The sequence below is a fragment of the Podarcis vaucheri genome (genome assembly GCF_965113315.1).
Source record: "Podarcis vaucheri genome assembly, chromosome: 8".
NCBI classification, from domain to species: Eukaryota; Metazoa; Chordata; class Lepidosauria; order Squamata; family Lacertidae; genus Podarcis; species Podarcis vaucheri.
This window is the reverse complement of record NC_138766.1, coordinates 85,134,351-85,277,966: the sequence shown is the minus strand read 5'-3', so window position 1 is coordinate 85,277,966 and position 143,616 is coordinate 85,134,351. Positions and strand designations below refer to the sequence as shown.

At 45.3% G+C, this 143,616-nt stretch overlaps 2 protein-coding genes and 1 long non-coding RNA gene across 19 annotated transcripts; 2 read left to right on the top strand and 1 right to left on the bottom strand.

Annotated features, from left to right (window-relative positions):
- Window positions 1–16,850: 16,850 nt before the first annotated feature.
- LOC309539617 (uncharacterized protein) lies at window positions 16,851–45,500 on the top strand. Of its 16 annotated transcripts, none has more exons than XR_014222876.1 (6): window positions 19,566–20,317; window positions 23,869–24,024; window positions 25,163–25,273; window positions 26,348–26,438; window positions 31,069–31,151; window positions 38,595–38,799. XR_014222876.1 is itself a non-coding variant. In XM_082236013.1 (6 exons), the coding sequence occupies exons 2-6, from the start codon at window positions 23,919–23,921 to the stop codon at window positions 45,320–45,322; spliced, it is 333 nt and encodes a 110-aa protein (XP_082092139.1). In that variant the 5' UTR covers window positions 19,566–20,317; window positions 23,869–23,918; the 3' UTR covers window positions 45,323–45,500. The 16 variants fall into 16 exon arrangements, 2 of the variants coding, with proteins under 2 accessions (XP_082092139.1, XP_082092140.1); XR_014222878.1 differs by having other exon boundaries at window positions 23,869–24,047; XM_082236013.1 differs by lacking the exons at window positions 25,163–25,273; window positions 26,348–26,438; window positions 38,595–38,799 and adding exons at window positions 33,723–33,795; window positions 40,548–40,572; window positions 45,277–45,500.
- Window positions 45,501–50,111: 4,611 nt separating this feature from the next.
- Window positions 50,112–50,842, bottom strand: LOC309539676. Its single transcript, XR_014222942.1, has 2 exons — window positions 50,718–50,842; window positions 50,112–50,658 (listed from the first exon to the last, which is right to left on the bottom strand). It is a non-coding gene; the product is annotated as an uncharacterized lncRNA (long non-coding RNA).
- Window positions 50,843–56,142: 5,300 nt separating this feature from the next.
- ZFAT (zinc finger and AT-hook domain containing) lies at window positions 56,143–143,057 on the top strand. Of its 2 annotated transcripts, none has more exons than XM_082235490.1 (16): window positions 56,143–56,464; window positions 66,466–66,636; window positions 72,030–72,296; window positions 75,925–76,098; window positions 80,309–80,465; window positions 82,085–83,529; window positions 87,239–87,471; window positions 101,658–101,745; window positions 103,832–103,981; window positions 108,883–109,056; window positions 114,806–114,894; window positions 121,517–121,655; window positions 128,476–128,594; window positions 129,269–129,386; window positions 131,126–131,256; window positions 141,446–143,057. In XM_082235490.1, the coding sequence occupies exons 1-16, from the start codon at window positions 56,446–56,448 to the stop codon at window positions 141,686–141,688; spliced, it is 3,717 nt and encodes a 1,238-aa protein (XP_082091616.1). In that variant the 5' UTR covers window positions 56,143–56,445; the 3' UTR covers window positions 141,689–143,057. The 2 variants fall into 2 exon arrangements, with proteins under 2 accessions (XP_082091616.1, XP_082091617.1); XM_082235491.1 differs by lacking the exon at window positions 56,143–56,464 and adding an exon at window positions 64,698–64,993.
- The last annotated feature ends 559 nt before the right edge of the window (window positions 143,058–143,616 follow it).

Sequence of the window (143,616 nt, the reverse complement as noted above, 5' to 3'; positions counted from 1 at the left end):
CCCTCTTCCCAGGGAACTCTGGAAAGTGTAGCTCTGAGAGGGGAATAGAGATCTCCTAAGAATTCTCAGCACCCTTAACTAACTACAGTTCCCACAATTCTTTTGGGGGTAAGAAGCCATGACTCTTAAAATGGCATAACAGAGTTATGAAAGTGGCTGGTCTGTGACCGTATTAATAAATTCATTCATTCATTCATTCATTCATTCATTCAAAGCATGTGGTTGCAGCCAGAATGGGGAATGAGCAGCACTTTGCCATTCCCCAAATCTTAAATTACCTTTAACACATCTAGGGATGCGGGTGGCACTGTGGGTTAAACCACAGAGCCTAGGACGTGCCAATCAGAAGGCCGGCAGTTCGAATCCCCGCGATGGGGTGAGCTCCCATTGCTCGGTCCCTGCTCCTGCCTACCTGGTAGTTTGAAAGCACTTCAAAGTGCAAGTAGATAAATAGGTACTGCTCCGGCAGGAAGGTAAACGGCGTTCCCATGCACTGCTCTGGTTCGCCAGAAGCGGCTTAGTCATGCTGGCCACATGACCCGGAAGCTGGATGCCGGCTCCCTCAGCCAATAAAGCAAGATGAGTGCCACAACCCCAGAGTCGGTCATGACTGGACCTTATGGTCAGGGGTCCCTTTACCTTTACCTTAACACATCTAAGTCTGTGATTTCTAAATGTGAGGTGCTCTCCAGAGGGCATTCAGATGGAAGCTCAAATGCTGTGCTTCAGAGTGCTAAGCATTTCTAATAACATAGTTCTTGGTAATATGCCACTAAGGGGGGACCAGTCCTCTAGAGAAAACCATACATTCCAAAGGAATATGTGCAAAGCCATCCTTAATATGTTGCCATGTGTTACCTGCTGGGAGTAGGAAGTCTGAATTAGCCAGGCATAATCCTGTTTCCCACAAAAAGCACACAGAAGGGAGAGCATTGCCAAATCCACAAATATCCTGCTCCAAAAAAGGAGAGAGAAAGTTAGCAATCGACGTAACTGGCGGTGGAGAATCTCTTAAATTAATTGTTGAGCAAGCTGTGCCTTAAGATTAATATAGCTCCTCAGGGTTTGAAAGCAAATTTATTCCCAGTTGTTGCCAAATTTGATGTCCCCAGAACTTAAATTTAACTGCATTTGTCTGGACAGCAGCAGGACAAACTTCCTCCCGCAGAAAAGAGATTTCCATATTGCATTTTGGAGCATGCAGTTCTGGACTGGAGTGTGTCACTGGAAAGTTACACAAAAAGTAAAGGTAGCCATTTCGGCGCATAAGCAACCTCTCCCTGCCCACCCCCATTTGAACTCAGTCCAGATTCCAAAAATTGAATTCTCCAGATCGCTTTGCCAGACTAGATCAGGGGTTGAAGGAACATTTTCCAGTGTGGGGCCTGCATTCCTTCCTAGGGAACCTCTCAGAAGCCACATGCTACAAGCAGCAGTGGGCATGGTCAGAATAATGGATGTGGCTTTTACTTCTGCACATCATCCCATGTTCCAGCAGGTAATGTGGCTGTGCAAAAGAAAATGGTTTGTACATGCGCAACCACCTCTCCATCGCCCATCAGACAAGAAAGAGGAATTATTGCAATTTAAGGACACATTCCAGCCAGCCAGGCAAAAGCACTTGAGGAAAGTGCAGAGCAGAGACTGTGAGGGCTGCAGTGAGTTCTCCAGTCTTGATGTTCCCCACCCCTGGGCTAAATGGAATACGGAGCAAATTGGGAGATGGGGTTTTTAAAAATCCCGTTGGCTGACAGCTCTTGCATTTTCAAGAGTCGGGGAATTAGTCGTTTCTATCATTCCTATTGGATGTGGGTGGCATTGTGGTCTAAACTACTGAGCCTCTTGGACTTGCCGATTGGAAGGTTGGTGGTTTGAATCCCTGCAACGGGGTGAGCTCCCGTTGCTCTGTCCCAGCATTTTGCCAACCTAGCAGTTCAAAAGCACACCAAAAAGTGCAAGTAGATAAATAGGTACCGCTCTGGTGGAAAGGTAAACGGCGTTTCCGTGTGCTGCTCTGGTTTTGCCAGAAGTGGCCTAGTCATGCTGGCCACATGATCCGGAAAAACTGTCTGCGGACAAACGTCGGCTCCCTTGGCCAGTAAAGCAAGATGAGCAGTTGCAGTGTTCATCTTGCTTTCAGGCAGAGGGAGCCGGCGTTCATCCGCAGACAACTTTCTGGGCCATGTGGCCAGCAGGACTAAAGTGCTTCTGGCGCAACAGAACACCATGACGAAAGCCAGAGCACACATAAACACCATTTACCTTCCCGCCACAGTGATACCTAATTATCTACTTGCACTGGCATGCTTTCGAACTGTTAAGTTGGCAGGAGATGGGACAGAGCAACGGGAGCTCACCCCGTTGCGGAGATTTGAACCGCCAACCTTCTGATCGGCAAGTCCAAGAGGCTCAGTGGTTTAGACCACAGCGCCACCCACGTCCCAAAGTATGTATGTAGACGTATGTAGAAGGAAAGGATGTTAAGAAATGCCTCCCAGCCACTTCAAAATAACATAAGACCAAAAAACAACAACCCTGTATTGCTGCTGTAAGAATTTTGTCAAAATTCTCTCTCTCCTTTGAATGCAGTTCCACCCTCCCCACCTCATTAATTGAAGGAGAAGATTAGTAGGAAATGCAGGAATTTGAGGGGGAGCATAGACCTTGGAGTGAGGTGGGTCCACAGGATCGGCTCTGAGGAAGAGGAGGAAGAAGACCCATGCCGTCATTTGGAGCCTTCTTTTTATCACAGTGTCCTTTATACGCATGTTACAATGCATAAGCTTGTTAAGAAACATCCAAGTAATTAATTAAAAAGCCTCTAATATATCAAGCGCTATCTATTTTAAAAGCTGGCGGGCAGCCAGCTCGCGAGGAAATAAAAGAGCAACTTCTAAATCAAATAATATCAGTCATTTAACAGGGGTTGGTGGGGGAAAATAGAAGAAATTAAAAACCATGAATGAAACGGATGGCATTTTTATAGATGCTGATTATTCCATATCAATATCATATTTTTCTAAAGCTGCGCTCACACAAATAAAGACCTATCATTTCAGGTGCTCTTGTAAGGATTATTCAGAAGGCTTTGGCTTATTTCTGCTCACAGCTACGCGTCAAGCCATCAGCTAAATTTAAACTCCTTTGCAGAGCAAGCCTACAGTTGAGTTATTCCAGCTGAGAAGCTTGAGTTGGGGGTGTAATTATGCCTGCCAGCCCCAAGCCACACTCACCTGCCCTACAAGAGCAGGTAAAGACACACCTAGGCCGAAGAGGGTTTGCAGCTACTGCTGATCCGTAGCCCTTGCAAAACACTCTGCAATGCCTTGGGTGCAGATATTTGTCAGCATCGATGGTCAGATCAACTTGGTGGGCTTAGCTGTACAGCACTATGCAAAAATGGGCCACAGATTCATAAAATTGTAGAGTTGGAAGGGACCTGAGGGTCATCCTAGACCAGGGTTCAGCAAAATTTTTCAGCAGGGGACCGGTCCATTGTCCCTCAGACCTTGTTGGGGGCCAGAATATACAGTGGCTCCTCTGGTTGCGAACAGGATCTGTTCCGGTGGCCCATTCGCAACATGAGCAGAACACAACCCACATCTGCGCATGTGTGGGTCACGATTTGCCACTTCTGCGCATGCGTGTGACGTCATTTTGCACATCTGCGCAAGTGGCGAAACCTGGAAGTAACCCTTTCTGGTACTTCTGGGTCGCCACGGGACACAACCTGAAAACGCTCAACCTGAAGCAAACACAACACAAGGTATGACTGTATATGTAAAAAAAGAGAAGAACGAATTCCTATGCCCCACAAATAACCCAGAGATGCATTTTCAATAAAAGGACACTTTCTACTCATGTAAAAACACACTGATTCCCGGACCGTCGGCGGGCCAGAATTAGAAGGTGATGGGGCTGGATCCAGCCCCCGGGCCTTAGTTTGCCTACCCATGAACTAGAATTTCAACTAAAATATCCATGACAGATGGCCAACCTCTGCTTAAAAACCTACAGTGAAGGAGACTCCACTGAGGGAGACCATTCTACTGTCAAACAGCTCTTATTGTCAGAAAGTTTGTCCTGATGTTTAGTCAGAACCTCCTTTCTTGTAACTTGAAGCCATTGGTTTGGGTCCTACCTTTCAGAGCACGAGAAAATAAGCTTGTTTCATCCTCCATGCAACAGCCCTTGAGATATTTGAAGATGGCTATCACATCTCCTCTCGGTCTCCTCTTTTCCAGGCTAAACATACCCAGATCCTTCAACCATTCCTCATAAGGATGGGTTTCCAGACCCTTGATCATCTTGGTCGCCCTCATCTGCATATGTTCCAGCTTGTCAACATCTTTTTTAAAATGTGGTACCCAGCACTGGACACAGTATTCCAGGTGTGGTCTGACCAAGGCAGAATAGAGTAGGACTATTACCTCCCTTGATCTGGACACTATACTTCTGTTGATCATCTGGTGTCACTGTGGCATCATGCAGTTGACAGGTAGTCAGTCTCACACACTTGCCAAACCTGGGAGTGGAGGAGATAAAGATCCATCCCATCAGCTGGTTCCAGTTCCCCACCCCTGTCTATGCCAGGCTGTCCCCAGGACAAGTTCATTGTTGGAACACCTTCTTTCTGTGAGAACCTTGTATAACCAAGGCTTGTATCCTGAACCAAGTCATATCAATCTTGGACAACATCAGTTGGGAAACATGTGGCTTTCCAGATGTTCTTGTACTACAATTCCCATCTGCCCTGAACATCTGGAAGGCCCCATTTCCCCCACTCTTTCCTTGAGATTGAGTTGAATGGATCTGTTATAAGGTTTAGAGCTTATGGTGCCTTATATAGGTCTCCAGAGCTATACGCTGAATACCAAAGTGAAACAGTGCGTTTTTGCCAAGATGTGTAGCGTTTTCTGCGCAGAGTGACTTTGGAACAGATAACCGGGTGTGCTATCTGCTAGCCTAGTGTGAAAGGAGCAGACAAACTCAGAGAGTTACCTTGGCATTAATTATTGAGCATCTTCTTATGACATTCGACAACTTGTGCCTGCATCAGTCATGTTCATTCCACTGAATAATGCACAGCGAATGGGTCTTTGAGAAACCAGTGCACTGAATATATAGAGTTACAGCACAGCCCAGTGGCAAACTTAATGAATAAATCTCCGAGGCTGAGAAAACAAGGCTGTTGTTTTATTCAAGGGCAGTGGGATAACGTTTGCAAAACAGAATGGGGAACTATTGCTAGAGACCCCACCCACTGAAATTTCTGATATCCTAAGTTAAATGCAATGCACCAGCCACTAGCGCTCTTACCTGTTGCTCCAGGGTGGCCTTCACACACACACACACACACACACACACACACACACACCAGTGCGGGATTATCCAATAAGTGGGACTAAGTAAGTGCTTCAGAACCAGCAACGCAGAGGAACAAAAATCAGACTTTTAAAAATCATCATCATCTGATTTTTGATTTATTTATTTTTTAAGCACCAAAGTAGTCATCGTGGGGAAACCTGATCTTTGCTAGATTTTGTCACACTCCTCTCTCTTGATTTTATGTATTTTGAATTCTCATTTTGTATTTTTCTGTTGTGAACCACTCTGGGATGAATGGCAGTATAATAATAATAATAATAATAATAATAATAATAATAATAATAATAGTAATAATAATTTTCCCTGTTCTCTTTTATTACTAATCCCCACCTAAATCAGGGTCCAGCTGCTAATGCAGATCAAAAGAATGTGTTGCAACAAATCTATGTTTTATTTATTTTTGCTTTTAAATTTTATTTTCCAGTTTAGTATTGTTTTTATAGCCTGGATAGCTCAGTTGGTTAGAGCGTGATTTTGACAACACCAAGGTTGCGGGGACACCTACATATTCCTGCATAGCAGGGGGTTGGACTAGTGATAGGGTCCCTTCCAGGTCTATGATTCTATTACCGTATTTTTCGCTCTATAAGACACACCAGACCACAAGACGCACCTAGTTTTTGGAGGAGGAAAACAAGAAAAAAAATATTCTGAATCTCAGAAGCCAGAACAGCAAGAGGGATCGCTGCGCAGCGAAAGCAGCAATCCCTCTTGCTGTTCTGGCTTCTGGGATCGCTGCGCAGCCTGCATTCGCTCCGTAACACACACACACATTTCCCCTTACTTTTCAGGAGGGAAAAAGTGAGTCTTATAAAGCAAAAAATACGGTAATTACATATGGGGGCACTGTTTTCTTTTCTTTTCTTTTTTAATTTTTTATTTTAAATTACGAACATCAAATTCAACATCCATATTCATTTTCTAACATAAACCTATTACACATTTAACTAAATTAAAATATACCTAATTACTCTAAACTTCTCTTTGCTGTATACAAATACAAGACAGTTAGAAATTTTATATTAAAGCTTTTATATTATAAATAATATTTCAAATTCCCCTATTCCCCTTCACCCATGTGTGACCTGTTGTCTTTTCATTGCTCAGGGCCTTAGGGTTTTATTTAGACATATATGTGTACAACCTTAGCACCCGGAACTTGAAACTCCCGTTGTTCTAGGCGCATTTTGCGACAGGGAATTTCATTAGTGCGAGCAGTTTCTGAGCTTTGGGCGCAGTGCCGTGCCTAAGATTTCAGATTAAAACTGCAACTGCTAGAATGAAAGGACCTTTTCTGCCTCCCAGCCACTCTCTGAAGACTGGAGAAGGGACCCACATAAGAATATTAGGGCTGGAGAAGTATGGCTTTGTTTTTGTTTTTTCAGTCTTCAGAAGTGGACTAGACCATGTGAAAAATCAATATGAGATTTTAGCTGCAGTTCATTCATTTCCAGTTTTGTATTCTTGTTATAAAATAGCACCCCTAGACATTCTGTTGCGGCACCCATGACCTATGTTTAAGATCCCATTTAGTTCCTAGCTTTCCTATCTGTTTCTAACACTGTTAGTTAGCACCCCAAATTGGATTGCTTCTCTATTAGTTGCAACTTTGGATCCAGAACAGAGCAGGCATGTTTCTGTGCTTCCAGCTTCCTTCCACTCACACATTTTCCCCTGGCTACTGTTCTCCTTCATGGCAGCTAAGAGAAAGGGGTGAAGGAAATGCCCCCATCCCATTAACCAGGGGGACACTAATGCCAGTGTACTGGAAGAAGCAAAGATCACCAGTGTCAAAGCAATGATTCTTCAACATCAACTTCGTTGGACTGGTCATGATGTGCGGATGCCTGATTATCCTCTTCCAAAGCAACTGCTCTATTCCAAACTTAAAAATGGAAAGCGTAATTCTGGTGGTCAACAAAAGAGGTTTAAAGACTCTCTCAAGGCAAATCTTTAAAAATGTAGTATAAACACCGACAACTGGGAAACACTGCGAGCGCTCCAACTGGAGAACAGCCTTTACCAAAGGTGTCATGGGCTTTGAAGATGCTCAAACTCAGGATGAAAGGGAGAAATGTGCTAAGAGGAAGGCACGCTTGGCAAACCCTCACCATGATTAACTCCCGCCCGGAAACCAATGTCCCCACTGTGGAAGGACGTGTGGATCCAGAATTGGCCTCCACAGTCACTTATGGACTCACTTTTAAAACTGTGTTTATGGAAGACAATCTTATTCGGCTACGGGTAAGAAGAAGAAGGCCTTCTTCTTTAAGTGTAGCTCTTGCAACCTAGCTCATTCTGAGGAGGAGCTAAGGTCATGGTCTGTTTACAAAGAAACTTGTCTGACCATCTTAGGTTCAAACAATCACTGGGTGCAGGACCCCAAAAACTGGAAGGAACTTGGGGCATCATCCAAACTGACCACCCCACAAACCAGGAACAATACTTTAGAAAAAGAGTGAACTGCAGGCAGGTATTATTTTATTTTATTTTCTAAAAAAAAGAATCTCAGTGATAAAAATCGAGTTTCCTAATGGCCATGCTGATAGATGGTTATCTCTAAACCGCGTGAACAGAGGACTTTAGTAACTTACAGCTCTACAAAAATGACAGAAAGGGACACCAAAGCGAACAGGGGAAATCTCTGCACTCGTTCTCATTTTTAGTGGAATATCAATGATCCAAGAGTCCTATTTTTCTTAGGATATATCTGAAAATGGCAGGAGGTTTTATCTAGCAGATTTTAATTTTTTATATATATATATTTTCCTGGCCTGTCAAACCAAATGGACAATTTAAATACCATTTTTACAATGCCTGTAACCACACAGGGAGAGACCCGTAACTTTTCCTTCATGAGCTCAGATCTTCTTGTGGAGAAAAAAAGAGCACCTTCCTTTCTAAAGCGCAGTCCTTTATTTTATAACAAGTAATCGGCTGAGGTTACATCAAGAGCATCTATATTTCACAACAGGGGTTTAAGCGCGTACCTGAAATTTAGGTCTGCAAAACTGAAGTGGATCAAGGCACTCCTAGAATAGAACTGCAGAGTTGGAAGGGATCCCTAGGGTAATCAAATCCAACCTTGCCATGCCCGAATCTCAACTAAAGCATCCGTGGCAGATATGTCCCTGAGCACAGGGATAGGCGACCTTCGACCCGTCTGCAACTTAGTCCTGTTAGAATTCCATTCTACCTTAAGGAACAGACATGGGATTGTTACATGTCACATGTCTGTTTACATTCCAGCACAGTATGCTGGGAACTTCCGTTTGTGTATGGCTTTTGCTTTTGATGTTCTCTCTGAGACGACACGAGAGAGAGCCGACATGTTTCTTTGTCCTGATTTATGATTACTAAATCTGTAGTTGTAGTATGCTTCCACAAGCCTCACGCCTATTCTGTGTGTGCAGTTCTCTCTGCTGATAGCATGCCCTGGGTTTGAAGCCTGGGTCGCTGATTTACGTTGGAGCACGGGCCGATGGATGGAGACGGCACAGCTGGGGCCTGCCAGCTGGCCTCCCGGCTCTCCGCATGTCGACAAGTCCTGCCCCAGGGGTCTGAGAGAGCCCACAATGGCATTTTCTCCAAACCACACCCACTTGCCAATCAGATGGTGTTACTTGTGATACCATGTGATGGTGCAGGGGAGCGGGGTTAAATCCTGTATTAGCTGCATTTGCCTGTTTCCACGAGCAAAGAAGCAGGATTTAACCCTCTGCTGGTCGGCTAATGAGCTGGGGGTGAAATCTTGCTCAGTTCAACAGGATTCAACACAGGAATGGGATTTGCATGGAAAGCCTGCTACAGCAAAGCAAGAAATTCAGGAAGGTTTGCATCAGCATCCCCTGCTAAATGAATGGTAGAATTTTAGAGCAGAATAATCTATTCCTGCAATGCAGGAATATGCAGCTGTCTCATACGGGGATTGAACCTGCAACCTTGGCGTTATCAGTACCATGCTCTAACCAACTGAGCTATCTGTCAATTTGTTGTTGTTGTTGTTGTGTCCAACTCTTCATGACCCCATGGACCAGAGCACGCCAGGCACTCCTGTCTTCCACTGTCTCCCGCAGTTTGGTCAAACTCATGCTGGTAGCTTTGAGAACACTGTCCAACCATCTCGTCCTCTGTCGTCCCCTTCTCCTTGTGCCCTCCATCTTTCCCAACATCAGGGTCTTTTCCAGGGAGTCTTCTCTTCTCACGAGGTGGCCAAAGTATTGGAGCCTCAGCTTCACGATCTGTCCTCCCAGTGAGCACTCAGGGCTGATTTCCTTCAGAATGGAGAGGTTTGATCTTCTTGCAGTCCATGGGACTCTCAAGAGTCTCCTCCAGCACCATAATTCAAAAGCTTCAATTCTTCGGCAATCAGCCTTCTTTATGGTCCAGCTCTCACTTCCATACATCACTAATGGGAAAACCATAGCTTATCTGTCAGTTTAATGAAGGCAAAACCCTTGTGCCTGATGCCATCACGACATCAGATGGGTGGTCCTACCCATCTGTCAAATTTAGCCCAATCCTGTTAAGGCTAAGCCTCATAAGACTGACCAAAATGCTTTCCCATCCCTGCCCTAGGGAAGCGACAGGTGAATGAACTAAAAAGTGTGGGATGAATGGATGGCGAGCAGGAAGGTGTACAGCCCCTCCCCATCCTGGAAAAACAAATCAGGATGAATGCTGATTGCTGCATGACCAACAAAATCAGAATAAATTTTCGAGGAAGACCGGATGCAGTCTAACCTCCACTTAAACTTCATGCAAGCAAGCAGGATTAATGCAACAGAAAGACATTGTGAAGAAATGGGGGGGGGAGGGGCAGGACCTGGGTCTCACAGGAGAATCTTATCCCCTTTCTTCTTGCGAGGCCAAATGTACCAAAGTTTGACAGGCACTCAGTTGGCAGAGCGCAAGACTCTTAATCTCAGGGTGGTGGGTTTGAGTCCGGCACTGGGCAAAAAGATTCCTGCATTGCAGGGGGTTGCGCTAAATGACCCTCCGCGTCCCTTTCAACTCTACATTTTCTATGATTCTATCTCCCTCCCCCACTTTGCATTTGACTTATTTCTGCCAGTCAAAGGTTGATTGGCACTGCTAGTCTGTCTGGAGTCTTGGCTGAATAATAGAAGAGGGAAAATCCCATTTTTTCTTTTCCATTTTTTATTTATACTTTTCAGGTTTATACATTTCACTGATTTTACAACCATTTTGACATTTCAAAACTTGACTTCCTTCCCCCTCTTTCTGAGGTTCCTTAAATTTATTTTTTAATATCTTCCGCATATCCAAATTAACTTAATTAGCTCACTTGGTCATCCTCTTTAAATATATACTCTTATGAAACTGCAGGTTATTACAATAATCCTGCCAGTTAATATCTGTTTACAATTTATCTGTAAATATTGAATAAACCGTTTCCATCCTTTTATAAAAAGTTTGTTATCTTGATTTCTTATTCTTCCGGTAAGTTTTGCCATTTCTGCATATTCCATAAGTTTTTGTATCCATTCTTCCTATCCTGGGACTTCTGCTTCTTCCCACTTTTGTGCGAGTAACATTCTTGCCCCTGTACACATGAATAGGTTTCTATACAGTTTAGGTAGTTCTAGCCCTAGAATTCCCAAAAGAAAAGCTTCTGGTTTTGTTTTTTTTACAAACATTATTTTAAACATCCTTTTCATATAGGGAAGGAGGAAGATCCCAGCACTGCTCCCCAGTGATGTAGGCTTAGGACTGCAATACCTCAAGGACCTCCAGCGTGGTGTAGTGGTTAAGAGCGGTGGACTCGTAATCTGGTGAACTGGGTTCGCTTCCCCGCTCCTCCACATGCAGCTGCTGGGTGACCTTGGGCTAGTCACACTTCTCTGAAGTCTCTCAGCCCCACTCACCTCACAGAGTGTTTGCTGTGGGGGAGGAAGGGAAAGGAGAATGTTAGCCACTTTGAGACTCCTTAGGGTAGTGATAAAGTGGGATATCAAACCCAAACTCTTCTTCTTCTCCTCTCTCCATATGAACTGACCTAGCCCCTGAGACCATCACCTGAGACCCTTCTTTTATATATATATATATAAATATTTATTGAATTTTCACAAATTATAAAAACACGCACAATACACAATACAAACATACACACACAAAAACAAACATGTATAATTTCAATCCTTTTTTTAAAAAAACCTACTTCACCGACTTCCCCATACCTCCCCTTTCTGCATTCCAATTCCCAAATTTATATCAGCAAATCCTCCCCCTTAATTTTATCTAATTTTTTTTCTTTTCTTTTACTTAAACTTTTACAGCTGTATTCCCTTACTTTCTATAACCACAACATTTTAACACTCATTAATTTTGCAATATTTCTTAAGATAAATTTTAAATTTATTCCAATCTTCTTCTGCTATCTCCTTCCCATGGTCTCGGATTCTGCCAGTCATTTCAGCCAGTCCCATGTAGTCTATGACCTTCATCTGCCATTCTTCCAGGGTGGGTAGATCTTGTGTCTTCCAATACTTTGCGATGAGTATTCTTGCTGCTGTTGTAGCATACATAAAAAATGTTCTATCTTTCTTTGACACCAATTGGCCAACAATGCCCAAGAGAAAGGCCTCTGGTTTCTTAGGGAAAGTACATTTAAGTACCTTTTTCATTTCATTATATATCATTTCCCAGAAAGCCTTAATCTTCGGGCACATCCACCAGAGGTGAAAAAAGTACCTTCCGTTTCTTTACACTTCCAACACCTGAGACCCTTCTTCGTGTGCCTCCTTCACAAGAGGTCCAGAGGGCGGCAACATGAGAAAGGGCCTTTTCTGCAGTGGCTCCCTGCCTGTGGAATGCTCTCCCCAGGGAGGTCTGCCTGGCACCTTCATTATATATCTTTAGGTGCTAGGCGAAAACATTCCTCTTCTCCCCAGGCCTTTGGTTAATTAAACAATCTATGGGCTTTTAAGCTGTGCTGGGGGCAGGGGGGTTACTGTTTTGTTTGTTCTGTATTTATGTGTTTTTATACTGTAACCCCCCCTGTGCTCCTTGGATGAAGAGCGGCACATCAGTTTAATAAACAATAATGATAGGCTTGCAGTTGAGGAAGGCAGGCTGGGAGATCTTCTGCACTGTGTTTCAGGTCTTGGTGGAAACTTAGTTGCTCCTACATCGAATGCTTCTGGGGAGTTGTTTTGCAGGCAGGGATGGACAAGAAATTCACTTTCATTTGCATGTTTGCACTTCGGTTTGCATGAATGAGGCTTATCTGCCTCATTCACTTTTCCAAAGCAATATGCAAACCTAAACAGAGACGTGCTTTGAAATTCACGGGTCTCCGAATTCTGCAATGCAGTTCTCCAGTCAAGCCAAGTCATGTGTACAGAAATGCATATACTAAGGGAAAGCATGCATTTGAAAATGCAAATACAGTGGTACCTCAGTTTTTGAACGTCTCCGTCAACGAACATTTCGGAACTCGAACGCCGTAAACCCGGAAGTAAATGCTTCTGTTTTTGAACATGCTTCGGAAGTTGAACGGCTTCCACCGAGTGTGTATGTTATTTTTTCTCAATTTTCTCTGTTAAATTTGCAGGCTGCGCTTTGCACCTCGGTTTTCGAACGTTTCGGAGCTTGACAGTCTTCCGGAATGGATTACGTTCGAAAACCGAGGTACCACTGTGTGATAGCGAAAAAATGTAGTGGTCATAGATTGTTTGAAGAGGGACTTGGGAGAAGGACTATTTGCAAAAGCATTGTAAACTTTATGAATGTTAAAATGATGCAGGATATAAAAACAATACGGCATTAGTAAACTAGTGGAAAGGAATATGAAAATAATTGAATTATAAGAACAAAGATGAAATTTGAATAATATTATGTCAAGTTTAAATACTTAAATATTTTATAACAAGAGGCAAAATTGGAGACATAATTGTTGAAATATACAACTTAAAACAACTTTTAAGAGAAGGTGAAGTATTGCGGAATATGATTTTATAATCAGGAACACAGAAAAGGGAGACGTGAGGGAGCCCTGAAAGAGGGTTATGAAAAATGATATTTAAGAAGATGAATTATTTTCTTTTGCGTGCTTTTTATGTATCTTTTACTTGTATTTTTGTATGTTGCTTATGTTTTCTTTTTGTTTTTTCCTTTTGATTTAAGTTTGTTTCAATGTTTGAATTCTTTAAAATCTTTAATAAATATTTTATAAAAAAAGAAGAAGAGGGACTTGGGAGAGACCTGGGTTCGAATCCCCAACCAGTCAGAAAGTTCCCTGGGGGTGACCTAGTGCCAGTCGCTGCCTCTCAGCCTAACTTACTCTGCAGGGTGGTTGTTGGGGATTAAATGAGGAAGGTGGAGAACCACATACGCAACCTTAAGTTCCTTGGAGGAGAAAGGTGGGATATATATGTCAGATATACCATATATATAAATAACAAACCTTATTTTGTTCTTATAAACTCCTTTGCAAATCCAAATGACTGAATGACTGAACGGGAGAGAATTGTTCTTAGGCCTAGAGCTCAGTAACCTCCAAAGCTCACCTGGCCGCTTTTGGCAAGCCTTCTCTTTCCACTAATGTGAGTAATACAAAATGCACATTTCTCCTCTGAGAATCACATTTTTGCCTCTTTGAATTCTGGAGAAATAACGCACTTGGTCTGGTTAGCCAGCCAAATAGCGTAGCAAGGGGCTCCTTGCTTTAGGGAAAATCAATCGCTCCCATTAATAATTGGATGCCTCCCTAAATAGCTCTTGCGATGGAGAAGACAGAACCCATGCGCTCCAGCCGTCCCAATAATACTGTAGGCAGAATGCAGCCTGCCCCTCTAGGAAAAGATTTGTTTTGCACATGTAACCGTGCTTGTTTATTTCATTATTAATGAATGCAAGCAGCCAAAGGGAAACAGCTATTTGCATACCTTTGATTTGAGTGAGGTGAAGCTACATGAGAAAATCAGAAACTGTGCATAATTTAGAAGCCAGGAAGAAAGAAAAAATCACGATGCATGGAGTTGCAAAAGTTGGGTGTGTGCCTTGCAGGTTGGCATATCCAACGACAGATCCTCCTCAAGCCGTCAAAATTATACGGGATCAAAACCAACGCATGATTCAAGCAAAGGTCAGGTCCTACGAGACCTAAATTCCCACTGTATTAATTCCCGCCCCCTCCTAGGGCCCTATAGAAGCGAACAGGGGGAAGACCTGTGGAAAGGTAGGTGAATATGCAGTTTGCCACTTGCCAGCTGTAGACTTCAGAGATGGGCTTCAGGATCAACTTTGAAAGATGTATGCTGCCCACCATGTGAGTTATAAAGTCCGCTTTGGATGTGAAGGCTGTTTTGACTTTGGGCAGGACCAGAGTGGGAGAAAAGTGTGGAATCCACAGAAAAATGGTTTAGTGTGGGTGAAGCCTGGGCAGGACATGTTGAGCTAGAGGTGCAGCCTGTGGCCGATTCACACGGCAGTTTATTCCATTGTCCTGGCGTTTCCCTGACTGTGAATTTCTGCATTATGGTTGACCTTTCACACGACATAAAAGGCACTTCTGGGAAAGCAATGGAATATAACTCTTATTTAGTGTGCATGACTGTTATTTGATTCCAGAAAAAAAAAAAATCCATTTGCAGTACCTCCTGCCAGAAAATCGCAGGGGTGAAGTGATTAAATTTGAGGCAGTACACTGGCATAACAGATCTTTCCCGGTGTTCTCACAAGGGAACAGAAGAATGCATGGGCAGAAATGGTGGAGCAGTAGCGATATTGCCTGCTGGTGTTCACTGTTGTGTATGAAGGATATTGACAAGCTGGAAGGTGTGCAGAGGAGGGCAACCAAGATGATCAAGGGTCTGGAAAAGGCAAGTCTTAAGAAGAACGGCTGAAGGAGCTGGGTATGTTTAGCCTGGAAAAGAGGAGACTGAGAGGAGATATGATAGCCATCTTCAAATATCTCAAAGACTGTTACATGGACTACGGAGCAAGTTTGCTTTATCCTACTCTGGACGGTAGAACCCGAACCAGTGGCTTCAAGTTGCAAGAAAGGAGATTCAGACTAAACCTTCAGAAAAACTTTCTGACAGTAAGAGCTGTTAGAATGTGGAATAGTCTCCCTTGGGGGGTTGTGGACTCTCCTTCGTGGGAGGTTTTTAACCAGAGGTCGGATGACCATCTGTCATGGATGCTTTAGCTGAGATTCTTGCATTGCAGGGGGTTGGACTAGATGACCCTGAGATCCCTTCCAACTCTATGATCCCAGCATGGCAGAGCATAACACTTTTGATCTTCAGGGTATGCGTCATGGCAACAAATTTAATTTTAACCAATTTAGGCTGCCATCCTAATCCCACTCTTCAGAGTGTATGCACCAATGAATTCAATATAATTTATTTATGGGTAGGCACGGTTAGCACTGTAGCATTACTGAATTATTATTTATACCCCGCCTCCCCCCACCCCTCACGGGAATTAGCTTCAATACTTGAGGCACCAGACGACCTTAACGCAACATCACATACTCAACGCCCTTAAGAAAGTTGCCAAACTTCCGAGAATGTTGCAAACTTTTCCGCATTCTGCAAAGCACGCGGGAGTGTTGTCAGCGCGCTAAGCAAGACGAGCAGGCGCCTATGTGCCTAAGCCGCAGATATGCTGTTTTACAGCGCTGTGCAAATCGCGCATCAAATGTGCAAGCAAGCAGCGCCGGTTTTGCACAGCTCAAAGCAAGCGCATGCGTTTCTAATTTCTTTTCGCAAGAACTGTTATTTTTGCATTCATCTACAAACGCATGTCTGCACCTGTCTTGCGAGTGCCATGTTTGCCCTATTCTGAAAATGCATGCGTGCACTTTTCTTGCAAGTGCTATTATTTCCGCATTACTCTGCAAACGCATGTCTGCACCTATCCATCTATCTAGACTAGTACTATTATTTTTTGCATTACTCTGAAAATGCATGCATATGCAGCTTCTCTTCTCCAGCAAAGCGCGCGCCTCACTGTCAAAATCGGAGAGCAAAAAAAAAAACCCACGCACGGACAGAAAGAAGAAACAACGACCCAATCCTATTCATCTAACAGGCAGCTCCTTATTTCCTTCCCGGGACCTCGAGCCCCGCCCCGCTCTCACCTCCCATCTCCCGCTCCTCCAATCAGGGAAGCCCTTCCCCCGCCACGCCCCCTTCTCTTCTTGCCCCTGCGCGGCCAGAACCAGGAGCCCCGGCCGCCCCAGCGCGCCTATCGCCAGCCCGCGCTTCCGATTGGCTCCCGCGCGCCCACGTGGGCTCACCCGAACGGCCCTCCCCCATTCCGTCACGCCCCTTCTCTCTCTCTCTCACCGGCGTGCGAGCGCGAGAGCTCGGAAGGGGGGGGGGGCGGGGCGAAGCGTGCGCGCGGAAGGGGGAGGGCGAAGGGAAGGAAGGGAAGGCGGCGCGGGGATTGGTTGCTAGGGCGCTGACGTCAGAGACCCGGAGGGCGGGGAGAAAGCTGAGGCACGGAAAAAGGTCAAACTAAAGGCGAGGAGAAGCGGCGGCAGCGGCGGCCGGAGCGGCGGAGGGAGGGGGGGCGGCGGATTGGGCGGGAGGGGAGAGAGCGAGAGCCCCCCCGCACCCCCACCCCCACAGCAGGTACGGGCGGGGGGGGGAGGAGGAGGAGTGGGGTGCGCTGTTCCCCGTGGCCACGCCCCCTTCCTCACCTTTGGGGGGGCTTTGTGGGGGGGCATAGAAGAGGTGCCCCCCGTACCCTTTTCTCATTGCTTCTCCTCAGGAGCCCCTGAACTTATAGGGGTGACGCCTCTGGTTGCCCTCATGTAATGTGTGTCCCCCCCAAACCAAAATACACAGATAAGCACCCTAAGGTGCCAGCCCTCCTCACTGTCTTAGGCGCTTCTGGCTGCCCCCTATATTTCCTATGGTCCCCCCCCCAAATGGGGTCAGAAACTGCCCTCCCCTCTTTTTTTCTGGCACTTCTGCAAAAAAGAGCAACAGCCACCCCCCCACGTAGGGGTGACCCCTGGGCTTCTCCTGCCCTCAGGAGCCCCTAGACTTAAACGAGGAAGTCTCTGCTTCCCCTCATGTAATGTGTCCTTTCCTCCCCCCCCCCAACGCACACATAACCACCCTAAGGTGCCAGTCCTCGTGGTCTGTGTGCTTCTGAGACGTATGTAAGTGTGTGTCCCCCCCCCACCTCACTTATGGGGTCAAAAGCAGGAAGCTCCCCCCCCCACTTTTTCGGCACTTCTCTGAAAGAAAACGACAGCCCCACATTGAAACACATCTATATTCAGCTCCTCAAATAAGTCTCTCTGCTCTTTTGCGTTTTTTTTGGGGGGGGGCACCATGCTAGAGTGCCCCCATATCTGTCCCAAGTGTCCCGGAGAAGTACCAACAGTCCTGTGCTTGTCTCTTTCCACGCTCCTGCTCCCACCTAAGTTGACAAGCTTCCTCCTTGCTGTGTTTCTGGGCATTGAGGATGTCAAGGGAATGTGAAGGGGTGGGGTGGGGGCTTGCTGAAAAGTGAACTGGTACAAAAGGGAAAGGTGCTGTTTGAAAAAGGGTCTCTGTTCTATATGCTATGGGCAAGCTCTCTCTCTCTCTCACACACACACAAACAAAAATATATATGCATGCCATGACCTCTGCATGCCCCGCAGGGTCCTTTTCTGGTTACGTTGGGTGATGCGGAGGGGAGAGAAAGATGTTTTCCCTGCTTTGCTGTCAAGATTCCTTTAGGGAGGAATGTCACAGATGGGTTGGAAGAGTTGGTGATACAAGACGCAAAAGAGTTCTGTCGTTTTGCCCTGAGAGGTCTTCTCTGTTAGGACAGCTGTACTGCGTAAGAAGGCAGCCCTGATTCCTTTGATTATCTTTTTGGAGCACCCCGTCTTGGTGATTGCTGTTTGACACTTTAGTCGTCCTTTAGGGGGCAACTGGGTGTTTGGGGAAAGAGCATAACCCAGCAGCTGGCAGAGCTTTCCCTTTCTCTGTAGAATTGAGGAAGCGGGGCAGGGGATATCCGGAGTGTTTCCCTCAAGCTTCCCAGCAAAGTAGTTTCTATAAAAGACGGATATCAAGTGACAGTTTTGTGTAACACTCTTCACTTCCTTGTTTATCTGCTTTCCTTAGCTAGGCTTGCCACTTCTTTAAGATGGTTGATGGATGATGTTGTACGGACTAAATATATAAATATATATCCCATGATGTCTGGTAGGGAGGGACTGGGACTAAAACAGCATATTTGTTTCTTCATGGCCATTGCAAGCAGCGTTGGATTGAAGGAAAGGGAGTTTGTGCGAGGAAGCAAGAATGAGACAAGAGAAGTCTCGGAGCTGTAGCGTATAGCAACAGGAGGTTGCTCCTGAGCTGGAAACCTGGGTTCTGCTTTCTGAAACTTTCTGCTGACAGTACACTTCTTAGGGGGAATCTGAGTGACTGCTGATGCAGCATTGCTGCTCAGGATTTTTTAAAAATAAAAATTGTGGTTCATTGAAATTACTCCATTTCGATGTGCTGTTCCCAGGCCCGCGGTGATTGACAGCTGTGCATCTGAGATGTGGATATTGCCTGTTCACTATATGAGCAGTTGCTGCTTTGTATCAGGAAACCACTCTATTTATATCGTTGTTGTTTTTACAGGGCTAAATGAAGAAATCACATGTACACCTAAGTAGATGATTGTTTGAAATAAGTGCGAAACCTCTAGAATGAGAACAGATGTAAATTGCTGTAGTCATAGGGTGACTTCTCTGCAATCAGCCGATAGCTCATCACAGCACAGTCTTAACTGAACCTGCCAGACTTGTCAGCATGCTTACTCAATCCTATCCCACCCTGTCTCGTTTTGCAGAACAGCAGTAAAGAACGCTGGTGAGGGCAAACCTCCACAGAGTAATGAAAAGCGAATGTCTTAGCATTTTGACATCAGGGTAGAGAATTCTTCCTCCCAGCTGCTTTCCTCAGGAGGCTTATCCAGTTTGTTGATTTGAATAAAAATGGACACAATTAGCTCAATTAGCTGCTATATAAAATCTCAGTTTTCTGGCCTGATTCCTCCCGCTCTCAGCCCCACAATTCCCAAGGACTAGAATTATTTTGGTTTTGCTATAATTATCCTCATATGGGTGGGGCTCTTTGAAGGCTGCTCACCTTTTCTTTTTTTGGGCTGCCTTAGCTTTTTGTAAGAAGTTGTAGAAGTCTCTTTTCCCTTCCCAAACAGTTTGGACTGAACACAGCAGAGTTGAGTTCGCTTGCTCTAATAACATATCACATGAGGGAGGGCATAACCTCAGAAGGGGTATTGAAAGCAAAAAGTGGAGATTCCATTGGCCTTTTTACAAACTGGGTTAAAAATTAAGCTCCGTCTGTGGTGTGTTAATGTGCCCCTGGAAAATATGTCACCAATTTCATAGCTGCCTTCCACATCTTGAAGTGTGGGCAAGAAGCAGTAACTCAGCAGATCATTCCAGATCTTATGACCTTAGTGGGTTTGCGTAGGTCACTAGCCTAAATATGTTTGCGTTCTCTATAGCAAGTGACACAAGCATTTTTTCTCAAAACCTTGAGGTTTTATTCACATTGGCCTTTTTTGCACTTTGTTGCTCATGAGATCTGGAACAAGTACACAATCTCTTGCAGTACAATACACAGCTCTTTACATATGTCATGTTATAAGTCCCTTTCAAATCTGAGGAGATGGTTAAATTGTTGGGAGTAAAAATAGTGTTGCTGTGAGACATATTCTCAGTGGTAGTGCCTGTTGGGATACTTGTACGTGCATCACGAGTATGAGGAAGTAGTTATGTAATAAGAGTTTTCCATCCTATTCCACCTACAGCCTTCCAAGCAGCCCTGAGAACGGGATTTCCCTCATACTGAACATTATGGAGAATGGGCTGTTCCTTTATCTTCTGTGTTGGACATCATTGAGTTGGGAGCAGGTTGCAGCTGTTACAGTTGGGTTGTGTGGGAAAAGGGAGTTTGGGTACAGTCTAGATCAGTGTTTCCCAACGTTTTTTGGGCAAAGGCACACTTGTTTCATGAAAAAAATCTCGAGGCACACCACCATGCCAGATGGGGAAAGGTCACTTTTTACTTATGTAAAAAAAAAAAAAAGTAACAGCATAGAAGGTACCGTATTTTTCGCACTATAGGACGCACTTTTTCCCCTCCAAAAATGAAGGGGAAATGTGTGTGCGTCCTATGGTGCGAATGCAGGCTTTTGCTGAAGCCTGGAGAGCGAGAGGGGTCCGTGCGCACCGACCCCTCTCGCTCTCCAGGCTTCAGGAAGCTATCCCAAGTCTTGCAAGCCCGGCGGGATGTCCCGCGGGCTCGCAAGGCTTGCGGGCAGCAGCCTGCACCCAAAAGCTGGGGACAGCGGGGAGGCGCAGAGCCGCCACCCCGCTATTCCCCGACCTGATCTGGAGGCTGGCGGGGGGAGAAGCAAGCCTGCTTCTCCCCCCCACCATCCCCACAACCTCCAGATCAGGTCGGGGAAAAGCGGGATGGCGGCGCTTCGCCATCCCGCTATTCCCCGACCTGATGGGGAGGCTGGGGGGGGAGAGAAGCAAGCCTGCTTCTCCCCCCCACCATCCCCACAACCTCCAGATCAGGTCGGGGAAAAGCGGGATGGCGGCGCTCCGCCATCCCGCTATTCCCCGACCTGATGGGGAGGCTGGGGGGGGGGAGAAGCAAGCCTGCTTCTCCCCCCCACCATCCCCACAACCTCCAGATCAGGTCGGGGAAAAGCGGGATGGCGGCGCTCCGCCATCCCGCTATTCCCCGACCTGATCTGGAGGCTGTGGGGGGGGGAGCCTCCAGGCTTCAGGAGAGCCCCACCGCCAGCCCCACAAGCTCGGGGGACAGCGGGAGAGGCGCAGCGCGCCCTTCCCGCTGTCCCCCGACTTGTCTAGAAGGCTGGCGGGGGGAGAAGCCTGCTCCTCCCCGTCGCCAGCCCCGCAAACTCGGGGGACAGCGGGAGAGGCGCAGCGCGCCTTTGCCGCTGTACCCCGACTTGTCTAGAAGGCTGGCGGGGGAAGAAGCCTGCTCCTCCCCGTCGCCAGCCCTGCAAACTCGGGGGACAGCGGGAGAGGCGCAGCGCGCCTTTGCCGCTGTACCCCGACTTGTCTAGAAGGCTGGCGGGGGAAGAAGCCTGCTCCTCCCCGTCGCCAGCCCTGCAAACTCGGTGGACAGCGGGAGAGGCGCAGCGCGCCTTTGCCGCTGTACCCCGACTTGTCTAGAAGGCTGGCGGGGGAAGAAGCCTGCTCCTCCCCGTCGCCAGCCCTGCAAACTCGGGGGACAGCGGGAGAGGCGCAGCGCGCCATCCCGCTGTCTCCCGACATGGTTTGGAGGCTGGCGGAAGGCTTCCTCCAGCCCCAGCCCCGCAAGTTCCCAGAGCGATGCCAAAGCTGCGCGCAGCTTCGGCATGGCTCTGGGTCCCGTTCTGGGGGAGGGGGAAGCTCGGGCTTCCCCGCCCCAGCCCCGCGCCTGGCGGGGGGGGGATAAATTTTTTTTGCCTTTATTTCCCCCCCCAAAATCTAGGTGCGTCCTATGGACCGGTGCGTCCAATAGTCCGAAAAATACGGTAATGGTTAGGCTAGCATCCCTCTTCCAAATATGCTAGGTTTTTATTTGCAGGGACTGTTCTACATGGGAAAGCATTCAGCACTGTCATTCTCCCATCTGCCATCTGAATTGGTACTATTCTGGGTCAACTTACTCTGCTGCATGTGTAGATGAAAATGGCACCAAGTGTGGGGGAGGGGGCAGAACAGGTTTCAGATACAGGATATTAAGCATACACGTACTTCAGATTGAACTGGTTGCTTGCTTTGCAAGTTTTCATTTCCCAAATGACTGCCTTGGCAAGCGCAATACCTACCAGGCTCAACGCCGGTCTCGCGCTGCCGCTTCCCGCGCTCTCAAGGACCCGGGAGGAGGAAGGCGTGAAGGGAATCCCGAAGGCGCGAAAACCTCGCGCATGCGCAGGCCTTCCGCCTGCGACAGCCCAGTAGGCCGGCCGAAGCGAGCGGCGATGGGATGTGGGAGGGAGCTCGCTCGCCGCCCCGCGTGTGCCTATGTGGGGCACGTTACAGCCCCGTGACGTCAGCGCCACGCAGGCAGCCAGGCAGGCAGACGGCGAGACCCCCTCGCTGGGCGGCCTCTCCTCGCCGCCGCTGCCCCGCCTCTCGCCGCCCGACTCGCCCGCCTCCCTCCCACGGCACACCAGGCAACATCTCGTGGCACACTAGTGTGCCGCGGAACACCGGTTGGGAAACACTGGTCTAGATCAGGGTAGGGAAGCTGTTTTGTCTACGTGGGCCAGACCGTTATCAGGATCAGCCTCTTTGACCAAACCTGGCAGGTGTGCAAGGCTGCCAATGTGTGACTTGCAAGGCATCACAGTGACGTCTTGTGCCGAAGTACAGTAGTACCTCGGGTTACATATGCTTCAGGTTACAGACTCCGCTAACCCAAAAATAGTACCTCGGGTTAAGAACTTTGCTTCAGGATGAGAACAGAAATCGTGCTCCGGTGGCAGCAGGAGGCCCCATTAGCTAAAGTGGTGCTTCAGGTTAAGAACAGTTTCAGGTTAAGAATGGACCTCCGGAACGAATTAAGAACTTAACCCGAGGTACCACTGTACTTTGAACTCCCAGAGTTGGGACTTAAAAGCACCTTGTGGGCTACTAAAAGGGAGGGGTTGTTCCTTACTTTTAGCAAAGAGTAGCATAGACTCCCTTGCTAAAACAGTGGTTAAAAAAATAAGGAAAAAACCCTGCATTTTAGCTGATTTTGATGCACTTCTCTTTCTGAATCCAGAAGGATGCTGTTTGGAATCTCCTGCTAAAAATGGGAGGGTCCTGCTATTTTGGCAGGGGATCAAATGCAGGCTTTCATGGAAAACTGCCTAAATGATGTAGAGGAAGCCCATTTCCTTGAAACAAGAAGGTGTTTGCTTGGAAAACGGCCAAACTGAGCAGGATTGAACCCTGCTCGTCAGCTGATAAGTGGGGGTTCATTCCTTCTCAGTTTGGCTGTGCAGTTCTGGGAACACGTACCCATCCAATGCAGGATTTAACAAGTGTCTAGTGCCTATTAGGTGACATCATGAGTGATGCCAGCCGATGGGTGAATGGACATAGTTTTGGGGAAGTAGCCTGGCAGTTCAGGTTGGACTCGTGGTGGGCCAGGATTGGCCTGAGGGCTGGAGGTTCCTCACTTCTGGCTTAGATTATATACATGCGGAAGTGAAACCTTTTGAAAGTGGTATCCGTGTATACAGTGTTTCTAGAACGGTGTGGTACGAGGAGGAAAGTTCAGCTTTCAAGTTGTTCTCAGGTGACATCTACATACATCACCATATTAAAACAATAGTTATACTAGAGTAAAATACCTGTTTATATCTTAAGAATAAATACTGCCGTGCGATTGTGGGGAAGGGAGGGCAATTGGAGAAGAATCTGTACAGTCTCTCTCATCTGCTGTTTCTTGTATTGGTTTCCAGGAGAAGATGGAGCATAAGCCCTCGTGAAATATAAGGTGCAGTGTTTGGCTATGTCGGTGGCCTTCTCCCCGTTGGTGGATGAAGCAGTGGCCTTAGCAACCATCTCCTCTCTGGGGAGCAGAGAGAATTCTTTCTCCCTCTCTTCCTGCCCATCAGGTGTGGCCACTTCACTGCATGAAGTATGTTTGCACATGTTTCACAGTAAAATAGCCCCTAGAGCACTTCAAAGTGCTTCACAGAGCTGTAATTTCAGCTGCTCTGGGGAATCCTTTATGGTGGCACTTCCATGAGCAAATTCCTACTACTGGCATTTCTCGCAGTTAATTCTTGTGTGAATGAATCCTTCTTTCAAACCAGAGTCCAAAACTTTTCCGTTTCATAAGTTCATTAGTAACAATGAATGGGTTCCAACTGCAAATGCAGTATTAGGAAAACTTGGCAGTTTCTGTTTATTAAATGCAAGTAAAATAAACATGTCCATTTCTGGGAAAAAATGTGGAACACCAACATCACAGAGAGAATCTGAAGAAAACTTGGGGAAGGTGGTCAGTGGGAGAGATGGCAATAGAAGGGAAAGTGGCAAACCCTTTCTTCCAAGCTGAAAGGGAGAAAGATGGGGATGTCAGAGTGTTTTAAGTCCTAGAAATTTGCCACTTTCTGTTGCAGTGTTCAAGCAATTCCTCCAGTTGACAGTTAGCAGGGAGTTGTTGCCAAGTGTCTTTTCTCAATGCCTGCCGTCGAAATCTACCCTGTCCTGGGCACATCTCACAGTCCTGTCTTAAAAATGCAACAACTCAAGCTTTCTTCAAGAGGCAGCAATATATTAAAGCACAGTGATGTGGGCTTTCCGGGGGTGGGGGGGGGGGGCTGAATTGAGAATTTATTTTTTTTGCATCACGACAGGGGAAAAAATGGTTGGCATAAGAAAATATTCTCACATGCTGGGGTGTGATCTAATTTAGCACGATCAGTTTGCTTGTATTTATTAGACAAAGCAAAAAAGTATTACATTCCAAGCTTGCCTAGTATTGTATTTGCAACTGGCACCTATTCATTTTCTGCAAATGAGCTTACAAAAACAGAATTTCTGCATAGGAAAATGAACCCCCATAATTTTTTCTGCCTCATGCTGCTGGATTTTCTAAACTCAATTCTATATACATCAACGTTTGTAAGCAATTTAACATTAGTGACAACATTCCAAGCAGTAACCAGGTGCTTACTTTGCAGAAAGAAAACGTGAACTTTAGGAGGTATTTCTACCTGACTTAAATTCTATCTTAATTCTTTTTAGGGAGAATTGAAGAATGTGGGGCAGAGCTTAATGTGAACCTTCTTGAAGTCCTTCTGCAATTTTCTAGTTCTGTGTCTCTTAAGTTTATATGAATGCGATCAAAGTCGATAGGTACTTGTGGGTCAGAAATTCTTTCTGTCCCAGTTTCCATCTATTCCCCCTCCCCTGCTCACCTCCACATGCTGCCTGAAACCTTGTGTAATATTTATCTTGGTGCTAGAATGTTTCTGGAATACTTGAGGTAAATTGGATGAGGCATTTGGGAGATAAGAGGGTTCAACCAAAGGGGTGACTTCACTTCTTGAATATTCTTCAACTCTGCGTGAGTTCCCTAACCACTTGGCTCGCAACTTTTCTAATCTTTTGCTTTTAGTGGGAGTTAATAAATTGGGCCAGCTCTCATGTGGAAGTTGGCAAGTCTTAGTGTTAGGTACATATTTAATTGCAGCCTTTATCTCTCAAATGTTAGGGTAGATTGCAGGGGCAATGCCATGTTTCCATAGATGTGGGAGGAGAGGCATGGGTTGTGCAATTTTGCAATAATTTATTCTGGGTTGCTTAGCCACAACCTGTATTGTTTGCTGTTGCTGTTCCTCTCTTAGTTGTGTTACCATTCCCGCCAGTTACACTTCTGCTGGGGTTTTGTTTTTTTTAAAGGGATTGTTCAACGTGTTCTCTAGGGCTGAGGGCCATGGTTGCATGCTTGCACTTCATAGTACTGCCTTGTTTAACACAAAACAGCATTTGTGATGTGCTCATTCTCCCATCTAGTTGGTCAATAGCTCTTGACAGATGGGAGAGTGAGAACTATTTGTACAGCCTCTAAAGTGCAGGAACAAAATGCAGGACTGTCTTCCTCCCTACAGTTAGTGTTAGTTCTTAAAGTTTGAAGGAGAATGAGCAAGTGTTGCATGTGATCATCCTAGCACAACCTGCTCGTGATCTGCACGTGTCTTTATCCTTAAGTGAGGTTCCTGCTTGTCTCTGGTGGAATTTTAAAAATGCCAATACTAATGCATTTGTTTTGTACAACAGGGCACTCGACATCTTGTGTGCCATAATTCAAAATACTGCATGCAGGTTGGACGATGCACGTGGTTAAAAAGTTGTTTATGCAGAACTTGCACTGTGCGAAGTGCTTTAGAAAGCCTTGCTCATCATAATCGTATGAGGTCTATTTTTCAGATTTTGCAGATGACAAAATAAGACTGTGTAGCTCAAAATCGCTTTGAGAGTTCATAACAGCTGAGGTGGAATTTGGCCTTTTAGATCTTGGGTGAGTGGTGTAGCTTCACATCACTAGCTTTGTGAAACTGTGATGTAATTGGTTTTGATCTCGGGGGGGGGGGGCTAGTTGCTTCAAAATTTGGACATTAGGGTAAGGACAGAGGTGGCGTGAAGGAAGGAATGAGTTGTGTTATAGGTGATGGAGCTTATACAAATTAAAAGCCATATAATTCAAAGCTAGTTATACAGCAGACCCCTAATGTCTCTTTGGCTTTTCTCTGTTTTCTAAACAATGACTTCTGCATCTTCAAGCTTTCTCCTTGACCGTGAAGGCTAAACCACCTTAAAATTTTCAAGTTTGTATGTTCCTGCCAGATTTTTCATCCTGTGCTGGCATGTGGCACAACTCACAATCGACTGTGGGCTGATTCCCTTTTGGAGAAGGACAGGTTTGGCCCTAATGTTGCACACGAGCATAACTGGAAAACCTCCAAGATGTGACTTAATACCTTAGCAATACTGCATAGAAGTTTATTTACTTGGGACGTGGAGCTCTGGAACATAAGCAAAAAAGATACAGGGCTCTGTCCCAAGAAGCTTGCAGTCTGATGTTTTGATAGGAGTGGAGATGATAAAAGGAGGACCGGAGAGGGATGTGCAAGCGCTTCATGGAATAAATAGTTTTTGAGGGAGGCATTTGAAGAAAGAGTGAAGTAGTGCCCAGAATTCCTTGTAAGTTTACAACATTGGGCCTTGTTCTTTGCAATCTGTGTGCCCATATTGCAGCAGAATCTGTGGTTAATCATGTTCCCAAGTAATGGTAATTGAGTTTACACTGAAGTGAAAGTTAGAAAGATAAAAGGAAAACAAAATATTAATATTCAGTGACCTAGACAGCATTTCTGTTCCATGTCTGAAATTTCCTCTGAGGCGGTTTTTTTTAATCCCCTAGGAGTAAGGTCTCTGGGAAACTTCATTGTGTTTTTAAAGAACGGAAGCTGAATGAAAGATGCAAGAAGGAAAGGAGTGGTTGGGTCGACATTTTTTTTTTTAAAAGGGTGATATTCAACTAAATTTTACACTGAGTGAACTCACTGAAATTAAAGTTTATGACTAAGTATGAGTCCTGATTCGCGGTTGGCGCTGTAGGTTAAACCACAGAGCCTAGGGCTTGCCGATCAGAAGGTTGGCGGTTCGAATTCCCGAAATGGGGTGAGTTCCCGTTGCTCGGTCCCTGCTCCTGTCAACCTAGCAGTTTGAAAGCACGCAGTGCAAGCAGATAAATAGGTACCGCTCTAGCGGGAAGGTAAACGGTGTTTCTGTGAGCTGCTCTGGTTTGCCAGAAGCAGCTTCGTCATGTTGGCCACATGACCTAGAAGCTGTACGCTGGCTCCCTCAGCCAGTAAAGCAAGGTGAGCGCTGCAACCCCAGAGTTGTCCGCAACTGGACCTAACGGTCAGGGGTCCCTTTACCTTTACGAGTCCTGATTAGCTTATGAGGAAATTCCTCAGAACACTACCTGAAGATGACTAAAGTAGAGAAAAAGCGAAACTAGCACTGGGGGATAAGAACACAAAATAAAACATGCCAAAATAGAATTTAGAGTTATGCTGAAATGCATCTTTGCCTTTCAAAACTGTTTGTAATTTGCAAATGGCCTTTCTCTCTTTTAGCTTTTCCATAGAATCACAGAATTGTATAGACCATGAGGGTCATGTAGTCCGACCCTCTGCAATGCAGGAGCCTTTTTGAACCCATGACCCCGTGATTAAGAGTCTCGTGCTGTACAGACCAAGCTATCCATCGAGACCTTCCCCTTTACCTCCTACGACTTTTGCCATCTTTTCTGCTGCTTTGCTTACAAGTTTTCCTTGTGGGATTCGTGTGGCATCACCACAGAATTGCATGGTGGAATTTTGCTGTCCCGATTCATGTGACCTTTTGAGTAGGCTGGTGGTTAGGTTTGGTGGTGTCATGTATCATGTTGTGGCACAGCATTTGGTACATAATATTACAGAAGCCATTGTTGGCATGACAGCAAACACGGTGGCAGAGGGGAAATTTAGAAGCCATGGGAAAAAATAGTTGGCTCCCCTACCTCAGTTGTGTGTTGTTTTTTACACTAGATTGTATATAGATTGACCTGCTACACCTTCAACATAAGAGGCCCAGCACTGAGCCTCCAAGTGTTTGAGACCTAGACTGTTCTACTACCCACCTTCTGTTTAGGATTAAAAGGCACACACATCTACAGTGGTGCCTCACAAGACGAAATTAATTCGTTCCGCAAGTTTTTCTTCTTGCGAGTTTTTCGTCTTGCGAAGCACGGTTTCCCATAGGAATGCATTGCAAATCAATCAATGCGTTCCTATGGAGACCGTCCGGGGACAGAGGGGAAGCGCCGCGGGCCTTCTCCTCTGTCCCCGGACCTGTTTTAAAGCAAGGGAAGGGGCAGCGGGGAGAATCGCTTCTCCCCGTTGCCGCCCCTTGGTTCAAAAGGGGTCCGGGGACAGAGGGGAAGGCGCGCGCGCGCCTTCCCCTCTGTCCCCGAAGATTGCGGGGCTGGCAACGGGGAGAAGCGATCTTCTCCCCACCGCCCCTTGCTTCAAAAGAGGTCCGGGGTGCGGGGGCAAGCTTCGTTTTGCGAAGCAAGCCCATAGGGAAATTCGTCTTGCGAAGCAACTCGAAAACGAAAAAACCTTTCGTCTTGCGAGTTTTTTGTCTCGCGAGGCGTTCGTCTTGCGGGGCACCACTGTATTCTGCAAGCAGGAACTGCGCTATTGCTTAGCATATGAATAGGAGAACAAATGCAAATGCTAAACATGCAAATGTTAGCTACTTACATACCTCACAGTTAAATATTAATAATAAATGTAGCTGTTTCTTAAGCTGTGTAACATAATATGCACAAATTGAATTTTATACAGACTAGCTTTCTTTTTCTCTCTCCCCCCCCCCTGTCAACAGATCAGCTGTCTGAAAGGGAAGTGAGAAGGTTGTACAGGGCTAGTAAAGGGTGCAACAGACACACAGACAAAGACATGTGAGCAGCTCACTAGACTCAAGGATCTGAACTTGTGCTACTGGGCTGTTTTCTTTGCACATTGTTTACATTCAGGAAAGCTATTTCTGGTTTCCCCAAAACAATGCTGTTTGACCTTCCCATTTTTAAAGAGCAGAATAATTAACTTCATTAACCTCAAAATCAAAACTTTTCTATATTTTAAAGCCGGTTTTTAAAAAGCAAAACAAACCCATTATTTATTTGTGTTTGCAAACGAGTCTTCCTGGAATTCCTTTTAAGGTCATCTCTGTGGGTGTCCTTTATTAAACCTCTTAAAATATTTATTTCCCTCTCGATGTTATAAAATGATAACGTTGCTTGTATGATGACTGAGAAGGATGTTTTCCTTCCAATCGTTTGTTTACAAAGTAAAACAGATTTCACACATTTTAAGAAGGCCGTAAATTCAAGGCTACTTTATGTCTGTATTAAGTTCGGATTTAGTTTTACAGTTCCTTTAAAGCAACAACAGAAACATTGGCCATGCTTTCAATTGTGCCCAGATACACACTGGAAGGTATAAAAACAAATTTAAGACTGATTCGGTCATCTGGGGGCTGTAATCCAAAACATCTGGAGGGCACCACGTTGGTGAACGGCTACTCTAGAGTAACACGGTGCCTAGATTTTAAAAGGAAAAGACCAGATTTTAAACAGGAGAGCTTGATACAGCTGTCTGCAAGGAAGCCTGCTCACTGGTGGGTTCTTTGCTTGCTTTTATTGCCTAACATTTAGATAGTTGATGGTTAGACTCCAGCATTAAGATGTTCTTCCAAGACGCCCCCATTCTAAGCAAGTTATGAACCTGCCTGCCCATTGAGATAGTTGTCTGAGGCCCTCCTATGTGTCCCATTATCCTGAGAATTGTACCCAGCTGGGACCACAGAGAGAGCTTTCCCCCTTGTTGTTTCCAGTCCTGAATTTTCTTCCTGAGAGATGCTCATCCTCTTTCCTCTCTAATGGCTTCTCATAGGATGGTCAAAGCCTTCCTTTTCCAGAAAGGGACATAAACAATTTCTCTCTTTTTGAAGTGGTTTTAATTGCTGCAGTTAAATCAACATTTTTTAAACAGGAGGGCGCTTTCTATTTTTAAATTTTAGTGCTTTTATGGCTGCTTTATTATATTGAATTGTGAAATTGTAACTGCGATTACGTTATTGTTTTAACTTAGCTGCTTTGGACTTGTTGAGGAAAGACTGGGTAGAAAATGTTGCGGAAATAAATTACGTATTTGCATAGAATTGTAGATTTGGAAGGGATCCTGAGGACCATTTAGTCAAAAATCTCCTGCAAAGCAGAAATGTGCAGCTGTCCCATACGGGAATTGAACCTGCAACCTTGGCATTATCAGCACAGCACTCTAACCAACTGAGCTATTCATCAAGTCTTATTATTTTTAAAAAAGATGTGAAACTACCTGGGGTTTGGCCTAGGGACATTTTCAACAACTGGTAGATAGGCAATGCATCTTTAGCATGTGGCCTGACAGAAGCAAGACAGTTGATGCAGTTTTACACTTTTTGATTTGCTGTATCTTGAGATGTGCACAAATATATTTGTATGGGTACTTTAAAGACAGACAACCGGCACTGAAGAATGTATTTCTGTTCTGTAGGATGCAGACTACTGGATGTTGGCTTGTGGCAAGTTGTATTAGAAGACTCCAAGATTCAAGAAAACAGCCCTAACAGCATGTTGGTAAGTTTAGAGGGTGACTTGGAGGTTTGGAGGGTCACTTCACATGGGGTGGGGTAACAAAAAAGTTTGTCCTCTAAAATTAATAGGGGTACAGTAGGAGGAAGGCGAACAGAGAACCTTCGAAATCAACTTGACAGAGTTGGAACCACTCCACTGAAAAAGTCATATAACAGTTAGTTCCAGAAATGGCCACCCCTGTTCTCAAAAGGCTGAACAATATTAAGAACATTTAAATGTATGAGCATATGGCATTGTTGCATGTTGTCAAATGGTGGGTCCATGTGTGCCAAATGGCAGTAGAATCTCTCCAGCATCTCTCTCTTTTCCAGCCTTGCTATCTGGACTTTTAATGAAGATGTCAGGATTTTAACCCGGGGCCTTTTATTCACAAAGGTTGTGTTTTACAACTGGGTGGTGGTTGTTCCTTTTGATACGCTAAGAAAAGAAGTTGTGCTGAGAGCCCAGCTTCAGCTTTCTGTAAGAAGCAATTAAGGGTTAGAGTGCTTGGCTTGGACTAAGAAGACCCATGTTCAAATCCTCACCCAGTCATGCAATACACTGGGTGACTTTGTACTGTTTCTTAGCCTTGCCTCTCTTACAAGGTGGTATTGCAGACAGAGCATCACTGTGAGTCTATTAATAAAACTTTTAGGAGAAAAGGTATTCCTGCAAATACTCATCATAACAAGCTACTAGCATTTTTTTTAACTCTTTGGCAAAATATAATCAATTGGGGCTAACAGAATAACAGTATATTAAAATAACTTACAATTGCCACTTCGAGTTAAAATTTGTAAGCTAGGGTTTTAGTTGCGTGGTTGCTAAAAGCAATTGTGGTCCTTTAAAAGATAGAGGAAAAGCCCTGCTCACCCTTTTGAGGCCTTTGAATTTCTGTCTGCTAACTGGCAGAATAGAACCTTGATTGAGATTTTGCATGAGTGGGATGAATGCCGGCTGTTGAAAGCCAGAAACAGATGATCATGATTTGTATCCCTACTTGGAAGTTGCTTCTTAATTGGCATGCTTGGGCATAATGATGCTCCTAACATCTTTATCATGTAAATGGCCTGTTATGGTTGAATATGTATTGATCTCTTTGGAACGCTTACAGAAGCAGTCTTTCATGTTGAATTACCGGAACTTTGCACTTCAGCCTGAGTTATATTGATGGCTAAAGGACTGCCTCCTTGCTTGCCAGAATGTACAGTTTAAAAGGGAATAGTTCAGCTGCAGACCTGATCAATATCCGGTAACTGCAGCATAGTTGACTCATCTTCTAGGACAGTTTGAATATGAGCATGTTTTGGCGTCATCAGAACGATTGCTGTCATCTGTCCTAGCATGCTGTTCTTCCTTCCAGCAAGCCACTGAGATGGTGCAGGGAAAGATGAGTAAGGCTCCAAAAGGCTGCTTTTTGCCACACTTGGATTAGGGTAGTACAGTGCTTCCCAATTTCTGCACAGCAGCTTGGATGTCAAGGTGCCCTGCAGGATATATATATGCTCTACAGGTAGCAGATTATTCCTGGCTTTATCTTGCAGACTTCTTGATTGCCAGCCACTGTGCATCTTGGTTTTTATTGCTATAATTTGCCCTAGCAGGGATTAATCTAGGGTGATAAATCTTGATAAAGGATGTCCAGCTTCTGTAAAATCTAGGCCTATTATGTTCTTCTGCCATGTTTGGTGAGCTAGGGGGTTTAGTTTTGTTCTGCAAACATGCCTCTTTGCATGTAGTCAGGCGTCATGGTTGGCCATCACAGTTATAGAGCTCATACGATCATAGAAATGCATTGGAATTGGAAGGGACCCTGAGGATCATCTAATCCAACCCCCTGCAATGCGGGAATATGCAGCTGTCCCATAAAGGGATCAAACCTACAACCTTGATGTTATCAGCACCATGCTCTAACCAATTGAGCTTTGTGGACTATCAAATGCGCAAGTTTATAAAAGTTTACAAATTGCACCCCAAAGGGGACTTGTAATAAACAGATATTCGTTCCTTTAGTTATAACTTGACATTGTTTTTCTTCTCTTTGTGATTGAAATTGTGTAAGCTGGTGCAGCTAGATGACCGTTGGATCCTTTCCAACTCTAAAATTCTATCATTTTAAATTTGGTAAGACTTCCAGTGGCTATGTTGAAATTGCCTTTGGGACCAGATTTGGCAGGTGGGTTGCCTGTTGGCGATTTCTCAGATAGAGAGTGGCATTCTTGTTATGCAGTTGATAAACTTTTTTATTATAGGAATCCTAATAACGTTGGGCATCTATTGCTTATTCACATTGACTTATCTCCCAAGAAAATCTGTAAATCTCAAACAGAGATACAATTACTCAGACCACTCTGTGGTCCAAAACCTTCTGTCTCAAATGTCATCCTGTGTTGTGGCCGGTTCCCATAGCATTTCCCCCCCCCAAAGATCAGAGTGCTCTTTTATTCATTTTATTGTAGCTGACACCAGGTCTCACTTTTATTTCCACAATTGCTTTTCTTCTCTAAGCGGGATATGCTACTTAGTTGATTTTCTTTTACTTTCTGTGGCCTTCCTGGTCTTTTCTTCCTTCAGCACTGCTTCAGCCATCCTCAACCATCCCCAACCAACTTACCCTCCTTTTGTTTATCTTCACACATCTCAAAAGGTGGGTTTCTCCTCTGTCTTCAGGCTGCCTTTGTCGCTGCCTTGTTGGACCTTGATATTCTTCTACAAACTCTGTACATCACTTTATGATGCCATGGAAGGGGACACTCGTCTGAAACGAGTAGTTGCAACTGGAAACCAATAGGGGAAAATGCTACTAAAATTTCGTATTGTTTATATAAACATCAAACTGGCTGCTCCTATGAATAAAACAGCTTTTCACTCTGAGTGTTCAGTAGCACTGTTTCATGTTAAGGAAACTTGCATCCTTTGAGAGCCAAGTCCTTAATAAGAGAGGTCCTAAAACTTGCTTTGGTCATTGATGAGAGGAAATTCAGTCTTCAAATCGCCAAATAACTTTGTTTTTGTACTTCTGTTAAAGATTGTCTGCATACTTGAAATACGAAGCGTGCCTGTATAAATGAAAGTTCTACGTAGCAGTTGGGCCAAGAAATGTCTAAAGAAGGGGGTTGTTTCCCCTCTCAAATGTTACCATCAAATACAAAAGAGGAGAAGTGCTTTCTGGATCACTCTTAGCAGCTGTTGATTCAGATTTAAATGCTTCAGATAATAACCCACACGCCTGAAGTTGTTATCGGGAAATCAGAAATGCTGGAACATAGGATAAGTGTTTTGGCTTCTGGCTTTGTGAGCACTCGTCAACAATGTTTATAAAGTCCCAAGCTATATGTGACATTAAAAACACTTCTCAATGACAGGTGTATCTTTAAAAAACTGCAAATAACAGCCCGTGGCCCCGGAAAGAACTGTAGCAGATGATGAAGCAAAGTTTATTCCGTGTCCTGTCCCAACAAATATGGTTGATAGGCAAGTGCTACAGTGGTGCCTCGCAAGATGAAAAGAATCCGTTCTGTGATTCTCTTTGTCTAGCGGTTTTTCGTCTTGCGAAGGAAGCCCATTGATGGATTAGCGGATTAGCACTATTAGCGCTATTAGCGGCTTTTAGCGGCTTATCAGATCAGCTGATAAGTGGCTTAGCGGCTTAGAAAAAGGGGGGGGGAGGAAAAAACCCCCGCAGGAACTCGCAAGACATTTTCGTCTTGCGAAGCAAGCCCATAGGAGATTCGTTTTGCGAAGCACCTCCAAAACGGAAAACTCTTTCGTCTAGCGAGTTTTCCGTTTTGCGAGGCATTCGTCTTGCGGGGCACCACTGTATTTGCATTAGGAAGGAATGTTGCTTTCTGATTAAAATAGCAGTTCCGGAAGAGCAATTTTTGCTGGAACCATGCTGGGTGGAATGGATCACACTTCACGTCATCACCTACTGAAGTCTCAGGTGGGGGAGGCAGTAACTATTATTTGCAGTTTTCAAAAGATACACACTAGGTTAAACCCTTTCATACATTCAAGGGAGTAATCCTATACAAAAGAAGCTGGCATAAAGCAAGCTGGCGTAAATTAAGCTGGCATAAAATGATAGCAGATCCAAACCCCATTCAGGAGCAAGACTACTTGCAAGGAGCCAACATAAAATTGCTCCCAAGTGTATCTTAACTTTTTCTTTTTCCTAAATTAGGTGTTCATCACAATGGCAGGCTTGCACCTGGTCTGCTGTTCCAAGTGTTCCTGCTGTTGTAAGATTTGTATAAGAACCACAACAGTGGAATGTTACTTTACTGTTGGGAGATCTTCCAGTATCTTGGACTTATTTCCTCTTTGAAAAGGAACGTGTGGGCAGTCCTGGCCAAGAAATGGCAGTGTGGTGTGCCTCTTTCAAACAGACCAGCCTCCATAACCCCTTGCCTTGATTGAACCTGGTGTATCTGCCACTAGTCTCAGACTGGGAAGAAGAAACAGTAGTCAGAGAATTATAGAATTGTAGAGTTGTAAGGGACTCTGAGTGTCACCCAGTCCAACCACTGAAGTTAGTGTGAGAAGGAGTCTTTGCTTTTTGAATAGGTAGATATAACTTCTATTTCATATTACTCTTGCATTCTGCATTTAGATTTTGTTGCCCCAAACTGTTCTCAAAATAGTCTCATATTTTTCTTGCAGAAATCTAATTTCTGGAACGCCACATTATCGCCTACTATGTAATTAAAAATAATTAAGTCTTTGAAATTACATATTTTCACTCTCAAAAATAAGGGCCCCCATCACACCTCTGTGATTGTCTTCTGCATCTGCTTTTGGTGGCAAAATGTCAGTTTCAAAAAGTTATTTTAAAAAGCTATTTAATGAATGGGTGTAATATTTTTATCCAGATTTTCAGTTTGTAATCTGTTAGTGCAGGAACTTTCCCAACTTTTTTATGTACACTTTATCTAAAGATTTAATTAGTTTACACATGGTTTACCACAGATAACATAGGAAGAAGAATGTGTAATAATATATCTGCTTACCGCAAAGGAAGGGCCACTAAGTTCACTGGGACTTTCTCTAAAGAAAGTGTGCACAGGATTGCAGCCGGGGGCCTCTTTCCAGAGTGCTGCCTGAGCTAAGTCTTGCTTGCACCCTGGGACTTCTGTTTCTTCTTCTTTGTCTGTGTGCTTCCAAAATCTGATCGGAGGGTCTCCCAGCCCTCTGGAGATGATCTTGAGTGTGCACAGGGGAGGAAAATCTGTTGTGCCCACAGAAGTCTGTTCCATGAGTAGAGCTGCAGACTTGGACTGCTTCTTGAGTTACCTGTTAGGAAAAATAAAAAGGAAACCAAAGAAAAAATGCTTTTGAGTAACAACAACAACAACAACAACAACAACAACAACAACAATTTATTATTTATACCCCGCCCATCTGGCTGGGCTTCCCCAGCCACTCTGGGCGGCTTCCCAAAAAAATATTAAAATACTGTAATACATCAAACATTAAAAGCTTCCCTAAACAGGGCTGCCTTCAGATGTCTTCTAAAAGTCTAGTAGTTGTTTTTCTCTTTGACATCTGGTCGGAGGGCGTTCCACAGGGAGGGCGCCACTACCAAGAAGGCCCTCTGCCTGGTTCCCTGTAACTTCGCTTCTCGCAGTGAGGGTACTGCAGAAGGCCCTTGGAGCTGGACCTCAGTGTCTGGGCAGAACGATGGGGGTGGAGACGCTCTTTCTGGTATACTGGGCCGAGGCCATTTAGGGCTTTAAAGGTCAGCACCAACACTTTGAATTGTGCTCGGAAACGTACTGGGAGCCAATGTAGGTCTTTCAAGACCGGTGTTATGTGGTCTCGGCGGCTGCTCCCAGTCACCAGTCTAGCTGCCGTGTTCTGGATTAGTTGTAGTTTCTGGGTCACCTTCAAAGGTAGCCCCACGTAGAGTGCGTTGCAGTAGTCCAAGCGGGAGATAACCAGAGCATACACCATTCTGGCGAGGCAGTCCACAGGAAGATAGGGTCTCAGCCTGCGTACCAGATGGAGCTAGTAAACAGCTGCCCTGGACACAGATTTGACCTGTGCCTCCATGGAGAAGTGCGAGTCGAAAATGAGTCCCAGGCTGCGCACCTGGTCCTTCAGGGGCACAGTTACCCCATTCAGGACCAGGGAATCCTCCACACCTGCCCGCCTCCTGTCCCCCCAAAACAGTACTTCTGTCTTGTCAGGATTCAACCTCAATCTGTTAGCTGCCATCCAACCTCCAACTGCCTCCAGGCACTTGAATTGTTGACCCTGGGGGTGCTTGGGAGACCCTTAATGAAATTTACACACCTGACTCCCAATTTTACACACACACACACACACACACACGCTTGCTTTTCCACATATTGTTGAGTGCAGCTGAGAAGATGACTGTGTTAACAATAAAAATATCTCAGAAGTAAGTCCTCTTAGGTATAGTGGGATTTGATTCTTGTGTAAGAGTGCAAGGATGGCAGGCCTAATGATGAAAAAACATTGCAAGAAGTGATGGCAACCGCTTCTTGCATGCATTTACTGTCTGCTGCAAATTCTTCCTTTGTGTGAAAGGAGAAAGTTCTAATAGTGGCTTCTCATAGAAAGTTTTAAGAGCAGCCAAATTAGTCAAATACCATGTGCTTACCTCTCCGTGAAATACCACATTTCTTTCCAGATTTCTAGTTGTGGAATTACTGGTAGAGTGTGTTCTTGGAAATAATTACTGGGTTTTTTTTTTACACTTGGTACTTAAAATATATAAAATAAAAGGTCAGTTTATTAGACTGCATGTAGTCTCCTCAGTCTAACCTTGACCAAGAACTACTTGTGTACCACCAGCGATCTATAAATATGAAGACATGGCAAATGATTTGCTTCTGGTCTCCTCATTCTATTTTTTTTAAAAAATGTACACATCTGTGTTTCTTTGTGAGCCTGCTGTTCATGCAGATGTGTTCACTCACCTAGAAAATGCTTAACTGCCGGGTTTCTTTGTGTAGGTGTCTCCTTGTGGATAACTTGTACTATCTCAGTTTTTTGCACTGTTGAAGAAATGGCCCAGTGATTTTGGGGATTAGTTTGCCTTGTTTGATTTAAATGGCAGTCCTATAACTTGTATCCAAGGGTTGCTGAGTAAAGCCTAAAGAGTTGACCTGGATTTTCCCCGAGCATCTTCCCTTTTCTCTTTCCCCCTACCCCCAACTCTTTGGCCGTTACTCAATAATCCTTGGATGGTTCCTCTGTAAGCTTGAGTATTTTTTTAATGAACTGCTGTTGTCATTTCCTATTATTTAACAGGAAGCTTCTACCTGACAGGTTTAGCAATGATAATTTTTAAAAGAATACAAGTTATAGGACTGTCATTTAAATCAAACATGCCAAACTAACCTAATAACAAATGTCAGAATGCTTATTGAAATAGGGCATGCAGCCTTAACAGCTGGTTCCCACCTGGTCTTTTACAAGGCTCATTTGCTTGCCTGACACCTGTTCAGCCGGATGCCTCTTGCTAACGCCTTTGATCGTACTACTGCCAGTGACTGTGAGCCAAGATGCTGCTGATCCCCTTCTGATCCTTCCCTCTGAAGTGTCACCTCGAATTTGGTGGGGGAGCATTGATGAATGGATTGTGTCACTTTTTGTGATCAGAATAAATTTTCCATTTCCAGCATCCAGACTTTTTGTTTTTTTATTGAAAAATTCAGGACCTTTGTTTGATTTAAGGAATGTTGAGTGTCTGTATCTGAGAGCACATGAGTTGGGTTGTTTAGCTTGGAGGTGAGAAGCCTGTGGCCTTCAGATGTTGCTGGACTGCTACCTACCACCAACATTTCCAGTGGTCAGGGATGATGGGAGGAATTGTTGGATGACATCTAAAGGGTCATGGGTTTCTCATCTCTGGTTTAGCCTTGGATCAGCTGATTGCGTAGTTAAAGAGGAGACCGAGAGGAGATATGATACCCACTGAATATCTCAAGGACTGTCACATGGAAGATGGAGCAAGCTCCTGCTCTGGAGACTAGTACCTGAACCAGTGGATTCAAGTTACACGAGAGGAGATTCCGACTAAACACCAGAAAGAAGTTTCTGACAGTAAGAGCTGTTCAGTAGTAGAACCGTCTCCCTTGGGAGGTGATGGATTCCCCTTCATTGAAGGTTTTTAAAGCAGAGTTTAGGTGGCCATCTCTCATCCATGATCTAGTTGAGAATCCTGCATTACAAAGGATAGGACTGCTGGGATTTCATTCCTCCCGTTGCAGGATGTGTGATTGTTTTCATCTCATGTCTGTGTTGACATTCCATAGTGTTGGAGTCACGAGAAGGGAAGTTCAGTTACACTGTTCCGTTATGTTGCACTTTTGCTTTTCTGCTCTCTCAGAGATGAGAGGAGCCATTATTTATTTTTTTCTGTTTTGTACATAATAAAGTAGCTTAGAAATCCACACCTCCAATGCCTAGCTTCTGCTTGGACTCTGCTTATGTATTGCATGCATATATCTTCGGATATATGTCGCAGAAGCGCATTGGGAAAGAAAATTGATGAATCATCCTGAGGGTCACTTGTGGAGGAGAATGCAGCTGCCTGGCATTTTCCAAGCTGGTGCAGAAGCCCAGCGAGGTCCAGCTCAGTGTATCCAGGCACCAACAAGGACTAGATAACTCTCAGGGTCCCAACACTTGTGCTTTATGAAATAATAGTAGTTTTTTCCAATGGTCCATGGAATTTAACTGAAAGATTTGACTGGGGGGGGGAAATGCAATTATTATTATTTTTGCACACTTAATGATGGTTTTATTTTAGGGATGGGGAACCTTTTGGGGTTTGTGGGCCAAGTCCTAATCAGGATCAGCCTCATGGGCCAAATTTGACAGGTGAAGCTGCTGGCAACCACACGGTTGTTAGGTGAGCGGAGCTTCACACCTGTCAAAATCCCTTCCACAGCTTTGCAAGTGGCCCTTGCTTCCTTCTTGTTTCTCAGTTCCTACTTGTTCATTCGCTCTCAGACTTCCCTATATAGAGGTGAATCTTAGGATAATTAGTGAGAGCTGGAATTCAAGATTCTGCCAGGGGTTTTGGCCCTAACTTGCTCCCTACTGGAGAAAGCTTTAAAACCTGTTTCCTAACGCTTCAACAGAAGCTTGTCAGCTGTATTGGAGGGGCCGAGTCCTCTTTTAAAAAACAAAATCCCACTTTTGCTTACGTAAATATTTTGAGTGAGATCCTTTCTGCATAACTTAAACGTTAGTCTTTGAGCGCTTAACTGCTGTGCTTTCTCAACATATGGCAGCTGTGTTATCAAGGGTGATGGATTGCAGTGCTGTCATAATTGGTACCATGAAATGGTTCAGAGGAGATACGGAAATGTGGTGGTGTTTTGTTATGTTTTTTAAAATTAACTTTTCTTTTTCTTTTCAAAGGTGGCTTCCTTGCTCCAGATGCACAGTAAGTAGTCTGTAGCTGTAAACATCCCCGACTGGAAGCTGTAAGCTTTAGCTTTCAGTCAGATGTTTGCTGCCACCGGCTATTCATAAACAACGGTGGAAGAAAAAGATCCATTATAATGATACATTATTTTAAGCTGACAGGCATGGAGGGGTTGTCTTAACACTTTTTAAATAGATGCCAGGGATTTGAACATGGGGTCTTCTGTATTCAAAGCATGCGTTCTTGCCCATTTCCCCCTTCTCTCATTTTTCCTAAACCTTCTTTGCATTCTCTGCCTTAGAACCTGCCCTTTTGCACAACCACACATATTATTTAGTAATATTTTATCTATCCATTTTAATGGGACATGGGTGGCGCTGTGGTCTAAACCACAGAGCCTAGGGCTTGCTGATCAGAAGGTTGGCGGTTTGAATCCCCGTGAAGGGGTGAGCTCCCGTTGTTCGGTCCCTACTCCTGCCAACCTAGCAGTTTGAAAGCACGTCAAAGTGCAAGTAGATAAATACCGTATTTTTTGCCCTATAGGACGTACTTTTCCCCCTCCAAAAATGAAGGGGAAATGTGTGTGCGTCCTATGGGGTGAATGCAGGCTTTCGCTGAAGCCTGGAGACCCCTCTCGCTCTCCAGGCTTCAGGAGAGCCCCACCGCCAGACCCACAAGCTGGGGGACAGCGGGGAGGCGGAACGCCGCCATCCCGCTGTCCCCCAATTTTGTTAGAAGGCTGGCGGGGGGGGGGAAAGCCTGCTCCTCCCCATCGCCAGCCCTGCAAGCTGGGGGACAGCGGGGAGGCGGAACGCTACCATCCCGCTGTCCCCCGACTTTGTTAGAAGGCTGGCAGGGGGGGAAGCCTGCTCCTCCCCATCGCCAGCCCCGCAAACTCGGGGGACAGCGGGGAGGCGCAGCGCGCCATCCCGCTGTCTCCCGACCTGGTTTGGAGGCTGGCGGAAGGCTTCCCCCTCCCCCAGCCCCGCAAGCTCCCAGAGTCATGCCACAGCTGCACGCAGCTTCGGCATGGCTCTGGGTCCTGTTCTGGGGGCTGGGGTCGGGGGAAGCTCGGGCTTGCGGAGAGCTTCCTGTTCTGGGAGCTGGGGTCGGGGGAAGCTCGGGCTTGCGGAGAGCTTCCTGTTCTGGGAGCTGGGGTCGGGGGAAGCTTGGGCTTCCCCCGCCCCAGCCCCGCGCCTGGGGGAAAAAAATAATTTCCCCCCCTTTATTCCCCCCCCCCCAAATCTAGGTGCGTCCTATGGGCCGGTGCGTCCTATAGGGCGAAAAATACGGTAGGTACCGCTCCGGTGGGAAGGTAAACGGTGTTTCTGTGCACTGCTCTGGTTCGCCAGAAGCGGCTTAGTCATGCTGGCCACATGACCCGGAAGTTGTACGCCGGCTCCCTCGGCCAATAAAGCGAGATGAGCTCCATGACCCCAGAGTCGTCTGCGACTGGACCTAAAGGTCAGGGGTCCCTTTACCTTTACGTTAACCATCTAAAAAGGCAGGAATGCAAGGGACAAGAAATGCAGGATGCTCAGGAAGCACCCTGTTTTGCACGACATCCTTGTGATGTCATATGTGACATCCATGTATATGTGCTTGAGCAGGCTATCCCCCACCTAAATGCCAAAAATGCACTGAAAGGACAGACTGCGGCTTTCTGCCATTACAGGCTCCTTTTTAGATTACATCATTTATATTTATTCCTCCACTATGTATAGCAGGCCAGCAACTAGGATTTATAATAACCAACAAAAATGCTTTGCTCTTGTTTGTCAGAGGTAAAGCCTCTCGAGTGTCAATCAGCAGTTTTTAGTTGATTGTTTCTTACTGGTATTCACAATAAGCCTTTAGACATGATTGTAAGTTGTGATGATAGGGAGAGGGTATACTTTATTGCTACAAACAAGAATTCTTCAGTGTTCTCGCTTTCAGATGTCTAAATATCAATATGATTCTTACCTTTCAGATACTCTTCTTAGAACAGTTCTAAAAATATGTTTAATGCTTGGCATTTCATTCTTGAAGTGGATTTATTTACTCTCACATATGCTCTTACCAGCTGAAGTGGCCATATTGTTATCCTGTTTTGTTTGTTCTTTATTTTCACCTCCTTCGTGGCAGCACTAGAGTGTTAATCTTGCCATTCCATTTGCTCTCCGGCTCAGATCATTTCGAAACCTGCTTTGTGAATTGGAGTGTCACCTGAGCCAATTGAGTACTGGTGTTAATAATGGCTGCAATTCTAAAACTGGAGCTATTGTGAGTCTGCAAAATCAGACACTGTGCTTGTGCTACGTACAACCACGAGCTGTTGACACACCTGTTGTCTCAACGGAGTGAGGGCTGCAGGAACACGATGCACTAAGCTTACTGAAACACACAAGCTCCTTCTCTGCTCCATTGCATAGATGGGATGTCTCTCTACTTGAGGTTGCTGGAGGAAGGCACGGTAATATATGTAGAAAAGATTATCTGCCCAGTCAAGTGGCATTTACACACCTTCTTTGTATAATAACCAGTTGATGGGCTAGGTCAGGTTTTCCCAAACTCAAGTCTCCAGCTATTTTTGGAATATAACTCCCAGCATCCCTAGCTAGCAGGACCAATGGTCAAGGATGATGGGAACTGGAGACCCAACTGGAGACCCAAGTTTGGGGAACCCTGGGCTAGATAATACTTTTTTTTATATATATGAAAAAACAGGTTTCTAATACAGTTAGCTTTCCTGGAAGGTTGCTGAAGGTCACTTTCTCCAGCCTCCTACATGCATGCAGGCTCCACAAATCCCAAACAAAAACATGGTTCATTCAGATAGTTTCTCAGTAAGGCTCTAAGGGCCATTGTTCCCAGGGCAGGCCTAAAAGGAAAATCCAGATGACTGAAGCAAGTGAAATGAGCCATGTGTTACTGGAGAAGGCTTTAAAAAAAGAAGACAAAACAATTGCTGATCATTCTTTAGATGGGGTATTCCTTATCAGCTTGAAATATGAACATTAGCTAGGCAGTTGAAATAATAATAATAATAATAATAATAATAATAATAATAATAATAATTAAAAAAAATATATGATCCAGTAGCACCTTAAAGGGTAAAGGGACCCCTGACCATTAGGTCCAGTCGTGGCCGACTCTGGGGTTGCGGTGCTCATCTCACTTTATTGGCCGAGGAAGCCGGCGTACAGCTTCCGGGTCATGTGGCCAGCATGACTAAGCCACTTCTGGCAAACCAGAGCAGTGCATGGAAACTCTGTTTACCTTCCCGCCGGAGCGGTCCCTATTTATCTACTTGCACTTCGATGAGCTTTCGAACTGCTAGGTTGGCAGGAGCAGGGACTGAGCACCGGGAGCTCACCCCGTCATGGGGATTCGAACCGCTGACCTTCTGATCAGCAAGTCCTAGGCTCTGTGGTTTAACCCACAGTGCCACCCGCGTCCCTATAGTAGCACCTTAGAGACCAACTAAATTTGTTCTGGGTATAAGCTTTTGTGTGCATGCACACTTCTACCCAGAGGAAACTTACCGTGATTGGCCTCTAATGTGCTACTTGACAGTTTTTAATTTTTTTAATTTATTTCGACTGCGTCAGACCAACACGGCTACCTACCTGAATCTATTAACTATGCAGAAATCGATGGCAAGACCAATATACCAAGCTCCTCACCCACCAATGAGTTTTCTTAGCTTACTTCAAGGTGCTTGTGTGCACACATGAAAGCAAACACAATGCCTTTGTAGATTCAGGTAGGTAGCCGTGTTGGTCTGACACAGTCTAAATAAAAAAATAAAATAAAAATTGTCCAGTAGCACCTTAGAGACCAACTAAGTTAGTTCTGGGTATAAGCTTTCGTGTGCATGCGCACTTCTTCAGATGTATATCTGAAGAAGTAGTATCTGATGGTATCTGAAGAAGTGTGCATGCACACGAAAGCTTATACCCAGAACTACCGTAACTTAGTTGGTCTCTGAGGTGCTACTGGACAATTTTTTTATTTACAATACCTTTGTGATAACCCTTGTGTCATAAGCTGGTTGGGATCCTATGAAGTATGCAAACGGTTCTGTGTCTAAGGGGCTTTGAAACTTGCTCTTATGAACATAGGATCACTGACTCAAATGGCAAGCAAAATTGAGGGGACTTTTTAAAAGCAATTTGTAGTATGGCAGAGGAATGCTCTGTTTAGAGATATGAAAGTAAAGTCCTACTGAGATTACTCAAACTCTTGGATGAATCTCAAGTAGCTGTTTGGATCCCTGCTGCAATGTGCAAGCAATTAATCTTTTAATTTTCACCTCAGCTATGCTTTAAATTCAAATTTCTGGGAGATTGTAAGGGAATGTCAATAAGATATATTATTCGCATCATGATGGAATAGTATGACCACCGTCTGCTTCCTTTTATTGCCTCTTGTGGTTTTTATTCCCTTATTTTTAAATCTTTGCTTGTTCTTTGAACAATAAAAACTTAACATGCCATTAACAGAAAAAGGTAAAAAAAAAACAAAAACTTTACAGACATGTGCTGTTCAAAAGCAATGTGTCCTAGTTGAGATTTTAACTCCCTTAAAGTTCTGGCTTGAGCAAGGGGGATTTAAGGATGGGAAGTAATGTTGATTCTCTCCATTGCATTCAGTGTACCTGGTATCTTGAAATATTGAGGTATGGACTCCTTTGAAGTGCATCAATGTTGTGTTCACATTGTTATCCCTGATTCTTAGTTCATGTAAACATCCTACACTCAGCTCTAACAGACGGAATGGCTGAGAGGTGGGTGTTTACTTCAACTGATTTGGAAAATCTGCCTTCCTGAATAATCAAGCCATGAAACCGGATGGACTGCGGGAGAGGGCAACCGTCAACTGTGCTGATTCCACCTCATTTGAATAAATGCAGCCTCCAATTATCTGTGAAAGTGGTAATCCATAAAATAGTTTGTCTTCGGTTTTGTGTAATACTGTGTGTGTATTTGCCCTAGCAACCTTTTGTGCCAGTGGTTTGCTTCAAGATCTACGCTGAAGGCCTATTTTCAAAATTTCCCTTTCATCTGCTGTAAACCAATTCCAAATAGTTTACTATAAGGAGGGATGTATGCAGTCTGACACAAGGCAAAGCGGTGGTTGGTCTTAAACACAATAGTCAATGTATGTGGAATGCCATATCTGTGCAAAAAAACTTGCATTTTCAATATGACCTTGATATAGTTCCAGTTCATGTCCTTGGTGTGCCTGTCTATTCTCTCCAAAGATGGAAGAAATAGTCCATATTGTAGGGAATGCTCAAGCAAGAACTGAAACAAGTCCAAAAGGACACTTTGGTTAGCTAATATAATTGAAGTGTTGCTTGCCACTATGATGCTGTATTGCAAGTGACAAGTAGCTCATTTTAAAAGCATCTTAAGTAGTGTGGAATCTCTTTATTAAAATGTAAGTTTCTACCTGAAATCTACAAACCATTTGTGCTGAAATAGACTGCAGTGAGCACTGGTTAGCTGAAAGCTGAGGTCATAGCTGTCAACCTTCCCTTTTTTTTGCAGGAAATTCCCTTGTTCCAGCACCGTTTCCCACTGCTATCCCGGATTGTTAGATATCCTGTAGACTGTCCCCTGGACAGGTGAGGCTGCCGATCCCTTATTTTCAAGGCTGTTGATCCCTTATTTTCAAATCTGAACGTTGGCAGCTATGGCTGAGGTTGAGTTGTAGATGGTTGCTGGTGATTTCCATCTCAAAAGTTGTGGAGCATGCACATTGTTTTGCTTTCTCATTGACCGTGTTTGTGCATTTGTGATCTTCACAGGACTGCTGCACTGCATCAAACTTAATTTCTCATGCTAGAGAAAGGCTGTTTCCAGGCAGGTCTTGACTTTGACCTGCCCTGGTGGTATAAATTTGTAGTAACTACTGTCTTCCTTACCAGTTTGTAATGCCAGTTAAGCATTCTAATACAGTGGTGCCCCGCAAGACGAATGCCTCGCAAGACGGAAAACCCGCTAGACGAAAGGGTTTTCCGTTTTTGAGCTGCTTCGCAAGACGATTTTCCCTATGGGCTTGCTTTGCAAGACGAAAACGTCTTGCAAGTGTTCCGATTTTTTTCCGCTCCCCCCCTTTTACTAAACCACTAAGCCGTTAATAGCCTTTTAGCCGCTAATCCGCTAATCCTTTAATAGCCGCTAAGCCTTTAATAGCGCTAAGCCGCTAATAGGGTTGCTTCGCAAGATGAAAAAACCGCTAGACGAAGAGACTCGCGGAACGGATTATTTTCGTCTTGCGAGGCACCACTGTAGTACCAAAAAAGAAGAAGTAAAGATAATGAACTTAAAAGACAACACGGCCATTCATACTGGGGGTTTGGTGATCCTGCTGCTAGCTCTGCATTATCTCGCCTGTGTTCCTTCTGCTTATCCCATTAACCCCAATGACGGCTCAAAATATCAGCCCAGTCTCTTTGTGAATATATGCATGCTGAATGCAACCCCTCCCCCCCATGGCAAAGTGCCCTTATTGACTTCAGAGAAGTGAAAGATTTTGTGCAAAGCCCAGCGAACTAGGGAGATGGCCTGTGTGTACATGTCGTTGCCAGTAACCTCAGCAGAACACAATGTGAGGCTTGTGGTTGAAGTTCCATGGGCAGTACAAGTCTAGGGGAGAGGACAAAATTGGCTTCTGAAGAGGATGGAGAGATTTAATTAGCAGATCTATACTCATCCAGGGGGAAATTGCAGAAGAAATGAGTTTTGAAACAGTGCAGTGTTAAGATCATTATGCATTCCCATGTGGATTTTTTAATAAAAAATATATGCGTATTTTAGAAGTTAGTTCCTCCCAAGAAAGGTATACTATTTTCCCTCTTATACGTAACTAGCTTTCCATGGTAGCCACAACAGGAAAACCTCCCTCTGACAGTTGATTATAGCTTGCATAAGATCACAGTTGATTTCTGGCTTGTACTCTTATCTTGTGTTTCAAAACCAAACCTAAACCCTGAAACCTGAGCTTGTCTGTTGACATAACCTGAAGCTGATTTTTCTGTTCACCTACAGGCAGGCTGGATAGGTGAGTGCCTTTCATTTATCCAGGGTATGGTCTTACTGGAAATGTCACTCCCCATTGCCTCTCGTTGGGGGTCATCCTAACACCACACCTTGAATACCACAGTAATTGTCCCAGTAATTGTCCAATAGCTCCTGTTTTAATAAAAATTAAGGCCACCTTATATAACTTTTAAACTAACCAGATGCAGGTGCATTAAACTGGCTCATTTGCTTGGGAGATATCAGAAGCACCTAAGGAAAGCTGTGCAGGATCATAGAATCATAGAGTTGGAATAGACCACAAGGGCCATTGAGTCCAACCCCCTGCCAAGCAGGAAACACCATCAGAGCACTCCTGACATATGGTTGTCAAGCCTCTGCTCCAAAGTAGGAGACTCCACCACACTCCTTGGCAGCAAATTCCACTGTCGAACAGCTCTTACTGTCAGGAAGTTCTTCCGAATGTTTAGGTGGAATCTTCTTTCTTGTAGTTTGGATCCATTGCTCCGTGTCCGCTTCTCTGGAGCAGCAGAAAACAACCTTTCTCCCTCCTCTATATGACATCCTTTTATATATTTGAACATGGCTATCATATCACCCCTTATCACCCCTTAACCTCCTCTTCTCCAGGCTAAACATGCCCAGCTCCCTTAGCCTTAGGATGAGGCCAAAAGGCCTACCTAGTCCAAAATCCCATTCTCACAGTGGCCAACTAGATGCCGGTGGGAAGCCCACAAGCGGAACCTGAGAGCAACAATGCTCTTTCCTCTTTGAATACCACTTGCTGCAAATCACAAGGCTCACTGGAGGCGGAGTATAGCCATAATGGCTAGCATAACCTCATCCTCCATGGATTCATCTAATTTTCTAAAGCCATCCAAGTTAGTGGTCATCATTAGCTCTCGTGGAAGCGAATTCCGCATTTTAATTGTGCGCTGTGAGAAGAAGCTATTTCTTGTGCTAAACAGAGACTTGGCTTCATTAGATGAGTTCTGGAATTATAGAAACTCTGCCTGCATAGTTGTCACAACACGCTAACAATATATTATTTGGCCTGCCATGGTAGTGATAGCAGTGTTGAAGACTCACTTAACACAGTTGTAGATAGGTAGCCGTGTTGGTCTGCCATAGTCAAAATAAAAAAAATTCCTTCCAGTAGCACCTTAAAGACCAACTAAGTTAGTTCTTGGTATGAGCTTTCATGTGCATGCACACTTCTTCAGATACACTGAAACAGAAGTTGCCAGATCCTATAGAAGGATCTGGCAACTTCTGTTTCAGTGTATCTGAAGAAGTGTGCATGCACACGAAAGCTCATACCAAGAACTAACTTAGTTGGTCTTTAAGGTGCTACTGGAAGGATTTTTTTTAATTTTCACTTAACACAGTGAGTCTTCATTCAGTGACCATGTTGAAAAGATTTGTCCTGCCCTTCGTGCATTTTTGTCTGAACTTGGGTTTTCTACCGTTAAGTTTTACAAAGCCAGCAGCATTTGCAGAGGGTGTACTGAATATATTTATGGCCTTAAGTCGCTCCTCGTTGAAGCTGGCAAGCCTTTTAGTCTGGAGGAGTCAGTGGCATGAAGGTCCCTTTTATATTCTGAGGTTCCTGTAAAATACAGGAGCAAGCAATGTGATTTAAACTGCCTTGCAGCTGTAAACTGTGATTTCCCCAGAAGGTTCGTCATCCGGCAGAACAAGTTTTGCCACCTTTGACACATAGCTTCAGACGGCATAGGCGGAGGGGCAGAAAGTGTCAACAGGTTGCAGTAAGCAGGAGAAGTTGTTCTCCCTTAAGCAGTGGTGCATTGATGCACAGCCTTATTAAGTCTTGTCAGCTGTATTAAAGAGAAACCTCATTTCTCAGAAGAGTATGCCAGACAGTCAACACTGCTGTCTGTTCTGGCTGTCAAGGGCTAGAGAGTGCCATTGGGTGACCTTGCCAGCTTGACTGAGGCAGCATTTTCAAGGCTTCAGAACCCTGGTGCAGCAGCAAGTGCAAAAGTAGTGACACATAATTGGCTCTGTAGTAGATGCAAAATAAGATGATAAGCCCGTAGAAATGTTTTTGCTTTTAACTATGAGAATGTGTGTATATGACGCGGGTGGCACTGTGGGTTAAACCACAGAGCCTAGGGCTTGCCGATCAGAACGTCGGCGGTTCGAATCCCTGTGACGGAGTGAGCTCCTGTTGCTCGGTCTCTGCTCCTGCCAACCTAGCAGTTCGAAAGCACGTCAAAGTGCAAGTAGATAAATAGGTACCGCTCTGGCGGGAAGGTAAACAGCGTTTCCGTGCGCTGCTCTGGCTTGCCAGAAGCGGCTTAGTCATGCTGGCCACATGACCCGGAAGCTGTACGCCGGCTCCCTTGGCCAATAAAGTAAGATGAGCGCTACAACCCCAGAGTTGGCCACGACCGGACCTAAGGGTCAGGGGTCCCTTTACCTTTACCTATGTGTGTATATATGTGGGGGGGGGGGGATGAAAACTGCTGGCTCTGGGCTGCCGAGCAGGGTGCCTTTTTTAAAAAAAGTGAGATTCCCACATTTATTAAAACGTTGCCACCCTAAGCTTCTTCAGGAAGAAAAGCGGGACAGAAATCAAATAAGTAATTTCTGCTCCTTCAAGCGGATTCCTGGTGGTGTACAGGCTGGCAGAGAGCACAATCTATAGGCATTTTGTGGCTGAGACCCAAGGTGGTTAGCAGTATGGGAACAGGATTGTATAGCTCAGTCATGAGAAGGAGATGGCTTTGAAGAGGCATAATCCCATTTTGTAAAATATTATTAATAAAGCTGGGCCCCTCTGGATGCAATTTTATTTGTGAACCCCAATAGTTATCCTGTCTGTCACCGAAGGCCCAAGATCTTTAGCCTCTAGTGCTTCTTGAGTTGTGCTAGGTGGGTTGCTGGTCACACCCACCTGGATTTTGTCCCCCCCCCAACCTTCCAACTTCCGTCTTGCCTGTAACTGGGAATGGGTGGATGCCCCTGGTCCACCCTATTTAAAATGTTCTTGGGGATTGTTTATGCAAGGAGCTGTCCAGCCCCACAGAGATGCTGAACGCCTATGTGGCTACATTCAGCCCACTTTGTCTTGACTGCTGTATTGATCCTGGACTGATCTAAGATAACTAAATAAGAGTGATATATACAGTGGTACCTCAGGTTAAGTACTTAATTCGTTCCGGAGGCCCGTTCTTAACCTGAAGCACCACTTTAGCTAATGGGGCCTCCTGCTGCTGCCGGAGCCCAATTTCTGTTCTCATCCTGAAGCAAAGTTCTTAAGCTGAAGCACTATTTCTGGGTTAGCGGAGTCTGTAACCTGAAGCGTATGTTACCTGAGGTACCACTGTACCTTCTTAAGGTTTTAAGCACTGCCTGTTTATTACAGAACTTGAGAATATTGGAAGTTTGTTTCTTTGTTGGGCAATGCCGAGCTATCACTTGTATAAATAAATATTCTAGATGTAAAATTTTAGGCTGGCTGGTCACTTATTTATATTCAAGTTATAAGCTGGTTTTGTTGTACTGAGAATTTGGCATGGTTTAGCAGGGTCTGAAGCTGAAAAAGGGCATGCATGAATACCCATGAGGCATTCTGCCCTGCAAAAACCAAGCTGGTTTATTTTTGAGCCTTATCTTGTACTTAAATACAGTGGTGCCCCGCAAGACGAATGCCTCACAAGACGGAAAACTCGCTAGACGAAAGAGTTTTCCGTTTTGGAGGTGCTTCGCAAAACGAATTTCCTATGGGCTTGCTTCGCAAGACGACAATGTCTTGCGAGTTCCTGCTGGTTTTTTTCCCTTTCCCCCCTTTTTCTAAGCCGCTAAGCCGCTTATCAGCTGATCCGATCAGCAGATAAGCCACTAAAAGCGCTAATCCGTCAATGGGCTTGCTTCGCAAGATGAAAAAACCGCTAGACGAAGAGAATCACAGAACGGATTCTTTTCGTCTTGCGAGGCACCACTGTATATGAAAACAACTGATGGTGGTGTTAATCTCCCTAGAATAACTTTTTTGGGTCACTATCTTAGCCTAACCTACCTCACAAGATAGTGAGCCCAGGTGTCAATGTTTATATTAAGCATTTGGGTGGGGTACATAAAATTAAACCTGAGTTACATTGTCTACAACAAAAAATGTCTCAAACTGAATGTAATTGATTTGTTTGTAGGATTGTACGATTTAAAAACAGCAACACTGAATGTATTTTTGTTACTTCTGGAATTTTTTTCAATAAAAAATATATTTTTTAAAAAAAACAATAACAGTATTTGTTGCTGCTATTTCCTTCTGGGTAGGCACATTACTGCCCAGTCACAGACTCAAATTCCGAGTTTCTTAATTCTCCTGGGTTTCTGCCGATGGTAGCTTGTTGTGACTTGTTTGCAAAGCATTTTAAGGATAAAATTGCCTGCATTTGCCAGGACCTTGACTCCAGTTACAGCAGAGGAATCTTGAGAGGTGCCCAGAACACCGTCTAGTTCTGTTGTGTTGGATGAGTTTCAGTTAGTAAGGCTCAAGGATGTGGATCGGGTGCTTGGATGGGTCACGGTGATCACTTGCACTCTGAATCCTTGCACATCTTGGCTGATAAAAACTAGCGAGGAAGAAGCAGCTGGCTGGGCCAGGTAGGAGATTAATGCCTCCCTGTGAGAAGGGGTGGTCCCTGTCTGCTTGAAGAAGGCAGCGGTAAAATAAGTATCAGTAAATAAAATTTAAAACAAAACAAAAAGAGAAACCCTCACTGGATTTGGAATATCTAAGTAATTACCACCCAGCTACCAATATCCCCTTGGGCACGTTTCTTGAGCGGGTGGTCGTGGACCAGATCCAGGTGCTCTTGGAGGAAAATTATTTTCTGGATCCATTTCAGTTGGGGTTTCGGCCTGGTTTTGGCATAGAAACTACTTCGGTCACCTGGTATGATGATCTCTGTCTGGAGAGAGAGACTGGGGAAATGTCTTAGTTGATTTTCCCCAACCTCTCTGTGGCTTTTGAGTTACACTTCATTCCGTGTATTGCAACCTAAGCCCATTGGAATGGTTCTTCACTCTGGGAAATGTATAGTACAATCTTCGCTTTCGTGTGCAATGTTTATACAGTCACAACTGTCTTTAAGTTGTGCATACTATATTTATTTTGGCGCATTGTACTTTTTCTGGCTGATTCTTCAGGACCAGATTTATTAGGGCCCGTGCTTTTGAGGAAGCGTCACACTTCCCCTCCTGAAATGTGGAACAGTACTTCCTCAAAATCGCTCATTTCTTTTTAAAATAAAAGAAAACAGAATGTTAGTTGTAAGTAACCCCATTCAAACCAATGGAAGAAAACACAGCTATTAATGGGACCTATAATGCAAGACTGAGCATGTTTACCTAGAAGCAAGTTTCACTACCCAGTGTCAGTATGCTGGAGTAAAGCCTAGCACACTGATTTCAGCTACTGCTTGTTTAAGGTTACATGAGAAAATAAAGGTTACTGTCTGCTAAGAAGATAGGAAATTGACCAAATTCCTAGAAAAGATCCCCAAATCCCTTAAAACAAACAGATATAGGAGTGGGACTCTTGCTCAGGAAGCATGGAAGGCAGATGGAGATGGCATTCCTGACATATTTAATTCCAGTGCATATTTCTTCTACACAACACCATGTCTACCTTTTTATTAGGACCTTATTCTGCTTACGGCAGGAGACGCAGCTATTCATTTCTCTTGACATCCATCTGTTTTTACACTCAAGTACCTCATTAAGATAAATCTGTTCACTCTTTCTCATCCCAGCTGATCTTTCCTTTTCGTTTTCCTCTCATCTTACTCTTAAGATCATTTGCTTGTATGTGGGGGCAGCAGTTTTAGTGCATTATATATAAATTGAGTCCTGTTCTGCTATTATTGCTAAACTTCTAATAGCAGGAGATTTTTGTTCCTTTTGGAACATGATTAACAAAATGCTGCTCTGATCGAAGAAGGGAGTTTCTGCTTTGCCTCCAACCAGATTATCTGCCATTTCTCTCCAGATTTTTTTGCATGTCTAACCTGAGCATGAGTGCATTCTAACTTGAAAACGTTCCTCCTGCATTTTGCAGAGAAGCAGTTCTTAATAGAATATAAAGGGTCACTATTACTGCAGTGTAGTGAAGAAGATGCTTAAAATGACGAACTTTGAGTACTGCTTAACAGGGAAGAATGTGTTAAACACTAGGCGATGCCATGTGGATTTTGCCTTCAGTCTTCAAAACGTCTTGACCTCTTCTGAAGATGTTTGATACTGTTATTTTTACTTTGTCGAGGCAACACAGATTTTGCTTGTAAGCTGGTTTGCAGAGAATTGACTGGCTGGAAGCCGAGGTGTTGCAGCATGATTCTAAGCATGCTTCCCACTGCTTTCAAAAGTGTGTTCTCTAATACACGTAGTCCCTGATGGCTGCTTTAATGCAAGACATTAAAATATGCAAAGGCTTTTGTATTTGGAAGTGTTATTTGCTAAGCTGTACACAGGGCTATTTCCCCTGCAAGCTACAGGGAAATCCCTACCATAATATGAGGAAAAATTTTCACTATACCCTGTTGCTCAGAAATCAAGCCTATTTCCCCTCTTATGGGGCATAAATAAGATTCCAGCCAAGCAGAACTGTCACTTGATGAATCCAATATACAAGTACCAGTAATTTTTTAGCTCTCCTGGGAGCATAATCTCCTGACCTATGCTGGGAGAGCCACAAAGACTCTGATGTCATACTAATTTAGAAACGCTGGAGAATGGATTCCCCATCCCCTGTATAACATTGGAAAACCCCATTCTTTACTCCTTGAGGGGGTGGGTAGAATCATAGTGAAATAAAAAATGGCTGCCTATTAATGATGTGTTTGCCCCTTGAGCAAGGAGTACGGTATATTCTGTTTTTAGATATTGCAGGTGTGTCACAGCAGCCATTCTTACAGCCTGCTCTTCTGCTAAAAGTGCCCAGAGGGTGGTGCACAACATGCTCATAAAACCAAGTTATGTAACCTCTGAAAGTCTAGCAAACCGTTTCTAAAAGCAGTAACAAAGAATATGCCGTATGGTTCACTTACGGGAAAAACCTAACAGTAAAAAGATTCAGGTAGGTAGCCGTGTTGGTCTGACGCAGTCGAAATATATAAAAAAAGTAAAAAATTATCCAGTAGCACTTTAGAGACCAACAAAGTTTGTTCTTGGTATAAGCTTTCGTGGGCATGCACACTTCTTCAATAAAAGGATGTTAAAACAGAAATGAAACTAGGTGTTGCCTATTAAAAGCCTGACAAAATAAGGAGTACCTTCAACTTCTGTTAAAAGACACATAAAAAGCAAGCTGTTGTTGACAGAAGAGCGTTCTAGAGTTGTGACAGCATCTTAGAAAAGGCCACATCCTTGGTGCTTTATGAATGACCTGAGGTGGCTCTGAGAACAGGTAACATGGCCCAGAGTTAAGGGCTTTTAAGAGTATGTAACCAGTACTTTGAATTGAGCCAGAAAAGGATGCCAGTGATGGCTTTAGGGACATGTTACTCCCTCTTAAGAGAAATCAGCTGCCCTTATTCTATATGATAAATCTGCAAGCTGTGCATATTCTGTCATAAATTGCCATTCTTTAGTTGCAGACTAAACATACAGAATAAGAAAACAAGAACACATGTTTAGAGAAGATTGGAAAACGTTTATTGAATATAGGGGGAAATTGTGTACACCTGAAAACGTCAGCATTAAGATAAATTCCACAGTGTAATTTTTTTATTTATTTTATTTTATTAAAGATTTTCTTGTTTTACAGAATTATGTGTAATGTCTCTCGTATTTTTTCCATGTAACATTTTTACAAATCCGTTTCATTTGCTGAGACATTGGGGGGGGGGGTTAGTTTTGATGGATGCAATAATGGAATACAGAATGGTTTAGTTTTTGTAAAATACGCAGGGATGTATGATATGCAAAATGAACCATGGAAAGAGAAGAAGAGAAGCCAATGATATTTTAAGGTTGTTTCAAGGAGTATCTTAAATTGTAAAACAGAAAATTTAATAAAAATTAGAGAGAGGAAACAGCTGGCTGTGGCAGCATGCAGACTAACGAACGGCAGCAAGAGATTTAGATCTGGTACAGCAAGACGGACAGATGTAGTATATATTTCTATGGTAGCAATTCCCCTGTTCATCTTAGATCAGGCCACATATATCGAACCAGCAATAATAATTGAAAATAAAATGAAACTACCCGGTTAAAGGGGGGGAGAGGAGCAACATTCTAGATTAACCAATCAGCGACACAACCCTGAATTTGAACCTGCATAACGTAATATAAATTAAAAAATACGTATTTTCCTAGGGTGATGCCTACTACTGCAGCCAGGACTCTTAATAAAAAGCTCGCAGACCAGGAGCGACGCATGCGCCCTAAGCAGGGTGGGAGAGCTGGGGCCGGCCAATCAGGAGCGGGAGCTCTCGCGCGCCGTCCAACGGCCGCTCAGGCCCGCCCGGGCGCGTGCCCGGACCTGCCCAACGGGGGAGCGTTTCACCCCCCCCGCCCACCTCCCTCTCGCTACGTCACTCGAGGAAGACGAAGGAAGCCGCCATGTGGGACGCGGCAGATTCGCCATAACCTTTTCCCCGCCGAGGCCTGCACGCCGCCGTTTTAATAATAACAGCAGCTTAATAATGCGCTCCCGTGTATAGATACGTATTTATTTATTTTTAACAAAACGTTAGCGCTCCTCGAATTTGAGAGCAGGGATATGGCGGTGGCAGCGGCGCTTCTCCTGAGGGGACGAAAGTGCTAGTTCTTCCTCTCTTTTTTAATTCTACGGTTTTTATTACCACCCCCACCCTCCTCATATCCGGCCATGGAAGCTCCGTCGGCAGGTGAGTGCGGGCGCCGAGGGGGGCCTTTTTTAATATATGGCCTTTTTTAATATAGGGATTCCGTCTCCGCGCGGGGCCTGACGGGACGTGGCGCGAGGGTCCCGAGCGGGCGTCGTCGTCACCGGCACTTCCGGTTCAGTGGTGGGCGGACATGGCGTCGGCCGCGTCGGGACCGGAAGTCTGCTTGTGCGCTTGCGCGCGCGCCTGCTCGCAAACGCGCCTGGTTAGCTGTCTTCCTCAGGACGGAGAAAGCGACTTTTTCTTAAGGACGCGAGGAGAGCGAAGCTGCCCGATGTCCTCTCCTCATAATGGAAGCGCCACGCCCTTCCAGCTGCGCCCACCTATATTTCGCCCAAACGCGGGTCTCGAACCCACGACCCTTGGGGTTTCAGAGTCTCGTGCTCTACCTATTGAGCTATCCAGCCGCCGAGGCTTTGGAACGGGAAACCTCGTTAATGGAACAGAGAAGCCTAACTGGCACCGAGTGAAGGAAGCGCTGCTTTTTATCTGTCCCATCGATAACCTCAGCCAAAGCTGCCCATCCTGCGTTTAATTGAATTGAAATATTTAATGTCACTTGTACAGCTTGTATATGGGACATGGGTGGCGCTGTGGGTTAAACCACAGAGCCTGGGACTTGCCCATCAGAAGATCGGCAGTTTGAATCCATGCGACGGGGTGAGCTCCCGTTGCTTGGTCCCTGCTCCTGCCAACCTAGCAGTTCGAAAGCACGTCAAAGTGCAAGTAGATAAATAGGTACCGCTCTGGCGGGAAGGTAAACAGCGTTTCCGTGAGCTGCTCTGGTTCGCCAGAAGCGGCTTAGTCATGCTGGCCACATGACCCGGAAGCTGTACGCCAGCTCCCTCGGCCAATAATGCAAGATGAGCGTCGCAACCCCAGAGTCGGTCACGACTGGACCTAATGCTCAGGGGTCCCTTTACCTTTACCTTACAACCTGTATACAGTGAGATTAAGAGAGCTAAGTGGGGGGTGCTCGTGTAGTCTTAATTTCCCTCGTTTACTGATGCACACCCACCAAACCCAAAAGTCAGTTACCTTGTTGTTATTTTTTAATTCAGCAGCCTAACAGCCCACGGATAGAAGCTGTTCTTTACCCTGTTGGTGCGACTAATCATGCTTGTACCGTATTTTTCGCTCTATAACACGCACCTGACCATAACACGCACATCGTTTTTAGAGGAGGAAAACAAGGGAAAAAATATTCTGAATGAAACAGTGGACGTATCATTTTTGTGCTTCATGCTGTGGCCACAGACATGTGATCTGATGGTGAATTTGGGGTGACCCAATGCAAAAATCCTGAGAATCCCTGTGGATCCATGCTTTGTAACCACGTTTTTGCACCATTGCAGCCCCAGGCAACAGTGGGTGCGTGATTTTTTTGGGGGGGGACAGTCTGTAGCCATGGACATGCTATGTGCTCTGATGGTGAATTTTGGCTGACCCAATGCAAAGATCCTGAGGATCCATGTGGATCCATGCTTTGTAACCACGTTTTTGCACCATTGCAGCCCCAGGCAACAATGGGTGTGTGATTTTGGGGGGGCAGGCTGTAGCCATGGACATGCTGTGTGCTCTGATGGTGAATTTGGGGTGACCCAATGCAAAGATCCTGAGGATCCATGTGGATCCATGCTTTGTAACAATGTTTTTGCACCATTGCAGCCCCAGGCAACAATGGGTGTGTGATTTTTGGGGGGCAGGCTGTAGCCATGGACATGCTGTGTGCTCTGATGGTGAATTTGGGGTGACCCAATGCAAAGATCCTGAGGATCCATGTGGATCCATGCTTTGTAACCACATTTTAAGTGGGGAGGGAAGGAAAAACACAGAAGGCTAAGAATGCAGGAGAGGGCTATAACGTGAGGAAAGGAGGGCAAAAGTTTCCCCCCACCCACCTACACAAGCCAGCCACTGTTTAAGGATTTCATCCTTTTAAATGGAAGAAAGCATATTTGAATGCTGTGTGTCTCCAAAAACAAAAAGCAGGAAGTCAAATCAGAATTTTAAGCCGAACCTGTAATCTCTCTTCCCTTCACAAACATTGTTCCCTCCGGAGCAGGGACAGGATAGAGCGACGCTCTGCTTTCCTCTCTACTTGCCTGGAGGGGAGGGGCTTTCCCTGCTCTTTGTTCCGTTTGAGCAAACACAGTAACGAAACAGAGAGGGCGGGCAGTAAGACCCTGAGGCAGAATGCAGGAAAGCAACAGCTTCCTCTCTCACGGAGCTCCCTTCTCCCTGAAGCGCGGTTTGATTTTTGCCTTATTTTTCGGCTCCAGGGACCACACATTCGCTGCATAACACGCACAGACATTTCCCCTTCCTTTTTAGGAGAAAAAATCTGCGTGTTATAGAGCGAAAAATACGGTATATCTTCTGCCTGAGGGCAGGAGATCAAGAAATTGCCGGCCAGGGTGTGAATCATACCTGAGAATTTTCCTCACTCTCCTGAGGCAACATTCTTCCGCTATTTCATCCAGCGGATTCACGGGACAGTCCATAATATCACCACCCTCTGTAGGCACTTCCTATAAGATGATGTCAAACCAGCGTACCACACCATGATGCAGTATGAAAGGACACTTTCTGTTGTGGACCGATAGAAGGAGATCATCAAATGTTGATTGACATAGTTCTTCCGCAATGCCCCACAAATTCAAAGGGGGGAGAAAGAAAAGAAGCTCATTTCCACTTTTCCTAGACCAGTGGTCCTATGCCCTATGGGCCACATTTTCAGAATAAAGATTTGCTCGCACCCCACCTAATTTTTTTATTGTTAAGAAATACATTGGAAAGGAAAAGCAAAAACTAGTAGTGCTGGATTTATAGCATAGAATGCAGCCTCTTTATAATATGATCATGGGGCATCCAGAATGTATAAAACAATGCACCTGCTTACTCAGGAGCTCCATGCTTCATGCCCTTGCATTTTGAAAAAGCTTTAGCTAGCCTTTGCCTTTGCCGTTGAAGTTGGTTTGTTGTGGGTCATCATGTATAACAAGGATCTAAACCTTTTGTTCTGACCCAGTGCCTAACTTCTGAGTTGTCACAGTGGGGGTTATTCTCAAAATTATGTGGACAAAATTATGTAGATAGTACATCACTACTAAAACGAGTTCTTGCACAGGCAAATAGTCAGATCCCATTTAAGATGCAGTCCTACACACGCTTACCTGGGAGTAAGTCCAGGGTAAGTAAGTGGGGCACTCTTCTGAGTAACTATGTGGGGTAGATCTGTCAGTAGAGCAAGAATTAATCAGAGTTGTGGGTTTGAGTCCCATGTTGAGCAAAATATTCCTCCATTGCGGGGGGTTGGACTAGATGGCCCTTGTGGTCCCTTCCAACTTTACAGTTCTATGATTCTGTCTGTCCATGGCTTTCTTTCCATAAGCCTTCTGTGCATTTAGTAAAGACATGCAAGGCTTCAAAAGCAGGAAGACCTACTAGGCACCCTTTTGAGTACCTGGCACCTCAAGCTTTAGAAGTTTAGAAATTGCAAATTGCCATTCCTATGTATGTAGAACTTCCGTTTATGAAGCCTCTGTCCTTGTTGTGCTTCTGCTATAGCCTTTTCCTGTTTGATCTCCTGGATTTGCTGCCATTTCTTCCACCCGATCCTAGCCTGTTGCCTTTTGTGCTTTGCGGATGACTTTTGTAACTACCAATACACCGCTGCTGCAAGTTCTTACTTTGACTTGTCCTCATTTTGTTACGCCTCCTCATAAAGAAAAATAACGAAAGACTTCTGAAGGAGATGTTTTGTCAGTGCTGCTGAAAATATTTTTGCCCCCCTTCCATCCCACCCCCTACCCCCCTATTTGAACCAGCCCTCCTTGGAATAACATTTGCCAGTGTGTCTCTGGTCTTGAGCTCTGTGTTGCAGCTGCTGCAAGTGGCTGCTAGAGGTTGCTGTTTGCACGCAGAAGGAGGTTCTTTCAAACCAAGCAGCTGGATGCCACGCTTAACTTGCTAGCTGTTGACTTAATAATCAGGGTTGCTAGTCAGTTAAATAATTTTGGCTGATTGATTGGATAAAAGGCAGGTGATTAATTAACTACAGTTAAGTAAAATCTGCATTATGTCCAAAACGGAAGGTGGGTGCCTTTTGAGATTTTTCAGGTTGTTTTCTTCAGCAGTGTTTGCATGGCCAGTAAAGTTCAAGGCTCTTCATCACAGGGGAGGCATCCTTGAGTAGAAAAGACTCCCTGTTTCAGATGTTGCAGATGCAGGGAACCTTTATCAGTCAGAGCACAGAGAAATGAAAGGAGCAGAGCAGCCTTAGAGAGGGGTAGGAAGGCAGGGGCCTTCAGTCCTTGCAACTGCCTCATTGGGGCAAGACTTACTGGGAAGAGTTTTTAGGATCACTAGGCCTGCGCTGCTTTGGTTTCTTTGAATAAAGAGTTAACTGCACCTGCACCCTGTTTTTTTATTGCTCTTGACACTCCCCCCCCCTCCAAATAACATCACAGCGGGCACCCAGTATTTAAAACAGCAGAAATAAATAAAAGCATTTAAAAGCTATCAATAAAAGAGTTAAGAAATAACAAAGCAGCTGTAAAACAGTAAATAACAAAGCGGCTATAAAATAACCATAAAATCTTAGCTGCAGCAGCGTAAATCAATTTCTCGTCCAACGCCTGTGCGAATAGCCGCTCTGTAAAATAGGTGCCAGGTGAGTAGCTTCAATGAAAGGCCCTTTGCTTTGTCCTCAGCTGCCTTACCAATGGGGGGTGGGCGTGGGGCTGGTGGCAGGGCCAAAGGAGTTAGCTCTGCCATTGTCTGGAGAGTCTGATCGACGGAAGGCTGAAAGTGTCGCTCCATCTATTATTAGTGATGCTCCTAATTATCCAATGCAACTGAGACCAAACAGGAATCATACATCCAGACAGAAGGAGGGCACCCCATTTTGGTCCAAGAAGAAGGAGAGGATGAGGTGCTGTCTTTATGCCAACCACTCTTAAGCATTCATCTGACCCCTGATGGCAGAGTGTAGCAGAGGGAGTCTCTGAGATTTTGCCCCACAGTTTGAGAACCGAGGTACAGCTTTGTGTGTAGCAAGGAGCCCAGTCTATTTCCTCCTGCTGTGGAATGCAGCACTTGCAAGAACAGGGCATTGTAAGGAAATTAACAGTGAGATCCTACATGTTTACTCAGAAGTAAGTCTCACTTCATCCAGTGGTGCTTACTCTTTACTAAGAATGTTAAGAATTGCAGCCCTAGGAGGGTGTGTTTTGACTGGTACAATGACAACAGTTGATTATTTTTTATTTTCACAATGCTTTTGTGTCAAATAAACTGGTCCTGAAATAAATTAGATTTTTGGTTGGTAGGAGAAGTTTGTGTGCAGCAGGCTGAATAATTCCACTGTCGTTCCGCTCATGGTGTACCTGCATACTTAGCCGATTAACAGCTTCTTTGATTCTCTGCATATTTTATTCATTGTCTAATTAATTGCTCTGTTGACTTCCCCTCCTAGTTAATTACCCACAGCCTCCTCATCAATTCCATTCATGCTTAATTTGGAATATTGTTTATTTGATTCTTTGCCCTTAAGTGGCTGTTTCTGTTATTGTCCTGTTGATTCCCAGCCTAATTATCAACTGATTTATCAATTACCCGTTGCATATTTGTTCAGCTGCTACGGGGATCGGTGGCAGCCTTATTATTATTAGTAATTATTTATACAGTGTACTGTGTGATTTCCCTCTCCAGTTCCATTCATCCTTGCAACCAATATGAGAAGCTGTTCATTATCATTCTGACTTTACGGGCAGGGAATCGGTTTGCAAGCGTAAAGTTCGTTCAACTAAACCACAGTACATTATAGCACCAAACTTCTTGGCACATGTAAGATAAGTGTTGCTAAATCCGAGCTAGGTAGATCAGATCTGCAAGCTTTCTTCTTCATCTTCTGCAAAAAAATGACTATCTTGAGAATAAACAGAATAGAATAAAAGCCTTTAAAGCATGCATGAGGATCACATGTCCTGACAGATAAACCCCAGCATGGCCCAAGGATCAGGATGGAGTTTAATGGCTTCAGTCCTGTATACCTGAAGGAGGATCTCCACTCCAGTTATTCAACCTGGACACTGAGGTCCAACTCTGAGTGCCTTCTGGTGCTTCCCTCATTGCAAGAAGTAAAGTTACAGGGATCTAGGCAGAGGGTCTCCTTGGTAGTGGTGCCTCACCTGTGGAATGCCCTCTTGTTAGATTTCAGAGAGATAAACAATTATATGACTTCCCGACAATTGGATTTTTTTTTATTTTAGTCTTTTATTTTTATTGGATTATGATTTGATATGCTAATTGGATGTTTTTATTGGAAAATTAATAAACACTCTAATAAAACAACAAGAATTATATGACTTCCCAAAGACATCTTAAGGCAGCCCTGTACAGGGAAGGTTTTAATGTTTGGTGTTTTACTGTGGTTTTATAACTTGTTGGAAGCCTGCCAGATTGGCTTGGGCAACCCAGTCAGATCGGGGCCTTAATAATAATAATAATAATAATAATTGGAAGGCCACATGTTCTCTTGTCTGTGCTTGAGAGAGCGGGCAGCTCTTCCTGACTACCGTCAGCTTTGGATGTTGCAAAGGAGCATGCGCTGGGTCCAGTGGGCGCGGGGACAGCCTGAAGGGTTGTTGTTTTTCATTTCATTTTCTGCAGTTTTTGGTGCTCTGCAGAAATGCAGGAACCGTTAAAGGGCTGAGACTCTTGCCAAGCGATCTAGGCAAGACAGGTACAGGAGCCCCGAGAGAACAAAACGTTGGCAAAAGGGAGTCAGCCTATATTCAACTTCTGCATATCCAGCTGGCCCTGTCTACCTACCCCAACTTCCCCCGAACCTTCTACTGGGGTTTCTCACTTCTTCCAGCCACCTCCCACTAGTAACTGCCTCGCCACCCTGTCCATTTGTGACATCACAGGAAGCTTGTAGCCCGTGGCAACTGCTTAGGGATGCATCTGCACAGCCTCACATCCTGGTACTGGAAAGGGGAATGTCATGAACGTTACTTAGATGTATTTAGAAATACCTTGATTTAGAAGGTAGAAGATGGCTTGCTTATGCTCTGCTGTCCCCTTCATTGCTGCTTTCGGGGAAAGCGTCGTTGGCTTGTGACGTCCATGAAAGGCAAACACAGATACGGTGAGGGGATTGCCCCTCATTCAACAGTTATCATCCAGCCACCTCCACTGGCCAGTCTGTCAACCTCCGCTGGCTTCCATCCATGAATATCCAGTGGTTCATTCGCCCAGAGCCTGGAGGGCAGCCAACACCGCTATCTGAACATGCAATTCCCAGGCATACTGTGTCTGGTGGGTGACCTATGTCCACACTCTCCATTCATACTTACCTCAGCATCAACCCACAAATATCCACACAGCTTTTGTCAGTGGTCTTCTGAAGGTGAATTTCAACCAGCTTACGTTCACAAACTTCAGCCTCCTGTAGCCCTGCGGCATCCCGGGCTGTCAACCTCCGCTGGCTTCCATCCATGAATATCCAGTGGTTCATTCGCCCAGAACCTGGAGGGCAGTCAACACCGCTATCTGAACATGCAATTCCCAGGCATACTGTGTCTGGTGGGTGACCTATGTCCACACTCTCCATTCATACTTACCTCAGCATCAACCCACAAATATCCACACAGCTTTTGTCAGTGGTCTTCTGAAGGTGAATTTCAACCAGCTTACGTTCACAGACTTCAGCCTCCTGTAGCCCTGCGGCATCCCGGGCTTCCACATGCTAATCACAGCTTCTGCCAGGTCCATCGGCAGCTTCCAACCATGGATATCTGCCACTTTTAAGTTGCGGTCCTGCTCAGCAGGTACACTTACGTACTCGTTGCTCCACAGCATCTCATCGATGGATGATGGCCTCCTTCCATTTGCCACTTCGCCTCCATGCGGAAGGAGACCACCAAGTACTGAATAACACAGCTGTTGTCCACTGTGTCCTCTTCAAGCTTTTGCCTTGGGCTTTCTCCTTGGGTTGCTTTTGTATATCCACTGAGCTGCCATGTGCTTTTGTGACATCACAGGATATCCACACAGCCAAAAACAGCAGCTGGAGAGGCATCATCATCATGACGTCCTCAGGCCTCACAATGGTGTGTGCATCTCAGCAGCCATTTCCCCGTTCGTTGCTTGTTTGCTGTGTACAGCTCACTCGTTATCTGTAATGACACCAGAGAAAGGCATGCTAGGAATCCACCTTCCCATTTTGATTCTCTGGTGCCCTATCTGCATAACCTGGCAACCCCAAAATATAGATGCCCTTTTACTCTTGCAAGGTTGAATGAATTGCCCTCGGCTGTACTTGAGGGACGATTCTACCAGATTCCACACGACAAACGCTTATGTCTCTGTGGAGATAACAGCACTGAATCGGTGGTGCATGCCGTTCTGGCTCGCACTCTTTATAAAGACTTGAGGAATGAGATTATCACCCCTCTTTTATTGTCCATTCTGGGTCGCCCAACCACTGCCACAGATGAGCAGGTGACAGCAAAGGTTGCAGGGCTTTTAGCTGGGGCAATCGGAATAAGATCCACTATTTGACTGTGTTTTATATAATCTGTGTTTTATATACTGTATTTTTTGCTCTATAAGACTCACTTTTTCCCTCCTAAAAAGTAAGGGGAAATGTGTCTGCGTCTTATGGAGCGAATGCAGGCTGCGCAGCTATCACAAAAGCCAGAACAGCAAGAGGGATTGCTGCTTTCACTGCGCAGCGATCCCTCTTGCTGTTCTGGCTTCTGAGATTCAGAATATTTTTTTTCTTGTTTTCCTCCTCCAAAAACTAGTTGCGTCTTATGGTCTGGTGCATCTTATAGAGCGAAAAATACGGTAATCAACTTTTTATTTCTGTTTTGTGTATATTGCAATGTTCTTTTGTTGCTATGGCCTGTGGCTGATGCAAATAAAGTATCATGCTTTAATTTTAAGGATGCCTGATTGCATGCGAGTGCAGCATGTCAAGTATGGAAAGTAAAACCGATATATTTTGTTGTTTGAGGTAGAACAGAAAGTGGTGAGTCCACTGCAGTATCCCAAGGCCAGCAGAGCTATTTTGCTACCCAAGCAGATGATCCTACGATCATATCACCCTGGGAGTAAAAATACAATAATAATGAAGGGTGATATCCAGTATTGTGTGATCTGGTTTGTTCTTGTGCAGCAGCCCCTCCCTCTTTCTTGGCTGCAGTCATGCTCCTAAAATCTATTTTAGGGTGTAGGGAGGGGTCCTTCTGGAGCAGATTTTGGGTACGCATGTAGCTACAGGGAGAAGGAAAGCAGACATCTGTAGTGCAAGCGGGCAGTCATAATCAGGTAGCAACCTAATCAATTAACTAACAATCTGCTTGTTTTTCTTGTTGCCCAAATTCAGCCACTTGAGACACGTGCCATACACTGCCAAACAGTAAGGCCGGTCCGGAAAGCATATTTTCCCCCTTGCCATCATAGAGAGATAAGAGCCAAAAGAGCGTAGATTACGCTCATGATCCAATAGCATGAGATGACCAACTTTTATGTGTTCCGTGGGCATAGCATTATATGAATCGTGCGTGGTGTAGTGAAATACAGTACTGGGATGTTCATCACCATTTCAACTGCTCTGAGAGGTGCTGCTTACCTACAGGAAGAGTACAAAACACACTCCTGCAAGGCACACCATGTGCACCATGTGCCATTAATCTAGATACCTTTTTTATTCCTTTCTATTGGCAGTAGGCGGCTATGTTATGGAACTATCAGTGCAAGCAGAGTGACAGTGAAAAACTCTGTGCTTGTACTTTTTTTTGGGGGGTGGTGGATAGCAACCACTATGTATTGCTTCTCAGCGATCAAACCAAATTAACAACAAAAAAGATCTTGACTTGAATAATTTCATGGGTTTCCTTTTTTCAGATTAACTGTTAAAATGGGAAAAGAAGTTAATAACCCACCTTAATTTATGTTATATTTTCCAGGAAACAGGTCCATCTTTATGTGCAAGCTCTGTAACTTATTTTCCCCGAACCAGTCACAACTGCTGTCTCATGTCTCCGAGAAGCATTCCGAAGAAGGGATTAAGGTGGATGACATCGTTATTCCTCTCAGACCTCTTACGACGCCAGCAAATCTAAATAAAAACGGAGAAGGTACGGCCAGAAGTCGGCAAGGATGCAAATAATTATTACCGCTGTTCTTTGCGTTATGTTAAATTTATAAAATTGCTTCAGCCTCAGAAATGACCAGATCCTCTGCTTAATTCATGACAGCAGGAAAGTCTTTTGCTTAATTCATGAACGCTTCCAACTGCAGTGATTAAATGTCTCTGCATAAGGCATGGAAAGCTTTGATGGTTTCATGAGTCTGCCAGAGGATTTGTTTATTTCATGAATTATAATATTTGCTTAATGTCTGCAACTTCATATGTTGAGCTATCCCCCTTCCTTTTCGTAAAAGAAAAGAAGCCTTAATGAAGCAACTTCACAGACTCAGCTTTGTGCGCGTATGTGCATGAAACCTCACACAGCTGCACTAACTGTTCCGCACCCCTGTTCACGAACAAGCACCCCCCCCAATCCATTACCGTTCATTCACATTCATCCCACAATCCCCCAACACCCAGTTATCCTGCTTTCTCTCCCTACCCCAGGACTTTCCTTTTCCTGCCACCTCTTCCTTTCCCTTCTCTGGTGGCCCAGCCACAGAAAATGTCCTTCGGGATGCTGTTGCAGGTGCCACACTCCTTGCTGGAGACTACAAGCTCTCTGCCACCTGATCACCTCTCCTTGTTCCCTTCACAGTTGTGGCTGAAGTTGTGGCATCACAACCACAAAGAGATCAGGTGGTTGGGAGGCCAGATGCTGTGGTTTGGCATCTTTCCAGAGGATGCTCTAGCTCAGCGATGGCCAGACTTGGCCCTCCAGCTTTTTCTTGGAACTACAATTCCCATCATCCCTGACCACTGGTCCTGTTAGCTAGGGGTGATGGGAGTTGCAGTCCAAAAACAGCTGGAGGGCCAGGTTTGGCCATTGGTGCGTTTGCACTCCATGGCTGAGTGTCTCATATGAACCTGCCTGCCTGGTGGCCAGTTATAGTAGCAGCTGGGTTGCTGAATGCCAAGCAAAGCAAGAGAAGGAATGGGAGGCTACCTTCTGCAGGTCTAGAATTGTTTTTGTGTGTCCAGATGAGAAGTCGGTGTCTCCAGACAAGACTTCAGCCCCCATAATGTGGGTGCCATTATATCTGCTGCAAGGCTGCCATTACAGGGGAAAAAACCAAACTTCCATCTGGCAAGGAGACAGCACTGCAGCTGTAATGTGTAGCATGGCTCACAGTGTGGCATGATGTCCTCCTGTGAACGTCACCACTAGAAATAAACGGCAGTGACGTGGAGGCTTTCTTTGTGATGGTAGCTATCACAGTCAAGTGGCGGGAGTTGTGGCCATGGCTCATTTACTTGATAACCGACACATCTTTTTGAAAGCTGAATGTGCCCAACTTTGTGCCTAACTACCAATGGGAGGGAAAATTCAGGCTTTTCTGTGGAAAGCCACCAATGCAACAAAAAATAAATAAAACTGCAGTCATTTGACGAGCTGATTGCCTGAATGTTATGTTGGTATTTGCAAAAAAAATTTAAAAACCTCTACCCGTGATTCATTTCAGATAATAGTTCTCTTTTTATGCAAAGACAGAACAAGGACTATTCATAATTTATAATGGAAAATTAACACTGGGGCTGTTAAGCAATTTTTTTAAAAAAATAAAACCATGCAGCAAAGGTTGAACAACTTTGCTGAAGACAACGCCAACTCCACCACCGAAATAGGGTGACAATTTCAACTTCTCATTTTTAAGAACAACATTGCCCCTGATGATAAAGGATTCCAGGCTTGATGTCATTATGAAGGCTTCCTAAGCCCAGTTTGGCAACTGGATTTTACAAAAGTTACCAGCTAAGCCATCTGTGGCCTAGAAAAAGAGGGAAGGACCCACATTTGAAAAGCTGTTCTGCTCAGTTGTCCAGAGGCAGTTCTTTCTTGGCACAGACAATCTGGGTTTTTTTGTTTTTTACACACCTGCATTATTGTATAAATGATAGCAAGGCTCAGGGGTCAGTGTACTGGAAGAAGCATCTGTTATTGCTTATTGTTGATTTTGGGTGATATCCAATGTTACTCAGACTCAGAGCCAACCCATTTAGCTTAATTTCTGTTATTTCAGTGGTTGGACTCTGGGTGTGACTAACAATGGATATCACCCTTTAATTATTTTATATTGCATTTTTTAAATATTGTATTGTTTATAAGTCAGCCAGGATGGCTATAATAAATCAAATTAATAAATTAGAAATACCTCCCAGCACATATCTAGGACTTGATGTATAGATTAAATTCAGTTCTGTTGCTCACTGAATTAGCTGGCTATTTGTTTGCATTTGTGGTAATTGCAGATATGGTAATGATAGTACGGACAATAATATTTCTAATTTTGTTACCCTTTTCGGGCATTCTTTTTTAAAGGGAGTGGTGTCACTCTTCTGACCCCCACACATTCATTTGGGGTTTACAAGACATGTAGGCTCTGTTCTGATCTCCAGTGAACATCCAACAGATAGAGATTGTGTGACCCCTCCATGTCTTGGATTATTTCACTTGAGTTGTGATCTCCCTGTATGCCAAAAGCCATTGTGTGATGGGCCAATCGTTTACTGCTTGAAAAACTTACCTTCAAGTGGTGATGCAAACTTGCTTCCACGGTGTATAATTTGTTATATGATGGAAGGTAAAGAGCATGTGTAGTTTTTGCTATGGAATTTTAATGTCTCGTCTTGAGCTACCTCCCCAACCATGGCGGGGAAATAATCTTCAGATCTTTCTGTGCGTTTTGTGAAGTCCTGCTCCTCAGGGTATAAAGACTTTGTGCGACTGTCATTCATTAGGGTTATTGTTTTTGAAGTGCTCAAAACTATCAAGGGTTCTACGAAGATAAAATCAGCAGGCTTGCAATCTATTCCTGGATGCAAATCAGCTAGCTAAATGTTACACCTACAACCACCGTCTGATAAGAGTAATTTTGTGTTGGATTTTTTTTTTTTACTTTTTTAAATGGCAGCTTTGCTTTTCCTTTTGTGTATGTGTGAATAGCGGTATAGCTTGTTATGACTGTACCCAGTAGGTCCATTCCCTGCCCCCCTCCGACACTTTCCCCTATGTATTCTGAATTTATACCAAATAATTAATGAAGCTTAGTGCTCTAAAAATCCAAGCATATGTTAAGTCACATCCCAAGGGAATAATGAAAATGTAGGGTGTTTTTTTCCCAGCACGGTAGCCATGGTTTTGCTCTTCTGCAGCAACAGCATTTAATCTCCCCCCCCCTTTTCCCAATGCATGCCTGTTAAAGAATTTACGAAATTACATAATTATTAGATGGCACTTGGATGAAAAATGTGCATTGGAGAAAGAACAGTATAAAGATTTTTCTCTTGACATGGTTTATTTCTCAATTTCTTTTTGAAATGTCATCTCTCTGGATATTAGTCTAGGCAGAATGTGTTTTCTCCACTTATGCATGGCTTTGAGTGGCATTTGCTGGCCTCCCGAAGTCTAGATGACAAAAGAGCCGGTTCTCCCCAGCCGACAGGCAGGCAGGTTTCATAATAGATTAGATGAGGGCAGTGCTCGCTCTTTTCCTATACCAGGAATGGAGAGGCTGAGGCCCTGGGGTCCAATGTGGCCCTCCAGACCTTTCTGCTTGGACCTTGGAACTGTCCCCAGGCCGCACACCCCCAATGGTCTTGCTTTGAACCTGTCCCCCCCCCCATCTGGCTGGAATGTGCCTGTGAAATGCTAATGCCCCTTGACTGAATGGAGAAGAGAGAGAAGGGGGCGTGGGATATGTGTAGAAACAAATACACAGGGAGATTTTGGGCTTTGGCCTTGCTGACCCCAGGCATGTGACCTTCAAAAGGTGCCCAGAAAGAATTTCAGCTGTCAGACTGTCAAGGTTTCTGCACCCCTGCCCTAAAAACCTACATCTTCACACCTCAAATGGAAAATGAGGGGACAGAGTTAAATGGACTGAAGAAAAGCAGTAAACTTTGGGGGAAAATATAACCCTGCCATGGTCAGTCAAGGCAAGGTCTCCCTTTGGAGACTTGCTGCCCACTATGAGAGCCTAGAAATAACTGCTTAGAGAAATCCAGACCCAAAAACAAATGTTTAGTTTTTAATGTGCACAGCTTTAGAATCGGAAGTTTCCTTGTCTTAATATTTTTCTCTCAAGGGCTGTCACGTGGAAGAGGGAACCAGCTTGTTTTCTCCTGTTCTGGAGAGTTGGACTCGAGCCATTGGCTTCCAGTTATAAGAAATGAGGTTCTGACTAAGCATCAAGATGAACTTTCTGACAGCAAGAGCTGTTCGACAGTGGCACTGTCTCCCTCGGAAGGTGGAGGACTCTTCTTCCTTGGAGATTTTAAAGCAGAGGCTGAATGGCCATCTGACATGGATGCTTCAGCTGGAGATTCCTGATGACCCTTGGACTAGATAACCCTTGGGTCCCTTCCAACTCGAAGATTATATGAATCTATGACTCTAGGGCTCATTGGTACTCCAGTCTTAGCTCCCCTACTTTCTTGCAAAGCTGCACCTCCTGCACATAAATGCAGTATCACAAGGAAGAAACATGGTATCTTGGCTGCCGCTAGAAGCAGCAACTGCTTGGGACACAGGGCAGCCCTTTGGGGTATAATCTTGGGACTTGGGCTGGCCGACCCCATAATCCAACCACCAAACCTGTAGTACAGACTTCCTCAAACTCGGCCCTTCTGTTTTTTGAGACTACAATTCCCATCATCCCTGGCCACGGGGTCCTGCTAGCTAGGGGTCATGGGAGTTGTAGGCCAAAAAACATCTGGAGGGCTGAGTTTGAGGAAGCCTGAAATGTTAAGTCTTAGGATACTCAAATGCAGGAACAGCCTTGAGGTTAGGCACTCTTTCTGAGCACAATTCAAAGTGTTCGTGCTGACCTTTAAAGCCCTAAACGGCCTGGTTCCAGTATAACTGAAGGATCGTCTCCACCTCCATCGTTCTGCCCGGACACTGAGGTCCAGCGCCGAGGGCCTTCTGGCAGTTCCCTCGCTGCGAGAAGCCAAGTTACAGGGAGCCAGGCAGAGGGCCTTCTCGGTAGTAGCGCCCGCCCTGTGGAACGCCCTCCCACCAGATGTCAAAGAGAAAAATAACTACCAAACTTTTAGAAGACATCTAAAGGCAGCCCTATTTAGGGAAGCTTTTAATGTTTAATAGGTTATTGTATTTTAGTGTTATGTTGGAAGCTGCCCAGAGTGGCTACGGGACCCAGCCAGATGGGCGGGGTATAAATAATAAATTATTATTATTATTATTATTATTATTATTATTATTATTATTATTATTATTACTCTTGGGACAAACACGCCCATTGCCAGTTGAAAGAACAGCGTAGGTGCTCATTAAGAGCCACGCACAGCTGTTTGACGACTTCTTAACATTCCTCCCAACAGAGCTCCTCGTAGTGAAGAGGAAAAGAGGCAGGCCGAAAGGATCGACCAAGAAATTTTACGCTGATGAAGAACTGGCGGAAAGCAGCAACTGCACTCCAAGCGAGGCTGCTCCAGTGGGACCCGAGGAAGGAGGGGAGTTGGCGGAAGTTCCGCCAGGCAACCTGGAATGCCGGAAGTGCAACCGGAAATTCTCCAATTCCCGGCAGCTGCGGAAGCATATCTGCATTATCGTTAAACCCGAAGATTTGGAGGAGGAAGGTGATGCAGGTAGATGAGCTTTCTCTTGTGTTTTTCTGAAGGCATGGGCTGTGATCCACAGAAGAACAATACGTCTGCACGTGGGGAAAGCCAACATACACAAAGTTGGTGTTTTCGTTTGCTAAGTCTACCGCTGTGGCTCCTGTTGCCAGCCAGGCAAGGTGCTGTTGAACGTTAAGGATCATTTAGGATTGACTGGGCCTCTGGGCAAATTCAGGAGAACCATGGTCTTACACAGTTTGGCTTGACAACTGTAGAGAGGTATTGGAAGGTTACAGAAAGGAGCCGTAACACTCAAACTGTATTTGATGGATGACTTTGAAGCACTTAGGCAGGGCATACGCCTTGGTTGAAAACAGAGTTAGAAGCTCAGATATAGAAGCTAGGCGCCAAATTGCTCCGTAAACCAGGGTTACAGTCACCATTTGGGGGCCAGACAGCTCGGAAGTTGTATTCTTCAAATTTTTGGTTCCTGAAATTCATTCGGATTGTGCAGATAAAAGTATAACTGATAGAATTCTACAGGATGGGGTATTAGTATGTGAAAACTGTGAAGATCCTCGGATCCTCGGGCATGTGCCTCCAGGCCAGGCACCATCATGGCACCCAGGCATCTTCAGTTTGTTTCAAGAGGCCGATAGCCACGTGCAAAATGCACCTGGTGAATTTTGGTTCAAAGTAGGTACGTCACACCATTTATATAGGTAACTTCTTGCATCTGTGGGCTGTTTTCATTTTTAGTTAAGCACCCACGTTGACTTTGTACTTGCAAGGTAATTTTGAGTATATATGGAAATTTTCCACTAAAGCTGGTTGCCTATGTTGCTTTCCCCAGAGATTAATTTATAGGTAGCATTGGGTAGTATCTGGTGCTATGAGATCTAAATAAAGCTGGCAGGACTTTAAAAGGAGCTTTTGGGGGTAATGTTCTTTGTTTTCTGCTTTATTTTATTGCTTAAGGAAGCCGTCTGGTTGCCTCATTTGTGACATGTGTCCCTTGTCTCCTCCACATGTTATTTTCAGCAGTACTATTATACTATTCTAGCATAATTGGGATTAGTAAATGCTTTTAAATGTGATCTTTATGTACATCACTGAAACTCGCTGTCCTTGACCCCACAAGCTCATTAAAACCATAAAATGTGAGCTTGATAACAGTTTCTTACATAGACTACTCATGATTTTTCCAGCTGAAATTGGTTTCTGCTTTTATAGAAGAAAACAACTATTCTGTCTGCAGGTGATGAGAAAAATAAACCAGTCCATGTCATGCAGGAAATTAATTCTTGCCACTGCCCAATGCCTTCTTTTTGATACTGACATAAAATACGGCCTAGCTTGGGATAGCCAATGGGTTGGCCTCCAGATGTTGGACTCCCATCATCTCTGACTGCTGGCCATGCTGGTTGATGGGAGTTGTAGTCCATCAACATCTGGAGGCCAACCCATTGGCTATCCATGCACTGGATCTTTTGGACAATGCCCAAGGGGCATTTTCCAAGCTGTGAGATGTTGGTTTGATTGTATTACGTTGTTAACATTCTGCCTACCAACCTTTTTAAGGCTTCAGGTGCGTCTAAGCCTTTGGTGAGACAGTATCTTCCCAAACTCAGCTAGAAAGGCCCACTGGGAACCGTCAAGAGCTTTGGCTTTCCATGCCTCACTCCACCCCAGTCTGACCCAGAAGAGGCTCTGGTTTTCATTGCCTTTTTCCCTGAGACGGCTTCAGATTCCAACAGAACAGGGTACTCTCCAGCTCAGGAGGCGAAAGAGAACTCCCTTGTAGATGCCTATCTAAGGCAACCCATATTATCTGGTTCCAGGACCTGAAAAAATGGTTGGTTGTCTGACCAGGGTGAAGCTTAAAACCAACAGCGGTGTCCTGGGTGCCCAGTTTATTATGCCCACTTGGCCAGGAATTAGATCAAATGTCCCACGTAACACCAAGCCACTTCGGTCATCATTGCACACCTGGTTCAAACGTTACAAAAATAATTGTTCCCTCTCCATTTATATATATATATATATATATTGCGAAAATGGCAACTGTCCTGCAGGGAAGTGGTAGTAAAGATTTTAAACAAAACGAAACCCCAAGCGTTCCAATGAAGAGCAAGTTCAAAGTGTGCCAATTAAAGGACCAAAACATGTACTGCAGTTTCACCAGGGAGCCCCCTCCAATTACGAATGCACGACACGGCGGAGGAACCAATTAGGGACGCTGAACAGAAAATATTGATGGCTTCAACAGTCTAGCTCGAAATGCTGTTGAACATACTGATTCATATGTCATTGACAGCCGCCTTCCTCAACAGTAGAGACGTGAACATCCCGTAAATGGGAGTCTAAATTCAGATGCAGCATAGCATTAAATTACTTGTGCATGCCACACTGGGATTTAAATCGCATAGATCTGGATACAGGAGGTCAGTTTATTAGTTTGCCAAATCAAAGTGCCAGCTGTTCAAACTGATTGCTTAATGTTCCTTAGGAATGCAGAACCAGGGTAAAGACTATTCATCTCAATCAGGCTGTTGCAAGGGGAAAAAAATTCTCAAACCCCCCCCCCCCACATTTGTTTTAGTCATTCTAAGTCAAATGGGCTTGCTGTTCATCCACAAACAGCTTGTAAATATAGATGGAAGGCAGAGGAGGAGAAAGCAAAAAGTCCAGATTGTGAGGAACTGGGCAATGCACCCACTAACAGGGCTTTTGTGGGGCTCCTTCCCCTGAGCTGTCATCTGGTAGGGTTGCTCAAGAACTTTGGCCAAAAACGTGGGTTTTTATTGTTGTTGTTTAGTTGTTTAGTCGTATCTGACTCTTCGTGACCCCATGGACCAGAGCACGCCAGGCACTCCTGTCTTCCACTGCCTCCCGCAGTTGGGTCAAACTCATGCTGGTAGCTTCGAGAACACTATCCAACCATCTCGTCCTCTGTCATCCCCTTCTCCTTGTGCCCTCCATCTTTCCCAACATCAGGGTCTTTTCCGGGAAGTCTTCTCTTCTCCTGAGGTGGCCAAAGTCTTGGAGCCTCAGCTTCAGGATCTGTCCTTCCAGTGAGCACTCAGGGCTGATTTCCTTCAGAATGGATAGATTTGATCTTCTTGCAGTCCATGGGACTCTCAAGAGTCTCCTCCAGCACCATAATTCAAAAGCATCAATTCTTCGTCATTTTTATTATGGCAACCCTATCATCTGGCCATCATATACTGTACCCGGTACCCTCGTCTCTGCTCACGGTATCGTTCACACTCTTCAACGGTAGTGAAGTTCTACTTCCTCCCCATAGTGTTACCTATGTTAACCCCATTTCAAATGCCATTTCCCACCTTTGCAAGCAACCTCACTGTGCCCATTCAGTTCTTGCACTTTAGGCCCCCCACTCTCCTGGATCTCAGGCTTCGACTGCAAAGCTTTCTGAGGTCGCAAAATTGTTCCCCTCCTGCTTCCTGATTTTTGCATTTTAGATCTCCCCTTACCCCCATGTCAAAGTGCACGAGGGACAGTAGCAAACATTTTGCAGGCTGGTTCCTTTTACAAGAACAGAGTGGAACACCCAGGGAAGCCGCTGAGGGTGAAACTTTGCCGTGCTCCACGTGTTCCTCCTTTTACCTTCTTTTCGATGTTTGCTCTTTAGGTAATGATTCTGACGTTGACCTTGACAGGAGGGAAGATGAGCAAGAAAGAACGCCAAAGAGGCAACGGCTTCAGAGAACCGAGAAGAGCCTTTCAGCGAAGGACGCAGACCAGCTCTCGGGAGCTAAGAATCCTATTATAAGTGTAGTTCTGACAGCCCACGAAGCAATTCCAGGTAACTGTTAACTGTTCCCTCCTAGAAACTTTTACTTCAGGAAGCCATTAAAATAAAATGAACAGCTCCAAACATTTGCATTCTGAAGCAGACCTCATCATTCCCTTTATCTCATCATAAAGATTACCCCCCCCCCATGTAGCTCTTAAATTGTAGGCATCTGCATTGCTGCAATTGCAGTTCAGAATCTTGAGAATCTCTAATTTCATTTCATTTTATTTTTCTTTCGGTTATCAAGATTGCAGAGGGGGACAAATATTGAAGACATGGAAGAGTAGGTGATTCACATCATGATTTCAATCAGCAAGGGGGGAAAACTGGTTTAAAATTATTGATTTCAATCAAGTTTCCTGTTGATACTTTATATGTTTCCTAAACAGTGGTGCAAATTTGACCATTTCTTTTGGCCCCTTGTCTTAAGGTATTAGCTTACATAAATATTTACAGTTTCTTTCTTTTTTTGTTTAAGGGTATGTACTATTATTGCATGCTGCCCTTTCTCTAAGGAGCTCCAAAGCTGTGTGTGGGTTTTTCACAATGTGTCTACTTGCAAAAGTGCACACACATTTTTTGTTAACCATGCGTAGCCCCAGAACTCAGCAGTCTGCAAAGATTTTACAAGCTGACATCTCATTTCAATCCTGAATCAAGCACAGTCTTAAACTCTGACCAAAAGTCTTTTGGGAAGTAGAAGGGGGCAGGGAGAAAGGCCAGCACATCACCTGCTCTTTTCTTCCACAACACAAGACACCATTAGGCTTTTGAGATGTAGATAAACAAGTTCTTCCCTTCCCTTGTTTTGTGCAGCGGTGGATTTCAAGCTGTTGTTCTGATGTTAGATGTTCCAGAACAGTGGAAGCTGGAGATTTTTGCAGCTTTTGTCATGCACATATCATTGCCTTTCTCTTTCTCTCTCACCCACATTGATTTCTCCAATGCATCTATAGCAGTGGTTTTCAACCAGTGTGCTGTGGCACCCTGGGGTGCCTTGAATGGTGGTCAGGGTGCTGTGGGCAACACTGACCTCTGTCCCTCTTTCCTTCCCTCCCTTCCTCTGATGCCCTCTTGCACCTCTGCCTCCCAAAGAGATCTGTCCTGAGAGATCTGCATTGGCTCCCAGTACGTTTCCAAGCACAATTCAAAGTGTTGGTGCTGACCTTTAAAGCCCTAAACGGCCTCGGTCCTGTATACCTGAAGGAGCGTCTCCACCCCCTTCGTTTAGCCCGGACTCTGAGATCCAGCGCCGAGGGCCTTCTGGCGGTTCCCTCATTGCGAGAAGTGAGGTTACAGGGAACCAGGCAGAGGGCCTTCTCGGTAGTGGCACCCGCCCTGTTGAACGCCCTCCCTTCAGATGTGAAGGAAATAAGCAGCTATCTTATCTTTAAAAGACATCTGAAGGCAGTCCTGTTTAGGGAAGTTTTTAGTATTTAATGCTGTATTGTTTTAACACTCGACTGGGAGCCGCCCAGAGTGGCTGGGGAGACTCAGCCAGATGGGCGGGGTATAAATAATAAATTATTATTATTATTATTATTATTATTATTATTATTATTATTATTATTATTACACAGCTGTTGTTGCAGCAGCCCTGGCTACAAGCTCCCTAGGTGGATGGTGTCTCTGGGGCTTCTCAGGCCCTTGTGGCGCAGTGTGAGGAGGCACTTCTCTTTGAGGTAGGGGGACAGAGAGCTCAGAGACCAGGGGCGGCAGCAGCGGCTGCCCACATAACTCCCAAGCAGAGGGGAGAAGAGAGGAGGCTGAGGGAATCCTCCACAAGGGCGGGTGTTTAAACGGGCTGAGGGGCTGCTGACTCTGCAGGCAAGGGGTAACATAACTGGGCTCCTGAGGCCCACAGGGGTGCCGCAGAAAGAATGCAGTTGGTCAAGGGAGCTGTGGACCCAAAAAGGTTGAAAAATCTATGGAGATGTTTAGGGCACTGTAACTTTTTTCTTTCCACAAACCCATAAAGACGTTACTTAAAGAACACAAAATTTCCCTAGAGAGTTTCACCAGACAGAAAAAGAGAGATTTATTTCATAAGGTTTGCAGCTGGCATATATAAGATAAACTCATGCATTACCCCTGCCCGCTTTGACTACAGTAGATCATCTGAAATGCAGGTTCACATTATTTAAGCTGCAGGGATTTTGTTATGCCTTAACACTCGGTGTCAACCTTTCATCTGAGCTGAATACACTTCACAATTGCCCCTTTCTTCTTCAGATGTTCTGTAATAAAATCCTGATAGAAGATGCCATGTAAGCTTTCGATCCTCCTGGAAGAACAGTGGGAGGAAAGACAGAGCATTAGTAGTCTCTCTTTTCTGGGGTATTGAGAAGGGTGTCCTGAAATGCTTGCATAACTTTTATATTAGCTGCTCAATCCGCTCGTTCTTCAGTGACACTCAGTATCAGGTTGAGAGGCATTCTTCACCTTTTTGGCATGAGACTTGGGCCAAATTCTTGTCATCAGATCTGACCGATTGCAATTTTCTAGTCGGAAGAGGTCAGACGAACAAACAGAGCAATCCAGTATTCCTATTATGCTGGACCAGGGATAGTTTGCTGCTACTCCAGCAGAGTGGCTGCAACATCCAACGTGTGCTCAGTCATGGAGCGAAGCAGAAAAAACTCACAAGTAGAAAGCATGAAAAACAGTGTAAAAATTACTGATGGAGCCACAGCACCCCTGGAAGTACTGTACAACTATGATGTGCCAATCTGGGACCGTGCTGGTGACGATGCTCAAATGCTGCATTTATAAGTAGTAATAGTGCCACTGTCTGGTCAGACCTCTCCTGGAGTACTGTGTCCAGTTCTGGGCACCACAGTTCAAGAAGGACATTGACAAACTGGAACGTGTCCAGAGGAGGGCATCCAAAATGGTCAAAGGCCTGGAAACTATGCCTTATGAGGAACGGCTAAGGGAGCTGGGCATGTTTAGCCTGGAGAAGAGGAGGTTAAGGGGTGATATGATAGCCATGTTCAAATATATAAAAGGATGTCACATAGAGGAGGGAGAAAGGTTGTTTCCTGCTGCTCCAGAGAAGCGGACACGGAGCAATGGATCCAAACTTCAAGAAAGAAGATTCCACCTAACATTAGGAAGAACTTCCTGACAGTAAGAGCTGTTTGACAGTGGAATTTGCTGCCAAGGAGTGTGGTGGAGTCTCCTACTTTGGAGGTCTTTAAGCAGAGGCTTGACAACCATATGTCAGGAGTGCTCTGATGGTGTTTCCTGCTTGGCAGGGGGTTGGACTCGATGGCCCTTGTGGTCTCTTCCAACTCTATGATTCTATGATTCTATACAGAGGGAGTCATAAAACCCACGCTGCAGACATCACAAGAGTAGCCCAGCCATAAGGGACATGCAGAGTTAGGGACTCAGCTCTTATCTGAGGCTAAACCTTGGGAGTAAAGAAGCATTTTGCTTTCCCCAGCTGTTGCAGCAGTTTTAAGGGCAAATATGAGCACAATAAAGGGATGCGGGTGGCGTTGTGGGGTAAACCACAGAGCCTAGGACTTGCCGATCAGAAGGTCGCGGTTCGAATCCCCGTGACGGGGTGAGCTCCCGTTGCTTGGTCCCTGCTCCTGCCAACCTAGCAGTTCTAAAGCACGTCAAAGTGCAAGTAGATAAATAGGTACCGCTCTGGCGGGAAGGTAATCAGCGTTTCCGTGCGCTGCTCTAGTTCGCCAGAAGCGGCTTAGTCATTCTGGCCACATGACCCGGAAGCTGTATGCTGGCTCCCTCGGCCAGTAAAGCGAGATGAGTGCCGCAACCCCAGAGTCAGTCACGACTGGACCTAATGGTCAGGGGTCCCTTTACCTTTACCTTATGAGGACAATAATTTCTTGCTAATATTTTCCTGCTTTTGAACATAGACCAGGTGATTATACATAATATTCAACAGGCAGTATTTCTATTTGGTATATGTTGTTAGTATTTATCCTAGTCTTCCCTAACCCAGTGCCCTCTGGGTGTTGCTGCACTACAACTCCCATCAACCCTGGCCATCAGCCATACTGACTGGGGCTGTTAGGAGTTGAGGCCCAAATATCTGGAGTTGTGACCCTGAACATCTGGGGAAGCCTGCCTTATTTTATTGTGAATGTGCATGCACACGCGAGCGCGCACACACACACTTAAAATCTCAGTGTGCAGGTGATTGATTTTTTTTAAACTGAATTTTGTGTGTTTATTTTGCTTGTAGGAGCTACAATAATAGTTCCAGTCGAGGCTGCTGCTACTCCTGAAACGGAACAGCCAGCAAACCCAGAGACAGCACCGCCAGACTCCTCTCAGCGAAGGGGCTACCAGGAATATGCCATTCAGCAAACCCCTTATGAGCAACCGATGAAATCAAGCAGGTAACTTCCATTTTCAAAAAAAGTTCTGTTTCACTCCTTGCAGAAACACTGCATAACCTTAAAGCGACCGAAGGGAACCAACCAGTTGAAGCCAGGCTTCCAGAAAGATGATCCTGGAGGGTATAGAAATTTAACACATAAATATTGTCGATTTCATTACACAGTGTAAGTATGCTTTTTTTAATAAATGCATCCAGTGGAATTTGCTGCTTGCCTCGTATTGGTCACGGGGTCCACGAGGCATACTTTTTCAGGTGATTAGCATGACTAAGATTGTATGAGGACATTATCTGGTGATGTAGCCCTACAGGTAGGGAACAAGGAAGAAATGGGAGGGAGGGAGGGAGGGAGGGAGCACGAGGCCAGAGGGGGAGTACAGGGAGCATGTCAGTTGTCACTTAGTGGCATCGGACCATGTGCAGGGTGCTTGGGCCAGATCCACCTGACCCAGGAAGGTTCATACGGGACTTCTGGCCAATCAGAATGGGGAGCCAATCAAGGGGGCAAAAACATCCCCAAGTGCAGCCCCTTCCTCAGCCCTTCCTCTATGTCAGGTGTGAGGACCTAAAGCCATCTGGTGGACCAGATCCGTATCTTCCCTACCCCCACATAGACCCAAGTCTGCCAGGTGGGCTGGGCCACCAACCTGTCAATCACCTGATGTCATGATGACATCACACAAGCTATTTTTGCCCATGCACTTTGAAATCAACCTGTGCAGGCAAAGGGACAGCTCTGTGTCGGTCCTGACAGCCAGCTGCTGGTTCTGTGCATGAGACTTTGCAGGTGCCACTGATCGGCAGACCTCTTGTCATTCCAGCTGTGTCTTTATCTGCCTCACACTTGACAAGACATGTAGTCATGGCTTGGTCAGAACAGCCTCTTTGGCCAAATAGGGAGACCTGGCAAGTCAAATTAGAGCTGGATGTTCCTTACTTCTGGTCTACGAGTATCTTTTCCATGTCAGCACCCTCTAAATCCCCATGTTCCAAAATATAATTATGATAGAGTGCTTGGTATTTATTGTATTTTTGCTCTTTTCTCCCTTTCTTCTTTTTGGCATTTTTTTATCTCTCTTCTTTAGGTTAGTTTAGTTTTTCTTGCATTTCATGCTGAAAACATTCAATAAAAATTGATTAATAAAATACAATAAATTCCCACAATCTAATCTGGCAGAGAGATTTTTTGAGAAATGTACCCCTCCTCTCCACTGGTGACATGGGGCTGTCCAGAACTGAGCACACACTTTTAAGATACAGATTCTAGGGTTGTCAAGAGTTTGTTTAATACCCCCAAGTTAGAAAAGAAATAAACATTGAGCTCAACCTGAAAGTGGCTGGCAGCCCTCTTGTTGGCTAGCTAGTTACTGAACAGCAGCAAAAGGCATTTCTACCAACTTATTCCTTGGAACTGGGAAAGTACCAGGGTGGGAGATCAAGTAAAACTGGGAGAAAAGTTGCCTCCTCCCCTTTCTGACCAACAGGAAGCATGGAAGGGCAGAGATGGGAAAAACAGTCATCCACTCAGCCCCAACCAACCTGGTCTTGAAAGTTGGCCGACGTTTGCATGCCTGCCTTAGCGGCATAAGCGATTTGTGTCTCAATCCCGTTTCTCTTTAGGTTGGGCGCAACCCAGCTGAAGATCTTCACCTGCGAATACTGCAACAAGGTGTTCAAGTTCAAGCACTCCCTCCAGGCCCACCTGAGGATCCACACCAACGAGAAGCCTTACAAGTGCTCGTTCTGCAGCTACGCCAGCACCATCAAGGCCAACCTGAACGTCCACCTGCGGAAGCACACGGGGGAGAAGTTCGGCTGCGACTACTGCCCCTTCACCTGCCTGAGCAAAGGCCACCTCAAGGTGCACGTGGAGAGAGTCCACAAGAAGATCAAGCAGCACTGTCGCTTCTGCAAGAAGAAGTACTCGGACGTCAAGAACCTGATCAAGCACATCAAGGAAGCGCACGACTTGCAAGACAAGAAAGTGAAGGACGTCTTTGACGAGCTCCGGCTGATGACCCGCGAAGGGAAGAGGCAGCTGCTGTACGACTGCCACATCTGCGAGCGCAAGTTCAAGAACGAGCTGGACCGCGACAGGCACATGGTGGTCCACGGGGATGAGAGGCCCTTCGCCTGCGAGCTGTGCGGCCACGGAGCCACCAAGTACCAAGCGCTCGAGCTTCATGTCCGAAAGCACCCCTTCGTCTACGTCTGCAGCGAGTGTTCGAAGAAGTTCGTCAGCTCCATCAGGCTCCGCTCGCACATCAAGGAAGCACATCGGGACTTGCAGGAGGCTTCCGTTTTTAACAGCTCCATCAACCAGAGCTTTTGCCTCCTGGAACCGGGAGGGGACATTCAGCAAGAAGCCCTTGGGGAGGAGTTGTCGCAGACCGCGGCTGAGCTCTCGCTTTTAAACTCAAAGGAGCTGTGTATACCGAAGAAGTCGGGCGAATCAAGTGCGGCAGAAGGAAGCCAGGATGAGGACCCCGGTGGCAATTTGGAAACTTTCCCTGCTCCTCCTGTAGAATCTGATAGCTCTCCAGTTGCAAGCGGAACAGATTCACAGTGCCAGCCTGCGGCAGAATTAGCCTCGCCAGATGCGTGCCCAATTAGCGCTTCGGATGACCTTCTACAGAAAAGTGCTCCTTTGGCTTTGGATGAAGCGAAGACCCTCCCTGAAAAGGACTTGTCTCCTGACCGTACATTAAATTCGAAAGGCGAAGTAATGCAGATTTCTGGAGATGGGAGCCCCAGTATAAACCAGAACGAGCAAGTTCTGCAGTGTGCTCCTGTCCCTGAAGAAGAGGGCCAAACCCTCTGTCTAGGTGCTCAGGAAGCTAACAAGTCAGCTGCTGAAAAGGCAGACTCCCCCACGCCAATGTCCCACCCGGAATCCAACACCACCATCAGCGATAATTCAGATTCTTGCACATTGCCTTCAGAGAATCGGACCGGAGCTGCGGCCTTTATGCAGATTTTGGATAGTTTGCAAAAACGGCAGATGAACACCGCCTTGTGCGAGAAGATCAGGAAAGTCTATGGAGACTGGGAGTGCGAATACTGTGGTGAGGAGTATGCAGAGTCTTGGGCGGGGATGGGATAAAATATACATGGGAATCCAGGCTTATGTACAGTGGTGCCCCGCAAGACGAATGCCTCGCAAGACGGAAAACTCGCTAGACGAAAGAGTTTTCAGTTTTGGAGGTGCTTCGCAAAACGAATTTCCTATGGGCTTGCTTCGCAAGACGACAATGTCTTGCGAATTCCTGCTGGGTTTTTTTCCCTCCCCCCCTTTTTCTAAGCCTCTAAGCCGCTTATCAATGGGCTTGCTTCGCAAGACGAAAAAACCGCTAGACGAAGAGATCACAGAACGGATTCTTTTCGTCTTGCGAGGCACCACTGTATTTCCTGGCTTACGTAGTTTTGTGGAAAGCTTTGGTGGGGTTGTTGTTTTTTTACTTCCTGCCGAGAAAAACAAAACAAAAACCAAGTTTGCTTCTGTGTTAATAGATCAATAGTTGTGTGCAGTCTGGAGGTGAGAATGGGGCAGACTGTTCTCTTCCAGCGAGAGGAGCTATGTGCCAGGAGTAAGAGGCAGGCAGCAGAACTAGTGAGAGCAGTGAAGCTAAAAAGAGGTTTGACGAGCTAGAAAAGAGGAGCTGCAACAGGTCAGAGCAGGAAGGATGAGGCAGGGCTATAAACTGCACACCTGAAAGGAGCTTGCAGCATGGACAATCATTTTACAGAAAGGGATATATGCAGTGCAATGGGCAAGAACCAGTCATGAGAGGAAGGGGCAGACCAAGATTAAGAGCCAGTAAAACTCTGAGCCCAACAGAGGAGCAGTGGATCTCAGGACCTCTCTCGTATTTATTTGCCCTATGCCAGTTCAGTGGCCTTTCCAACTTAGGTCTTGACTAGCCGTAACTTATCAGGTAAAGAACTTCCCTTGCCCTGATACTTGTGCCTTGGGTATCTTCTTGTGGCGAACAGTTTAGGAAGCTGCTTAGGAATTTGAGCCCTCAGCGAGTCTTATTGTGTATTAAATTTATATACAGCTTCAGATGAAGATCTGAAGATCTCGGGACAGTCCACAGCAGGAAAACAACTGAATAGAACCGCAGAGTACACAGTGAAAACAAGAACATAAGCAAGGCAAGCCAAATAACCCCCTTCCCACAATCTTGTGGGGTCAGGTTCACGTTCCTGGACCATAGTAAGCCTCAAGAGTGTGTTATGCTCAGATCCTCCATGTGTTATTCCCATGGACATCTGGTAAGGTTCTGTGAGAACAAAGTGTTGGACCAGATGAGTCTTTGACCTGACCTTACTATGTTGAGACTTCACACATTCTCAGCACGTGTTCTTCCACTAAGCTGGGTCAGTGTTATTATCCCTCCCACCCTGTCCTTCCTGTCATCATTTGCCTGTTCGTACATATCTACATACTCCACCTTATCTAGCAGAGAGCCTCTTCCACCCCCTTTCCCAATTCCCACAGCTGCAGGCTGCAGTTTGCCCTCAACTCTTCCACATCTTATGACGAGCCCACTGTACAGCTTTTGCACACTCGCTCTTGCCTTCGTTCCTGAGGCAGCCAGACCCTGTTCCAACGTCCCCTCCCACAGCCGCTGCAGCAAATTTCAGTCTCCTCTTGCGCGCTTCCCTAGGCAGTACTCTAGGGTCGCCAGTTCTGCTAATAAAAGTCTCCTCATTCAAATGCTTTCTGAAAATTGCGTTTCATAGGGACTGTATCCATTAAGAGCAATTCAATTAGTGAAATACCTTTCGGAAGGATTTTTCATCAGGGATGCAATTGGCAAAGGATCGCACGTTAACTGTGCCCCGTTGAGGTTGCTCTCTTTTAGGAAATAACAATTAAATGTGTGTCACGGGCAGCGTTCTGCCTACATTAACTGGATCAAAGGGAATTTTAGCATTTTTATTAAAAGGTGAAATCGTGGGCATGAAAGAGTATTGTTTACGCAGGTCCAATGCAGGACGTCCAGCTGTATCAATCACTTCCCCCCCCCCCCCCGCTTGTGTTAGATTGAGGCCCCTACCAAGTCAAGGAGATGGAGGCTAGATCCTGGAAGCAAGGGGAGGAAAGAGGGAATGCATTGAAAAAGCTTCCCTACTCCTTTATTATCTTTATTATCAGATTCAGGTCTTATCACATGCCCTGCTTTGGCCTGTTGCTATTCAAACAGCTTATTTGGTTGTACATGACATGTGTGTGATGTTACTGGGTCTTTTATTTGGCTAGAGCAGGGGTCGGCAAGGTTTATCTTGCCTGTGCCGGATCGGTCTCAAGGAGATCCCTCCATGGGCTAGATGGTGCATGCACGTGAGCGTGCGCACCTGTAATTTTTGGCGTCTGCACATGCGCAGACGTGATTTCCAGTGCCACGGAAGTGAGTCCCCGCGCTGCACCGGTTTAGCACAGCACATGAGCGGGCAGCGCAGTTCGGCAGCGGCTTGTGGGCCGGTCTAATGACCTCCGCAGGCTTCTTCCCCCCATGGGCCTTAGGTTGCTGACCCCTGGGCTAGAGCTTGGTGGCCATGCATAGGCTATATCCCAACTTGAGGCCTGAAATGTTTCACTCACAATCCCTGGACAAGTGACATTGGCAAGTAGGAAGGGGTTATGTCAATATGTATGAAAAGAGGTATTCTCTGCCTGTGGAGTATACTTAATACAGCTTCTTAATGTAATTGAATACAGATTCTCAAACCTTTATTGGCATATGTGCAAGATTCCAGTAGCGTTCAATACAAAAAACAACAACACTCATTCAAAAAAACACCAAGCCCTGCATCTAACACTTAAATTAGTGTTGCACAGCATTCACAAATCCTTATTGCATGTTGCAGAAACCTGGCTACTATTTCTATCCCATCCCCATCCTGGGTAAACATAAGGAAGGATACCTTACATTCGTCTGAATTCCAGTCCCTACAAGCAACCAACTGATTAATAAACTTAGGTCGAATTGCCTGATAACAGGGGCAGAACAAAAGGACGTGCCTGGCTGATAATTGAATACAGAGCCCTTCTGGATCAGGCCAAAGTCCCAGCTGGTCCAACACCCTGTTCTCACAGTGGCCAGTGAGATGCCTCTGTAAAGCCTTCAAGCAGGCCCTGAGCACAAGAACTTGCAGTTGCCAGCAGCTGGTACTCAGAAGCATATTGCCTCCAACGGGGGAGCTAGAACATAGCCATCTTGGCTAGCTGCCATCAAAAGACTTAACATCTGTGGATTTTGTCCAGTGCTCTTTTAAAGCCATCACAAGTTGATGGCCATCAGTTTAGCGACAGAACATTGTGCTACGCCTGGGTTGTGCAAGGATTCTGGTTTCATTGTGGGCTCAAGTTCCTAACTAGCTTCTAAGTCGTTTATCACAAGCGTAAACTACTATTTTACTTGATCTGAGCTAAGTAAAGGCAAAAATGATGGTGCATACTTTTTCCCGTGACATGGGCACACTTCTTCAGCCATTAGATTCACGAATTAACTTCTGTTTCAAAGCCTCAGGATTTTGCAGCCGTTCGCATTTGAACCATTGGCCTCATCACAAAACACAGAAGCCTGTCCCAGTTATGATTCCCGCCCCTCTCTGTTCTAAAAACCATCACTGCTACTCAAGATGGAGTCGGGATTTGAGCCTCTGCTTAACTTCATCTAGCGTTTTGTTCATTACGCAAGGCTTGAATGGAACACTCTTGAATGCATCTCATTTACTCTCTTTCATGCTTTAAATTGTTCTTTCCAGGCAAGTTGTTTTGGTACCAGGTGCATTACGACATGCACGTCCGCACTCACACGCGAGAGCACCTCTACTACTGCTCTCAGTGCAGCTACTCATCCATCACTAAAAACTGCCTTAAACGACATGTCATCCAGAAGCACAGTAACATTTTGCTGAAATGTCCCACAGAAGACTGCGATTATTCCACCCCAGATAAATACAAACTCCAGGCCCATCTGAAAGTGCACACAGAGTTGGTAAGTCTGAATCCTGGGCAGTGTTTGTTTTCTTTTTTTAAAGGGAGAGAGTTTGTGTACAGGGAGAGAGTTTCAATCCATGAAAATGACCCCATTGTTTTCCACTGTACATTTTTCCTTTTTTCAGAACACAGGTACATTTCTGATGTTTCTTGGCTGCCTAGCTCTTTCCTGCTTATTGCTGTACTGCCTTGTTTGTGAAACAAAACATATATTTCTCTGTGGTTTGCACTGTCCATGCAAAGCCCCATTTTAGGCACGAGAAAGTCTGAATTTTGACAGGGTTATTGCATGTTAAAGAGCAAAAGACTGTCCTTAGAACGTGGCATTGTATGGGCAGTGTTATGCATGTGCAACCCTTACAACGCCAATTCCCCACCAAGGTATCTATGTACTCTGAGCAATTATGTAAGGGAAACGTGTTTGCATTGGCTTGCTTTGCCAAGAAGTATGCAGAGCCTTACCAGGATGCAGGTGGCGCTATGGGTTAAACCACAGAGCCTAGGGCTTGCCAATCAGAAGGTTGGCAGTTCAAATCCCCATGACGGGGTGAGCTCCGTTGCTCAATCCCTGCTCCTGCCAACCTAGCATTTCGAAAGCACAAAGTGCAAGTAGATAAATAGGTTCTGCTCTGGCGGGAAGGTAAACGGCGTTTCTGTGCTCTGCTCTGGTTCCCCAGAAGTGGCTTAGTCATGCTGGCCACATGACCCGGAAGCTGTACGCCGGCTCCCTCAGACAATAAAGCGAGATGAGCGCTGCAGCCCCAGAGTCGTCTGCGACTGGACCTAATGGTCAGGGGTCCCTTTATCCTTTACCTTTATGCAGAGCCTTAGAGACCTTAATATCAGCTAGAAGCACTGCCATGACTGTGTACCATGGTACACTGCCTTTTCACTTTCAGATCACTCCCTTTTGAGAGTCAAACTTATATTTTGGAGCTGGGGTGAACCCAGTTTGGGTTTTTTTTATTCTGCTTTAACTGCAGGCTTTAGGTTTTATGAGCTGACACTCAAGGCCTTGGAATACAGGAGATTAGAAAGTCAACAGTTAAGCCTCATCAACTAGGGCCCTCATGATTCCACCTTCTGAGCAGCTTTGGGAATTACAATTTCAGAAGAGCAAGAGGAAATTTTCTCAACATTCTTTCTTCTTTGCTTCCAGGCTGTGTTTGTACATTTTTCTTAAAAGCACGAGTTAAACGTGATACACCTTATGTTTTCAGATCTCTTTTATGCTGACAGAAGGTGGGCTGTGGGCCAATATCTCCAACAGTTAGAATTTCTTATTAGGGGAAAAAATAGGTGAAGAACAGAATAGTTCACTTCCTACTCTGACTAACTGCTGTGGTTTCAGAAGCCGCAGGATGGCTTTTCAGAAGGCAGCAAGGGACTCAAAGCCAAAGGAAGGGATCCGTCTATAAATACACACCGTCTCATTAGTATCATTTCACTTCAGCAAGAGGAAAATTTTCCCTTTAAATTTGTTTTTCAGAGAAAACCTGTGGTTGTTTTTAAGGTCATTTTTCTTGACCTCTGTTTGCAACATTTGATTTCGCACAAGGTGCAAGGCCCCCCACGAGCATTCGTGTGCATCAGAAAGTTACCCACAGCTTGTACGCGATTTAATAATCTAGCACATTGACTGAAAATAGCAGGGAAGATTTCTGCAACTGCCCCGAGGGAGAGGAGGGAGAGAAGACAGCCGCCAAACATCTGTTACTAGGAATGATGGTTGCTGCCTTTTTCGCACCAGGTTTTCTCTTCTGCCTACCCTTAGGCCCTGCTGAAAAAGCAACAGTTGTGTTTATGGCAGGGTCCGTCACACATCATTTTGGCCCTGCCAAAAATCTAGTATCTCGTGACAGCAAGGAGATATGGCAACAGGCTTTGCCTTTAAGGCCACAGGTTCCCCCACCCTTGCCTTAAAGGAGGACACATTTTTATGGCGTGAGGTTTTTTTGTGACAAGTGCTGTCACAAAATGTAGCTGTTACAGTAGTAGACCCTTGACTACAAACGCTTATGCTTCCGTCAGATTGTTAAAGGACTCCTTTGTCATTTTCACCACATTAGGCTAAGCACAGTTACTCTTTGGGGCAAATTGTTCCTAGCCATTGTGTCAGCAGGTGCCCCCCCATAAGGAGGAAGGAAGCATTGCATGTCTCCTTCCTCCTCGTCGTCTTCTTCTTCTCCTTCCTCCTCCTCCTCTTCCTCTTCTTCAATCATTCGTAGCCGAGCAAGATTGTCTTCCATAAAGACCATGTTAACAATGAGTCTGTAAGTGACTGTGGAGGCCAATTCTGGATCCACACGTCCTTCCACAGTGGGGACATTGGTTTCCGGGCGGGAGCTGATCATGGTGTGGATTTTCCAAGCATGCCTTCCTCTTAGCGCTTTTCTCCCTTGCGTCCCGAGTTCGAGCGTCTTCAAAGCCCATGACACCTTTGATAAAGGCTGCTCTCCAACTGGAGCGCTTGCAGGCCAGTGTTTTCCCAATTGTTGGTGTTTAAACTACATTTTTTTTAAGATTTGCCTTGAGAGAGTCTTTAAACCTCTTTTGTTGACCACCAGCATTACGCTTTCCATTTTTAAGTTTGGAATAGAGTAGCTGCTTTGGAAGAGGATAGTCAGGCATCCGCACAACATGACCAGTCCAATGAAGTTGATGAGGAGGAAGGAAGCATTGCATGTGTTCTCCTGCCAACCCACCTGCTTTTGGCTGGCATGAACCATCAAGCTGTGCATCCACTTTCATAAGGAGCGTGTTGCTTTCCCTTGAAACGTATAGAAGAAGAAGAAGAAGAGTTTGGATTTGATATCCCGCTTTATCACTACCCGAAGGAGTCTCAAAGCGGCTAACATTCTCTTTTCCCTTCCTCCCCCACAACAAACACTCTGTGAGGTGAGTGAGGCTGAGAGACTTCAGAGAAGTGTGACTGGCCCACGGTCACCCAGCAGCTGCATGTGGAGGAGCGGAGACGCGAATAGATTTATAGGCCCTGGTCCAGAGATGCTTTTTAAAGGCGCCCTAGGGTTTTTTCCCCTTTTGAAGGTAAATTGTTTGTACTCTATCTCTCTGGATGGGAAATCATAGTCTAGCTGCACACCAAGACTCCAGGTGTCAGGTAACAGAAATTCTCCATGGGGTCACTATCTAATGCAATATAAGGCTAGGAATTGAAATGGGAGAAATAATACAAGCTTTGATGGAATCGCATATTGTGCCGGGGTTATATTCCAGGGATGGCGAGTGTATGCAAAAACGTGTATAGTCATTCCATCCCCTTGAAACCACCCCCACTTGAGTGACATTACCTTCCGGAGCCAATGTACTAAACAATGTACTAAACTCCGCCTGCCTTACGGGGCTCTGGGAGGCTCTCACGAGATTTTGAAGGGCTGCCCGAGTTCCTGCAAGATCTCACCAGAGCCTGGTAAGCAAGGCAGAGAGATTTCTCAAACTTAGGTCCCCAGCTGTTGTTGGACTACAACTCCCATCATCCCTGACCACTGGGTCTGCTAGCTAGGGATGATGAGAGCTTGATCCCAGTTTGAGAAACAATGCCTTAAAATCTCTTTCCGCTTCAGGAAAAACCCGGTGCCGAAAGAGCTTTCAAGCTCTCCACCTTCTGCATGTTTAATTTGTGCGATATCAACGGCCTGAAGTTGAAATAGCGGAAGTTGGACGGGTGTGAATTGCAAGTCCACAGTAATGCGTTTTTTTGACTGACAGAGGGATGAAAAAGACAGCCAAGAGAATCATGTCACAGTGATTCTTGGACTGTACCATTCAGTCTGCAGTTCATGGCAAGGAATTAATGTTTGACTCATCCACCCTACTAAAAAGTTCTGTGCCCAAAGATGACTGACATGCCAGGGAAAATGTTCTCCCTGACATGCCAGCTTGGTGTGCTCTAGGTGGTGGCTTTGTTTGTTTTAAATGCGAGAGGGCGCTCAAGCATGATGTTTCTCTGCTTGCGGTCTGGAGTAGTACAGCTCAGCAATACATTCTCTCTGCCATTCTCCTGATAGCATGTGTTTACCTCCAAAGTCAGCTTCCAAAGTCCATTCCTTTGCTTTGAAATTGCAATGTGCGGAGGAAGGTAGAAAATGGCTGCTTGCATGGAAAGAGGACCTGAAAGCGCCTTTCAGCCTGAAGCTTAAGTGGGCTATGTTTTAAAATCGGTTCTTAATGCGAATGCAAGACCTGCTACAGCTGCAGGGCAGATGCGGTTTGTCTTCCAATCCTTTCGTGCATTAACAGAATCGGTGACACACAGAGAAGTTCAAACGTGTTTGTTTCACAGGGCAGGTGCAAGAGGTTGCACTGTTTGAGTCACTGCCATTCCTGTTCATCATTGTCCTCTCCCCGTTCACCCACCTAACCACGGCCTCTGTTCGCCTTCCACATCCTCCTTGGCTCACCCTAGGAAAGGACAAGGGGGTCTTCCTTCAGAGTGAGGCATTCTGGCTGAGGTGCCTGAGACTACAAGAATGGATGGCGGCTAACAGATTGAGGTTGAATCCTGACAAGACAGAAGTACTGTTTTGGGGGGACAGGAGATGGGCAGGTGTGGAGGACTCCCTGGTCCTGAATGGGGTAACTGTTCCCCTGAAGGACCAGGTGCGCAGCCTGGGACTCATTTTGGACTTGCAGTTGTCTATGGAGGCACAGGTCAATTCTGTATTCAGGGCAGCTGTCTACCAGCTCCATCTGGTACGCAGGCTGAGACCCTACCTGCCCGCAGACTGTCTCGCCAGAGTGGTGGATGCTCTAGTTATCTCCTGCTTGGACTACTGCAACGCGCTCTACGTGGGGCTACTTATGAAGGTGACCCAGAAACTACAACTAATACAGAATGCGGCAGCTAGACTGGTGACTGGGAGCGGCCAACGAGACCAAATAACATCGGTCTTGAAAGACGTACACTGGCTCCCAGTACGTTTCTGAGCACAATTCAAAGTATTTGTGCTGACCTTTAAAGCCCTAAACGGCCTTGGCCCTGTATACCTGAAGGAGCGTCTCCACCCCCATCGTTCTGCCCAGACACTGAGGTCCAGCTCTGAGCACCTTCTGGAGGTTCCCTCACTGTGAGAAGCCAAGTTACAGGGAACCAGGCAGAGGGCCTTCTTGGTGGTGGCACCCACCCTGTGGAACACCCTCCCTGCAGATGTCAAAGGAAAAAAACAACTACCAGACTTTTAGGAGACATCTGAAGGCAGCCCTGTTTAGGGAAGCTTTTAATATCTAAAGGACTATTGTATTTTAATATTTTGTTGGAAGCCGCCCAGAATGGCTGGGGAAACCCAGCCAGATGGGCGGGGTATAAATAATAAATTAGTAGTAGTAGTAGTAGTAGTAGTAGTAGTAGTAGTAGTAGTAGTATTGTGAGAGAGGACCTCTGTTACCACTATGGCTTTGCTGCAACACCTATAGAGGCTCTATAAACTTTAAAAAAGTTCTAAGTTGAAAGAGCATTTCCATAAGGGTTAATGCAAATGTTCTCCAAGCCAGCTTGCCCAGAATGCCTCCCTCTGAGGAAGGACTTATTGGCTCTTTCCTAGAGCAAGGTGGGAGAAGGCAGAAATCCTTGCGAAGTGGGGTGAGCAACTGGGGACAGTAAGAGGGGGCTGGGAGGAGGCGGGGGTGTTGCCTGACAGTTCACTGTCCCCCAAACCTGCTGCCTGAGACAATTCTCTCCTCTTGGCTCATGAAAGAGCCCTTCTTGTAAGGTTGCACATGGAAGTGTTTTGAGAAGCAGAAAAAGCACAAAAGGCCGCAAAACTATTATTAAATTTTGTATGCCACCCTATACCCACAGATCTCAGGGAGGTTCACATCATAAAATTACAATATATATTTGTTGTTGTTTAGTCGTTTAGTCGTGTCCGACTCTTCGTGACCCCCTGGACCAGAGCACGCCAGGCACTCCTGTCTTCCACTGCCTCCCGCAGTTTGGTCAAACTCATGATGGTAGCTTCGAGAACACTGTCCAACCATCTCGTCCTCTGTCGTCCCCTTCTCCTTGTGCCCTCCATCTTTCTGAGCATCAGGGTCTTTTCCAGGGAGTCTTCTCTTCTCATGAGGTGGCCAAAGTATTGGAGCCTCAGCTTCACGATCTGTCCTTCCAGTGAGCACTCAGGGCTGATTTCCTTCAGAATGGAGAGGTTTGATCTTCTTGTAGTCCATGGGACTCTCAAGAGTCTCCTCCAGCACCATAATTCAAAAGCATCAATTATTTGGCGATCAACCTTCTTTATGGTCCAGCTCTCACTTCCATACATCACTACTGGGAAAACCATAGCTTTTACTATACGGATCTTTCTTGGCAAATATATATATATAAAACACATAATAAAACTCTTGTTTGCTTCCACATTACAAGAGCTCTTATTGACTTTCTGTCCCTTTCATCGTGCAAGGAGGGAAATGCAGTCAAAAGTGGGCCTAATTAATTGCCACTTTGCGACACATCCCAAGGGTGAGGTAACACATTGTGTGCAGCGCAAGGTGAAATGTGTTGGCAGAAATGTATAGAAAGCCTTGAACAAACATTTCCAGCACTCAGATTAGTTTCCAGCAGCTCGACATTAGCAGGCTTCTCCGTTTCACACTTGTAAGTAACAAAGGGAACAATATTTCGAGCCATTGGGGAAATAATTGTGGCAACGAGCGGGGAGATGGGACTGGGAGTGCAAGAGAAGAAAACAGAGTTTTAATGGAATGTTTGACACCTCTGGGGGCTTCAATAGCAGCTTGGATCCCTGCCAAAGTGAATAAATAGCTCTCACTGTTGTTCGTGCTTAGCCATTGTGCTCTGACACCAAACAGAGGTGTATTTTTGTGTGTTCAAAGGTTTCATCTCCCCTTTTAAGTGGACAAGTACGCTCTCAAATATACCAATAAGCGGTACATTTGGGACACCGAAGTTGGGGTCAGCGCAAGGCAAGGAACCACCCGAGGCAGGTGCTTCTCCATACACACCCTGCCCACGCTTGCTTTTGAATCATAGAATCATAGAATAGAATCATAGAGTTGGAAGAGACCACAAGGGCCATCGAGTCCAACCCCCTGCCAAGCAGGAAACACCATCAGAGCACTCCTGACATATGGTTGTCAAGCCTCTGCTTAAAGACCTCCAAAGTAGGAGACTCCACCACACTCCTTGGCAGCAAATTCCACTGTCAAACAGCTCTTACTGTCAGGAAGTTCTTCCTAATGTTTAGGTGGAATCTTCTTTCTTGTAGTTTGGATCCATTGCTCCGTGTCCGCTTCTCTGGAGCAGCAGAAAACAACCTTTCTCCCTCCTCTATGTGACATCCTTTTATATATTTGAACATGGCTATCATATCACCCCTTAACCTCCTCTTCTCTAGGCTAAACATGCCCAACTCCCTTAGCCGTTCCTCCCTTAGCCGTTCCTTTGCGCTAGCAATCTTTCCCCATCCACCTGTGTCATTTTGAAGAATGGGATCCTTCCTCAGAACAAGGTATTCCAGGAAAGGTGGCTCAATGTCATGGCCCTGTCAGGCGAGGAATGCCCAGAGTGAGGAATTAACTATTGTCAAAAGCACGCTTGCAAGTTATGGAAAGGCAGTTCCATCAGTCCTACTTCTCCCAGCTACTCCTAGGTGTGCACCTGATGAGGCAGTTGGCACAGCAGGGAGGTCCTGCTATGGACCTCAACTTGTGTATCTCCCCTAACTGAGCTTCCCACAAGCAGGCAAGGACTCTGCCTGTGTGTCACCTTCTACTCCTCCCATTTTACCCCTCTTCTGGTCCGGGGAGACAATGGAGCAGAAGAGGTGGAGGAGGAGGTGTGGAAGCCCTTGATTCTACACTAGCCAGTCTCTGACACCCAGGGGAGTGCATGCACCACCACATCATTCTTTTTGAGTTTAGTTGAAACTTTAAACTTTCAATGAACTGCTTTTAAAAGGAAGTTCTTGCCAGAAAGCTGGAGGTTCAAGTTTCTTCCACCACCTGAGTTTGCCTAATGGAAGTGCCTGTCCTGACCGAGGCGATAAACCAACTGGGCTGTTTCAGTTCTGTAAAGCAAGCAGAGGCTCATATTATGGGGTGTTCCTTTCTAGAGAGGAGAAAACATTTCCCGCAAATAGAAAACTCGCGTGTCAAAGAACTAGCTTTTTAAGGAACTGAGGTTCCTGCTTTGTGAACCTGACATCTAACATTCCCTGCAAAGTGGTGATTTTCTGTGCAGGGATAGATCCTGTGTTAAACCCCCAACCCCCAAAAAACCTAAAAGTGTTGGACAAGGATGAAGAGTTTGCTTTTTAAAGCTGGTTCCGAATTAATGCAGATTCACCAGGTGAGCATATTTGCTGATGCACAACCGCGGCTGATGGCGACTCTGCCACTGGAGTACTATAGGGGTGTATCTCTGTGTAAAGTTGTGTAACGCATTGTACCATGACAGACAACTATCCGAAGCCACCTTTCGTGTGACTTGGGCTTGTCATTGTTTCTCAGTCCCTCTGCCACCTGTTCCCTTTGTTGTTGTTTAGTCATTTAGTCGTGTCCGACTCTTCGTGACCCCATGGACCAGAGCACGCCAGGCACTCCTGTCTTCCACTGCCTCCCGCAGTTTGGTCAAACTCATGCTGGTAGCTTTGAGAACACTGTCCAACCATCTCGTCCTCTGTCGTCCCCTTCTCCTTGTGCTCTCCATCTTTCCCAACATCAGGGTCTTTTCCAGGGAGTCTTCTCTTCTCATGAGGTGGCCAAAGTACTGGAGCCTCAGCTTCAGGATCTGTCCTTCCAGTGAGCACTCAGGGCTGGTTTCCTTCAGAATGGATAGGTTTGATCTTCCTGCAGTCCATGGGACTCTCAAGAGTCTCCTCCAGCACCATAATTCAAAAGCATCAATTCTTCGGCGATCAGCCTTCTTTATGGTCCAGCTCTCACTTCCATACATCACTACACCTGTGCCCTAAAGGAAGTAATAAAGTTTGCCAAGTTCTTTTCATTTGCAACACACTGCTATCCATTGTCAGTAGCTGTGGCAGTTTAAAAGTATGTTGCCTTTGTTCACGCCCTTCAGAAAGTCTTGAAAGACATTTCCGAATGGCGAAATTCTGTAAAGCAGGCCATATACTGCTCTCTTCCTTGCCGAGGGAAAAGGCAAGTGCCAAGAATGTGACAGGGAGTTATTGGAAAGGGACCCCACCTGAATCCTCGAGAAGAGATTCTGCCACCACGTATGACAAGGTCACTGTGAGAAGCCCCTGTTTTGCGTTGGAGGCTTTCTTTGGGATTCCCTGCTTATGACCTGGGCGGGCTCAGGCAGGCAGAATCTCAGACCAAGAAATTCATAAGGGCCAGCTGGAAGAGTGACAGGTTTAACTCTGAAAGATTAGCGTAGCAACATGTTCTCCAGGCAGCAGTGGGAAAATTCTGCAAAAAAACACCAAATGACTGATACTGCTGCTGCAAAGTTTTGGCTGGGAATTCCCTTCTTGAGGTTGAGACAGGTATAGTCTAAGGATGCTGCCGTTGAGAAAAACAGCACATGGGCACATCTAAGCAAAATAGTCATAAATGATTTTTTTTTTGGGGGGGGAGGGAGATTGAACTGTGAGAATGGTAGCATTCTTTCTTTTTTTAAAAAAACTGGATGCCTTTTGGTTGAGCATGCAGCCACAGAGGCAAGGAGACGCTCTCCAGTGCAGGAAACAGTCCTGCAGATAGAAAGGAAATTACCGTAAAATTGTGCACCCAAATCTCAAACCAGGCAGCTGCTCCAGAAGGACACCATGTTTGTTGGAACAGCTAAAAAATAAATAAATCAAGGCCCATTCTCGTGTTGCTGCCCTCCAGAACTCTTGAGGAGGTACACGAAGAAGGACATCAGATGATGAAATAGCAGTTTAAATATTTTAACATAGAATTATAACCATCACCCATGTGGAGCTGTGCCACAAGCAGCCATTCAAACAGATGTGTGAATTGAGCTTTTGTTTCGCCTTAACCGCTAGAACGCCTCACTAGATGTGGCAGCACAGACCACTGCTTATAGAATTCCTGTAGCTCAATAGGACAAGGCTGCCTGGTGTATTCTTGTTACAGATAGGTAGCCGTGTTGGTCTGCCATAGTCAAAATAAAAAAAATTCCTTCCAGTAGCACCTTAAAGACCAACTAAGTTAGTTCTTGGTATGAGCTTTCGTGTGCATGCACACTTCTTCAGATACACTCTGATGTGGATCTGAAGAAGTGTGCATGCACACGAAAGCTCATACCAAGAACTAACTTAGTTGGTCTTTAAGGTGCTACTGGAAGGAATTGGTGTATTCTTGTTTTTCTTCTTCCTTTGGGGAAGCTATTCTTCTGATGGAAGCATGGAATGCCTTGGTTTAGAAGCAAATGAGGGATGAACTATCCCTGTCAATCCGAACCTCACTAGGAACTTATTCCATGATGGGGTGATCTTAACACCGCCTACTACCGAACCATTCCCAATCCACGCTGCTGCAAAAACCCAATAGTGGGCATTACTTGCTGTGTATGTAATCCTGCTTTACACAGACGAGGGTTTGTGTGCAAAACACCAGCTGTGCGTTGTGGAAAGAACTACAAATACAGAGACACTTTGACAATGATTGGCAGCCAGTCCAGATTTTTTTCGCTCACCCATGTTAAAGCTCAGCAATGACAGGCAATGAAGTTTAAATGATGGTAGCATCTTCTGCGTTCCCTTTGTGCACACAACTTGCATCCTGTCACTTCTCTGCGAGGCCCGCACGTTTTTGTCTCTGTGCCTCGCTTGGCATTTTGCTTTTCCAGGAAGCAGATTTTGGCATTTGCAGAAGTGCAGCAGCACGACTCTTCCAGCCTGTTAGGGTTCCCCAGGGCCCTTGCTGAGCTAACTCCATATGCTCAGAATTGAGTTAGAGTCTCAAACTCATCAGCTTGGCTTCGGAATTATTAGCTCTGGAATTATAATATACTTCAGCTTCTGTGTATTTTATTTTCCGGTTTCTGAACCATCCGGGCCCTGTTGTGCATATATGGTCTCTCTCTCTCTCACACACACAAATAGAAAGAATAGTCTTGGGACTTGGAAGCCATTGCCATTAGCTTCCTTTTGCTCTCTCAGATGACATTGGAATGAAATGGCCCAGAACTCAATTCCTTAGTAAAAAATTCCCGAAGAAAGCCATTTCAGTGTAACAGGCCCGTTGTGAGGGAGCTGTCAGCCCTCTGTGACTTATCCACTTCCGAGAGACTCACAACATCAGTGCCTTAGACAAGGCAAGGATCCAAGGGTCTGCTAGATTAAGTGATGTCAACAGCAGCACTGTTGCGCTGAGGAATGCCCAGCACGCAGGCCGAAGGTGGAATGCAATCCATCTTTAAGGACTGTCAACATATCTTCTCTGTTCACACCTGTACATCAGGGGCACAAAAACCTCAGGCCTGGGACAAAAGGTGACCCTCAAGCCCCCATCTCAAAGCAGTGGCACTTCCCCCAAAAATGCAAATTAATACTTTTATCTAATTACCAGTGGGAAATGCTTGCTGTCCAAATAAGGCTAGGCACTTCCTTTAAAGGTTCCGGGAGCTGATTCAACTGTCCTTGCCACCATTCAGTCCTGTGCATGGCTACAGCTATTCAAGAACACCCTTCTTAAACCAAGGCTGCTTTCTCTTTTGCTTTGCAGAGGCACCGCGTTAACTGCTCAGAGCAGTGCCAGGACAGACACATAGTCCCAGGGCACATGCAAAGTTCCAGCTGAAGTTTGAGCTTCTAAGTAGCAGCACACAAAGCCAGAGTAAATAGGGCAATTTTTTTATTTTTTTTTACCTGCCTGTTAAAAGCTTCCAAGGGCAGGCTTGGGAAGAAAAGCCATAATCGGGGCCGCCAAGCTCCATACAATCGTAGACGGAGCTTAGGAGCCAGACAGTCAATAGTCCTGGTTAACTCTGCATTACAGCAGGCCACCAGGGAATCAGCTGAGAGGCCATCAACATGGCTAATGCATCCCCTACCACTCTCTGGAAGCCATTTGGCTTCATTAAGTGACGGGGGTGGACCACTCGAATCAGTCCTACCTCCCTGCGGAGGGGATGGATCGCAGAGAAGTCTAGTTGTACCAGGAAGTCATCTAACTGTGGCACTTCTTTTGTTCCACTCGAACTTAGTGTCAGATCACTAAGGTAAACCCCAGATCTAAGGCATGTCCATGGCTGTGTGTAGGGCCAGATTTATTCAGGGACAGCCCCATGGGGGGCATGCTTTCAAGGAGTCCTGAGCAGCCCCTTGTAAAGTCATGTTGGCATGGATGTTAAAATCACCCAGGACCACCAAACTAGGTGTCTCCAGGAGAACATCTGGCACTGCCTGAAGCAGCTCGGGCAGGGAATGCTTGGTGCGGCAGGTACACCAAAAGGAATCTTGTACTGCCCCTATTGCCCACCTTCCGGAACATGCACTCAGAGAACTGTGTCTCCCCAGTAGAACACCTGGTGAAAACCAAGGACTTTTTACGAATCACTGCACCCACACAACCTGCGTCGCTGGTGGACAAGCGGTAGCAAGGACAAGCCCAGCTTCCAGGTCAATTCCTCCACCCACAATCAAGTCATGGATGGCAGTGGTCTTATGAATCACTGGCCTGCCATTGCATTGCTCTAGTAGTGCACCTGGAAGAAATGTTTTAGCCCTGTCCTCACCCTGTTGGAAGGGACACGGGTGGTGCTGTGGGTTAAACTAGGACTTGCTGATCAGAAGGTCGGTGGTTTGAATCCCCGCAACAGGGTGAGCTCCCGTTGCACGGTCCCTGCTCCTGCCAACCTAGTAGTTCGAAAGCACAAGTGCAAGTAGATAAATAGGTACCGCTCCGGCAGGAAGGTAAACGGCGTGCAGCATTTTCCGTTCGCCAGAAGCAGCTTAATCATGCTGGCCACATGACCTGGAAGCTGTACCCCAGCTCCCTCGGCCAATAAAGCGAGATGAGCGCCGCAACCCCAGAGTCGGCCATGACTAGACCTAATGGTCAGGGGTCCCTTTACCTTTACCACCCTGTTGGACAAGGTTTCTACACCCTTGTGCAAATTACGGTAGTTGAAACAAACAATGTAGTTTATTGTACAAAACTCACATATACATGTACAAAACTCACATATACGTACATTAGTAATGGATATATCCTCCGCTATTTTTAAGCAGCATTTGAACACAGTTTGGCTTGGAGTCTACTAGTTTTGAACAGTCACTGTTGATTTTCAGATCCCTGTTCCACACTTGAATCAGAGCCTGAATGAGCTTCTCCATAGTTGTACAGTCTACAGCACGGAGGCGACTTTTGCATATAGCCCACAAATTATCAGTGGGATTTATGTCTGGGGAATTCCCTGACCAATCAAGTACCTGCATTTGCTGCTCTGTCATGAATTTCTTCACCATTTTCAATGTGTGACAGGGCTAGGTCCTTCGCAATATCCCAGTACTGTCAGGATATCTCTTTTCCAGCTCTGGAATAACTCTCTTTTGTAGAACCTCAATATATTGCGGCGAGCGCATCATTCCTTCTATTGGCTGCAGGCTTCTGACACCATAATGATCAACTGACTTTTCGTGTTTGTTTTGAGTACAGGATTACGAGTAAGATAGAAAACATGCTTTGTTTCAATTAATTTGCACAAGGGTGTATGTGCAGAGAATGTTTTTTCCTTTTAAGTAGAGAAGCAATCAAAGCCACAGTCTGAAAGTCAGCTCAGGAACCTGTACATGGGCAGGTTATAAACCGAATAAGCAAAATGGGTCCATTCTACCATGCTGATCCCACCTCATTTTTCCTGCCTACGTAGATTGAATCACATATGCAGCTTGTACGTGAGCTGGAGAGGTAGATCATGTTTACAGAGACATACAGGCATGCACGCTTCAAGTCAAAAGCTGTAAATCATTCTGAGATAAACTATTTTGTAACGAAGCCTAATTTTCTGTATTTCCTTTGGTGTACCTCATCATGATAACTGCTCTTGCTCTTCATAACGCCAGCTGAAATTGGCAGCCGAGGCTTCCAGTTATCACCTTGTTGGGAGCCATATATTACTCAGCGAGTAATGAGTTTAGCAATCAGCTCAGCAAACTGATAACAGACACTTTCCCCTCTCTCTCTCTCTCTCTCTCTCTCTCTCTCTCTTTCCCTTTCCCCCCTTCAAAGGACAAAAAGAGTTATTCCTGCCCTGTGTGCGAGAAATCTTTTACCGAAGACCGACTTATAAAATCGCACATAAAGACAAACCACCCAGGTAAGACGAGCCACATTAATGGTCTTAAATGTAGCGTAATAGCGGAGCCGTGCTCCAGACTAAGCAATGGATTTTAGCTGTGTTGTGTATGCTGGTTATCGTATGTGGAAAACAGCGGTCCAGCCCTATAGAGTCCTGATACTACAGGTGGTTCCTTAGTCGGAGCAGCTCATGGTTATCAGTAGCAACAGCAGCAGCAAACTCCTGGTGCCTCGCCTCACCTTGCTTGCCTTATTTTGAACTCTGCTTGGCCCTGGCTCTACACCCAATCTGCATGCTCTAGCCTTTGCCTTGCCTGCCTGGACCATTTCCCTTTGCTTCAGCAGCCAAAAACCAAAGAAGAAGAAGAAGAAGAGTTTGGATTTGATATCCCGCCTTTCACTCCCCTTCAGGAGTCTCAAAGCGGCCAACATTCTCCTTTCCCTTCCTCCCCCACAACAAACACTCTGTGAGGTGAGTGGGGCTGAGAGACTTCAAAGAAGTGTGACTGGCCCAAGGTCACCCAGCAGCTGCATGTGGAGGAGCGGGGAAGCGAACCCGGTTCCCCAGATTACGAGACTACCGCTCTTAACCACTACACCACACTGGCTCTCAAAAAACAGACCGCTGCTGAGGCCTGACGCTTGGCCAATCCAGGGGCTTCATCCTGCCTGCCAGTAACAGGAGGTGATATTCCCAACCCCTGTTCCCCTTTTAATTCTGAAGAAAGGCCTGACCACTCAATCCAGATTTGGCCCATGAGGTTCTCAGCTTAGGCCCCAAGATCCCTGGCAATGACCCTGAAGGGTCATCTCCATTTGAGTTTTTGAATAATAATTAATTTTATTTATACTCCTCCCTCCCCAGCTGAGACCAGAGCTCAGGGCGACTAACACAATACAACTTAAAAACAAGATTAAAATGCAGCCTCATTTCAGTAGAAACTCAAATCAAAAAACTTTTTGGGGATGAAAACGTCAAATCTTCACCAAGGCCAACTATCCAGACTGGTCCAGTGTGGGCCAGAAAAAGCCAGGGAAGTCCCCAATTAGGAGTTCCATCACAGAAGGAAAAAGGGAAAAAAGAAAGAGAGGGAGGGGATCAAGTTGATTCCAAGCCAAAGACCAGGCGGAACAACTCTGTCTTAAAGGCCCTGCGGAAAGAAATCAGATCCTGCAGGGCTCTGGTCTCATGAGACAGAGCGTTCCACCAGGCCGGAGCCAGTGTTGAAAAGGCCCTGGCTCTGGTTGAGTCTAATCTAACTTCCTTAGGGTCTGGGACTTCTAGGGTGTTGCTATTTATGGACCTTAAGGTCCTCTGCGAGGCATATCGGGAGAGGCAGTCCCGTAGGTTAAGCAGAGGTTAGATGGCCATCTGTCATGGATGATTTAGTTGAGATCCCTACATTGCGGGGAATTGGACTAGATGACTCTCAGGGTCCCTTCTAACTCTGCAATATACACTCAGCATATGCATCTTTTTAAAAGGCATGCAATTAGCTTGACCACTACACACTCTTGGGACTCAGCAACGTGGTCCCATCACTTCATTATTTCTAGTTGATTATAGCCCCACATCTGTATTCTCAGGCCTTTTGGTGTTGTTAACGACCTGCCTGCTTGGGTATTTTGGGCTCCTCCGGAAATCCCAGGTGAAACCTTAAGCAAATGTTATGCGCCTCTCAGAGAGCGTCGAAGCTAATAAATGTTTGGTTAGCGAAGTTGCCCGGTTCGGTATTGGCCGCCTGAGAGTGTTCCCTGCCAGAAAGGAGGAAAAAAACCACCCATTTCTGCAGCAATGGCGCAACCAGCCTCTTAATTTGTCACAAAAATAGCAAGTCACCATTGAGGCAACTCGGCACACAAAAGCAATGGCCAGTCCTTGAAAAAGCTGTAAAATAATGAAGCAGTTTCCTTAAGACTGCACAACCCCACTGGAAGGCTGCTGCGGAGAGAGGTAGGAAGAGAAGAGAAAACAAGGGAAAGGAAGCCTATTGAAAGGACGTGGCAAGGAGCAATCTAAATATTATGTTTTCTCATTATTGTCATGTGTTTTCTGAAGACTAAAGCTCCCCCCCCATGTGATTTTTTTTCTCCCCCTTCTCCAGAGGTTTCCATGAACACCATCTCCGAGATTGTTGGCAGGAGAGTTCAGCTGAAAGGGCTGATAGGAAAGCGAGCCGTGAAATGCCCCTATTGCAATTTTTACTTCATGAAGAATGGATCAGACCTTCAGCGTCACATCTGGGCCCATCAAGGTAACTGCAGCGTAGCTGGCACTTAATCTGTTTAAAAATAGCGATCACTTCCTGACACGCCGATGCTCCGGTTATGGCCCAGCTAGACGCATGGAATTCCACCACACAATTTACTAGCAGCTGTTTCGGGTGAGGGGTCTTTAAGGTTAGGGACCATGTCATGCAGCTGGTGTTTTCCCCAGAAGGGAAGGTGGTAGCTGGGGGGGAAAGGTGTTAATTCACAGCTGCTGTTCATCACGTTGCTGTTGTTGGCATTGGTCTGTCTCGAGACACAATGGAGTTCTCCGGAGATGAAGTCAAATGGCTGTGTTAACAGCAGCAAAGTGAGCTCCACAGGATGCAAGCCTGGGCAGCATGTAGAGAGTTCCTGGGCTGCCCAGAAGACAACACACACACACACCCTCAGCCTCACTGATGTGGTCCAAAGGTAAGCAAAGCAATACAGTTGGCACAAGCTTGGCTGATTGCAGAGATACATAATTTGGGTGCTTGTTACCAAGCTGATACATATGAGAATTTTCTAGGAAACTCGGGCCCTTCCAGACCTTCCAGTTCATAGAGCATCCATCCCGATTTGCTTGCAGGCAGATTACCGTACTTTTCCATGTATAAGATGTTATTTTTTCCTTAGAAATTATGGGCAAAAATTGTGGGTAGTCTGATACACAGAAAGCAGAGGGGGACGTGCAGTTGGTGGCAGCAGCCAGCAGAAGATTGGCAGTGGCGATTGGGCGTATGATTGGTTGCTGTGGCAAGGCCTGCTGACGATTGGCTGCGGCTGCGGCAAATGGGCGGTTGATTTACGTCAGTGGCGAAGTGTGCATGCAATCGGCTGTGGTTGAATCAAGTGGGCAGGTGGGCTTGTGGCTGCGAGTGTGCAGGCGATCGGTGGCCATGGCGATGCGTGCGATTTGCAGTTGCTGGCAGGTGTTGGAAACCCCCCCCCCTAAAGCTGAACAACTCTGGGCAAACCCCCCCCCCTCAATTTTTTTTGTTGCAGCCCAGAAAAATAGGGGTCGTCTTATACACGGAAAAATACGGTATGTCGGTTATTTAACAAGCATTCATTCCAATTTGCAGGGCATGTTAGGGAGGTTAGATGATGATGCATCAAAGCAAGTGGCACCCCACGCTTCTCAGTGCATTTTCTCCATCGCTTTGCTTATCAGAAAAAGTCCAATCTTTCAGGTTTGTTGCACATGACTGCCCAATCAGCAACTTGAATTTGCTGGTGCTTGTGAATCGCACCTGAAATGCAGTGGTCTGGAAGTTCCCTGTGAGGCTCACAGTCCTGGTTCTTGACCCTCGAAGCCCACTTCTGTGGGCATTTGCGTAGAATTGCTGCTTTCCCAGTACTTTCGTCAACATCAGCTCGTTAAGCCTTCCACCCTTTGGACTGGTTCACACTTCGAGTTGGAGCCAATGTTATTCATACTCAGAGAAGACCCATTGAAATTGACGGACATAACTTAGGGCTGTTAACTTCAGGGGGTATATTTTGAGTAGAACACAACCCAGCATTTCTTCTTTTTTTAAAAAAAATAAATTTTATTAAATTCTTGCAAACTACATCAGCCAAGACATACAGACATTTAAAAGGTAAAAATAAAGAAATAGAAAAAAATAGAAAAGAAAAAGAATAGAAAATAGATATCAGATTAACACATAAAAGAAACAAACTCACAGACGTTACACATTGGCTTCCTTCCATCTCGATTTAGGTTAGATAAATTTATAACCATTCTGCAGTTGTATTATAATAACTCTATACATCGCAGGTTTTAAATTCCGTCCACTGTCATTTTTTTAATTCCCAAATTACCTTCAATATAACTTAAAAATTTATTCCAATCATTCTTTAGTTTTACATTTTTTTGATGCCTGATCCTCTGTGTCAATCTCGCTAACTCTATATACTCAAATAATTTCGTCCGCCATTCTCTAATCGTGGGGATATTAGGGGTTTTCCAGTTTTGCGCTAACAGGATCTTAGCCGCCACCGTTGCGTATTGAAAGAATGTTTGATCTTCGCTTTTGATCTCCTCCGATCATATTTAAGAGGAACGCTTCAGGTTTTTTTGGGAAAGTGTATTTCAATATTTTCTTTAATTCATCATAAATTTGTCCCCAAAATCTTTTCACCTCATCACAAGTCCACCACATGTGGAAAAAATTACCTTCTATAGTTTTACATTTCCAGCATGTGCTATCCCCGGTCTACAACCCAGAATTTCTTAACGCAAGGACCAGCAGCTGAAAATGTAAACCGACTGTGTTCAAAAGTATTGCACTTTGGGGAGGTAGCAGGTGGTGGCCAATTAACCCGAGACCTATGATGATTCAGGCATGCAAGTCGTCACTTGATGTTGCAGTCATCAGGTGATGAACTTGCATGCATGATTTGTCCCTCAGTCACCATCCAAGGAAAAGCGCTTAATGTAGGTCAGTTTTTCCCAGACTTGGGACTCCAGTTCTTTGTAGACTACAGTCCCCATCATCTGTGACCACTGCTCCTGCTAGCTAGGGATGATGGGGGTTGTGTTAGTATTTTCATTCTCCATTGCTGGATCATATGCTCCTATGTTTACTTTTCTGTACTGTTGCGTATGGAAATGGAAGTCAGTCTGAGATACTTCCGCTCCTTGTTCTCTGTCTCTCTTCTGAGGGAACTGCCTGTGTGAGAAGACACAGCTCACCGCTCGTCATGATGCTTTTGTTTTCTTTGCTGTAAATAAAGACTCTGATGCTACATCAATTTTTTATTATTATTATTATTATTATTATTATTATTATTATTATTATTATTATTATTAATACCCCGCCCATCTGGCTGGGTTTCCCCAGCCACTCTGGGCGGCTTCCAACAGAACACTAAAATACAATAACCTATTAAACATTAAAAGCTCCCCTAAACAGGACTGCCTTCAGATGTCTTCTAAAAGTTTGGTAATTATTTTTCTCTTTGACATCTGGTGGGAGGGCGTTCCACAGGGCAGGTGCCACTACCGAGAAGGCCCTCTGCCTGGTTCCCTGTAACTTGGCTTCTCGCAGTGAGGGAACCGCCAGAAGGCCCTCAGCGCTGGACCTCAGTGTCCGGGCAGAACGATGGAGGTGGAGACGCTCCTTCAGGCATACTGGACCGAGGCTGTTTAGGGCTTTAAAGGCACCAACACTTTGAATTGTGCTCGGATATCCGGCACAATCTCGCTTTCGCTGAACCCTGCTAATGCGTGCTCAACATCTACGGATATGGGTCGAAGTGTTTTGCAGGACTGGCCCAGAGGAATGTCCCAATAGGTTGTAGACCAGAAACAGCTGGAGAACCAAGTTTGGAAAACACTGCTGAAGGCAGTGCAGAGAGCACCTTCGCAGCATCACAGATATGGCAACAGGAGAGGGGTGCAACTTTTAAGATTTGCAATATAAACACACTTAGCTAGAATTAAGCCCCATTGGCTAATAAAAGATTCTTCTAGGTGGTACATTTAGCTACAGCACTGGCTGAATAGGTTTTTAACATACCATGAACACCTTTGGTGAATGCATAGTGTTCACCAGGACAGTGGCATCTGCTAGGACCAATTTAGTTAATGCTGCAATTAAACATCATTTGGAAGGATATTCCATCTGATATTTTTTTAAAGGAAAAATAGGCCAGCACATGCCCTGCTGGCATAGGGCTTCTACATTAATTCCCACTGCTAACTTTATTTATTGCACTTCTCATTTATAACATCTTTGACATGATAAATGGCAAGCGGTATATTTCTACCTCGCCCCCCTTTGTTGCTCTAGTACTCCGAAAGCAGAGCTCTGACATAAGTCAGCTTTTTGAAGTCTCCTGCTACATCTTCTATTGGAGCTACAGCAAAGTCTATGTAAATCAGTTGTTTGTTGCTCATCTAGTTCAAAGCTACCCGTTTTAGCGATTTTCTGCCTCAGCAGATAAGTCAAAAGTTATTCCGTAATTAATATTTCGAATCCCTTTTGTTTTTGAATTAATGAATCACAAGTTAGTCCAGCGAGTATTCCTGCCTGATAATATCCACACACAAAAGGGTAAATTAAATTATTACCGTCATCCGTGCAAAGGCTGTTGTTTTCAAGCCTGGATATTCTCAAAGCTCCAGAAATTATTTCCGCATAGAAAAGTAAACTGCTATGACCTAGCTGTGTTTGTGTGTGTACACATAGTGCAGTCTCTCTGCTTCATATATTCCACCATCAATGCAGAAGAAAAGAACTGAAGTTCTCCTGCTCCTTTGCATCCGTCATCCCTCTGTGCATTCTCTCCTTTTTATTGCAGCAGCAGCAGCAGCACCCCCTGCCTGTACTGCCTAGGAATAGGGGAGACTTGCTCATTGCAATCCACTATAATAATAATGGGACGCGGGTGGGGCTGTGGGTTAAACCACAGAGCCTAGGACTTGCTGATCAGAAGGTTGGCAGTTTGAATCCCCGTGACGGGGTGAGCTCCCGTTGCTCGGTCCCTGCTCCTGCCCACCCAGCAGTTTGAAAGCACGTCAGAGTGCAAGTAGATAAATAGGTACCGCTCCGGTGGGAAGGTAAATGGCATTTCCGTGCAGTGCTCTGGTTCGCGGCTTAGTCATGCTGGCCACATGACCTGAAAGCTGCCTGCAGACAAACGCCGGCTCCCTCGGTCAGTAAAGTGAGATGAGCGCCGCAACCCCAGAGTCGGCCACGGCTGGACCTAATGGTCAGGGGTCCCTTTACCTTTACTAACATGAACTCAGGATCCTTGTTCTCTACCAGGGATTTTAGACATTGAAGTAGTCCTAGAACATTGCCTTCAAGCGGCCATTCCTCATATCCCTGCAAAGTTTTTGACCGGTCATCTCCAGACAATCCTTTCTTCATTTCTGTTCTCTTTTTTTGCACAGGCATCAAGCCATTCAAATGCTCCCTGTGCGAATATGCCACTCGCAGCAAGAGCAACCTGAAAGCTCACATGAACCGCCACAGCACTGAGAAGACCCACCTGTGCGATATGTGCGGGAAGAAGTTCAAATCCAAAGGCACCCTGAAGAGCCACAAGCTCCTCCACACCGCCGATGGCAAGTAGCTCTCTATCAGGGCTGAGACCACCCAAAGCCCTTCCGCAATGGTTTGCATCATATTGCTTGTTTGAAATTGCAAGCTAGCAGCGACTCAGAGCAATGCAGTGGTGCTGCATGGAGTTAGGGTGGCTTGCATAGAAAACCCTATACAAACTTGTGCCAGGGGTGGGGGAGTTCTGCCTCACAGGGCTAATTAAGCCTGGCACGGGTTCAGATTTGGCCTGCAAGGTTATTTCCCCCAAGCCATGCCCACCTGCCCCGCAGCTGATGTGATGTATAACATCAGGCGCAGGGCAAACAGAGTTGTGGCTGCCGATGCACAACTGGAAGTCTTCAAGGGCACTCCTGATTTCCCATTGGAAATGGAGAGCAAGTGTGCTGGGTTCAGCTGCACTGGGGTCATGGCACAGGAAACTCCACTGGGCTTAAGTTACCACTTATTAGCAGATAGGCAGCGACTCCAGGCCTGTCGGATCATGCAACCAATCCTGAAGAAGGCAGTAACTTCAAGGCTGCTTGTCAACTAATAGCTGCTGGCTTCAACCCTCAGCTGATCAGCGGGGCTTCAGAGCGCTTTGCCAAGACCCAAGTGGTGCTGCTCTGAAGTCCCAGCCAACATCATTTGATGCCAAGTAATTGACAAGTCGGTGGTAAGGGAGATAAAGACCTGTGCTACACCATGCCACACAGAAGCCCTGTGCATGGAGTGAATCAATTGGCCCCTTGATAACACAACCTGCCCAATGACACGTCTAAAAAACCCCCAAAACACCAAGGTGTTAAGATTCCATCTGCTCACACTTTGTTACCTCTCACCTTTGTTTCTTTTCCAACACTCTCTAAAGATGCCTAAATGCAAGCAGTGTGTTTTGCACCAAGTTTTATTATATGCATGAAGAATAGTCAGAGTTGCATTGCTAGATTAGATCAAAGATTCACCTAGCACTTCCTGTCAACTGGCCAGCCACTTCTGTTCTTGGGAGGCTGTTTCTGCAAGCTCAGCAGTCCCCTGTCCAACATTTTTCTATTCCTTCCTCTTGCCAAGAATGGCACATCAGTACAGAATGAATCTCTGTCCGAGTTTATTGCTGTTCACAGTAACCAATGAAACACAGAGCATGACTTCTAAGTTCAATTAGATAGTGAACGTTCTAAACATCAAGCCTTTTCCCTCCACCGTGTTTTATGGGAGCTGTCAGCCTTATGCATAAGCTTCTCTGGAAATCCATCAACAACTTAAAATTTAGAGGAGAAAACTTGACAAGTTAGTATAGATTTGCCTTTTCAACTTGCACTTTGGGGTTCCCTTTTAAGTTTTTGACAGCTGTTGCTGAAAGGATTTCAAACAGAAATTCTCTGTCGTGGTAATGAAGGAGGAGCTGGAGTAAAACAGACCTCTGTGCAGGTTTTAATATGCTCGCATCATACTGAGAGTCTTCCACAGTTTGCAAACAGCTGAGAGTTAAAGAGAGAAGGGCTACCGATTTAGCTTCTAAAAAGAGGCACGACAGATGCTTTAAATGCTGTAAACTGTTCTGCAGTCCAGACTTGTATAGCATAAAGTCAAGCAAATAAATAAATGATGTGAAATGTTAAAAGGGGCATTCGGGAAGAAAATTGCTTGCAGCACTTATGACATGCTCAGGTTTATTTAAAGTTTCTTTTATGCCATCAGGATTCAAAGGCTGTTACTCCCTTGTGTTTGTTTGTTGTCCTACGAATCTAAGGAATCAATACCAATGTACATAAACCAGGAATTATACAGTTTTTAAAGCCTCCGGCTTTACTTTTGAGTATATTGGGGCATGGATGATCTTCATGGATCACTGCCTTGCCGTGGCGAAGGGGCTTGAAGAACTCAGAGAAGCTATGAACTACGCCGAGCAGGGCACCCAAGATGAACAGGTCATAGTGGAGAGTTTTGACCAAACGTGATCCACCTGGAGTAGGAATCGGCAAGCCACTCCAGTATCCCTGCCAAGAAAACTCCATGGACAAAGACAACAGGCATATAAAAGTTATGACACTGGAAGATGAGCCCCTCAGGTCGGAAGGTGTCCAACATGCTACTGGGGAAGAGCGGAGGACAACTACAAGTAGATCCAGAGCTGATGAAGCGGCTGGGCCAAAGCCGAAAGGACGCTCAGTTGTGGATATGCATGGAAGCGAAAGGAAAGTCCAATGCTGTAAAGAAAAATATTGCATAGGAACCTGGAATGTAAGAACCATGAACCCGGGTAAGTTGGATGTGGTCAAAAATGAGATGGCAAGAATAAATATTGACATCCTGGGCATCAGTGAGCTAAAATGGACGGGAATGGGCGAATTCAGTTCGGATGACTACCATATCTACTACTGTGGGCAAGAAACCCGTAAGAGAAATGGAGTGGCCCTCATAGTCAACAAAAGAGTGGCGAAAGCTGTACTGGGATGCAGTCTCAAAAATGATAGAATGATCTCGATACGAATCCAAGGCAGACCTTTTAACATCACAGTAATCCAAGTTTATGCACCAACTACTGGTGCTGAAGAAACTGAAATTGACCAGTTCTATGAAGACTTACAAAACCTTATCGAAGTGACACCAAAGAAGGATGTTCTGCTCATTATAGGGGATTGGAATGCTAAAGTAGGGAATCAAGAGATAAAAGGAACAACTGGCAAGTTTGGCCTTGGAGTTCAAAACGAAGCAGGGCAAAGGCTAATAGAGTTCTGTCAAGAGAACAAGCTGGTCATCACAAACACGCTTTTCCAACAACACAAGAGACGACTCTACACATGGACATCCCCAGATGGGCAACATCGAAATCAGATTGATTATATTATCTGCAGCCAAAGATGGAGAAGCTCTATACAGTCAGCAAAAACAAGACCTGGAGCTGACTGTGGCTCAGATCATCAGCTCCTTATAGCAAAATTCAAGCTTAAACTGAAGAAAGTAGGAAAAACCACTGGACAGGTAAGATACAATCTAAACCAAATCCCTTATGAATACACAGTGGAAGTGAGGAACAGGTTTAAGGATTTAGATTTGCTGGACAGAGTGCCTGAAGAACTATGGATGGAGGCTCGCAACATTATACAGGAGGCAGCAACTAAAACCATCCCAATGAAAAAGAAATGCAAGAAAGCAAAGTGGCTGTCCAACGAGGCCTTACAAATAGCGGGGGAGAGAAGGCAAGCAAAATGCGAGGGAGATAGTGTAAGATACAGGAAATTGAATGCAGATTTCCAAAGAACAGCAAGGAGAGACAAGAAGGCCTTCTTAAACGAGCAATGCAAAGAAATAGAGGAAAGCAACAGAATGGGAAGAACCAGAGATCTGTTCAAGAAAATCGGAAATATGAAAGGAACATTTCGTACAAAGATTACCATAATAAAGGACAAAAGGGGTAAAGATCTAACTGAAGCAGAAGACATCAAGAAGAGGTGGCAAGAATACACAGAGGAATTATACCAGAAAGATATGGATGTCTCGTACACCCCAGGTAGTGTGGTTGCTGACCTTGAGCCAGACATCCTGGAGAGTGAAGTCAAATGGGCCTTAGAAAGCACTGCAAATAACAAGGCCAGTGGAAGTGATGGTATTCCAGCTGAACTGTTTAAAATTTTAAAAGATGATGCTGTTAAGGTGCTACACTCAATATGCCAGCAAGTTTGGAAAACTCAGCAGTGGCCAGAGGACTGGAGAAGATCAGTCTACATTCCAATCCCAAAGAAAGGCAGTGCCAAAGAATGCTCCAACTACCGCACAATTTCACTCATTTCACATGCTAGCAAGGTTATGCTTAAAATTCTACAAGGAAGGCTCAAGCAGTATGTGGACCGAGAACTCCCTGAAGTGCAAGCTGGATTTTGAAGGGGCAGAGGAACCAGAGACCAAATTGCAAACATGCGCTGGATTATGGAGAAAGCTAGAGAGTTCCAGAAAGACATCTACTTCTGCTTCATTGACTATGCAAAAGCCTTTGACTGTGTTGACCACAGCAAACTATGGCAAGTTCTTAAAGAAATGGGAGTGCCTGACCACCTCATCTGTCTCCTGCGAAATCTCTATGTGGGACAAGAAGCTACAGTTAGAACTGGATATGGAACAACTGATTGGTTCCAAATTGGGAAAGGAGTACGGCAAGGCTGTATATTGTCTCCCTGCTTATTTAACTTATATGCAGAATTCATCATGCGAAAGGCTGGGCTGGATGAATCCCAAGCCGGAATTAAGATTGCCGGAAGAAATATCAACAACCTCAGATATGCAGATGACACAACCTTGATGGCAGAAAGTGAAGAGGAATTAAAGAACCTTTTAATGAGGGTGAAAGAAGAGAGCGCAAAATATGGTCTGAAGCTCAACATCAAAAAAACGAAGATCATGGCCACTGGGCCCATCACCTCCTGGCAAATAGATGGGGAAGAAATGGAGGCAGTGAGAGATTTTACTTTCTTGGGCTCCATGATCAGTGCAGATGGTGACAGCAGTCACGAAATTAAAAGACGCCAGCTCCTTGGGAGAAAGGCGATGGCAAACCTAGACAACATCTTAAAAAGCAGAGACATCACCTTGCCAACAAAGGTCCGTATAGTAAAAGCCATGGTTTTCCCAGTAGTGATGTATGGAAGTGAGAGCTGGACCATAAAGAAGGCTGATCGCCGAAGAATTGATGCTTTTGAATTATGGTGCTGGAGGAGACTCTTGAGAGTCCCATGGACTGCAAGAAGATCAAACCTCTCCATTCTGAAGGAAATCAGCCCTGAGTGCTCACTGGAAGGACAGATCGTGAAGCTGAGGCTCCAATACTTTGGCCACCTCATGAGAAGAGAGGACTCCCTGGAAAAGACCCTGATGTTGGGAAAGATGGAGGGCACAAGGAGAAGGGGACGACAGAGAATGAGATGGTTGGATGGTGCTCTTGAAGCTACTAGCATGAGTTTGATCAAACTGCGGGAGGCAGTGGAGGACAGAAGTGCCTGGCGTGCTCTGGTCCATGGGGTCACGAAGAGTCGGACACGACTAAACGACTAAACAACAACATATTGGGGCAAAGCTAGATGTGGTGTAGGGCATCTATGATCGAGATCGCCTATTGTCAATTTTAAAATGTTGTGAAGCTTAAAGAAGCCACAGGGAAGGGGTTATGAGAAAGTGGGGGATAACCTTTTCCACAGCACCATTTGCCTAGCCTGAATTCTCCACCACATTTGGGGATGGTAGTTTAGATCAGGAAAATGTTGTGGTGGAAGGATTAAAACACCTCCTGACCTATCACTGCTTCCCCAACTTGATTTGCCACCCATGAAAACCTACAGGAGAACTGACTTGTTAATGTTCCCTTGTCACATTTAATTAACCTTTTAGACTGTCCAAAGACCTTTGAAACTGTGGACTTTAAGAGAGGCAAAATCATTCTAGTTTTGCCTTAGGTGGCGATTCTCCTTCAGGACACTTCATTCTCTCAAGTTCATCCCCTCAATAGAACACATTCAAGTGATTTCAGAGATTCCCATCTGAAGCCAACTGACCAAACATGCATCAAGAAGATGCGTAAATGGAAACTCAACATAACAGTGAAACCGTATCATAAAGGCGGGTAAATCACAGCTTCAGAAACAAATAAAAGCAGCATTATAGAAACAGAAATTCAGGAATAGCAGGGTTAAATCATGACGGTTGCTACTTCATATCTGTTTTCCTCTGTTTAAATGAGACAACGCATTTGTATCTGAATTGGTTGGTTTTCTGTTTCAGGGAAACAGTTCAAGTGCACAGTGTGCGATTATACTGCCGCACAAAAGCCACAGCTGCTGAGGCACATGGAGCAGCATGCTTCGTTCAAGGTAAGGAGGTTGCTGCCGACTTGGCTGCATGAACCGCTGTGCCGCCAAGCAGTTATTGCGGGTGCAGCACATGGCAGCGGTTGAGGTACTGCAGCAAACTATGCCCAAGGTTAGAGGGTTCAGGTTTAGATATCCCTGGATCGGCATGGGAAGCTGGAGCCAGAGAGATCCTTTATAACTTCTATCTTCTCCCCCCCCCCATGGGCCAAGTTTGGCAGGTGGGGTTGCCCACCTCCAAATCACCTGGCATCGCGATGACATCTGGTGACCCGGTTTTGCCTACACAGGTTGCAGTTAAACCATACTGGCACAGGCATGTCTAGAACTGTGGGAGGTGCTTTAAAGCCCTGATATTCAGCTGATTATCCATTTCTCCTGATTTGATAGATACCTCTTCTGTACACTTCTCTCCCCTGCCTTTAGTCTTTAAGTTTTGTTTCACTTCCCCACCCTTAAGCTTCAGATCCCTGGGCTGAACTTTGACCCTCCTGTAGCTTTCGAAGCTGTGGCTCAAAACAACCTGTGCATTGGGGATATTAAAAGAAAAGGCCTGCTATTTTACAACAGAAACAAACCCCAAAAGGCTAAGCAGCTACATTCTAGGTGATGATGATGATGATGCTTATGCATTTTATCATTGATGTGTTTTAGCCCTCTTCAGGCATTCAAAAGAACACATCTTTTAATGTATCCAGGATTGCATATTTATGCAATTTACTTTCTCCATGCTTGCATTTTTGGGATTCGTCTTTCCTTCCGATATTTACAGAAAGAATTCTAGCTAGCTACAGTTACAATATAATATGATGCCATCTGTATTATATTGGTTTTGTGGACGTCAGTAAGGATAAGGTAATTATTTTCTTTTCAGTAATTCTGCCTTGTGCTCTCAAGATATTAGACCAATATTATTTCAGCGAATGAACATGTCCACCTTAAACAGAAACATGCTGGCATTTCTTGTGTGCATCCCAGAATAGATGATGATAAAACACGGTCATTTTGTGTAGTTTCTGAGGCAGATATTCCATCTGGTCACCATTCTGGCATATGTTTAAAAAGATGCAAACGAAGAATGCCTGGCCAAAAATTTCATGAACAAGGCGAATTCTGAAGTCATTTGAACCGATTATCAGCACCAAACTATTTAAGTGGCTGGGACATAATGTACTGCAGTGGCAGATGCAAGGCTGAGAGTGGAGGATTGTGTTAGGCTGAGTAAGATAAAACAATAGAAAGTACGTTTCCGAGTACAATTCAAAATGTTGGTACTAATCTTTAAAGCCCTAAACGGCCTCAGCCCAATATACCTGAAGGAGCGTCTCCACCCCCATCGTTCTGTTCCAACTCCGAGGGCCTTCTGGCGGTTCCCTAACTGCAAGAAGCTACAGGGAACCAGGCAGAGGGCCTTCTTGGCAGTGGCGCCTGCCCTGTGGAATGCCCTCCCACCAGATGTCAAGGAAATAAGCAACTATCTGACTTCTAGAAGACATCTGAAAGCAGCCCTGTTTTTGATGTTTGATCTTTTATCGTGTTTTTAATGTTTGTCTTTTTAATGTTCTGTTGGGAGCCACCCAGAGTGGCTGGGGAAACCCAACCAGATGGGCGGGGTATACATTAGTAGTAGTAGGCTGAATGGTGCACACATATAAATGGCACTAGCCTATCAAGACCCTCCAGGCCTGTCTCTCAAGCCCTTGAGACTCTCCCCAAGCCACAGCCCTCACTACCCCTGGTGTAGGTCACCCTCAAGTGCTTTTGCCTGCTAGAATGGGTCCTTGGCCACATACACATCACCCTTCTAAAAAGCAGCGTTGTACCAACCATGTCTTCCCCAAAAGAATCCTGGGAACTGTTGTTTGTCAGGGTTGCCAAGATTTGCTAAGAAACCCCTATTCCCCTCGCAGAGACGCAACTCTCAGAGTTTCCCAGAAAGAAGAACTGGTTGTCAAGCAGCGCCAAGGAGTGTGGTGGAGTCTCCTCCTTTGGAGGTCTTTAAGCAGAGGCTTGACAACCATATGTCAGGAGTGCTCTGATGGTGTTTCCTGCTTGGCAGGGGGTTGGACTCGATGGCCTTTGTGGTCTCTTCCAACTCTATGATTCTATGATTCTTGCAGCTGTAGCTCTAGGAGGAAGATGGGGGGGGGGGGTCGGGTGTCTTTGCAACCTTCAGCACCCTTAAACTACAGCTCCCAGAATTCCTTGCAGGGAGAGGAGCAATGACTGTTAAAGTGGTATGATAGTTCCTTCCAGTAGCACCTTAAAGACCAACTAAGTTAGTTCTTGGTATGAGCTTTCGTGTGCATGCACACAAGCTCATACCAAGAACTAACTTAGTTGGTCTTTAAGGTGCTACTGGAAGGAATTTTTTTATTTTGACTATGGCAGACCAACACGGCTACCTATCTGTAACTGGTATGATAGTGATTTCAATGTATGTTGCTGCTGTGGTTCTGTGGTAGTGCTTTTGCTTGTCTGGATGTGTGTGTGTTTGTGTGTGTGTGTACACACACACACACACACACATGCAGAAAGCTCTTACTTTAGTGTGAATGGAACATAGCCTACAGTTCAGAGAGTCAAATATATTTCTCTGCCTATTTGGCATCTGTCCTCAGCAGTCACTGCATGGTGTAGGAAAGGGTTCCAAAGCCCTCTTTTTAAAATATGGCCTTGAGCTATCACAAGTGATAAATTGAACAACAGCGATTAAAATGTATGCGTGGGCTTTGTGACACCAAGCAGGCACTTAACAGTCTCTCACTTTGTTCCGCGTGTGGTCTCTCCATGACCTTCTTTGCATTTCTGTATTTATTTATGTGTTCACTACATCTGTGTTCCTTTTCTCTTTTTACCAGCACCCTCAACGTCCTTAAAAATGCAATATTATAAATAATAAACGCATGCTTATATATTTTTTAAAAAATTGCATGAAACCCTCCCGCTTAATTTTGGTTCAAGTATGATCGAGAAGCCTACCCTTCAGAATGACAGTTGTTTTACATTTCTCGGCATAAATATCCTTAAATAGAATTTGGTGCCGTTTGAAGAATGTTCAGAGGGAAATGAATAACAAATGGTCAAATGGTACAGAAAGATAAAGAGGATCGATGGGTTCCTACTCATTAAACTCAGTTGGGAATTGCTTTCAACTTACCATACATAGTAAAGCAGGCATAGGCAAACTCAGCCCTCTAGATGTTTTGAGACTACAATTTCCATCATCCCTGACCACTTGTCCTGTTAGCTAGGGATGATGGTAGTTGTAGTCCCAAAACTTCTGGAGGGCTGAGTTTGCCTATGCCTATAGTAAAGAAACGGAAGCGAAGCAGATGCAAAACAGTTGATTTTTAAAGATTCGCTGATGGGGGGGGGGAACAGTTCAAGTTAGCACTCGGCCTACTTAGGCTGTCCAGCTAGATAGTAAACAGAGACACTTCCCATGAGGAAGATGGATGAAGGAAGATGGACTGGGTACCAGTTTTGTTAAATGCTGCACTGATCACCTTGAACAGAGGCACCTTAGCCTGCTTAGAGACTGTTGGGAAGCTACACGTTGATTTTTTGCCTTGGTGCCACCACTTGTGCTATGTCTCCATAATCCATTCTTTGCCTGTACATTTCTGAACAGAGCTACTTTCACAACCCATACCTTGGAAGACTCTGCTGTTTCTTCTTAAGCATCCTTACCCATCACATGCTGCCCTTACCGTCTCAAAGCTTGAGGCAGGGAGTCTGGACCAAAGCAGTATCTATCGTTCCCCACTAATTGGCTGCATCGCTGGTTACAGTGCCTCTCCACAGGGATGCCCTCAGGTACTAAGGTCCCAGTTACAAAAGATGCCTTTCACCTAAGCACTCAGCAACCAGGGAAGGGTTGCAGATGCAGCAGCTTCCAAGAAGCATCTTCCAAACAGAGATCAAGCACAGAGAGTCATTCAAGTCACCAACCTAATCCAGAGATAAGGCCAGGAAACAGTCCAAGGTCAACATCACAGGGAGTTCAACTAAGGCAACTTCTGCCACCAGGGACTAGAAGCCATGGAGCTGTGTTGTTTCTCGCCAGTGGAAGAGGTACAAGGGAGGTCTTATATACTCAGGCCTCCTAAACCACATCCAAACCACAGCTGTTGGCAATGAGCAGGGACCACTTACTCACGAGCAGACCACCAACACCGGGTCTTGTAAATGCATACTGAGCCATCGTTCTTTGGCCCTAAAAGTGTTTGGTGCCAGTGCTATTGAGGGCTTAGGGCTGCTTCACCTTCTCCTTGTGGTCCCAGAAGTTCATTATTGGGTATCAACCCAGAGGTCCCCTCAAGGGAATTCTCAGCATTGGATTCAAGGAGCCCTGCCAACTCCTCAAGGTCCCCAACATTTAGGTCAGGGCTAGACATGCCAGTTACCAAGGTTCTCCGAATGCTGGTTTTGCCTCCCAGTAACTTTGCAAGGTAATTCGCACTGTAAAAGGTGTCTAAAGGTACCTTGAAAGCTTTTTGCAGATAAACACCAAACAGATAAGCAACTGCACATCTTTCCAAAGACATCTGGAGGCAGCCCTGTATCAGGAAGTCCTTATTATTTGGCAGTTTTGCTGTACTTTTATTATGCTGGAAGCTGCCCAGAGTGGCTGGGGCAACCCAGTTATATGGGCAGGGTATAAGTAATATGTTGTTGTTGTTATCCTGCCTGAATGAGGAGTTGGACCAGAACATCCCACGTTCAAAACCAAAGCTGTATCACACCGTAACATTGCAAATGGCTCTGTGAATTGTTGTTGCTAAGGCATCTAAGCTGGAATATAAAATCGGTCCAAAGATATTTTTTTTATGACCTTTAGACCATTTAAAGGTCAAAGCAGTTTTTATTGTTAAATAGCCAAGCAGGCAACTATGATATTTCAATAATAGGCAGTATTGTGGCTGTAAGGAATAGCCTTTTGAAGATATTGATAGTTCCTTTCCACACACATTTTGCAGGATACACACTGAAAGACAGATTTTATTGTTGCAGTGTTCTCATTTCTCAGTCTTTTAACCCTTTTGTACATGTGAAAACTCCACAGAGCCAACTATATTTTTCTGATAGGACTGCTGAGTCCTGACCACATGCACAAGGAACTGTTTTCTGATGTGGCCTAGTAAAGAGAAGGACTGAAACGCCTTCCTTACTCCAATTACCTTTCAGCCTCAATTCCCCATTGTTAAAATGGGAATATGAACAACTGCTTCTCAGCATTGTTGTGCACCCGAAACATGTTTCAGGAATGTTAATGCCTTGTTATGTTCAATATTCTAGTCAGGAAACCTATTTACATGGATTTATTTGAGGTCTCTAAAGGAAACTTTGTAGGACATCTGTACTGATTGATTTTTGTGAAGTGATTAATTTTTTGTAAAGCACACGATGCAATTCTAACTGGACTAGCTCTGGAGACTGAGTGCCTCTGTTCGGTCAGGGGAAAATAGTATTTCTGAGCTTTCATAGTTCCCAGACAATGATATTTTTTTCAGTGGAAACCAGTACACTGATCGGTAAATAGACCATATTGCATTGTTCTCTTCCCATTGTCACTGACTTCTCCTCAGCATTGCCAGGAAAGTCACTGAAATAGTGCAGACCGAGTCTGGAGAAGAAAGTCTTCTTGAGAACAAGAAACCGTACAAAAATAGTGTATAATTTGAGGAGACAGGAACAGAGAGGCCTCGTCTTCCTTACTTCAGGCCTTGTTCATCGCAGGGAGACAGTCAACCAAACATACAGAGGAAAAGGTCCACCAGCCAATTAGAGGACATGCTACCTCAGTGAAGATCGCACCACTGCTCAAGGGAGGGCCAGAGAAGATGCAACCGGGGCGGCCATGTTTGTTTGCTCATTTGCCTGTCCCAGTCACATGCAAAACAGGGATGGAGGGTGTTTGTCTTACATTTTTTCATCACGAGGGACGTGGACATAGGGAGCAGAAAGCCTGAATGCTGAGCAGATGCTCTGCCCTTGCGCCACACTCTTCTTGTGCATGAGGCTGAGGAATTCCACTGAATGTCCACTTCGGATAATTGCAGTTTATATGTGCAGAGTTGTGCACAGCCTTTGCATGTTCTCCTCCACATCAGTTTCTTTTGCTAGTCATTTCTGAATGAGGCATCAGCTCTGTGTTCCTCCTGTCTGCCTGGAGAAGCATGTCACTAAATTAGTACAGGGCATTAATTTTAATGCAGTTGAGTAGCTGGAAATTCTGCAGTGGTGGGTGGTTTTTTTTGCAACTTCAGAGTGAGTGATGCTACCTTGCTTTGCCAATCCATCTTTTTATGGAGGAGAGACCAGGACTCAGCAGCCACGACACATAAATACTTCGCGGAGCTGTTCGGTGCCAATGAATTTCTGCCTTATTGTGAAACTTTGCAAGGCATAAAAATGTAATACAGTTGGAGATAAGGCATTGCTAAGGCATTGGCTTGCATGTGTTGCTCTGGAAGCGTTACCTAATGGAACAAATTAGCTTGCTAACGTACGTATTGAGATAGATTTGAATCTTGCTGTTTCTTAAGCCAGAAGCGTAGGTCTTCTGTAAAGTTCTGAAGACAGGAAACAGATACAGCTAATTCATTTCCTTTCTCCTCAGCCTTTCCGGTGTGCACACTGCCATTATTCCTGCAACATATCTGGTTCTCTGAAGAGACATTATAACAGGAAGCATCCCAACGAAGAGTATGTTAATGCTGGCTCTGGAGAGCTTGCCGCTGAAGCCCTTCTCCAGCAAGGTGACCTGTCTTGTTTTGAAACCATTGCACAAAAATTACTCCTTTGAATTAAGACACAATTAAATTTCTTTTGCAGAGAGTATGCTGTGGCAGGCTTAGCTTTTCAGTGGTGGACAGTGATGGGATTTTGTGTGTGTGTGTGAGGCACTGTCATCACTTCCCTGAAAGAAAAAACCTGTAGCAAACCTTGTGTACGAATTGAAAATCCACATGAATGAAAGCTGGAGGGAAGCCAGCATTCTCTTGTGGATCGGTTCCTACAGAACGCGTTCTTGGCTCTTTCTTAATGGGAATGAAGCCAAAGGCACTTTTAAAGGAAGAAAGCTGTTGCTGTATTTGAGAAAAGGTTATTTTTTCCCCAGTTACACGCTGCTTTTTTTTTTTACATTTTGAAAACTGTCTGTGCAGCTGTGATCAGAGTTGGCACCTCCAATCCTGAATATATTTACCCGGGGTTGTATTCAGTTGTGTCCCTCCTTGTCCACCAGTCTTTGGCTCAGCAGAAGGCATTTGTTATTATAGAATGGGGGGAAGGCCATTTTTGCTGATTCTCCCTTCCCTCTGCAGCTCTCCTCCCTCGCCCGCCCTTCACCAGCTCAAGAGAGGCAGGGGACATTTTGGAACAGTGCAGGGGACAGCAGGAGAAAGGGGAGATCTGCAAAAATCAGTCTGCACCCCACTTTCATCTCGCAGAAGAATCCCCTGGATTCAGTAGCTCTCTGTCCACAGATGGACATGGTCAGACACACCCCACGGAACTCCTGTTGGTTTCTGCGGAAACAGCTTCACAGGATGACAGCTTTGATTTGATGGACTCCATCTCATGGAGCAAGCAAACCTAACGTTCTGCTCATTGCTTCAGGATATTCTCACTGCGGGGAACGGGAAGCTGACCTAGAGATGAGCCTTTGTCCTGATTCAGCAGACCATCTTCTTACATTCTTGACCTAGCCAGTTCTTCTCTGCGTCACTTGTGAAACCGGCCTGTGGGTCAAATCCTACTTGGTTAAACGCTTAGCGTAACTCCCGCAAAGCATTCTTCTCTTGTACTTGCTTCCTGCATACATTTCTCAGTTCCACTGCATCAGCTCACTTCCAAATAACTAGCTGAGCATCAGAGTAGGTGCCTGAGCATTTTTCAATCCTTCCTGCTATATGAGGGGTTTTTTTTGTTGTTGTTTTGATTTTCACTAGAGCCTCGGAAGATAAAAGAGGGAGGGAGAAGAATTCGAGAGGACTCCTTTCACTACTCCGGGCCCTATCTAATTAAAAACGGGTTTTGCCGAACAACATAGTATCTGGATGCAACTGCAAGAGATGTGCACGCTCCACTCTTAAGGGACATTTTGCTGCTGTGCAGTTGGAAATCTGATAACCCAGTCCAGTAGCTTCTTAAGTATGAAATGTATTCAAGGATTCAGGACATTGAAAAGCGTGTAACGCTACTGCAAGTGGGGAATTAAAAGGAAGCCAAATTTGATTGCCTTTTGTTGGGAGATGCTGAGCTGTTTGTGGAAGTTGACTCCCTTGTTTTATTTTTGATGGTTTCCAAGTGTTTATCCCCATATTGAACGAAAAAATGCAGAACTTTCCCCCTCCTTAAAAAGCATCTTGCAGGGATTTCAAAATTCGCTTTTTTTTTTTTTTACAGTAGAATAGATGCCAGACTAACACAGCCGCTCTAGATAATGAATAAAACATCATTCTCCCAAGCGTGACATTTCTAAAAAGCATTTCCAAATTATTCTTTTCTTCTTTCTTAGCTGTTTTAAAAAAAAATGTCTGCAAAGAATTCACATTTATTGGAAGTGCTAACCCATGTTCCAACAACACAGAAACAGTGACACAAGCCAAATGCATTCAGAATAAATGCTGTCTGCCCTCCCCCTTCCACTGTTGCAAATATGGGAACTGGAGGACAAAAGCAGGAATCGGCACCCTAAGGCCCATGGGCTGGAAGCAGCCCACAGAGGCCGTTTAACTGGCCCACGAGCCGCCCCTGAACCCAGCCACCCGCTTGGCGAATCCCCGCGCACGGCGCTAAACCAGTGCTGCCCAGGGACTCTCTTCTGCGGCTTCAGAAATTGCTTCTGCGCATGCCCAGACGCCGGAAATCACTTCTGCACAGGCATGATTTTCGACGTCTGGGCATGCGCAGAAGCGATTTCCGGCCCCGCGGACATGCACGGATGGGATTTCCGGCATCGCACTGCACCGTACCGGCCCACAGAGGATCTCCATGGTAGTGATTCTGCCCATGCCCAGTAAGCCTTGCCGACCCCTGGACAAAAGCATCGCAATGAGTGCACCCAGATGTTAGTTTCTTTGAGTCCTCCAAACCGCAATGAAGATAGAGGTCTGCAGTACCTTAGAAACAAATGCATTTATTGCAGCATGGACTTTGAAGGAGGGCTGCACATCCATTGAAAAGCACGTGCATTGCATTCCAGTGGCCCCAGATCCATTTCCTGTTATCTGCCACCTGAAACCTCAAGAGCCACTGTCTGTCATTGTAGACAGTACTGAGCTAATGGACTGATGGTCCGGCCTGGAATAAGGCTGCTTCCTATCCCTGTTGGCATGTGAATCATCAGGTGTGTGGGCAGCCATGTTTGTTTTTCCATGGACAAACGTATTTGTGCAACAGCGGCCAAGAATGCAAGTATAGAAACAGGGCCAAGCATACATTTGATGGAATGGGGAGGAGTTTCCACTTCATGAACCTTCACGACTTTGCATTAGGAAACGGGGGTCTGCACAGGAAGCCAGGAACATATCTTATGCCTTCAGAATTCATGCTGGATTTACTGTACGTCCCCCCCCCCATGATACACAAATGTTAATGATACACCTCGGGTTAAGTACTTAATTCGTTCTGGAGGTCCGTACTTAACCTGTAACTGTTCTTAACCTGAAGCACCACTTTAGCTAATGGGGCCTCCTGTTGCTGCCGCGCTGCCGGAGCACAATTTCTGTTCTCATCCTGAAGCAAAGTTCATAACCTGAAGCACTATTTCTGAGTTAGCGGAGTCTGTAACCTGAAGCATATGTAACCCGAGGTACCACTGTATATAGTAGCCAGATTAACTTGCAATCAAAAGGGGGGGGGGGACCCTCAGTGTTAGTGCAGTTAAATCTTTATTGTTGTTGTTTAGTCGTGTCCGACTCTTCATGACCCCATGGACCACCAGAGCACGCCAGGCACTCCTGTCTTCCGCTGCCTCCCGCAGTTTGGTCAAACTCATGCTGGTAGCTTCGGGAACACTGTCCAACCATCTCATCCTCTGTTGTCCCCTTCTCCTTGTGCCCTCCATCTTTCCCAACATCAAGGTCTTTTCCAGGGAGTCTTCTCTTCTCATGAGGTGGCCAAAGTATTGGAGCCTCAGCTTCAGGATCTGTCCTTCCAATGAGCACTCAGGGCTGATTTCCTTCAGAATGGATGGGTTTGATCTTCTTGCAGTCCATGGGAATCTCTAGAGTCCCCTCCAGCACCAGAATTCAAAAGCATCAATTCTTCGGCGATCAGCCGTCTTGATGGTCCAGCTCTCACTTCCATAAATCTTTAGGCAAGAAACCTAAACAGCGCAGGCCTAGTGATCCCAGCAACCTCTCCCCAGTTGGTCTTGCTTCAAGAAGGCATTTGCACGGACTGAAGGCCTCTGCCTTCCCACCACTTCCCAAGTCTCCTCCTCTCCTAGGTATTTCCCAAGCAGTCACGAATTGCGTTTGTGCACAACCTGCCTCTGCTCTGCCCTCCTCACTTCTTTGCACATTATATGATACCAGGGGAGAGGGAGCTGGTCTCGGCAGGTGGGGGAGACTCCCTTACTTCTTCAGCAGCCTGCCTCTCTGTCTCCAGGCCTCCCTCCCAGCCTCCACTTCTGCCTCTGAGTCTGAATTGCCCTCTGCCACAGCCTCTTCCTGCTCACCAAACCCTGTCACCTCTTCTGCTTGCGACCCTTCCTCCTCCCAGTCTGCTCCCTCTGACCACTCATTGCCATTCCACCACCGACCCCCTGGCTCTGAATCTTCTTCCCCTGGGGGTTCCCTTGGGGGTTCCCCAGCTTGGTAGGGACCCCCAACCCCTCTGCATCCAGCCACACCATGACAGGAGACCACTATAATTGTAGATAAAATGAGCTAACAACAGGGCCTGGGCATCCCAGCTATCTCTCAAATACCCTTCCAAGACAGCCAACCACATGGCCTCACTGTCACCAAAAAGAAGGTACTGTGTCCAGAATATAGGTTGTAAAGGCAGATTTGCCCAGTGAAGCTAAACCTATTAATTATTTTGTTGCTTAAACTTTCCTGCATTTTTAAAAGGCAAACTGTAAGGATCTGGAGCTGTAACCACTGATAAGGGAATCGCCCAGGGCATGCAGTTGCACGTAGAGTTCTAGTAAGAAAAGGACTTAATGGAAGTGTTTTCCTGTAACTTTCCCTATGGGTGTCCTGATGCTGTAGCTTAAACTCAAGGACTGTAAGAAGCCAAAGGAGGTTCGCCGTGGGAAGCTGCAGCTAGGAAGCCTTCTAAAATGAGCGTTTTCCCATACTATCAGTAGCACACAGATCCTCGGGGGCTTTCTGGCTGCTTGTTATCTGCGACTTCTTTTCATTTTGTGACCCCTTATTAATGCAATATAGAAAGTAAATGTCACATCCAAGTGACCAGTTAGTGCATTAATAGAGTGTGTGTGTGTGTCCAGAGGGATGGTGGGGAGGCCAACAGTGGAATTGCTCCTTTGGCATTTCAGAAATATGAAATACTCCAATATGATTTGACTACATGCACGGGTGTCAAAAGCAGATAAGGTATGTCATTCAGTGACCTTTCCCCCTCTCTGTATTGCCAAAGTATTTAATGAATTGGATGGAAATTAATTTTCTTTAGCTGCGGTGTCAATTAGCTGTCGCACAGTTTTCTGCTACTGGCTCAACTGGATGCTTCCATTTGTTGTTCCTTAATTAAAGTCGCAGTGACAAAGGTGCCCATTTTAATTAGCAGGGTGTTATTGTTACAGTAATTTTAATTTAAAAGAAATAGAGGAAGGTCTTGCATCTAATTGAGTTTTTATTAAGAGGGTGATACGAAATGAATATTTCATTTCAGATTTGGTAACTGATGGTATCGTTCTCCTATCCTGTGCCAAAGGTACTTTACTAGGGAGCTGTGCAATGTTGCATATTAACACATTTGACAGAGAAGCTATTCCAGTTTAGCATAAAATCAAGCAGCCTGCATTGTCTAAAGCGGTTAAAGATAATAATAGGCAGGACTTAGGAAATCCTTGAAGACTAATAAATGTCAGCAAATGAACCTCACTTTAATGAGGTTTTATGAAATGAAATAGAGGAAATTATTCCATTCCGCCACGTTGATGAAGTCCCATCTTGAAGAGGTTTGGCTTGGAGACGGAAAACGTTTGGCGCAAAGACATTTCTGCAACCGATAAACAATGTGCCAGTGGCAAATTCTCCAACATACTGCTGCGAGATTAGGGTGGCTTGCCACTGCACGAAAGCATGTGGAGTTGGGATGTAGAGACACCATTTATATATGCGATAGTTATCCCTCATCCAATCAGGATCACAGGAAAGATCACAAGACGTGTCATGGCAGCTCCCACATGCTGAGCCAATTTCACAGTGAGCCAGTGGATGTATCACTGGTGTGTTTATTAGCCCTTAACAGTGGGGGACAGGATAGCAGAGAAACAGAAAAGGCTCTTATTTCTGATATCTCTTTTTCAGTATTGAGTCTTCTTCGGTATGTTCCTTTCCCCCTCACCCCATGCCCAGGGTCCTACAAAACAGCTCTGGAACTGTTTCCCAGGTTTTTCACCTTCATTGTTGATCAGTGCTTGCTGCAAATGACCATTTCACTGTGCTGTTCCAGTAAGATACCATAAGATTTTGTGATTTATTTATTTAAAAAGGAGAGTTACCTTAGAATAGGGATGAATGGATCAGTGGCCACTGCTGCATTTCTTTTTTCTTTTTAAAATCTGCATAATAAATGCCCATTTCTAAATGTAATTAATCCTAAAATAGACATCGCATGCACATTTCAAGAGATATAGTTAAAAAAAAACTGCACTGCAAAATCAGAAAAAAATGCAAAGTCTGAATGGTTACTGTGCCCCCAAATCACTGTAGGTTGAGACGAGTGGGTCAGGTGTGTCCGTATCAGAATTCGCAAATAAGGAATTCCTCAAGCACCCATAACTCAGGGCTATGTTTTGTTCTGCTGCTCAGTGCAAAGTAACATTTCCCACCATTGCTGTGCATCCTCCCACCCTGATACTTCACAGCAAGATTTCAGGGCTTCTTCTGAATCAGGACAAAAAATAAATAAAATAAAGGAACAATTTATTTATTTTTTAGTATGTCCAAATTGCCAGAGATTTTGAGCACGGAAATAGGAAATAGATTAAAAACGAATTCTTAACTCTGTGTGTAGTAGATTCATTTTTCGTGTTTCTAGTTAAAAATTAGCAAAACAATTTGCACGTGGGTGTGCGCATGCAGAATTCAGGTGAAATACTCTGCTGCCAGAAAACAAAAAACCAAAAGTATTTTCAACATCAGTAGTAAAAACATAGTAGTTATATAACTGACAATGCATTGCCGTTTAAAGGTGCGTAAAATTTGCTTTGGGCAAATTGGAAAGCAATCATCTATTAAACTTGATAAAGTTGCAACCTGGTAACCTGGTGTGCTGATTTGGCTTAATTTATCAACAAGAGGCAAAGATTGTGCTGATGAAGATTATCTTGTTCTCTCCCCCCCCTTTCTTTCTTTTTTTCTTTTCCTTCAGGTGGTATTAAGTGTCCAGTTTGCAACTTCGTGTATGGTACAAAGTGGGAATTCAACAGACACCTCAAGAACAAACATAGACTCAGACTGGTCGAGTATGATGGGGAGACAAAGTGGGAGGTAAAGCCAAGCAGTGGCAGCTGGCCCAGAAATATCGGGTTTCTCTAGAAGGGTCAAGGTGGGGAATGTAATTGGAATCAAATGAGAATACCACGACATAAACTGCCTTATGAGATGAAAAAAATGCACTGCCTCTTGCGTGGGCATGCAGAGATGCATGCTATCTGGCAAAAGGATCCTTTTCCCCCCATTGCCCTTTAAAGGTAAAGGTAAAGGACCCCTGACAGTTAAGTGCAGTCGCGAATGACACTGGGGTTGCGGTGCTCATCTCATTTTACTGGCCAAGGGAGCAGACGTTTGTCCACAGTCAGTTTTTCCGGGTCATGTGGCCAGCATGACTAAGCTGCTTCTGGAGAAACCAGAGCAGCGCACGGAAACGCCATTTACCTTCCCACCAGAGTGGTACCTATTTATCTACTTGCACTTTGACGTGCTTTCGAACTGCTAGGTTGGCGGGAGCAGGGACCGAGCAACGGGAGCTCACCCTGTCATGGGAATCAGAACTGCTGACCTTCTGATCGGCAAGTCCTAGGCTCTGTGGTTTAGACCACAGCACTACCCGCGTCCCTTGTCCCTCGTTGATACTTACACACTGCAATAGCTGTTTGGCATCTTTGTGATGTGCTTCTGCCAGCTAATTCCCTATGATCACCGATCACTGGCTCTTTTTGCAGACCAAAGCAGAAATTCCTGAAGAAACGCAGTATCTCCATATCACGGAAGCTGAAGATATGCAAGGAACTCAGGCCGCAGTTGCTGCTCTACAGGACCTGCGATATACCTCGGAGAATGGTAAAACATTCTCTTTAAGGAGAAATGAATGTTTCGCAAAAGCAGTGTATAAATGCTGAGCGTTCAAAACAAGTCCCCGTACATTAACTCAGTAATCCTTGCGTGGTAATAATTATTATTATTATTATTTCCCCAGCCACTCTGGGCGGCTTCCAGAAAAATATTAAAATACAGTAATTCATGAAATATTAAAAAAGCTTCCCTAAAAACAGTACGAGTTGGAAATGTAGGTCTGAGAGTAACAACAAGAAAGAGTAGCTAACCTAGAGCCACCCAGAGAGATTCATGGTCAAGAGCAGTACATGTGAAAAGGATCTAGGAGTCTTGGTTGACCACAAACTTGACATGAGCCAACAGTGTGACGCGGCAGCTAAGAAAGCCAATGCAATTCTGGGCTGCATCAATAGGAGTATAGCATCTAGATCAAGGGAAGTAATAGTGCCACTGTATTCTGCTCTGGTCAGACCTCACCTGGAGTACTGTGTCCAGTTCTGGGCACCACAGTTCAAGAAGGACACTGACAAACTGGAACGTGTCCAGAGGAGGGCAACCAAAATGGTCAAAGGCCTGGAAACGATGCCTTATGAGGAACGGCTAAGGGAGCTGGGCATGTTTAGCCTGGAGAAGAGGAGGTTAAGGGGTGATATGATAGCCATGTTCAAATATATAAAAGGATGTCACATAGAAGAGGGAGAAAGGTTGTTTTCTGCTGCTCCAGAGAAGCGGACACGGAGCAATGGATCCAAACTACAAGAAAGAAGATTCCACCTAAACATTAGGAAGAACTTCCTGACAGTAAGAGCTGTTTGACAGTGGAATTTGCTGCCAAGGAGTGTGGTGGAGTCTCCTACTTTGGAGGTCTTTAAGCAGAGGCTTAACAACCATATGTCAGGAGTGCTCTGATGGGGTTTCCTGCTTGGCAGGGGGTTGGACTCGAGGGCCCTTGTGGTCTTTTCCAACTCTATGATTCTATGATATGTGAACTGATACTTCCTGCTCCAGTATTACACCAGCATCACGCTGTCAACAAAAGTGGCTTCACTAGCGAGCAGATTGTTTTGTTTCATCAAAATTGCCAAGTCCGAAGCGACTCTGGGAAAGAAACGCATATTGGCTGCGACCTGATGCCACCAGCACAGCTTCTTCCCAAATCCTGCAAAGACTTGAAGCAGTTGGGGACACCACAGAAGCGGGTTGCTTCTGTTCTAACATTGAAAAGAAACTAGCAGAGCAGTCCGAACCCCACTAATGCCTGGTGAAGAGGGTAAGGTGGGGTTGGGGGGGCAGACAAAAGCTCGCTTCAGGCGATGTCAGCCTATAGCTACCAGGTTTGCGCCCAATGCCGTCAGGTGATAGCAGTGCAGCCCGTTCAATTGGATTTGACAACTTACTGAGGTCACCAAAGGTAAATGGAACAAAATAGACTCTTGGCTCCTTGGAGACTGACCAGTTTATTAGGGCGTAAGCTCTTATTCCTCCAAAGCAAACTCCGTGCCACCAGCGGGGCTTGCTTCTAAGCATGGTGAGGGGAGAAGACAGAATTCTGTAAGGTACTAGGGAAGAATGTGAAGAGGGATTTGAACGAGGGGTAGGCGGGGTAAGTTCTCGCTGCAATGGCATGGCGGGATGTGCAGCGGCGGAAACATAAGCAAAAGGAGATGAATTTGAACAGAAAATTGGCAAGTTTGTGTTACTGTTAACGCCGTCCTGGTTCTCATATTGACATTCTCTCCGATTAGGGGGACGACTTGACCCCACGGCTGTGAACATCCTGCAACAGATCATAGAGTTGGGCTCGGAGCCCCACGACGCAGCTGCTGTCGCCTCTGTCGTTGCCATGGCCCCAGGAACTGTTACTGTCGTGAAACAGGTCAAAACATTTTCCTTTCCTCTGTGTGTGTGTGCGTGTGTGTGCATTAGACAGAAGGAGTGATACTTCTGGCTATTTGTTGTATGCAAATAAACAGTTAATATTTATAACCTATTTGAGACCACATTTGTTTAGCTAGACAGCTCAATACTGGGCCGTCCTTGCAGCACCACCTTGAACCACATTTGTTTCTGGATTTGGCATTACGGAATGTGAATTCTCTGCCTGAAACCGAATGTAATCAACTTCATTATTCCTGTATATAAAGTTGTGGGGAGATAAAGGGCTGGTTTCGATAGATGACATCAAAATACTTATTGCAAGCCTATTATGTTAATGCATTGAGCAACTGGCAGCTCGTGTGAGCATGCAATCTTTTCCCGGGATGGTTCCAGGTCAGGATGGAGGCATTCGCTGCATTCAAAGTCCTTGCATGTTGCAGGTGGGGGAAAGCTTGGAGCATCATTCTCTCACACACATTTTGGCATTCTTATGTACAGGAGTGATTTTGACACGGGGCCGCACTCTCAAACTTGCAATCCCCCATAAGAAAACTGAGGTGATTGCAGTCTCATGAAACCATGTGCCATTTGCCTCCTGGCTTGCTTGGTTCAGAGTAGCTACATTGCTTCCAGAGATAGGTTTCCACATTGTGGTGAAAGTGGCTGTTTAAATTGGCCTCTAGGCAAAAGAGTTGAGAAAATTGACCTGCATTCCGTTCCACTTCTGAGCTTTATCCTGTAATGAGGTAGCAATCTGCAAGCTATTGGAAGCAGTGAGGTTGCAGAGGTTCTGCTGGGGACTTATTTGATCTGTAGGATTTTGTTAGAGTCAAGAAAAAAAAATGGCTTTCTAATGGAAGTATGAGGTTTCCTTCTCATCCCCTTTTTATAATGAGGGCTTTCATTATTCATAAAGAACCTCAAGATCGTGGTTTGCTAATAACACATTTCAATAAAATTGTATGTTTTCAGATACTTGCATAAGGCATTGAGTCCTTGTTATATACTGTTAGCTTTTATTCTATGTAGACACCCTGTGAGATAAATTCTTGTGTTAATTTCTGAATGACTTCCTTTGTTTTGAATCTTTGTGTTGGTGGCATCATGCTAATATTTTTGTGTTTAAAAAAAGGGATAGAAGCATATGATAAAGCAAATATATTTATATATGCAGAAGATCAAGAGGGGGGGATTCATATTCCAGGGAGTCCTTATCAAATATTGAGAAGCTAGACTAGTATAAAGCTCAAGGATTGCTGAAAGGCCTGAGCCATAATCCTGTGGCACCTCAGAGCTACGGTGTAGTGTGATCTCTCCTCTCCCCCCAGCCCCTTCGGTTTCAGTCCAACTGCTGAGCAACAAGCATTGATTCTGTGACAGATGAAAATAGCTACACTCTAAATACTCTTGGCATGATCTTCCTCTTATTCTCTTCCTCACCTTTGGCAGTGCTCACTGTATATTGCTTGTGTTGGCTGGGGCACCAGTTCTAGCAGCCACTGCAAGCAGCACGAGGCTCCCCTTTTCAAAGAGTTGGGGTGACTGGCCTGTTAGTTTCTGCTCTCTTCACTGTGCAGCGAAGTGCTTGTCACAAGACAATGTTTACATTCCACAGTCAGAGCACTGTTGGGTTTTCCCACGGGAATGGGAAGCTGGATGTGACGTACACTGGTTTCCTGTTTTTCACTGTTCTCTCGGTGTTCTTCATTCCGAGGAGAAGGACGGTTGCTTCTCTGCTCCCGCAGAGGCAAGATGCATGTTTGTGATTTCTCAATACTGAACTGAAAATAAAGCAACTTTAAGCATGTGGCACGTACTGTTCGTCATTCCGTTGTGCACAGGACTCTGCAATTTCAACATGGCCTACCTCACACTGTAAGCCTAGCAGTTCGAAAGCACACCAGTGCAAGTAGATAAATAGGTACCACTGCGGCGGGAAGGTAAACAGCATTTCTGTGCACTCTGGCATTCATTATGGTGTCCCGTTGCGCCAGAAGCAGTTTAGTCATGATGCCCACATGACCCAGAAAAGCTGCCACGTACAAAGGCCGGCTCCCTCAGCCTGAAGCAAGATGAGTGCCGTACCCCATAGTCGAACTTAACCGTCCAGAAGTCCTTTACCTTTTACACTTTTAATAACTGAGCAGCAATGGTACAGGGTTTCAAGTGGGCCAGAACCATTTGCAAAATTTGCATGGCTGCTTCTGCTTCTTCCCACTCCTCACCTCTTCCTTGTAGTCTCCTTTGTATTCCACCGCGTCCCCCAGGGTGTCTCTGCTCAGTAGAAGTGATGATTCAGGGAATTGGTTTGGCAGCTCGAGACAACCAAACTAGCTGAGGACTTGGACAATTCATTGGCTAGCCCTGTGGAATCTCAATTAAGTTGAGCGAAATAAATGCCCCAACTATTCTTTGTTGCTTGATCCCCAGCTTTCTGAAATACGTTGTTGAAACGTGAGCAGGTACATCTAGTCGTAAGGGGCTATGTGTAAGAAACCAAAAAACGGTGTCCAGGTTCCACCATCACACATTTTTAAATCAATGTCATAAATGTAACACAGAAGACAGGAGGCTGCTTCGTTCAGGTGTCATATTGTAAAATCATCATTAACCATGCTAGATCTTGACATATATACCTGTATACCGGAAGGAGCGTCTCCACCCCCATCATTCTGCCCGGACACTGAGGTCCAGTGCCAAGGGCCTTCTGGCGGTTCCCTCACTGCGAGAAGCAAAGCTACAGGGAACCAGACAGAGGGCCTTCTTGGTAGTGGTGCCCACCCTGTGGAATGCCCTCCCACCAGATGTCAAAGAGAAAAACAACTACCTGACATTTAGAAAACATCTGAAGGCAGCCCTGTTCAGGGAAGTTTTTAATGTGTGACATTTTGATGTATTTTCATTCTTTGTTGGAAGCCGCCCAGAGCGGCTGGGGAAACATATGTAAAAATTAGATACATCCTAGAGCTATAGAACGTGCATACAGGGGCACCTAAAATGAACCAGAGGATGGACCATCTTTCTTGTTGATATATATATATATATTTGCTTTCGTAGATTTTCACGGGTACATGAATGCAGGTTTTGGTGTCTTCGGGTGTCTTCCCGTGTAAGAGTCGGGGTGTCTGTGCGACGTTTCGACGAGGTCTCACTCGTCATCTTCAGGCTGGTGCTTTCGGCTTCTTGTTACTGGAACAGAGCAGAATCTGGTGTTTGAGTTCCTATAAATACTGTTGAGGGGTGTGGTGTATAGCCTCCAACGTTCTGGGCAGAGAGGAAGTTCCTAGATTAGTGTGCCTTTTCTTCTTTTGTTCCTTAATTACTTGAGGGATATCTTGAGTGATTTCATGAGTGATATTCTGAATACCACTGGGTGGGTCATTAAGTGTAGATTAGTTGCTAAAGCTTTCGTGTCTTGACCTCTTGAGCTTGTGAAGAGTTTTTCTGAGAAGATGGCCAAAACAAAAACAAAAAAACAAAAAAGGGAGGGCAGTGCAAAGCAGCAAGATCACCGCGTGAGTCACAGGCGCGATATAGGAAGGAGAAGTAACAAGAAGCCGAAAGCACCAGCCTGAAGATGACGAGTGAGACCTCGTCGAAACGTCGCACAGACACCCCGACTCTTACACGGGAAGACACCCGAAGACACCAAAACCTGCATATATATATATATATATATATATATATATATATATATATTATCAGGGGGAAAAGATTGAAAGTTTTTGGCATTCATCGGTCTTGAAAGCCAATGGAGTGTGTCTCCAGGGGTGAAGTCAATCTGCTGCATTGGCAGCACTGAAGTGACCTCCCCAGGGTGCAAGCCTAGGCAGTGTGTATGGAGGTCCCCCTCTTGATCTGGCTGATGTGGCCCAAAGGAAAGCAGAGCAATGCATTTGGCACCAGCTTGGCTGCAGGAGTTCATAGAATCATAGAGTTGGAAGAGACCACAAGGGCCATCGAGTCCAACCCCCTGCCAAACAGGAAACACCATCAGAGCACTCCTGACATATGGTTGTCAAGCCTCTGCTTAAAGACCTCCAAAGCAGGAGACTCCACCACACTCCTTGGCAGTAAATTCCACTGTCGAACAGCTCTTACTGTCAGGAAGTTCTTCCTAATGTTTAGGTGGAATCTTCTTTCTTGTAGTTTGGATCCATTGCTCCGTGTCCGCTTCTCTGGAGCAGCAGAAAACAACCTTTCTCCCTCCTCTATATGACATCCTTTTATATATTTGAACATGGCTATCATATCACCCCTTAACCTCCTCTTCTCCAGGCTAAACATGCCCAGCTCCCTTAGCCGTTCCTCATAAGGCATCGTTTCCAGGCCTTTGACCATTTCAGTCAAAGTTGCCAGAAGGAGGCATACCAGGTGCCATCCAATCACCTTAGGGGACTCCACTCTGGATTTGTGTAGGATTAGCTTTTCCTTCTCCTGAAGATATCCTGCAAAGCCTAGATGAGCTACCTTCCCAGGTGGACAAGCCTCACGTGCCCCTCACTTCCCTATACAGTGGTACCTCAGGTTAAGAACGTAATTTGTTCTGGAGGTCTGTTCTTAACCTGAAGCTGTTCTTAAGCTGAAGCACCACTTTAGCTTATGGGGCCTCCCGCTGCCACCACACCTCCAGAGCATGATGTCTGTTCTCATCCTGAAGCAAAGTTCTTAACCTGAGGTATTATTTCTGGGTTAGCGGAGTCTGTAACCTAAAGCATCTGTAACCTGAAGCCTCTGTAACCCGAGGTACCACTGTACAGCACATCTTGAGGTTCTCTTTGGGCTCTGGGGTGGGACTTCTTGCGAGCCAGGTGGGATCTCCAGGGTGCTTCCCGTTTCTGGGTACCACTTCCAGGTAACCAGCACCACGCGTGTGCGTGGTCACATACAAATAGATTGCACATCAAGCTCTTGCCAGTAAGCAAGGAGGATGCTTCAGGTAGCAATTGAAAAGAATGTAGGTGCTGCCAGAAAAAAAATATGGAAGGGCATCTCCAGTTGGCTTGGAAGCTGCTGTTGTCTCATTAACTCCCTTATTAGAGGGATAAAGAAAAAAAAAAAGCAATATTTTGGGAAAGATTCCCCCAGTAGATCAATCCAATAGGACCTAAGCAGAGGGCATGTAAGTGCTGAGCTGACATGAAGTGTGCCAACCTGAAAAACACAGCAATTTGTCATGCTAAGAGGATTATAGATAGATGTCCGAGAGAGAGAGAGAGGGAGAGAGAACAAGAACAAGGAGCTCCACAAGTGAAAGCAGTTAATCATTTTTCCTGGAATGACAAAACCAATGAAAAACATCTGGATAAAGGCAGGTAGAGAGGCTGTTAACTTTCTTTATTGGCCATTTTCATTTCAGGAGAATATAAAATTGAATAAGCATTCCGTTTGTCGCCCTTGCACCAAATGAGATTCTAGTTTCATTTCACTTTCGCGTCAGCGGCATTTTTATTTATCTTCCTCTCCTTGTTATTTATTTGCGCATCTCAGATGCATTTAAAATTATGTGCGGCTTTCAACGTAAACAAAGCCAATTTCGAATCCCATTCCGGCTACAATATACTTGCTTGCAGGTCTCGGTGAATGCTGGGCAGCAAGGCTTGTTGCCTTAGGAATAAACGTGTGCGGTGTTTGCAAACCTGTTTTGTGATACCACCTGGAAAACTAAACAGCCCTCTCCCCCTGCCATCTGAAAAGACGTTGAAATTCCATCACCAGTGACAAATCTCTTTGGATCCAAACACAGCAGTGAAATAGAGGTTTGCATACCTATTTCAATGGCCATATATGTTTTCATTTGGCTACCTGTCTAGATCCAGCAGTATAAATTGTTATATATGTGTAATCTGTGCAGTTCTTAATGCTTGCCTTGGATAGCCCAGTACTTTGGTAGGCAGCTGACAGACTCTGTGAAGCCAGCTAAGATCCTCTGATTGACCCATTGATCCTCTGGTTTTCTCCCTCTACACACACACACACACACACACACTTCTCTCCCAACTTTCCTTACAAGTGGTGCGCCAGGGAAACCTGCTCCCAGTTGCACCTTCTAGGGTTGCCATATTTTGAAGAGCAAAATAGAGGACACATTTGCCCACTTTTGACTATGGATCTCTATGACGACTCTCATCATGAAAAAGAGGACGCGTCCTGGAAAAAGAGGACATATGGCAACCCTACGGGTACATTCTGGTTATCTTTACTATCCTTGTTAATGTCCGCACTTCGTATTAAAATGCAGCTTAAAACAAAGGATGGTTTGGGGCCAACGAGTTAAGGCATGCTGCTCAGAAGTTCCTGAAGTTCCCCGCTGCCGCCACGCCACAAAATAAGCCGGAGCGTGGCTTGCTGTTCCATTTGAACCCAAGCTCATCCTTCCCAGTCGGTAGAGCGTGAGACCCTTATTCTCAGGGCCGTGGGTTCGAGCCCAACATTGGGCAAAAGATTCTTGCAATGCAGGGAGTTGGACTAGATCAGGAGTAAGCAACCTAAGGCCCAGGGGCCAGATGCAGCCCAATCGCCTTCTCAATCCGGCCCACGAACAGTCCGGGAATCAGCGTGTTTTTACATGAGTAGAATGTGTGCTTTTATTTAAAATGCATCTCTGGGTTATTTGTGGGGCATAGGAATTCATTCACCCCCCCCCCCAAAAAAAAATATATAGTCCGGCCCACCACATGGTCTGAGGGGTGGTGGACCAGCCCCCTGCTGACCCCTGGACTAGATGCTGCTCGTGATTCCTTCCAGCCCTGCAATTCTGGAGTTCTGTTATTCCCCTTCCCACAAGCAGTAAGTGAAAAACAAGAACTCGGTTCCCCCTTTGTTTGGAGACTGGGTTGAGGCAGCACAACAAGCTAGTTTTATCCGTGATGCATCAGGAGAGCAGCACCAACAGAATTTTTAAATAATAATAATAATTCTGCCCGGACACTGTCCAGTGCCGAGGGCCTTCTGGCGGTTCCCTTGCTACGAGAAGCCAAGTTACAGGGAACCAGGCAGAGGGCCTTCTCGGTAGTGGCACCTGCCCTGTGGAACGCCCTCCCACCAGATGTCAAAGAGAAAAATAACTACCACACTTTTAGAAGACATCTGAAGGCAGCCCTGTTTAGGGAAGCTTTTAATGTTTAATAGCTTATTGTATTTTAGTTTTATGTTGGAAGCCGCCCAGAGTGGCTGGGGAAACCCAGCCAGATGGGCCGGGTAGGTAGAAAGAAAGAAAGAAAGAAAGAAAGAAAGAAAGAAAGAAAGAAAGAAAGAAAGAAAGAAAGAAATTGAGTGAGACTGCTAAGCTTGGCCCTATCACAAAGCTAACACGTTAATGATTGGTGTCTTCTGCCTCTTCTCCCAATGATCTTTATTTACTTGGGCTACCACATGCCTTTCTTTCCCCCCGGAAAGCTAGTTCCCAGCTCTGTGCTGTTTCACAGTCTTATTAGAAACAGGTGATCCAAAGGAAGAGTAAAGGATGGTTGTTTTCAATAGAGTGTCTTCGCCTGCATGGCTTACCGGTTGCCGCCTGTCACTGCGAGGTGTTGCGTTGGGGTTTTTCACTAGAGCTCCAGCTCCTGTGTTGTTGTTGTCGTCTTTCCTCCTTCGAATGAAATTAAACAGAAACGAAACCTGAATAAAGTATATTCATTCTCCAAACAAAAGAAGAAGCCAGCCTAAATCAATTAAATGGCGCAGCCAGCTTGGCATATACTGATCAATGTACACATAAAATGTCCTTCTGTTGAGCACAGCTGCGTCATATAACAAACCTTTTGGCACAACGCAATTGCATTTTTTCTTTCCTCCAGGAAAAAAAATAATGATGATGGCTCCCTTTCTTTTTGTTTTACCTCTCTCCCATGCTCATGCTTCATTGCTGTTACTATTATTATTTCAGAGAGCATACTTGCTGGAAATGAAGGGAGCCTCGGGCCATCTGATATTTCCATTACTGGCCTGACGGGCATTAAGTGGATATAGTTTGCAGGTACTCTGCAAGTTGTATTTGGGGGAGAGTTGATCCCTTCCCCCAACTTTCCGTTTTAAAAGACTGCGCATTGGCAATTTCAGATCTGTGAATGAAAATCCACAGTAAAGTGGGCTCAGATGTTCCGAGTTAACTCGTTTTTAATCCAAAATTGTCTGTTGAGAGAAAATTGTCCCTTTTTTAAAAACACCCAGGGAGTATGTTTCGTGTTTGAACCTGTGTGCTGTCGATTAAATGCAGTTCATTTTTGCTCCCCTTAGGAAAGTAGCCATTGGTCTGGGAGACCACATGGGGGGCAAAACTCCAGCTTGCCCCATGGGAGGAGGTGAACAGAGAAAGAGTTCCAACAGAACAAACGATGGTGACCAACCGCTGCATAAATTACATGCTCTGCTGTCCCCCTACAGTGGCTCACAGCAAAGATAACCATTGCAAGGCTGACCATCTTAGTGCCCACCACTCTGAATAAATATTTGCTGGAACAGAAGGTGTCAGGTGTTGGGGTGTGGTTATTAAAACACACTCACTTCAGCATGAATGTCTTCCTGGAATTGTACTTATTTCTCCAGATGGTGCAAATAACACAGTGGATAATGTGTTGGTGACTTTGTTTCAGATCCTTCCTCAGCCATGAACCTGATTAGGCGACTTTGGATCAGACATGTTCTCTCCTTCGGTCTTTCTCGTGGTCCTTCTGAGGATAATATGGTCCTTGGGTGGGCGGAATTAAAAATTGATGATAATGGTGACCAGTCCTTCTGGCAAGTGAGCCATGGTGCTGGGCTAATCTACGCTGTTGTTCAGATGCATCTCGGTATGGAATTGCTTCTAGTCCATTGAGTGGATATCAATGCGCTAATGTGCCTGTACAGTGGTGCCCCGCAAGACGAAATTAATTCGTTCTGCAAGTTTTTTCTTCTTGCGAATTTTTCGTCTTGCGAAGCACGGTTTCCCATAGGAATGCATTGAAAATCAATCAATGCGTTCCTATGGAAACCGCCTTCAGACCAGGTCCGGGGACAGTCTGTCCCCCGACCTTTTCTGAAGTCTGGGGGGGGGACAAGGGCTTTTCTTCCCACCCCCAGAATTTTTAAAAAACCCGGGACAGCGGAGGACTTCTCCGCTGTCCGGGGCGATTTAAAAGCCTCTGGGAAGGCAGGCAGGGGGGACAAAGACTTTCTCCCCCCGCCAGCCTTCAGAAGAGGTCCTGGACCTCTTCTGAAGGCGGGCGGGGGGCGAAAGTCTTTGCTCCCCCCCCCGCCTGCCTTCAAAAGCCGTCTGGGACAGCGGAGAAACGCAGCACGTTTCTCCGCTCTCCCGGGAAGGCAGGCAGGGGGGAGCAAAGACTTTTGCCCCCTGCCGGCCTTCAGAAGAGGTCCAGGACCTCTTCTGAAGGCCGGCGGGGGGCAAAAGTCTTTGCTCCCCCCCCGCCTGCCTTCAAAAGCCGTCCGGGATAGCGGGAAGCGCTTCCCTGCTATCCCGGACTGCTTTTAAAATGCTGGCGGTGGGGAGCAAAGGCTTTCGGCCCCCGCCGGCCTTCCTGGACCTCTTCTGAAGGCCGGAGGGGAGGGGAGGCTTTGCTCCCCACCGCCAGCATTTAAAAGAGGTCCCCGGAGATTTCCCTATGGCCTTTCTTCTTGCGAAGCAAGCCCATAGGGAAATTTGTCTTGCGAAGCAACTCGCAAACGGAAAACCCTTTCGTCTTGCGGGTTTTCCGTCTTGCGAGGCATTCGTCTTGCGAGGTACCACTGTATTCCCCTTGTGGCACAGATTGGCTACCAACTGCTTAAACACATGGTCTGCAATTCAGCAAAGGGAAAGTGTGTAAGGAAACCAAACTCTGTCATCGCCTCGGCTCTGCTGTTCCCTTGCCAGCGATAAAATGCCTGTACATGCACTGAAACCCTTAAATTTTGGTTATGAATGCACATCCATTCGGTCTTTCAGTAGTTCAGTATTCCTGGGACTTTCTGCATGCAAAGCAGGGCTCTGCCAGTGGCCCACATCCCTTCCCTAGTGGGTCATCAGCTGTACGAGCTCATCTGTTATTTAACTGAAGCAAATACTGCAATCTCCTTTAGTACCAATAATTTATGAAATACGAGGCTCGATCATTTATTCGCACCTAGGTTTCCTTGCTCTCGTTTTAGCAACATTGCAGCCCCGCCCTCCAAATAAACCCTTTGTAACGTCTCCCCTTTTCTCGCAGGTGACAGAAGAGGAGCAGTCAGCCAACCACACGGTGATGATTCAGGAAACATTGCAGCAAGCGTCCGTCGAGCTGGGCGAGCAGCACCATTTGGTCGTTTCCTCCGACGAGGTGGAAGGGATCGGGACAGTGACAGTCTACACCCAGGGGGGAGAGGCCTCTGAACTTATTGTGTATGTGCAAGACATGCAGTCTGTGGAGGAGCAGGTGGAAGAGCAGGAGCAGCCTGGACAGAAAATCTAGATAAAATTCCCAAGGGAGACCAGCCTTCTGGTACCGCCCAACTGCTACATGCTTTGTTTTCCAATGTATATTTAATGTTGGGCAAGAACAGAACCTCCCGCAGCTGCTACTCTATCATATGTTTAGTCTTTGGCAGATGGCGCATGTGGTTGTTGACTGGACTGGTGGCTTCTTCTTTTTGCCAGGAAATGTTTTGGTATGTACTGAGCCATGCACAGCTTCCTTTCACATGGTGCTACTTCCCTGCTCGTAAGGAACGCCTGAAGGCGCAGCAAACAGATCCATTCAGATGGATGGTCATGACCACTACCTTCTGGGATAAAAGATACTTTTCCTAGAGCAAGAGGTGAACCCAAAAAAAAGCAAGAGGAGTCAATGGTAGTGGACAGCACTTGATAAACGCTAAAATGCGTGCCTGTTATGCACTTTAAGAAGACTGTAGACGGAAAAGGACAATTTTAGCAACCGCCCAGAAAGTTCAGATTTTAAGACTTGCCAAGCAACTGGCCCTGCAGTGAAGCTATTCAGAAGCAACAGGCTCCATTGGGTTGGGTTCACTCAACATGCAGAAAATGTGGTGGTGTGAATCAGAGCCAGCTGTTCTTCAGTGCTCCTTTCTAAACGGTTTTTCTAAATGGTGTTCAGCATTTTAACCTCCCCAAAGACAGTTTTCCTTCTTTTTGTCACTGTGAATTGTTGAAGACCCGAGATCATTACCTGAAGAAATGTGTTCTCTTTTATCTTGTATCTTTTAATCTTTTAAACCGGGACTCTGTGCCAGTGAGCATGCCACATTTTTATTTGGATGGGATCTAATCTGACACGCGAGTGAAAAGATCCCACCTCTAAGGGTGTCTTTCAGATGCACAGTCCCTGCCGAAATGCAAGTGTTTTATGGTTGTGACATATTTTGGACACGTATATTGGAGATATATAGTGGATTTCTTCCCTTTTTTTCTATCCGTGAAGCATTATTTCCTTGTCTCCCCCTTTCCTTTTTTCGCAAGCAATAGCAATAACTTCAGAAATATATATTTTAAAAAATCATAGCTTGGGCACAGTTTTTTAGATTAACGCACCTGCTACAGGGTTATGTCTCATATAATATACAATGGATGCCATGTTGAAGCACTGAGAAGTAATACCAAGCCAAAAAATCTGTGGAAGCCACAGTGATAGAATGATATTTTGGGATCCTATTTCTCCCAGCCTGGCAAACGTTGAGCATTTTCTTCAAAACAAAAAGCACTAACTCTGCATCCTTGAGCTGCATTGAATCTTCTGTATTGATTAGACACAGGTGATCTATGGAAGTCTTATTCTTTTTCTGTCTCCTTAAATAATAAAATAGATATCTGCTATGAGGAAACACCCAAAGTAGAGATGCAAGCATCTCTTGCTGTAAGTAAGGGTTCAAACACTCTGCTCTTGGTGGAGAAAAGGGCATGCAATTTGGAGAAAGACTCTTATTTCAGGGGAAACCAATGTGGTGCCCTCTGGATGATTTCGGACTACAACTCCCATCACCATAGCCTCCTCTGGCCAGAGCTAATGCAGTCCTAACAACTTCTAGATGACACCATGTTGGCTATACCAGCTTATCCATGTGGGTTTTTTTCAGTAGGCCTCGAGGAGTGGATCTAATTTGGCCCTATGTGTTCTGATCTCATGTCCCGTGTTCAGGTTGTGATTTGGACTACATGGCAGTGCATTCAGCAGAGAACTTATCCACTGGGCTCCACGAACAATGTCACATCTCATTGGGTATCTCACAGCTGACATGTGAGAGTGACAATTCCTTGCGCTGTGTCAGGAAGTGGGCAGAGGAGGAATGGTGGAGACCACCTCCCCCAACCTGACCCTTCCAGGGAAGAAGAAGACAGTTCAGAATTACAACAGGGGTTTGAGGGAGGTAGCAAATCAGAGGC

Excerpts from the sequence above, each read along its gene's own strand:
- LOC309539617 (XM_082236013.1), top strand. The coding sequence starts at position 23,919 with ATGTCGGTGGCCTTCTCCCCGTTGGTGGATGAAGCAGTGGCCTTAGCA. Across the intron at positions 31,152-33,722 it reads ACAGCCCTAACAGCATGTTG|CACTGCTTCAGCCATCCTCA; the intron begins GTAAGTTTAGAG and ends TTCTTCCTTCAG. Across the intron at positions 40,573-45,276 it reads TTCCTTGCTCCAGATGCACA|TTCATGTAAACATCCTACAC; the intron begins GTAAGTAGTCTG and ends CCTGATTCTTAG.
- ZFAT (XM_082235490.1), top strand. Across the intron at positions 87,472-101,657 it reads TGAAAGTGCACACAGAGTTG|GACAAAAAGAGTTATTCCTG; the intron begins GTAAGTCTGAAT and ends CCCCCTTCAAAG. Across the intron at positions 128,595-129,268 it reads ATGGGGAGACAAAGTGGGAG|ACCAAAGCAGAAATTCCTGA; the intron begins GTAAAGCCAAGC and ends CTCTTTTTGCAG.